Genomic DNA, 144,179 nt, shown 5'->3' with positions numbered 1-144,179 from the left:
GCATACTTGAAGGATTTTCTAATTTGCTGTGAACATAATTTCATTGTGTATGTAACCATTTATAATAACACTTTTAACATTAAATTTAAGTATTAAAAGTGTAACTTGCGTGATTTTGTATTTAAAATGTATTATTGACTGAAGCACGTCATTATTTTCCCTCTGCGAGCCTCTGACATTCCTTAGTGTTCTGTATAGCTTTTGACTTCGTCGCAAAGTAACCGGTGTTATGATGACGTTTTAAGGTTCCAATTGGGGATAAAACGTCGTATTTACCACGGCAGTTTTTTTGAATATATATTACAATCTCTGTGTTGTTATCCAATTATAAACCTCGACACATTTGTAATCCGTAATATTCAGTTATAGTTTTTTGTTAAATACTTTTGAAATATTTTGTAAGACAAGAAATATAGATTCGTACATTGATACCAGTGGATTATCGGATTTATCCAATCGAGATAGTTAAATTATCAATTTTAAAGTCTGAGCAACGGCGAGGACTTTAAGATTTTTTATTTAACTCTTGAGATTTGATAAATTCAATAATCTACCAGTAACTGTGTAAGAATCTGTTTCTCTAATGATTAAAAATGAATTTTCTTTTTTTGTTAAACGAAAATCTCCTTCGAGTGTCTTTCACATTCCACGAAGATGTTAATTTCATTAACACCTGTTAGCATATTTTGATTCATCCAGTTAGCTAAAAAGGTTATGACCTTTAAAATCATCTAATGATCTTTCGGGATCATCGGCAACCACACGTTGACTAAATTTTTGTATACAATGGATTCGGAAAGGGATAAATTTCCATAGAATTAGAGAAAAGATGTCAATCAGTAGTCTCTGAGTTCCAGAAGTAATTTACGTTGAACACTTGATATAGTGTAAAATATTTTTTTTTATTGCAAAAGCTGAAAATCCTTAGCATTGTGCGTTATATGCAAAAGCTGAAAATCCTTAGCATTGTGCGTTATATATTAGTAATCTTTGTTTATTTCAAACCTGTGTACCACGTTCTTTCTTTAAAAATTGAAAAATCAACTAAGGTAAATAATCCAATATGATTTTTCAAGAAAGAAATGGTACCATACGCCATTCATTTATTACCTTAGGAAACTGACAACACATTTTGTTATAAGTGTAAGGCATGATATAGCTAATTATGCGGTATTGGCCTTGCTCATTGTTGAAGGTCGTACGGTAACCTATTGTTGTTAATTGATGTGTCATTTTGGTCTCTTTTCGAGAGTTGTCCCATTGGCAATCATGCCTCATCTTCTTTTATAGATAAACAATGGAATAAGTCATCACTATACTGGAGTTTCTACTGACAACAATCGTTTTGAATTTGGAGGTATAACTTTTCCTATGAGAACGAACTGTGTACATTTTTTTGCGACCTCTTCTTATTTTCATATGAGCCATGAGGATTTTTGCAATTGCAAATTTTCATATTTTGATTGAAATTGTTTAAATGTTTCTACAGTAACACTATCCATTGTGTTAAATTCCATTAACTTCAAGTCTAATGCACTATTTGTTTAGGTTTCCTAATATATTTTTAGTGGCACAATTAACTAGTTAAATTATTCCAGACCTGTTCTGCACTAGTTACCGAAACAAATAGTACATTAGACTTTTAGTAATTGGAATTTGACACAATGGATAGTGTTACTATAGAAGTAGTAGAGTTTACTTTATGTTACATCAAATTCTTTAGACAGAAACGGAAAGTCCTTAAACAAATAACAAAATCAACGTATAAACAAATTGATAACAATTATCATGTTCCTTAATTATAAATTGGAAAATGCTGGAATGAATCCTATTCTAAAGCTAAGTTAACTTCTAGCTGGCATGTCAGTCTCTTACAATTCCATTATATTGACAATAATTTGTGAACAAAACTAGCATAGTATTATCACCATAAGCAGAAACGAAAGACTAGAATACAAAAATTACAATAACACAACTGAGCTAGTAGCTCGAGGATCATGGGTTCAATCTTCGTCTTTTTTCAAAATAATGACATCTAAAATTTATTGTTCGCATTTCTTCTTTCAACAGGTAGTATATATATAATTAGATAGGTCAGCATTAGTTACAAAGACATATTCTAAGGAAAGGGTGTTTTTTTAATTTAAGTTTCTTCACTAACAATTCAAAAATACACTTCAGTGTGTCAATACTATCTAGAATATAAGTAGTCTTTTATATTGAAGTCATATCACTAAATCATCTTCGTTCTGTGTATGCACATGCTACTTTAAAGTGACTTACAGCAATCCATCCGTACATCATACTAGCTACACAGTTATGATTTTGGCATGATACAGATAATAGATGTAGGAAGATTTGATATTAGTTCAAATTGAGACAACTCTCCATCCAAGTCACAATTTATTAAAGATAACTAATATAGACAAGCCCGGATATGTGGAGTCGAGTTTATTTGATACCCAATTTTGTTGACTGGTGCTCGTGAACGGTTTTCTTTTGAAGAGGCTGCCACTGAAATCTGCTATAAAACCAGGTTCAATCTAAATAAGAAAATGCCAATGCCAAGTCAGGAATATGACAGTTGTTACCCATTCGTTTGATGTGTTTGAACTTTTGATTGTGCCTTTTGATTGGGGACTTTCTTTTTTATTTTTCCTCGGATTTCAATTTTTGGTGATTTTACTTTCTACTCAAATTAAAGTTTACTTCAAATTCTAATTTGAACATAAATGAACGTGGACATGACGCCCGCTTTAAGCTAACTTTTGCTAATTTTAACTTTCGTATTTTGTAAGCCATTTGGAGGTAAGTTTATCATCGAGACTGGTATGTTTTGATTGGTGAGCTCTGTTTACTGTTGCTCTACCTTTAGTCAATCTGAGTAGCATGTTTTTTTTTACTGTCGTCACAGGTCTTTTTTCGTTTTCCGTTCTTACTGTTGTATATCTCTAAATGAAACATAATTATGATAATTGCAGATTGTGCTGTCGACACCTTATATCCCATTGTTGACTATAATTATATTTGTGGGACGTCTTACGTGTTTGAAGTCACAGGAAGCTGCAATTCCGAAGAATAAATGTGTTGTTATTACGAAAGACAAGAAAATCAATTATGAAGTTGTTGCTGATTGTTTTTGTTTTCCATCTTTGCATTTTTTAATGTTTATATATCGTAATTGTAGTATTTTTATTGAGGAATATCAGTATTGAAATACGAAAACGTCTGATTAGGAAGTAGATTGTCAACCGGGGGATGTGAAATTGAAGGGTTTGACGTACGATTTTAAAAATAAACGTGCATTTACCTTATGTATCCATACATGATCGATTTTCAAGAACACGAATTTAAAGTTTTACGATATTTTTCGGTTGCGTGCAAAGACATTGTTATAGTTCACTTGAAATAAAATATGTACTAGTGTAATTGATACTCAATAAACAGATTATTGTGGGTTTTAGGGTTAAGCAATAAAAAATATACACTATTATCTGATAACAGCTGGTTCAATATGCGATCAATTATTAAAATCGTGCAATTGATTTATTTTTAAAGTCTAAACAATATTACACGTAGTTGATAATAAAGCTAGTAACGAAAATTGTTAATTCATGTGATATAATTTTTATTGTCAAATGCAGATTTGTAATCTATAAATCATCTCATCCATTGTGTGATTATAATTAAACAATCAAGTCTTTTAATTTTTTTTTTACAGAAAGAAGTATCTTTTAATGATTAAGCAATTCTTTGTTGATTGTATACTTTTTTATTTTGAATTGTGTTTATTTCTTATTGAAATTGTTTTCTGTACCAATATTTTACATTGGCTATTGATGACAAAGTTTCTGCTTCTGTCCTATCTCATTTTCCAGTAACAATATAAATTTCTCGCTCGTACTCTCGATCAAATCTCATTTCAAGCCGACTTTGTGCAGTTTTATTTTTTGTTATTTTTAGTCACGTACGGAACACACATGCTATACATTTACCACTGGACGTTTTGTAATCAAAACTCAATAAATATTTACTTTCAAAAGTGTTTTTATTTGAATATAGAGATTTAAAGTGTATTGTGTCGATAGGTAATTACTGTATTCACTTGTAACGGTACATTTTTTTTTCATCATTGCAATAACATCAGGTAAATCCTATTGTTGTTTTTTTTTAAATATGAGGTAATATAATCTCTCACAGCTGCTGAGTTTGACTATAATTCATTCAGAACCATTTAAAAATTGATGAAAATGCGTAGAAACGATGGGTGGAGCCTTTGAAAGGGACCAGGGCTGATATGGACCAAAAACAAAAACACTCAAATTACATAATTTATCCAATAGTAGTAATCATTTATTATGTTACACGTATTACATATGAATATCCGAATCGCTTTTTTTGAAAACGAACCAGAAGTGATGCGAAATTCAACTTGCCAAAAGGCAACATCAAATTCGAAGTTTAAGGACATTGAGAACCTTAAATTCCAAAAAGGTTTGTCAAATACATATGAAATAATCTATTCTTTTTCGTAAAGTTATTAAATTTGACCTAGAACTGTGGATGGACTTTTAATACAATAAGATTGAAAAATCGATATATTTTGTCCCTATCATTATTTTAGCATGGTTCTCTCACACTGATTCCTAACCCTTACTTGTATAACTACTACTATGTTTTCTTTCACTAAATGCATAAGCTATACATATACACTATGTATTAAGTCTAAACAATAATGAAATAACCATGAATTTATTGTTTATAGAAACAGGTGAAATTATGCCGAATTATATTTCCAGTCCTTTAAGTCAAACCTTTTATAAGACAAACCTATTGTATTTTTTGTGAGTTTTTTTTTCTCGGCCAGAACATGCATGGAATATATGCCCCTGGACGCTTAGAATAAAATAATGGAACCAACTATGACGGAGTCTATTTCCAGGATTCTTTTTATTTTGATGTAGAAACTAATTGCGTGTTGCTGTTGTTGTTTCTTAATATCATCAGGTACATTTTCAAATTTTTGATTTTTATAATGCGTGAGGTAACCAAATCACACGCAATTATCTGTTAGCAATATAATGTATACGTATATAATAATAAATGCATCAGAATATGACAGATGTTTATGGTTTAAAAAAAAATTTCCGACAAAGATTTATTATTTTGAACTCCAGAAGCGAGGACCACAAAGCTCAACATTGACGTTCGATTCAAATCATTCAAAGGGCGAAAAATTAAACTGAGTTGGGATTTTTGAAATTAAAACTCCAAAAGATTTCTCCTAATATATCTGAAAAAACTCTATTCATAGTGTTTGTCTCACGAAAAAGTAATGCGATACACAAGATTTAAAAAAAGCGTTTTAGTGTACATGTTCAATGAAATTAAAAATCAAAAATTATTGTTCATTTTGCAAAATCAGCATAATTCCATTTAATATGACTCATTGCTTTTACTTTCATAACAACTACTGTGTTTTTATTTTTCTAAATGCCTAAGCTATATATCGGAATTGATGCTGTTTGTATGAATTGTAATGAATTAGTCAAAAATTTGTTGATTCTTGGAAATATGATGAAACTTTGAATTTGATACGATTTGTGCTTACATCTGTTACCGTGATACTATGAATGTATAAACAATTGTTATCTAATTGAGTTACGTGTGATTTACCACTTTAAGCTGGTTAAAATAGTAGACTATTCAAGACACAAAGGTTTGTTTTAATTTTCTTTATTATATATTCTTTTTTATTGAACAATACAAAGCTGACTTGATTAATTGTGATTTATAAAATAAGAAGGTTTGGCGTGTGTTTTTGAATGATATTTACATCTTTGCCTAAGTGTCTGTAATGATGATCATTTAAAATAAGGACTCGGAGTAAATCAATGTTTTTTATCATATAGACGTGCAGTAATTTCTCTAAATATTAGTTGGTAGTACCGAAATTATTAAGTGCAATTTTTCTTACAACCAGTGAAACATTTGATACTTTATTCTGTATATTGCCTTCCAGTTTTAAAATGAAGAGAAACGTGTTGCTGTTGTTGGTGATTATATCATCGCTTTGTATACTTGATTACTGTGACGGATATAGTTGGCCACGAATGCCACGGATACCAAGATTACCGAGATATCCAAGGTATCCAAGGTATCCAAGATGGCCAAGATGGCCAAGACAACCCACCATATATGCAGGACGAAAACGAGCCACGTTAGATAATGACATTCAAGGTGCATAATTCAAATGCTACATAACTTGCATTGTTAGGGTCTTGGAATATATTTAATGTTAGTTTGTTAGTGATATACTATGTATTCTTGTAATATTTTTTTTAACTTGCTCGATTTTGGATTACTGTATGAGTGAAGTGTAAATATAAATTCCCTGAGCTGTATGAAGTAATCTAAGGTAATTGTAAAGGGATAATAATAGCATTGGCGTTATCATATAATTACTAATTTCAAAAGTCTTGAAAAAGACGTTTAAATATCGAGATATATTTGATTGCGTTAAAGTTCAAGAGAAGTATTTTTTTTTTTCTTAACTCGCATATACATAAAAAAAAAAACAAGAATTAGTACCACTAGAAATTAAACTGAAATAAAACGCTAACAATCAAAGGAAAAAGTCCCAACTACTTCCTATTACTACTCCCTATTACTAAACTGTATACAGACATTTTCCAAAGAAAATGGTTGGTTAAGTCTGGTTTAATCAGCACGAGTTGCTTATTTTATATAGTCGCACAGACAACATGTGAAGCATGATGTATTTCCTTTTTTCTCATGAGCATATCACAACTAGACAATTGTCTAAAGGTTACACAATAACATCAATTTTTACTGGTACTTGTCCATTATTTTTAGTGTCTACATTGTTGTATTTTTTTTTTTGCAGATGAATTAAATAGTACGTATTTCATTTTTACTTTCGTCTTAATGAATATGTATAACATACTAGCATTTTTTCTTGCATTACGATAAAAGACAACATTGATACATAGTATTAACAATGATTCATCTCTGGAGATTGTTCGTATTGCAATCTACTATAACACCTTCAAAAAGCAAAAGAATGTGTAAGATGAAACACAATACAAAGAAAAGCAGAATATGTGAATAAAATATATCAAATACCGTGAAATGCCATTCAATCCCCGGTAAAATACATGAAAGAAGTATGAATGACAAAGATAATTGTTATTGTGTAAATGTTTTTTTCTGGAATTTAATTTGTCAACATTTTTTGTTGATATTGGTATGAGGTATGCATGTTGCTCGTCAATAATTACCTAAAAGATGTTAAGTTCTATGTTTTTTAGTCTGTTGTAGATGGTTTGTTCATTAGAAATTATACCATATCGTCCTATTTTTAAATGGTTCCATTGTTTATAGTAGCTGCTCTGGATCATTTCTTAAATAATTATAAAACGTTAATGTCTTTGAAATAATGAATTGTATCAGTATTATCTTTATTGTATGTGTTGTTTTGCTTTGTGTTTATTGTTTATATTTGAATCATGTCAAATTATATTTCAGATGAAGACAATGACATTGTGAACCTTGAAGACGGACATATAGATGAACGGAATGTCAATATGTATGATGATGCTACGAATGATATCGACGAGAGCTTCATGAATGATATCGACGAGCGTGATGTGAATGACATCGATGAACGTGACGTGAATGATGTCGATGAAAGTTACGTTGATGATTCACAAAATGATGACTGATTTAAACACCGAAGTCTTCATACAATTTAAATGTCGATTAAATAAATGTTGCAACTTCATATAGCACTTATTAATTATTTTTAGTACACAGCGATCTCATGCAATTGAAAGAAGCTACAAGGCAAATCTCAATATGTCTGCAAAACTTTGACGAACTTTTACCAACTTCACCAACTTGATTAAAACATAAAATTTCATGACATTGTGAAGGTACCAAATAGTTTTGTATTTCCCCGGGTCCTTATCAAATTGAGTGTTAAATCTCTATACATAAACCAACAAATCTTTATTTTTGCTTATTCTATGTTGTTTCATGTGTACTATTGTTTGTCTGTTTAGTCTTTTTCATTTTTAGCCATGACGTTGTCAGTTTATTTTCGATTTATGAGGTTGACTGTTGCTCTGGCCTGAGAACACAGTTTTTTACTCTATTTGTCTATTAAAACATAATGACAATTAAAAATATCCACCTGTTCTTTTCCAATTAGATTTGGTGTGCATAAAGTTTGACTTTTATCCCAAAACATACCAAAAATTAAAAAAACTCTACCAGCTCATTTTTTCCTGGTAGCCACAAACATAAGGACACTGGTATGTATGAAGCCAGAGAGCTTCCGAGAAGGGAAATTCCAACTTTATTTGCCTGACCAAATCACTCACTCCTACACAAAATTTCAAAAATATTTTTTTTCAGACAGTATATTTGAAGTCTTATTTTTCACTTAAATACAAACAAATAGCAAAAAATTCCAAAAAAGACAAATAAAAATATTAAGAAAGAAAACACTGAAATTAAAGGGAACTATATTCGTGGACAACGAACATTGAGGGTAGACAACTGTGTCCTTGGACCCTCTGGTATCTTTTGTTCCTCTTTTATCAGACCTTTCTAATTGACCAAAAGTTTGTTAAAGGGTCACAAGCTACGCCCCGTTGTATAATCATAAGGTTAAATATTTTGGAAAAAAAAATGCATAGATGAACCTTTCACTTTATATGTTTTTACGTGATATGAACATGCCAAGATAATTACTGAAACATTGCATGTTTTGCAATACCACTTGCATACTTAAAAAAAAATAAGAAATTAAAATTCTAAACGAACTTATGATAACATTGTTACGAAGAACTGTGAAACTGTCATAATTGTGTTTGGGAAAGAAAAAAATATGTTCATACGAGCTTAAAACAGTGTCCTTCTCGAATACATGTTCATCTTACATCTTGTTTTTTTTTTTTTTTTTAAATTCAAGGAAATCATTCACAATTATATACATTAAACCTTTTGACAACATAGGCTGTACACATAAATCATTTTTAAATCGTCATATAATGGTATATTTTTATTCTAATGAACAACGGGACATAAATATTTAAACAATTACCGAATACATTTTGCTTGTGAACGGTAGATAACCCTGCTAAAGCCATTTTCATATGTTTAGACATCAGGTAGTAAGTCAATCTGATTTTATACATGTTTCTCGTGACTTTACAGGCAAAAAAAAACATGTAGGACTTTCATCAAGGGATAATAACGTTGAAATGAAGATAAAGCGAGGAAGTATATCCTTATAGTCGTATATTTTTTCGATCATTTCCTTTAAATATTTCGTTAAAATATCGATGATATATTTTGCTGTATCGAAGCTGTATGTCTTCATATTCTTTTATTGGAATCGGGTTTTGAATTTATAAACAGTTGCCGCTTACGGAAATAGTGTAGCCTGTGCATATATCCAGATAATTTAATATAATGCGAATAATGATTATGAATAGAAAAACAAAATACATGAACTATTATATCATATTTCAAAAAGTCAATATGGATTGTTATGACATACACATAGTAATGTTACGTGTTAAAACTTTGAGCCAATCACTTTGAATACGAAAAACAGTTTCAAGAATAATGAATCGTTGATGTTCTATTATTGACATTTGGTGTTTCTTTTGGGGCTTTTGTTAATATTTCTATTGTTTTACATGTTAAGCTGCACAAACACTACCACTACCAAACTTAATGAAAGTAATTTGGGAATTACGCAATGTTTGCAGTGAACAAATATTTATTTCTGTCGTTTAGATAAATAAACACGATATAACAATATTTCATTAACGTCTAGTTTGATGAATATTCAGGATATACAAATAATAAAAAAGAGGCAGAGAAGAATGTATTGATTTTTGAATTCTAACTTTTAAATGTGTCCAAATTGACAAATAGCCTATTGCAGTGCAATGGTAAAGGCTAAATTTTGTATTTCCTTTCAGGATATAAATCCATATAATTCAATTTTCAAAAAGAAAACAGTGTTGGTTATATTGAACTCATTGTGTATGTATAAGACCGGTCTTGTAGTCGTTCCAAAATGTTCTATTGACAAAAGTACTAGGTTTCTTGCTTGCGTGCTAACATATTGTCATTGTATAATTTAACATGTTTCACAAGTAAAAGTATCAATAATTAAGGGTTCATCAGTCTGTTTTTCCCGAAAAGCAACGTATGAATAATACCATATTGGTGACAGCTGGTACATTGTGTGATACTAGTATATGTTTGAAATGATTCTTTGTAAATTTCCAAGTAAGTGGAAATTATTTACTTTCTAGTCGATAATACAATGTATTAATTTCAAGTGATAGCTTGTTTTTCCTATTGAGTTATATTAAATGATATAGTTAAAAAAAATGTAGATTTACGAGACACTACCTACCTTAGTATATCAAATACAATTGAAATTGGTAATGCCCATGTGAATTTTTTATTTTTGATTCATTTTAATATATACAAACTCTGACAAATAATTTCATATTTTTTTTTATCTTTAATTAAAAAAAACTTATCCATCAGGTAATCATCCTTTTAAAAAAAATTAACAAGATACCTATTGGGAAATCTGTTTTTAATTATTGACCAAAATGTATGAAATTAATAGTCAGGGTTCGTAAATATCATATATATTAACACACATGGAGGAAAAAAATATAAATCTAAAACATGAATTTTTAAGATTATTTTCGGCAAATATATAGAATCAAATGGACAATGATAGAATTACTTACTAGTCATACAAATTTTAGAAGTTACATGTATATAAACCAACAAATAATTAGTATAACAATACAAAAGTACAAAAGTTAGTCTATGCTTATAAAGTATTGGCACTGATCATGCTGATAAAGTACAGCAAAATTGTTCGCAAAAAAGCCCAAAATAATTCGTCAAAACGTCATATCAACAGTTGATTCGATTATTTAAAGTAAAAGAGGGACGACAGATACAAGAGAGACAGTCAAAGTCATAAATCGAAAATAAACTGACAACGCCATGGGTAAAAATGAAAAAGACAAACAGACTAACAATAGTACACATGACACAACATAGAAAACTAAAGAATGAACAACACGAACCCCACCAAAAACTAGGGGTGATCTCCGGTGCTCCACAAGGGTAAGAAGATCCTGCTCCACATGTGGCATCCGTCGTGTAGCTTAGGCGATAACAAATCCGGTAAATAGTCTAATTCGATAGGTCACATTCATGAAAGGGATGGAGATTGTAGTTACGACGTAAGGAACATTTCCGATATCCTTTGTGAAATGGTTATTCCATAACGGTCAACCAATTCGTGATGGTGTCAGTAAAATTTACGGAGTGATGATTTCAACTTCACCATTTGGAACTCTTGGTTTAATAGCTTCCTTGTGAGCAGCAACCCTCTATCAAGAAAAATCATGATAGGAAATGTCAGCACGGAAGTATCGTATTTCATTGGGAGATATATACACCGTATGCAGGTGCTGCTGGAATGTTGCTACTTAGAAATGGAAAGTTCACAATTGGAAAGCTGAAATCATCTCTTTTGTCGTAGCGTTTTGTTTTTAACCGACCCTCATTGTCAATTTCTAGATGTAAGTCAAGATATGAGGCCGACTTAACTGTATCTGTTGTATTCTTTATTTCTAGTTCGATGGGATAGATGCATTCAATATAGTTACCAAATTTTGTATTATTTAGTGAAAGAACATCATCTTTATAGCGGAAAGTAGAATTAAAGGATATTGCTAACTTCTTATCTTTCTTCCTGCGAAGTTCCTGTATGAAGTCAGCCTCATAATAATAAAGAAACAAGTCGGCGAGAAGAAGGGCACAATTTGTTCCCATTTTAAAGCCGACAGTCTATTGAAAAACTCGTCCTCAGAACGTAACAAATATGTTGTCAATCAAGAAATCAAGCATCTTGATAATGTCACTTTCAGATATTTTTTTTTTTTTTTTTGAATCAAAGTGATTCTTTACAAAGTAGGATGTATCCCTCCTTAAGACAAGATATTTGTATCTACGTTGGCCATTCTGTTTTATGCAACAAAACAATACCAACTCTTTCAATTTGTCTTTTAGTTTGGAATGTGGAAACCTTGTGTAAAGTGTAGAAAAGTCAAATGTTCTGATACTATTACAAGATGAAAGAGAGTTAGATTGTATGTACTCCACATCTGATTCACACCACCTCTAGAATAGGCAGTTTGGCAATAACTTTGAAGCCCGTATTTAATTGCTGATAAAATAGATGTTAATAATTTAGAAAGAGGTTTCGTGGAGCACTTGGAAGACCCAGAAGTATCCAATACAGTGATGGAAGATCCAGTTCTTCATCTTCGGTTGAAATTCCAAAGGAACATAGAACAGACCTATGATTATCCAGGATTTCCTCTTTGGTAAGTGTCTTGAGAGTATATGTTGGGTTTCCAAGCGAATTGACAATGCCCAATTCGTTAATCAATCAGTTAATGTAATGAGTTTTACAAACAAAAACGATGTTGTTTGGGGCTTTATCTGCGGGGACAACAGCATATTTGTCATGAATGTAGGATAAGTGTTTTGAAACATTTGGGTCTTTAAAGATTGACGTAGCAAGGGCATTGATAGACCCATTCAGTTCATTCTGATTTGTACCAACGACCCTACTGCCTTAATTCATTCGCCTAGCCCATTGCCTGTCATAATCCTCGACTGAATCCATCAAAATTTTAAAGTCATTTCCAATTGATGGATTTAGGGTCACGATATTTCGGACCTTTCGATAACACATTTCGTAGGGAAGTGTTATCAATAATGTTGAGGTCACCAGTGATAACGTGGCCAGCCAGATTATAAGTTAATTGGAAACTAGCACAAGTGCAATCAGGAGGTTTAAACTTGAAGTCTTCAATATTGAGATCCTGCAAATATATATCTTATTTCGTTTTATGAAAAAAGAGCAAGAATGACACTATTTAACAAAACTTCTCAATGTGATCAATGAAACAAAAAACATTTTTGATATATAATTGTATAAACATATTCGAGATGACATTCAATGATACTTTGCTGCACCAGATGCGCATTTATACAACTGCTGTTTCGTCAGTTTTATTGAACAAAATATGCATACGTTTAAAACTAAAACCATTACAGAAAACAGAAATAACGAAACCACAAATCTACAAAAACGATAATTTTGATGATATTTGTAATCTCTGAAGTAGCCTATGCTTTGAAGCCTGACGGTTTTCTTATCGCAGGATATATTTTATGTATGCAAAATACGTTGTGCAGAAAAAGCTCATATGTTTGGTGTAATATTTCGGATGGATGCCTGAACATTTTGAGTTAAGTAGAACGAAGAGATTAAATAAGCAAACGGGAAATATTCTAAACAATACACTGAAACAAGGGACATGCATTCTGTTGATAAAATAAAAGAATCAATGCGCATGCGTTATTACAGTTCTCCGTAAGAGTAAATATAACGTAAAGGATTATACTCTTAAAGTTTGTCTAATACTTAGCCACGCTTACATACCAAATCTACAACGCGTACAATACAAGCATGGCACACATTGCATTTTTGTCCGTGACTTTTGCGTTTCATATGACTACTTGCTTTTTGCTACTTTAGATATTCTATAGGTGGATTTGAAAGCAATGTCCAAAAGAGGGACGAAAGATACCAAAGGTACAGTCAAACTCATAAATCTAAAACAAACTGACAACGCCATGGCTAAAAATGAAAAAGACAAACAACAAACAGCACACATGACACAACATAGAAAACTAAAGAATAAACAAAACGAACCCCCCAAAAAACTAGGGGTGATCTCAGGTGCTCCAACTGTCGTCACGACTCTTTAAAGTGTGTAATTCATCCCTTTGTCATGAAAATGAAATCAAAAACAACAACAGCAAAGTGTTTTATGTATGTTCTTCACGACTGAAAATAAGTCCGTTTTACTTTTTTAAATAATGTATTGTGAATGTATATATATATATAGCTTGTTGTTCGGTGTGAGCCAAGGCTCCGTGTTGAAGGTCGTACATTGACCTATAATGGTTTACTTTTTTTAAATTGTTATTTGGATTGAGAGTTGTCTCATTGGCACTCACACCACATCTTCCTATATCTATATATATATGCATTAACGGTCTTGATTATTGGTAAAATATCTAGATCAATGAATTTAAAAAAGAAATAAACCTAAAAGGTAAATACAAATTTACCAATCAATTTGAATAAATATATTGAGTTCCTCCGTAAAAATCTTGAAATATTTGTGTAATGCAGCAGTTCCCTGATAAAGCTGTTTAATTGAAGTGTAGATTAAAGCTAAAATGCTATTCATTGCATGCTGGATTGCAATTTTCGACGTTACCGTCTCTGTAGTTCTGACATGGACTGCAGAAACATATACTAAATGTGGTCAATCAGGAACAACGTCTGTTAGCAAAACTCCGTTCCTAAATTTGGATTGTATATCAGTTGCTGATTGTGCATATATGTGCACAGCATTTGCTGATTGCACTGTGTTTGTCTACGATGACTGTCCCTCTGGTATCTTTTGTCCCTCTTTAACTAAGCTGTGTCGTCTTTATCAGATGATAGATACCTTAAACTGTGATTTGAATGAGAAAAATGGAGGAATGACTTTAACCAAAGAAGCAGGTAAGAATACACAACATTGTTTTTTTTTTTTTTTTCTTTTGGTAAAATGCATGCTAGGTATTCAGTTATACCATATGTAACAGTATAAAAGACTAAAATTAGCTTGATATTCTTTGATATGACATACGTGTCGGGGAAAGAAATGTATTGACCTGTTGGTGACCTTCTGCTGTTGTTTTTTTTTTTCTATGGTCGGGTTGTTGTCTCTTTGGCACATTCCCAATTTCCATTCTCAATTTTATTAGTATTAGCAAAACATTATTTCTGTAGTTGTTTTCAAATTTGTTTAATAGAGAAATATAAATTGACTTCATACTTATCAGTGTAGATTATAGTTACCTGTTTTTGATATATGGTATATGTATAATCATATTAACACCATTTGATGAATTCAGTTTAAGCTTTTATTGATGACATATGTTCCTTATTGTGCCAGATGTGCAGCAGGATCTGCTTACCCTTCTGGAGCACCTGAGATCGGCCCCAGTTTTTGGTGGAGTTCGTGATGCTTAGTCTTAAGTTTTCTATGTAGTATCTTCTGTAAATTTTTTGTCTGTTCGTCTTTTTATTTTATCCATGTCGTTGTCAGTTTATTTTCAATCTATGAGTTTGACTATCCTTCTGTGTCTTTCGTCCCTCTTTTACTATGAAACAAATGTTAAATACTCTAAATTTTACTTGGATCAGGACTCAAGAAAAATAGTAGAGACATATGAAACACGCTGCCGTTCTGGGCTATAACTTTCATTTTTTTAAACCAAAATTCGTTTTTTTTTATTAGATAGGACTCTAACTGGTATATTTATCAATAGCTAATTTAAATATTAAATGCATTTTAAATATAAAGTGTAAAATATACATCAATTGCTTCTAATGAAGGTCAGTTATTTGTTTGTCATGGCATACTTTTTTAAGTATTAACAGATAAACATATCCAATATTGATGATGTCCAAAAACAGTTTTTGTTTTGTCCTTATATATTTAATGTGGTATATAACATTTATAACTGTTTTTATACAATTAAAGAATCATAGCAAGTTCAGATGTGTCGTTCAAAGCGTGTACTGGTTAATGAAATATATAATTCACAACTTTCAATATGCAAGTTTTACTTATAAACACAGATGTTTTTGATTTTTCAATTTCTACTATTTTTTCAGATTGCCCTATTGACTGGAAGAAGTTTGGAAACAGTTGTTTTTATTCTGAGAACACAACAAAAATGTCTTGGGATAATGCAAAAGTAATTATATTAGTTTACATCTTAAAAACATAAATGGACTTTTTATCAAATATTCGTCAGCTGTTTTGTATAACCAAGAAAAAAATCAAATAATATCATAACTTAGGCTTTTTTAAATTTAGATTCGGCATATATTCACGCAAAATAATCCTAGCAAGTCTAAATCATGTATATGAATATAATATCACTTTTAAACCTCGGATATTATCCAATTTCTACTACCCTAATATGTACTTATATATAAAATATATGTGGTATGATTGCCAATGAGACAACTCTCCACAAGAGACCAACAATGAAACAGACTGATTAACAACTACAGGTCATTGTACGGCCTTCAACAATGTCAGCCAATACCGCATAGTCAGCCATAAAAGTTCCCGAAATGACAATGTAAAACAATTCAAACGAGAAGAATAACGGCTTTGTTTATGTACAAAAAAATGAACGAAAAACAAATATGTAACACATAAACAAACGACAACCACTGAATAACAGGCTCCTGTACTTAACATGTTCGTGTTAAATGTTCGTTTCGATAAAATTCTTTATTTTTTTCAATACAATTTTCGATTGTGATAACATCTTTTATGGACATGTCTTGAGTTCTATAAATAACACATACATGAGAGGTTAATTGGAACAACTTGAAATGATTGTCAAATTATTTCGCCCTCCCTCATGCAAAGCTCTGATTCCTTTCACGGATTTGGCTATACTTTTTGGACCTTTTGGATTATAGCTCTTCATCTTTTATATAAGCTTTCGATTTCAAATATTTTGGCAACGAGCATCACTGAAGAGACATGTATTGTCGAAATGCGCATCTGGTGCAAGAAAATTGGTACCGTGAATTTTATTACTACCACTGGGTCGATGCCTCTGCTGGTGGACTATTAGTCCCCGAGGGTATCATCAGCCCAGTAGCCAGTACTTTGGTACTGGCATGAAAATACCGATTTCTTTGTGTTATTTAAATTTGCTGTTACAAAATGATAGAAAATATTATAAATTAAGGAATGTATCTCCCTCATGCAAAGCTCTGATTCCTTTCACGGATTTGGCTATACTTTTTGGACCTTTTGGATTATAGCTCTTCATCTTTTATATAAGCTTTGGATTTCAAATATTTTGGACACGAGCATCACTGAAGAGACATGTATTGTCGAAATGCGCATCTGGTGCAAGAAAATTGGTACCGTGAATTTTTTACTACAAAAATGTATGTGTTATGTTATTTATTAAACATGTTATACTCGATATTTAGTTATTGCTTTTTTTTCTATTTTTTAACGCTTTGTACATCATCATTGGTAAATTATTAAACCTACATGTGATAGAGTGTCTGCGCGAGAAGATTAATATACAATTTGCCATGGAATACAATATTATTATCTCCCTCGTTATAACAAATCGTAATCTTGTTTTTGACATGTAGTTCTATAAAATGCAAATGTCTTTTATGCAGAGATTTTTGTCCCTGGCATTATGCGTTGTGATATTGAATATAAAATCACTTTCTTAAAAAGTCTTAAATTGGATATTTAATCTGATTTATTATTGTAGGCATATTGTATATCTCAAGGAGGATATCTAGCAGAAGTGACAGATGAAATAGAATTACAGCTGGTTAATTCAATGATAAACGGTTTGTTTTAATTTGAATTAACTATATCAAAATATTGTATTTAATTTATAAATGAAATGAACAGAATTATTCTATTTAGTTTCCTTTAATGTCTCTAAATATAAAACAAATTTTACCGGAAATCTAGTACTATTACAGTTTAGATTGCAATTTATCTAAGTGTCAGTTTTCAAACATTAAAGTATTCATTTTATAGGGATCAACCAATCCTTAATCATTTTGAAACTAGTGTACTGTGGATTTATTTATTTTCTTGTGTAAAAAATATTTGTGGATTAAGGAAATCTTGGATTCTCGTTGATATTTGATTTCATGGTTTTGTCAAAGTCTGTATACCACCTAAGGACAAATTTGTGGTATGTTAAACATACCAATTCGTGGTTCACCTGTACCCACGAAAACTTCGAACTTGGTATCCCACGAATAATAATGAATCCCCAGTAGATGGAAATTAATTCATATTAAAAAAATTAGTTCGAAACATCAGTCAAAATTAACATAAGATGGATTTGGCTAGATTTTAAGAATCCCTTTTTATACCTTATCTGGTATGCAGGCATTGTTTGCTTCGACTGTTCCTGGTTAAATGTAATAAAAAATCAAAGCTGCAAACAAAGTGTTAATTTCATTTTAAAAAGGTATCTAACAGAATAGACTGTTAGCGTTAAACTTCCAGTGACGTAGTAGGTCAATGACCTACATCATTTCTTTCATTTAGAGTAACGTAAGACAGCTACAACTTATTTACAGTGAAACCCCTTTTTAGAGTTAAAAACCAAAACAAATTGCATATAACACGAACTGACACTCAGAGTATATTGCAGATGATGTGTTTCTTGGATGCAAAAACGATAACGGTAATTGGCAGTGGACTACTTCCGGCCAAAGGTTGATGTTAAATGATACACTGTGGGCCCCTGAAGAGCCGAAAGGAGAAGGATGTGTTCAGATATGGGCCGGAAAGTTTGATGATACTTCCTGTTACGGTCTAAAGAAATTCGTATGTGAAAAAGTAAGCATGCTCCAAATTATATCTTTACATGGAAAGTATTGATATAGTTAGTTATCAAAGGTACCAGGCTTATAATTTGATACACCAGACTCGTGTTTTGTTTCCATAAGACTCATCCGTGACGCTCATATCAAAATAGTTAGAAAGCCAAACAAGTATAAAGTTGTAAAGCATTACCTCTATGACCATAGCATTTTAAATAACATTCTGAAATGATATTCAAGTACAGTAACTTGTCACAGAAATGATCATTTTGCCAAAAACATACACAAAAAAAACAACAATTTGGTATGATAAAGACAACTCATAACTCGATATAAAATATTAATAGCAAAAAATGAATGTCGGAAAAAAGTCAAATAACTTTAAAGTAATTCATAACAAAACCAATGCCAACCCCACTAAAAGCTGTGCTGATCTCTCATGTGTTACACAAGATTTAGCGGATCCTGCTATACTAACTACACCAGTCATATTTCTCATGATAAGTTATATTTTGGTAATGAATCTCACTGGGTATAACCAAATCGAAGACGTCTGGGATGTCAAGTTGAACAAAACTGTTATAATACCTTATAAAAAGCTCTTTGGAAACACAGGAAAAGGTACATTTTTAAAAGAAATAGTGCAAACGCATTGAAGTTACTGTGTTAATTAGTATGAATATCATGTAATGGTGTCATCTAAGAGCTTGGAATTCCTATAGAAGCCTTCTTAAAAGTCGATCCATGACAAAAATATGAAATTAGAATAGGCGGCATAATTACACTGTTACAGAGATTAAAAGTACAGGTGTTCCGATTTTTTTCAATAGATTTATTTAAATTTAGGTCATAATATTCATAAATAGCTAAGATTTAGTGGTTCTATCCCTTATAAGACGATACCATTTTCTGGCGTAATATAACTCTGGTATCTTTGATAAATTTATTTTACCTGTCGTGTAATCATAACGTGCGACATATGTTCGCGTATAAAGTTACTGGTTGTAATATCCTATGCAATAAACTTGTCGATGACAAAGAATATATGCTACCTTTAAATGAACAATGAATATGATTGAAAAAATGAAAATATTAATCGATACCTCTGTTTGTGGATTGTAATTCCCGACAGTATCACCAGGACTGTAACAAGTACTATGGTTCTTGCATGATCATTCGAAGAACGTGTAATTGTCGTTTTATTTAAAAAAAAATATTGGAGTATATTTTAAATTAAGGAGTATATCTCCTTCATGCAAAGATCCGATTCATTGTCCAGCTTTGGTTATACTTTAGTTCTGTTTGGGGGGGGGGGGTATCCGCTGTTCAATATTTGATAAGTCTTTGATTTCCAAGTGTTTTTTGCCTTGAGTATGACTGAAGAGACAGATTACTAGTAGTCGAAATGCGTGTCATGTCTAGTCAAATGAGTACCGTTGATATTTTAAACTAAACATTGTTAGGGTGTTAAATATTTATTTTATATGTTTTATCTGACAAGTAACTGGGAAAATCTTAATGATTGGTTTGTTTTACTATTATATTCTATCATATCTATCTTAAACATATTATACAATGAAAATGTTTTCTTTGTTAGGAACAATATCAATAAACACAATATTCATTTTACTAAGTTCATGCATTATAGGAGGGTTTTCATGTAGATTCTAATGATAATACCGCTGTTTTTAATGTTTCCAGTATAAGAAAACAATCGATATTATCTTTTTTTGACGTGAACTAACAAAACTGATTATACTCTATTGTATTGTCTTGAAAATGATACGTAGACTATGTAGACACGACTGAATCGTACTAATGGAACCAACAATTGTTATTTGATTATTTGTTTTATTAGGTATAAGGTTTAAAAAAAATATTAATTTCAAGTTCTTTTTCAGGCTGTACTCTTTGTATAAGAGTCAGAGACCAAAGATTGTTTTCAATTCGGCAATACACGGCAGAATCAGCTACTCTGAATCGGCCGAGTTGAGACAAATGGACTGTTTTCATGAGTGTGAATTTATATATTTCTATAATTATGTTTAGAATGTTTCTATAATTATGTTTAGAATGTATCAACTCAAGTTAGTTGTAGACGTATTGCTCGTCCAATATTTCACATGTTGTACATCTTAATGGGTTTATTCTAATATATTTTTTGTGTATTGATAGTCGTTATCAAAAAATATCAAAAGGTATATTTTCTGATTAGATAGCTCATTGCTTATTTACGTAATTCTCTCACATGTTGTTCCTGAATTTGTATATTTCCAAAAGGTCCAGGAAGGTCATGTAAATACTGTATGTTCGTATCAAAGGTTAATAGTAATATATACGGATGGTAGATTATAATAACAGGAAAGTCGTGTTAAACTTTATATCGACTCATAGTCATCTTTTTTTATTTTTATTTTTATTTATGGTGTTCAAAATTTCTGCATTAATTTAAGTTTTAATTAGCTTTAATTTTTTTGATGGTCAAGAATACATAGACAATGCGATCTCAAATATGCCAAAGTTAACTTCAAATCCTTAATAGGAAAATTACTGTCGATACTATGGCATAAAACGCATGACATCAAGACAAACATGACAAACCACAGTTAATAAAACACTATAAAGTCTGAGCATCGCAAAACTCATCAAAAACAATGGGTGGGGTTATCTCATGTGCTTCTTCAGGGTAGTCACATCATAATCAACATAACATCCGTTGTTTCTTATGTGCAAGTTTAAACTCGGTTTTGATATATTTCAGTAGGGTTATTGTAGGGAAAGAGGACGGCAGAGTAGTAACAACTTATTGAACTTAAATGAATGTTATTTGATTATCCTTGCCTTTTGTTATTTGTTGATGTTGATAATGTTATCTATCTAAATCTATATATTGATTAAGATCACTTATATTTGTTGTTTTATATTGCACGTTGCTCATGTCTCCTTTGCCTATGATTATTGATCATACTGAAAATGCTAAATACACCATATTTCAATTTTGCCTGTTGAGTATAATTTGACGAAATAAAATTTTGTTGACGCAATGTGTTGCTTTATTTGTGGGGATAACATGGACAAATGTACAAAACATTTGGGTCATTAAAGATCGAGGAGGAATTCATAGACCCATTTAGTTCTGCATTAATGTAATTTGCATCAATGACCTCACTTCCTTTACTTATTTACTAACATCTTGTTTTTTGTATTGAGCCAAACTACCTGGCATTATCCTCGATCTAATTAATAAGTATTTTCAAAGTTGTATTTTTAGTTGAAGAATTTAGTCTCACGATAATTAATTATAATGCATTTCGACATGTTACTAGTATCGACAATGTTGAGGTTCCCAGTAATAGCAAAATTACAACAGATTATATACGAATAATCGGTATATTCATTGCAAATTGTTTAGTGTTGATTAAATATATACTATAAATAGGTACAAGTTGATTGTTCAAGTATGGAGGTATTGTTTATTGACCTTTTGTATAATGAATGATATTGACTAAGTAAATAGCAACGTAACATTGGCTGGCAAAGTATAAAGCTTTAGAAAATATATTTTTCTCCGGTTGTTCTCTTTTCCAAAGCTAGTTGGTTTAATAAGACTGTTAAATGGTACTGATATGTTTGGATGACTTTGATAAAATTGAATCTGAGAATGCGAAATGTGTCAAAGAGACAACAACCCGACCAAATAGCAGAAATCAGCCGAGATCCACCAATATGTCTTTAACACAGTGAGAAAATCCCGCACTCAGTAGTGGGCTTTCACTGGTGTCTCGATTCAAAATGTGTACTAGTTGAATGCAAATAGACGTCACAGCAAATTCCAAAACATGTAAATGAATTAGAATTAAAAACATAAAAGACTAACAAGGCAAGTGACTCCTGACTTGGGATCTACGGAACAATGCGGCAAGTTATGCATGTTTTATGTGATTTCAACCTTCTCCGTATACGTCTATCCAATGGTGAGTTAACAATCATTAAGCAAAATGAACAATAAAACAAAGTCTAAAGGGGGTTTGAGTCTAATATCATGATAGGTAAAAAAGCAAAGTATGCAATATGACAATGATATATGTGGTATCCAAGCACAAGGAAGCTATTAAACCAAGAGTTCCAAATGGTGAAGTTGAAATCATCTCTTCGTAAATTTTACGGACGAGTTGGTTGACCGTTATGGAATAACCGTTTCACAAATGATATCGGATATGTTCTTTACGTTGTATCTACAATCCCCTTCCCTTTCATGAATGTGACCTACCGAATTAGACTATTTACCGGATTTGTTATCACATAAGCAAGACGACAGGTGCCACATGTGGAGCAGAATCTACTTACCCGTCCGGAGCACATGAGACCACCCCTAGTTTTGGTTGGGTTCGTGTTGCTCATTCTTTAGTTTTCTATGTTGTGTCATGTGTTATACTGTTTGTCTGTTTGTCTTTTTTCATTTTTAGTTTTGGCGTTATCAGTTTATTTTCGATTTATGAGTTTGACTGTCCCTCTGGTATCCCTCGTCCCTCTTTTGTACATATAATGGAGTTTTGAAAGCTGTATTCAGAAAACAATTATGTGGGTATGAACAATACCTTACGGATTATGTTTAAATGACATAAGGTTGTCAATAGAGACAATATTAACAAATAGGAGACTTATATGTCATGAATGGGAGGCGAAACATACAAAGGAGCATGTTAACTCAAAAGTCAAAATAATAAATGACAAAACCATGGCTAAACAAAAGCCCAACAGAAAACCAATAGTATATAAAACACAACATGACCAACTAACGAGCATTATAGGATGTTGTAATCAATTTATGATACCGCCTATCTTCTGACATAAAATGTGATTAAAAATGTATGTGCGGTAAATTTCACAAAACAAGAAGCATTTCGACACATGAATTTTCAAAGCTCAATTTCGAAATTTATTTTGCTTTCCAAATATTGTTGTAGTTAATACTAATCTGACAGCTTTGTCATTTAATAGCCTTCAGTATTGAAGTCTTTATACATCCGTTGTTTTCAAATGTTTGAATTTGAATATGCACTTCCATCTAGTAGAGTACTTTAGACGTTACAAATTTATGGAGTGTCTTTGACCAGTTGAGCTAAAAATACATTACATGCATGAACTTTACACAATTGCAACTGACATTTCAGTTTCAAAAACATTTTTTTAATTTTAAAAAAGACATTACCAAAAGAAGGAAAAACAAATCCGTAAAAAAAAGGCTCATAAATTGAAGGGAAATTAACAACGCAATGACAACATACTAAAGACACCAAAAAGGTGCTCCACAATAAATAACATAGAAGATAGAAAATTAAAGACTGAGCAAAACTAATCCCACCAAAAAATGAGGACTAATAATGACAGCCTTGAAGGGTACGCAGATCTTGTGATTTTGGTCATGTTGACTTACTTAATAAAGGATGTAATTAATTGAAATTTAAAAACTCGAGAGCCTAACATTGATACTATAAGTTGAATGAGCATTATTTTAGGAATAAATAACATAAGCTAAAATATCAAATATATAGATCTCCTTTTCGAGATATTTCAGTTTTGAAAAATGACGGGAAAAGGCTGACCTCGGACTTTTACCTTAAATTTGCATAGTTATTACTTGGACCTCTAATCGAAAGAAAAGAAATATAATATCTGCTTAAGTTTCATCAATTACCTTTTATGGGTTATTGAAGTCTAAATATTTTAAAAGAAAATAGGTGTTATGGGGCTAAATATATTACCCTGTATCATAGAAAAAAACAAGAAGGAATCCGAACATCTGACACAAATTCCTCAACCTCACCTACATTCTTAAAGACTTTATCCTTTTTTGCTGATCTTTTTCGCTTTTATCTGTCTACTTTAGATTTAACGAAAGTGCAAAATTTATTCAACATTATCATTCTCATGGAAAATCATTTTATTAAAGGAGTTCACATGTTCATACATGATACATGATATGAAGATCTTATAGAGGTGGGCATCTTTTCAAGAAAAAATGTTCACCTTTCTTATGGTAGATATCTTCTTACAAAGGCAATAACTCATATAAGCCGTCTTTTGAATATTCAAACCATGTATAAACACTTTATAAATATGCTTTGGTGAACGCTTAAGCTATATATGTACAGTTGATTCTTTTATAGTTTCTGTAAAAAAAGCACAGAAAGGTAAAATTAATCTTTTAAGAGTAGTATTGGATCTCACTACTCGATCAATGATCTAGACTATTCAAACTTATTCATAGATCTTAACATTCTACATATAATTCTCTCTGTTGTTAATATTTCTGCGAAAAAACTGAAGGATGCAAAGAATCAACTTTGAATGGTAACAACGTTTAACTCCTTTGGTCCCTTGTGAAGATTTGTCTAATTGGCAATCATACCACATCTTCGTTTTTGTATGTATAAAAATGTATACTTTAACAATGATTCTAACATTTGGAATACAATTTGCATTACTTATAATGACTGTAATCAATAACTGGAGACTAATTTACCAGTCCAGTAGCCAGTACCGAAAATATACGGATTTTTTGTGTTATCAAAATTTGCTGTTACGAAATGATAGAAATTATTATAAATTAAGGAATGTATCTCCCTCATGCAAAGCTCTGATTCCTTTCACGGATTTGGCTATACTTTTTGGACCTTTTGGATTATAGCTCTTCATCTTTTATATAAGATTTGGATTTCAAATATTTTGGCCACGAGCATCACTGAAGAGACATCTATTGTCGAAATGCGCATCTGGTGCAAGAAAATTGGTACCATTAATTTTATCAGATATGTCAAATCCCTGTCTAATTGCATGATAATGTTTGCTAGCCACCACTACATGAAATTGTAAAAGATAAAATTGATGATGCTCGTGCCTTTTCAACATTTCGGGGAAAAACATCATTATCACACTATGCTCATTTAAAAAACGAAATTAATACAATTTTAACTCTCTAGAATGTTCGGCACTTTGTTTCAAAAGACTGTTATTAATTGATAGTATAGATAAGACGGAGCTAAAAAAAATAGAAACAAAATTCAAAGTCCTTTTCCTTGTTTTTCAGACATAATATATTTATATGGTGGGAATGCATTTCCATTGTATTTAATATTTAGCAATCTTTGTCAAAGATCAAACATCCCTTAATTTGACAAACACATGTGTGCGTTGTACATTGTCATTTTTGGTAAGAGAGTTCCTTATCTGACTTACAATCAATTCATAGTTTTGTGTTTTAATGAAACTGTTTGAAAAGAGGGGCGAACGATACCAGAGGGACATCCAAACTCATAGATGGAAAATATACTGACAACGCCATGTAAAAATGGAAAAGAAAAAAGATAAATAAAAGTACACAAGTCACAACATGGAAACTGAAGATTAAGCAAAATAAACTCCTGCAAAATCTTAATGTAACATCAAGTGCTTCAGAAGGGTGAGCAGATCCTGCTCCACATGTGGCATCCGTCGTGTTGAACTTATGCCTTAATGTCATGTATTTTGCATATCTTATTTAATTATAGCCAGATATGTTAAAGTGCGAAAGTAAGTAAAACAAAATTGTATATTATAAAATGTATACTATAAAATGTATCTGTAATGTCCTAATGTTCATAGTAATGTTGATTTTCTGATGCTTATCATATTTCATTAGAGCTACGTCCATGAAGGCATAAATCTTTTGTATTAATCATCGTGTAAAAATGAATAAAGTGCTTTATCTATATATTATACATTCAGGAAATACCATGTCAGAGATTGAGATTGATTGCAATTAATCTAGTATAAAAAAGATATCAAATACTCTGTTGCAATAGACGCAATTACTTAAATAAAAACCTTGTTGTCAATTTATTGAAAATTAAATGGAATTTTCTTAAATGAAGTTAAGTTATATGTCTGTAGATAACCATACATTATTCAGACCTAAAATAATATGGTGAGACACAATTGTGATACCATTGCAATGAAATGTAAACGAAATAGTATTTGTCAACCTGATTACAGTTATAGAAGCTAAATATGTTTTTTCCAAATTATAAACAAAGCAAGAAGTATATATCAACGCAATTTGTTTATAAATTATTTTGCTGGAAAAATATAGCAATTTTTTTTATTTTATTATTATATCAATTAGACATTATCCATGGCAAGGTGTTTGAAATACAAATACAGATCAAAGTATTCTGCAAATCTTTGAAAAGAAATGCTCGGATATATTATCAAAACTGCCAAAAGCTTATCTAAAATAATTTAGTCATTTCATTAGTGGTTTTAAAAATATGTTTTACTTTAAACTTTTTTTTACATGAAACCCAATATGCTTGATATTTCTTCAATATTGATATGATCACAACTTCCTGGTTTACGACTTCATCATGTCACGTGATCAAACATTACTAGAAGTTTCACACAACATAATATCATCTTCAAACTAATATATATTAGTATTTGCTTTCCATTAATTTTGTTTTTTTACTTTTGTTATTATTGCAGTTCAATCATACCTTCCTGGTTTACGACAACATCATGTGACCAGATCAAATGTTACCGGAAGCTACTCAAAACCAAAATATGATATTCAAACCAATATTTACTAGTATCAGTTTTCGCTTGGGAATTTTTTTCATATTGTTCTCTCAGTTCAAACACTGTTTGCCAACAAAATAACAAATGTTTGCCTTCCTCTCCAAATTTGTTTAAAAAGGTAATAATTGTTAAGCATCTTTGTTTAAACTTTAAACTTATAACATTTATAGTATACAAAGACACTGTAAATAAAAAAACCAATATATCCGTGTTTCAAAGTTTTCCTTTGTTTAGATATACGACAGATTATTTCAATACGTTATCATGAATAATGGCAACAACAGTATACCGTTGTTCAAATTACCATGTAAACAAGACTAATAATTTAAGAAGAGACGTTTATGTTTACGTCAACTTCATACTTTATTTGGCCTTTTAACGTTTTTGGAATCGAACGTCACCGATAAGACTTTTGCAGACGAAACACCCAGACGTAAATACAAAATTTTATCATGGTATCTATGACGAGTTCGTTTACTCAATTATTTGCTCTAACATGTCTAAGTATTCTAATACAAAAGATGATAATATATTTAATATGCATATATATGATAAGGTACTTTCTTCAAATAATATATAAAGAAATCAACCTTTAACTCACTCCTTGTTACAAATGTGGAATGTTTTATATTTTGAACAAATCTGTTAACATTTTTTTGGACTGACCTACTCTTATTCCTGTCATGTCAACGACTTCATAATGTAGCCCTGAGATTGAAACAATTACAGACAAAAACGGTCCTGCATTTTCCATGTACAAGAAATTCTCCGTAAATATTTAATCTCATAGAACTTGAAATAAAGAGGTATTAAAAACCTAGCCAATGTTCCGTTTCAATCAATAAAACTTTGAAACAGATTTAAGTAAAGTAGTTATGACCTTTTATTCATATTATTCTCTACTGTAGATAAATCGGTCATATCATAAATATGTTATTGCTAGATTAATTACGATATCAATAACACAAGCGTGACATTGTGGAATAGAACACGCTACAACTGTTTTCTTGAAGCACATAACTAATTTCAACTTTAATTATTATTGTTGAATGTACTGTTATTTATATGTAATACTCATTTCATTGATGATTTAAAGTGGCAATTTTTTTTCAGAAGAGTTTGTTAAGAAGCAATATTTGCCAATAAAAATAGCAGCAACAAATACCCCTTGATAACTGTATCATGCTCATAAAAAAACAACAATTTTCAGCAAGTGATGTTCTTCATTTATACTATTTCAAAAATTCCGGAACCGTTGAGAAGTCTTAAAAAATGCCATTTATATATCAAAAACTGCAGCACCATATGTGTTTTGCAGTTTCAATTACACCCAAAGATGTTGATAATTCAGAATTCGACATTTTTTTTCAATGAATCTTTGGAAGTGAAAACGCAGGACCAAACAGGCTATGAAAACAATTACTTCCTTGTAACCTGAACCTAGCATACACATGGAAGAAACATTAGTATGGGGCACAATCAATACATATGTAAGGATTATTCCCCTTTGAACAATATTTAAAATCTTAGATACAAAGAACAACTCAGCAGGTTGTTACTCAAAAGCCTTCAAGAAAATATATCTTAGCCCGTTGACAGGAGACAACATAAGATTTCCAGAAGATGCAACTGTGCCACAAACTAAGTAAATAGTCGGAGAAATAAGTAAAAAAATCAGTCTGTATTGGAATGAATTGAGAATTTTAAATCCGTAGATGTGTATTCAAAATAAAACGATGTGTTATGAGCACAACGCTTCTGATTTATTTAAGAAGCGTAAATATACTGTTTGCTTATAAGCTGTTCACTACACATACGGTCTCGCTTCTGTCAACAAGGCATAAAAGGCTATGATATATATACATATATACATATATATATATATATATATATATATACCGAATCATTATCTGGATTGGTAAAAAAAAACTTAAAACTCAACGGAAATTTGAGTATCCATTTTGTAAACCTGAATCATTCATGCAAAAGCTTTTCTAGACTCTTGATAAATTCACATGTGTAGGATTTGTAGCATTTTTGGTGTAGATGAAAATTACTTATAACCTGTTGGGTTTATTTTCAAGTGTGATTATTAACGGATTTTGTTTCGTTCGCATCTCCAATTCATGCGAAATTATTCCTGGATTTAAAATACATTATATATAGTATAAAATTGAGAATGGAAATGGGGAATGTGTCAAAGAGACAACAACCCGACCAAATAAAAAAACAACAGCAGAGGGTCACCAACAGGTCTTTAATGTAGCGAGAATCAACATATTATAATATAAAACCCGTATGTCTTTTTGTCAAAGTACTTGTTTTAAATTAGAAAACTAAAAGTATTTAACATAAAAACGTATATTAATGTATAAAATAATAGATGATTCAACATGCATTCATTTTCATAAAAATGTTAACAATTTTAATTTAATTTTAGTCATATTTCGTTCGTCGCTCTCTTGTCAAATACATTGTGCTCCCCCCCCCCCCGCCCCCCCCCCCCAAAAAAAACCAAAAAAATGGTGGAACGACTTGGTAATAGTTTAATAAGCAGTTATTCGGCAAATGCATCATTATTTTAATTTTATTATAATAACAAAATAATAACCAATAGTTCTTATGAATCATCGACGGTGATTGTTTTTCTCATACTTTTGTCAAAATAAAGTTTAACAATTGACAAAGCAGTACATGGTGTATCTAGTTAATTAATACAAGATGTTCAGACAATTTGTCAACCCTTGTTACAAATAAAATGGATTTGCTTTGCAACAATCGCCATCATATGGGAGACTTGGTTCGCACAGTCCACATCTGATTTGTCCAGGTTTGGTGACAGGACACATGTAAGGCAAATTGCATCCTATTTCTTCATTTTCTATAAAAAAAGAAAATTTTTTGGGAAACAGAAAATAAATATTAATGTTTCATTTGAAATACACATATTTATGTTGACTTTACGATCAAATCCTTTGGTCTTTATAAAATATTTTTCATAAAACTCTGAAATCTCGTCAGGTCAATAATTAATGTATAAAAAACATGAGGCAGATTCCCTATACATCTTTAATAGCACTGGTTCTAATCATATAGTTAACAAAGGTACCAGGATTATAATTTAGTACGCCAGACGCGTGTTTTCTCTACATAAGACTCATCAGTGACGCTTATATCAAAATATTCATAAAGCCAAACAAGTATAAAGTAGCAGAGCATTGTGGATCCCAATCTCCAAACAGTTGTGCCAAATACGGTTAAGGTAATCTATGCCTGCAATAAGAAAATCCTTAGTTTGTCGAAAAATTTTTGTAAACAGGATTTTTTTTTAAAATAGACAATATGCATGATATGTAGAAGAAAATATGATGAACATTTTTAACCCATGAGTATTACAATTTTAATGCATGTGATATACTATTACAAAGTTATGTCTTGAAATTATTCAAGTAAAAATAGTACTTTACCTGGTATTTGTTCTACAAAAGAAAAAGAAAAACATCTTCTCATTTATATTTATCATCATTGTTATTCATTGAAATACATAGATGTTAAAGTCCTGCATCTATACGATAATAGATGTGCATTATTTAACTTAAATAATTGATAACAGACGTTTTCAAAGGTGCACAATTTATCAACATTTATGATAGCAAATATCTATTGTCATCCGATAGACTTTTTTTCAAATTAAACTTTTAGCTGCGGTGCATATAAATTTTTGGCAGGCTAAATACTTGTACTCGGTCAAGAAAAACCAACGAAACGAAATAGAATCTTTCTTAACGCCGTTGAAAATCGTGGACGACCTTAACTAGTTTATGTTTTGTATTTGTCCCGGACCATATGAGTATTTGTAACATACGCGTATATACCCATATGGTCCAAATACTCATACGGTTGGGAACATATACACAACAAAATCATCGGAAAACAGTTCACTTTTTTCTCCAATTGGAAGGATTGTTAGTTTGCTTTTAATGTTTTTCTTACCACTAAGTAGGTTACCTATACAATTATCATTTCTCAAAGGGCGATAATACAAAAATAGCAGACTGGCTTGTTTTGCATGCAATATTTTTAACTGCAACAAAAATAATAAATCCTGCAATATTATGCAAAAACGTTGCTGCAATTATATGTATCGTTTTGCAGGGAACTTAACGACATTTACAAAAAAATCGACAATAAACGGGAGTAAACAAATATACAATAATAAGTTGTATTCAGTTGACGTCGTTAAAGCACATAATAAAATTATTATGAGTACTTACCGCCAGGTCTTCCTACTAATGAATGAAAGCAGGAAAATACATAACAAACAATACCCTTTTAATATAATTATAATACATGTAGATGTTTTACTGCTTTTTAAGTTTCTTTATTTATATTAACCCTGCAAACCATTTGTGTTTGTTCCTAGCTATTTACCCTCATTTTCCACTCAAGTTCTAAATATCGCTGACCTTCAACCCGGACGGCCTATAATATAGCACCTTTCCGTTGTATTTGTTCTTGTCTTGTATATGCATGAAATACTTGCTACTGGATGTAAAGCATCCAATAATTAACCAATCAAGTAAAGACATTTTCGACTACCTGTACCAAAAATGTACAATTATTTATCAAAGGTACCAGGCTTACAATTTTAAGAATAGAAAGTAACGGATTGTACTATCAATAATTTAAAATGATCTGTTTACGAAGACAAAAGAAAAAACAATCATATAATGTAAAATTGATTGAGAAGGAAGAAATATACGTCAATCTTTAAACTATACACACCACCACTGGAGAAATATATATTTGAGAAATGAAAAATAAATAACGTGAGAAATATATAATTTTCATTTAATACAATGTTTGTGCATGAAAGTAACTCGTTATTATGTTCACCAACACCGTTTTGATAACATGGACAAACTTACATGCATAGATGTCTGAAATTCAGATTGTCAACTATAAGTTAAATATTTCAATACCCAGAAACTTTAATATTATATTGTACTTGTGTAAGTATAAATGCCAACCATATATTAACGTTTGAAATATTCAAATGCAGTCCAACAAGTTCTAAATGCTGAAAGGAATTCATAAACATACAAAATGTAGCCAAATTAGTACAACTTGTCTCGGTAAAAGTATAAAAATAAGGTCATCCCATATGAAACAATTTGTCGTTTTCCTTAACGTCATAAATAGTAATGTAAAGGAATGTTAAGTACCTTGAACAACAGCGGCAGAATTAAAATCAACTCCAATACATACGTCACAGGTACTTGGATTTCCAGTAAATTTCTCTGGAAAAAAAACCGATTCAAAATGTGTATGCTTGTGAAAAGAAAAAGAAATTCTATTCTGAATATAAAACAGAAGATGTAGTATGATTGCCAATGAGACAACTCTCTACAAGAGACCAAGATGACACAGAAATTAACAACTATAGGTCACCGTACGGCCTTCAACAATGAGCCCATACCGCATAGTCAGCTATAAAATGCCCCGAAATGACAATGTAAAACACTTCAAACGAGAAAACTCACATCATTTATTTTAAAAAAAAAATGAATGAAAACAAATATGTAACCAATAAACAAATGATTATGAAATCAATGATGTGGCTATTATTAAGCTCAAATGTTACCAATCAAGTAAGCTAAAAATATGTCACTAGCATTGTTCTCACATGAGCAAAACAACGGATGCTACATGTAGAGCGGGATGGAGTAATTGAGAACAAAATTGGTATCTTGTTGTTCACTCTTTCATTTTCTATGTTTTGTTTGTGTAAAGTTGTTTTTATTTGGTCATTTTTCGTTTTTAGTTTTGTCTCTTATCATGCTTATGGAATAACCGTTTCGCAAATGATATCGGATATGTTCCTTACGTCGTAACTACAATCCCCTTCCCTTTCATGAATGTGACCTACCGAATTAGACTATTTACCAGATTTGTTATCACATAAGCAACACGACGAGTGCCACATCTAGAGCAGAATCTGCTTACCCTTCCGGAGCACCTGAGATCACCCCTAGTTTTTAGATGGGTTAGTGTTGCTTATTCTTTAGATTTCTATGTTGTGTCTTGTTTACTATTGTTTGTCTGTTTGTATTTTTCATTTTTAGCCATGGCGTTGTCAGTTTATTTTCGATTTATGAGTTTGACTGTCCCTTTGTTATCTTTCGTCCCTCTTTTATGGACTTATTCCAGCTACATGGACAAATACTTACTAAATTGGTTTCCGAAGAAAATAATCACATTGTTTTTGATTGGGTCAAATAATGGATCTTTTTCGCATCTGTATTCATATTCACCTTCATTCTGACGCCTGAAGAAAAACACAAGGAAATTAATTTATTTACTCAATAGGCGACTTTCGCAGGGAAGACGGATAGTCTCGCGTATAGCAAATCATATTTATAGGTTACTTGAAAATTTTATAAACTTTATGCATCAGACGCGTTTGGGTTTTTTTTTTAGATTTAATTGTCTTCATCGTGAATTATCAAAAGCCAAGAGAGTATAACTATTTGAACACGTGACGTAAATAACCAGAGGTGACCATCAATAATAGCCGAAATCCATAGCAATAACGAATCGTTGACTCCTGAGTGCTCGATTCACTTATATTTGTATCAATGTTCAGTGAATGTTTAAAGGTAATGTTTTCTTTAAGTGAAATTACCTTCTAAACGTTTTGGTTCGTTTGATGATTATTTGGTGGAATGTACAAATTACTTCAATAAATTCAAATGGAAAATCTAATTTTACGTTGATAAATCTTAACATGTATTTTATTTTTGGTTTTGATATTTTGATTTGGAAAAAAGTGTATACGCTTAAAATATAATAAATTCAGTATAACGGCTTTGTCTTTTGTGTGATTTGACCTTTATGGATATGTAAAGTGTGCATTCCTTTCTAAAGCAGACATAATAACTCATCGGTAAATAGTAAAGGGGCCAGCTCTTGAATAGCACTCCCATATTTCGTTTGGCTTGTTCGGCTCCGTAAATTCAAGCGTAAAAATGGTAGGATCAGAGCTGTTGATTATTGTTAAATGTTTCGGATCTACTACTTCAGCAATGTTTTCGAACGACGACCCAACACGAATAGGTTGATATATTCTATCTTGCCAAGCACAGGGAAATGTACAGATACCTTTATACTCAACATCAGAGCTATATACTATCAGAGCGACATCTATAAAGAGATGATTTCTTGTTATTAACAAACACTTTGCACTATTAAATTATCAAAAATGAAACAAATATAAATGTAAGAAGATGTGGTATGAGTTTCAATGAGACAACTCTCGTCACAATGTATAAAAGTAATCCATTATGTATACTTATTTATAATTTATATATATATAAATATCGTGCATTCGTATAGTTATCCCATATCTACGGATAAATATAAAGTGCAGCTTCTGCAATTATTAAAGTAGTGTTTTGATACAACTTTAAAGAATTTTAGGCCATCAATGCTCTTTAAATGTATACTTGTTTGGCTTTCTGACTATTTTGATGTGAGCTTCACTGATGAGTCTTGTGTAAATGAAACGCACGTTTGGTGTAATGAATTATAAGCCAGGTACCTTTGATAACTATTAACATGTCGAAATGTATTATTATATTGTTAATTTGTGTATTTCTCTGTCCTGAATGTTCTTGCATTTATTTGACCTGTAGTTCTGTCATGTAATGTTGTCATTTTAGTGTTATGTTTATCATTGCCATGAAAGTGCGAGGCTTGGCTAGCCAAAAAACCAGGTTCAACCCACCATTTTTCTAAAATGTCCTGTACTCAGGAAAATGGCATTTGTTATCTTATAGTTAGTGTATGTGTGTGTGTTACATTGTCGTTTGGATTTTTGTTTCACTTGATTGTTTCTGTTGTTTTGTTGTTTTCCTCTTATAGGTGCATGATGTGTTTCACTCGGTTTTAGTTTGTAACCCGGATTTGTTTTCTCACAATCTATTTATGACTTTCGAACAGCGGTATACTACCGTTGCCTTTATTTCGATAAGGTGCAAACAAATACAGCGGCTTTAAACGTTTTAATAGGTTCCAACCTTCACCCTTACCTGAAACAATAGTGTAAAATCACAGCATAGAAAGACACACTATAAAATAAAAAGGCATGTTTGCTAGATACTAAAATTGAATCTAGTGGTGAAGTGTTATTGATTAAATTTAAAAATGATACAATTACTTATTAAACATCTAAAAAATTATTTACTTAAGGATGTTTGCTGGTCATGTTTTCGAATTTTTGTCAGATTTTCGAAATCCTCTGGTTTTATCCATTTGAATGCCTTAAAAATTTGCCCATGGACCCAAATTTTTCTTTTTATAAATCTTTTACATGTATAATTATAAGCCATTTGTAAAAGTCTTATAAAATCTTATTTATTTTTTAATAGTTTTTGAGAACTTTAACTGGTCAATGATAAAGCTATGAAAATAAAGAGAGATCATTTTCCCACCAAAATTCCAATGGCTAATATCTCGAAAACAAGCACATTGATCCCTTTATTTTTTTGGCTTTTTTATTACTCAACTAATACCCTATCAATATATACTAGTGTTATGGAAAGCTATTTATTTTGAAACTGAGCAGCGAACTTTCTTAATTGATGGAAACATTCTTGACTTACCTGTTAAAATACAGAGTATCGCAAAGTTCCTCGCAGCTATTTTCATGTCGTCGATTTCAAATGCTATTACAATGCATGATAAGTTGTTTATAAATATGGCTTATTATACTTAAATGGCAACAACTGTTGCTTTAAATAATTCAATGATTGTAAAGGTCATTTGCAATCGGCTGTGTGTCAAGCATAACTACTGCTATAATTCTGAAATTTGTGCGTGCATATATTTTTTTTAGATTTTTAAACACGGACAACAATGTTGGATTTATCATTACTATTTCAGGAAATGATGTATACTGATAATAAAGAAAGAGAATTTGTATTTTACGAAACATATATCACGACGCAATTTTGGCAATGTAAAAATTTCCAAAAACTTAAAATGGAATGAATTGAAATTATTTGACATCTTATTGATCTTTTCCAACATATATAAACCAAATAAAAATCTTAGTAAGGAAAGTTTTAACAATTATAAGTCTGTTAGTTATCCAAAAAGTGTATTTAATGTTCTGATATTTTGGAAAATACCGCGAAAATAAATACACACGATTTCATTAACAATGAAAAAATCGCGAAAAAAAGTACATATACAGTAAAGTTTTATTTGAAAGACAATATATGGTTTCTACTTCCAACCAGAGACAAATATGTATAATATATGTCTCAGTTCCAACATAATGTTCATTTTTTTGAAAGTCCATTAAATACACTTTTTGGATAAACTCAATAATTGCAACAATTTACTCAAACTAAGGTTTCGAGATGTCTTCAGAAATTGATCGGTGATCTTCTAACAAATAAGCTTTGATAATGTCAGAATCTCAAAGAACGCATATATGAATCGGTGAAAATATGTGAACTTCAGTACGAAACTGGGATTCAGGTGATTAACATTTAGGGGGAATTTATTTCTTTCATCTGATTAAGCTTTTCTACATGGATGAAATAATGAAGGCTATTTATGAAGTTATTATAACACAAAGGTAGGTTATAAATTTAATACAACGTGGTATTTGAAACGATGTATATTATTGTTCATTTTTACCGTAAATGTTACACTGTAATTAAAAAGTCAAAGTGTAATCCAGTATCTTAAGCTATAACATTTCATTCAACTACCTTCACGTTTTTAATACGTTATCGGATTATAAAAGAGGGGAAACACGGAGTCAAGTAATAAATGATTGAAACAAAGTTGAACAAAAATATGCTATGTAATCATTACGGTCAATGCAAAAGGCATACAACCTAAAACTGAAACTTCAAATTTATTTTTGTTAATCCTATAATTATCCTTCTTTAATAGTTTCTTGCAAGGAACCCTGTCATGCGCATGCTTTGTTAAAATCTAGTATGATGTTATCTGTTTGTGTTTTAAATTGTGAAAGTTGCTAGCTAATTGAAAATTGAAAATTGAATGTTAAAAATTATATGTTCCGCATCTCTGTGTCGCTTTACTTTTATCTGCTGGTTGTTCATTAATGTGTTATATTACCCAGACGTTTAAGGGTGTTACTGACTTAAAATTATTCCAATAATTTGCGGCATATGTATACACGTTAGAGAGCTATGTCTGTACTTATACTATCGAAGCATACTTTGCACACTTTGAATATCGGTATAAAATGGAGGCGGGATATACAAAAGTGACATTTAACATTCAAAATCATAAAACGAAAATAAATTGACAATACCGAGTAAGTTACAAAAGAAAAGACATGCAAACATAAAAACAAAATACACAAAACCAAACATAAAACATAAGACTGAGCAACACGAACCCCACCAAAAACTGGGATGGTCTCACTGATATGCTCCATAAGGGTATACAGTTATCAAAGGTACCAGATTTTAATTTAATACGCCAGACGCGCGTTTCGTCTACATAAGATTCATCAGTGACGCTCAGATCAAAATAGTTATAAAGCCAAACAAATAAAAAGTTTAAGAGCATTGAGGACCCAAATACGGCTAAGGTTATCTATTCCTGGGATAAAGGTTTTTTCGAAAATTCAAAGTTTTTTAAACAGGCAGCCGATCGATCCTGCTCTACATGTTTGAACATTGATCGATGACCTTAATTCCTCTCTCATAATGATGTGCAAACAGTAACCGAAGTGTACTGTAGAAATTGTACCAAAAATACGTTCCTTGATCATCTGTGTTAATATTTCATGTCTATCGTAACTCGCTTATGAACATAATTAATTAAACGAAATCAGAGATAATGCAAAAAGAATTGGATTGCGTGCCCAAATTTTATCTGTCCCTGTAACTCTTGATGGATCGATGTACCTGTTGGATGCTATCTTTTCTGTATACGATTTGAACATTTATTTCTGATATAAATGGGTCCAATGCACTTGTCCAAACGAGTTGGTACATGTTCTGTTTTCTTATTTAATATAAAGAGTGAAAATACTAACCAATGTTCGTTGTTTCTTTAGTATTCAGCTTTTTGTTTTGATTCATTTAGAAGCATATGCCTTCAGATATCAGCGGTGCAACTCATAAGCTTTTTTCCTTAATATCATTAATCGAAAACTTTTTTCTGTCAATGCACTGTGTTTTAATTTTCGTCATTAATTTTGACATGTATCATTGATGTTTACAGTTGAGTTTAGTTTTGATTTCAGTTGTCTCCTTCGGTCTCATAACGTGTTCCAGACTGAAAAAAAAAATCGAAAACTGACTTCTTTTTTCCCCTATGCTGAAATTGATTGTGTTTGATTGTTGTTTGTTAGTTTAATTTTGACGCTAGCTTTTATCAAATCAAATACCAATATTTTATGGAATTAAGAGATCTAGTGGTTGTAGGTACCAATGTATCATATTTGTAATGTAACTTTATATATCTCACAGTTCGGTGAAAACTAGATTAATCTTGTGATCTTTTCACGCTTACTTGTAAAAACAAATGTTTGGTCCGTTGCTATGTGTGTTACATTTGAATGTTGTGTCGTTGTTCTCCTCTTATATTTAATGCGTTTCCCTCAGTTTTAGTTTGTTTCCCCGATTTTGTTTTTGTCCATAGATTTACGATTTTTGAACAGCGGTATACTACTGTTGCCTTTATTTATAAATAAATTAATACCCTTTAGTTTTAGAGACAAATATTTAATTTCAATATTTCAAAGTCAGTTTTAACATATTATAAAATCATTACATATACAGTCCGCCAAAAGTTAAGCACCACCTATTTTTATTGCATTGATTTTTTTTTTCAATTTTTAAAAATCAATTATTCCTCGAAAAAAAGAAAACAATCATATAGCAATTTTGCTAATGTATACAATAAACAAACCACAAATATAATTTTAGTCATTTATAAAGGTTCTATGCATGTAGGTTTTTCGTTCATAGAAATAGTGTTAATTACACAATTCAGAAACGGAATCTGAGTTTCACTGATTTAATTTTTTTACAACAATTGATCACCCAATATCATTAAAATTTTCTACACATAATCTTTGGTATGTTCGGCAAATTTAATGTCAATATTTGAGTCAATAGCATGTGTAACAACCTCTCTTCCGGTACAGTTTCATAACACAACGTATCATTCTCTGTACAAGCCTTCAAGACTTTAGTTGAGGAAATCTGTTGCATTAAACAACAAATACCACTTTTAAATCGACAAAATATTGTGAAGTGGATCTCTGCGATTGAGATTTCCGCCTATGGCATCTCAGACACGTTTGAAAGGGTTTATGTATGGAGACAAGGACAGCCAAAAAATAGTGAAAATAGCTTGTTGCTCTTTGGAATCGGTTAAAATCCTTGCCCTGTGTGGTCTAGAGTTGTCGTCCATGTCCATGACTCCCAGCTAACCAATGAGTGTTTTGTCAGCTTCTTATGTTCAAGCATAGATAGTCATTATCCCATTGAAACCTGACGGTAGAGTGCCTGCCTGTAAGTACAGGTCTCTATACACCACTACTTGCTCTTCATTTGCCTCTATGAAGTCGACGGACTAATGTACGAACACTAACACGATCACCTGGAGAAACAGTGTATTTGTAAACGCGCAGATGACCATTGATTAAAGGTTGCTTGACTGCTTTATCGGAGTTCCACTTTTTGGTCGTAATGAATTTTCTTAGTGTATGTTAAAGGTGATTCATAACACCAAACATTAATATTTTTTTCGCAATAGTTAAAAAAATATTGCCAGTTATATTTCGGTGGTGCTTAACTTTTGTCGGACTGGATGTTCTGATATTTTTTTCTTATTGAGAAGAAAACATGCAAAATTATAGAAAAACACATATCTAAATGTAAACATTTATTTAACAGTAATTGATGGTTCATTACTGAACGTCTGTTTTCTGTCTTTTTAAACAAGAGAGATTTCGGATAAAATTATAAATCCTTAATACAACTGTGTTCTTATTCTCTTCTTCGTTTTCGTTTTCACGAACTTTGTCATAGTCTTGTTTATCCTTCTTTTCAATATCAAAAACTTTCAAGTTTTTCATTATGATCTTTTCTTTTTTCTTCATCTCTGTAGATATATATGAAAATATCATGTTGATGATTAGTATATCATACCCCGGGGGTGGGGGTTACTGACCATCCTTTCGGGTATAACTGTGCCGACAGCACTTACAAAATCATTAGATATCAAAACAAAAAAGGGCAATATACAGCCTTTGAAAATAGATAAGTGTCTATAAAATACAGTGTTGGATCCACTCCTACAATATATCATGCTCTGATTGGCATTTCAATCTTATGTTGTACTGTTATACCACTGTCCCATGTTAGGGGGAGGATTGGGATCCCGCTAACATGTTTAACCCCGCCACATTATTTATGTATGTGCCTGTCCCAAGTCAGGAGCCTGTAATTCAGTGGTTGTCGTTTGTTTATGTGTTACATATTTGTTTTTCGTTCATTTTTTTACATAAATAAGGCCGTTAGTTTTTTTCGTTTGAATTGTTTTACATTGTCTTATCGGGGCCTTTTATCTTGCTGACTATGTGGTATGGGCTTTGCTCATCGTTGAAGGCCGTACGGTGACCTATAGTTGTTAATGTCTGTTTCATTTTGGTCTTTTGTGGATAGTTGTCTCATTGCCAATCTTACCATATCTCCTTTTTTTATATGAAGTCTCCAATGGTGAGGTTATAAAGAAGCAGATAATAAGACAGATCTGTCATCAACACAAAAAAATGACAGGAGAAACAAAGAAAAAAATGACAAGTTAATACCTTTTTCTAATCTCTTTTTCTCTTTCCTTTCAATCTTTGCCATCTGTTTTTTCCACTTTAGTTCCTTTTCTCGCTGTATTTTTAAATCCTTAGTATATCTTTTCATTATTTCGTCTACTGCTTTGTAATTTTTATTTATCATCTTTTCTTTTCTAGCATTTTTCTCCCTCGTTGTCTCTACACCGACTATCCTATCCCGTTCAGAACTGTGGACAGGATTCTACAAATATTAATTTAGGTATTTCGTATGTCAAATGAATAAAGTTTAAAGCTTATTATTAACAAATATTACTGCTAAAAAGAAATGAATATGGAGCAAATATTTACGAGCTTCAGGGAAACAGACAACACCAAAAAAAAAACAGACAACTATAAGACAAAACAGACAACAGCAAGACAAACAGACAACACCAAGATAAAACGGACAACAGCAAGACAAAACAGACAAATCCTAAATAAAACAGACAACACCAAAATAAAACATACAACACCAAGAAAAAACAGACAACACCAAGGAAAAACAAACTTTTATAAGACAAAAAGACAACAGCAAGACAAAACGAACAACAGTAAGACAAAACGAACAACACCAAGATAAAACGAACAACAGCAAGACAAAACAGACAACACCTAAATAAAACAGACAACACCAAAATAAAACAGACAACACCAAGGAAAAACAGACAACTATAAGACATACATAACAGACAACAGCAAGACAAACAGACAACACCAAGATAAAACGGACAACAGCAAGACAAAACAGACAAATCCAAAATAAAACAGACAACACCAAAATAAAGCATACAACACCAAGAAAAAAACAGACAACACCAAGGAAAAACAAACAACTATAAGACAAAACAGACAACAGCAAGACAAAACGAACAACAGCAAGACAAAACAGACACCACCAAAATAAAACAGACAACACCAAAATAAAACAGACAACACCAAGAAAGAACAGACAACCCCAAGGAAAAACAAACAACTATAAGACAAAACAGACAACAGCAAGACAAAACGAACAACAGCAAGACAAAACAGATACCACCAAAATAAAACATACAACACCAAGAAAAAACAGATAACACCAAGGAAAAACAAACAACTATAAGACAAAACACAACAGCAAGACAAAACGAACAACAGCAAGGCAAAACAGACAACACCAAAATAAAACAGATAACACCAAGGAAAAACAAACATACCAAGACAAAACAGACAACACCACAAGGAAAAACAGAAAACTATAAGACAAAACAGACAACAGCAAGACAAACAGACAACACCAAGATAAAACGGACAACAACAAGACAAAACAGACTAATCCGAAATAAATCGAACTACAGCAAGACAAATCAGACAACACCGAAATAAAATAGACAACACCAAGACAAAACACACAACACCAAATTAAAACGGACAACAGCAAGACAAAACAGACAACTTCAAGACAAAAACAGACAACAAAGAAAAACAAAATCAGTCGACAAAATAGAACATATACAACATAAAATTAATTAATACGAATTACTGAAAATGTGACACGATCGCGGAAGTCGGTGACAATCTGCCTTTGGTCCTTTCATGATTACTGTGAAATAATGCACAATATGTGAGTTTTTCTCATTGTGCTGTATGGCATATCACCTTTGATTTGTCGGAAATATTTTGCATGCTTTCAGTTATCAAAGTTTAGTGTCAATGCTTGTATGAGGGTCTTGATAGGATTTATAGAATCATGAATAAAGGACAACACAAATAAAGAATAGAGAAAAATAGGCTTAAACATTAGAATAGAGAAAAATAGGCTTAAAGATCAGAATAGAGAATAATAGTGTGAAAATAGGTTAAAGAATAGAGAATAATGGTCAAAATAAATAGAACATAGGAGAAAAAGAGTTAAAAATAAAGAGCAAAGAAATGAAGGACATCCCATTCAAACCCTCTTGTATGTTTTACCTTATATCCGACAGCTTCTTTAAGTGAATTTTCTGCCTTTTCCTGCTCAAATGTCTTTTTAACTACTGGTCCTCCTGAAAAATTTAAAAAAAGGACTTGAACGTAGCGTATATAATATATTGTGAATGGCTTATTTATTAATACAATTCTGTTATTGCTTTAAACATCCATTGATTGAATAATTGTTGATTGCCTAATGTCCAGTGACAAATGTTTCATACGTGACATCCAGCTTGAAGACTTTTCGCACTTTTATGATAAGGAAGGCTGAGTTTTTATATAATAATCTAATTTGACTGAAATATTTTCTATCTGTGGCTGCTAGCAATGAATCACGTGGCCGTTTAGACATCAATTTGTCAATCACATAAAAAGAACATAAGCAAACCAAATGTATATTCTGGTTATGATTAAAAATAAGAAGATGCAGTATGATTGCCAATGAGACAACCTTACACCCGAGACCAAATGATGTAGAAGTTGATATTTATAAAACCACCATACGGCCTTCAACAATGAGAAAACCCATACCGCATAGTTACCCTTAAAAGACTTTGAAATGACAAATGTAGAACAATTTACACGAGAATGTTATTATTCATTTTTGTCGTATACATACCAAGTTTCTGTTTTAAAGCTGTATTTTTATATTCGTCATGGGTGATCGCGATTATTGTTTCACTTAGAAATGCATCACAATACTCAGAATGCGTCTGCTGTTCGTTCTCTTCTTCTCTTGGTGCGTTCTCTCCTTCACTTGGTGCGTTCTCTTCTTTTCCTGGTGCGTTCTCTTCTTCACTTGGCGCGTTCTCTTCCTCTCTTGGCGCGTTCTCTTCTTCTCTTGATGCCTTCTCTTCTTCTCTTATCGCCTTCTCTTCTTCTATTGGCACATTCTCTTCTTCTCTTGGTGCGCGCTCTTCTTCTCTTGGTGTGTTCTCTTCTTCTCTTTGAGCGTTCTCTTCTCGTGGTGCGTTCTCTTCTTCTCTTGACATGTTCTCTTCTTCACTTGGCACGTTCTCTTCTTCACTTGGCGTGTTTTCTTCTTCTCTTGGTGCCTTCTCTTCTTCTCTTGGTGCCTTCTCTTCTTCTCTTGGTACGTTCTCTTCTCCTCTTGGCACGTTCTCTTCCTCACTTGGTGCGTTCTCTTCTTCTCTTGGCATGTTTTTTTCTTCACTTAGCACGTTCTCTTCTTCCCTTCACGCATTCTCTTCTTCTCTTGGCACGTTCTCTTCTTCTCTTGGTACGTGCTCTTCTTCTCTTGGCACGTTCTCTTCTTCTCGTGGTGCGTTCTCTTCTTCTCTTAACATGTTCTCTTCTTCACTTGGCACATTCTCTTCTTCACTTGGTACGTTCTCTTCTTCTCTTGGCACGTTCTCTTCTTCTCGTGGTGCGTTCTCTTCTTCTCTTGACATGTTCTCTTCTTCTCTTGGTGCGTTCTCTTCTTCTCTGTGTGTGTTTTCTTCTTCTCTTTGTGCGTTCTCTTCTTCTCTTGGTGCCTTTTCTTCTTCTCTTGGCGCCTTCTCTTCTTCTCTTGGTGCGTTCTTTTCTTCTCTTGGTGCGTTCTCTTGACGCCTTCTCTACTTCTCTTGGTGTGTTCTCTTCTTTTTCTCTTGGCGTGTTCTCTTCTTCTCTTGGCGGGTTCACTTCTTCTCTTGGTGCGTTCTCTTTCTTTCTCTTGGTGCGTTCTCTTCTTCTCTTGGTACGTTCTCTACTTCTCTTGGCACGTTCTCTTCCTCACTTGGTGCGTTCTGTTCTTCTCTTGGCATGTTCTCTTCATCACTTAGCACGTTCTTTTCTTCTCTTTGCGCGTTCTTTTTTTCTCTTGGTGCGTTGTCTTCTTCTCTTGGCATGTTTTCTTCTTCACTTGACACGTTCTCTTTTTCTTTTTACGCGTTGTCTTCTACTCTTGGCACGTTCTCTTCTTCTCTTGGCACGTGCTCTTCTTCTCGTGGTGCGTTCTCTTCTTCTCTTGACATGTTCTCTTCTTCACTTGGCACGTTCTCTTCTTCTCTTGGCGCGTTCTCTTCTTCTCTTGGTGTGTTTTCTTCTTCTCTTGGTGCGTTCTCTTCTTCTCTTGGTGCCTTCTCTTCTTCTCTTAGTGCCTTCTCTTCTTTTCTTGGTGCGTTCTCTTCTTCTCTTGGCATGTTCTTTTCTTCACTTGGCACGTTCTCTTCTTCTCTTGATGCGTTCTCTTCTTCTCTTGGTGCGTTCTCTTGACGCCTTCTCTTCTGCTCTTGGCGTGTTTTCTTCTTTTTCTCTTGACGTGTTCTCTTCTTCTTCTCTTGGTGCGTTCTCTTTCCTTCTCTTGGCGCGTTCTCTTCTTCTCTTGTTGCATTCTCTTCTTCTCTTGGTGCGTTCTCTTCTTCTCTTGGTACGTTCTCTTCTCCTCTTGGCACGTGCTCTTCTTCTCTTGGTGCATTCTCTTCCTCACTTGGCGCGTTCTCTTCTTCTTTTGGCGCATTCTCTTCTTCTCTTGGTGCGTTCTCTTCTTCTCTTGGTACGTTCTTTTCTTCTCTTTGCATGTTCTCTTCTTCACTTGGCACGTTCTCTTCTTCTCTTGGTGCGTTCTCTTCTTCTCTTGATGTGTTCTCTTCTTCTCTTGATGTGTTCTCTTCTTCTCTTGGTGCGTTCTCTTGGCACGTTCTCTTCTTCTCTTTGTGCGTTCTCTTCTTCTCTTCGCGCGTTCTCTTCTTCTCTTGGCGCGTTCTCTTCTTCATCTTTAGGCGCGTTCTCTTCTTCTCTTGGTGAGTTCTCTTTCTTTCTCTTGGCATGTTCTCTACTTCTCTTGGTGTGTTCTTTTCTTCTCTTGGCGCGTTCTCTTCTTCTCTTGGCGGCATCTCCATATTTAGTCTATAAAAAACAATATTTTGAAGTAAAAATATCTCCGTGACTTATAGATCAATATTGATTTCAATTGATAATATAACTGTTACATGCATTTTCTTAATGAAGTCATTTTTTTGAAAAATAACTAAATTTTTAGGCAATTTCTTAAATGCCTAAAATTGCCTGAAATTTCTTATGTAATTACACCATATGTAAGAATCCTGGATTTTGATTTGTTGATAGCTATTGTATTTTTCACCAATTTACTGTTATCAAAGAATATTTCATTTTTTAACGCCGCCTGGGTATTTGCCAAAAGGATATGCCTTGTTTACCCTCTCTGCCGTGGTATTTGCCAAAAAATACTCTATCCGTCTGGACGCTTGTAACGTAACGATCATCAATGCGTTTTTGAACATTAACATTCTGTGTAATTTAACAGATATATCATGTTCTTGGGAGGTATTTGCGAAAAATACAAGTCTTCAGAATGAATTTCCGTCGCCTTACGGCTCGCGAAATTTACCATTCTCTCGACTGGTATTTTTTCGCAAATACCCCTCCTTAACGTGATATATCTGTTTAAAATTCGACAAATTGCTTGTTCAGTTTCTGTTCAAATATGAAATATATATATGAAATAGATGATGAAAATATTTTGTAAATCAAAGAAATATTGAGTAAAATAAAAATTATGCATTAGAAAAATGTAGATTGCATTTAAATTTGAAGTTCTATTATCATTTAATTTCTACAGAACAACTAAAATTCCATACGTATAGAAATATACTATATATATCGCCGAATGAAAAACAAGATAAATGGTACTATCAAATTTACCCGAGTTATAATTCCATCAATATTGAAAAATATATCAACAACAGAAGTTTACTTACCACAAGAAATTTCCGTTTACTTCAATTTTTATAAAGCTGCACAGAATTAACGTGTGCTGATGAAAACGTATTTTGCTGAGCTGTATCGGCTCGACGTTAACGTTGTCTACGGAGATATTTATGACGTCGATATCATTGTTACTACTCGGTTAGTCTCGCTACGCAGTACAATAAATTCTTTGTCCAACCAGAAAGGCCGAGTAGTTCCAATTTGGCGTCGATGATGTTGGTCTTCGGCGCAGTTGGGAATTTCATGGATTATTAATGTTTAACCCATTCATTTTTCCTTTTTTTACTGGATATTCATTAGTTTTAATAGCTGGTGTATTTTTCATGTATTTTCTTCTCAAATATGTTTATTAATCATATTTCATCATTGCCGCAACATAACCACAAGGATATGCCTTTGTTACCTTCTCTGTCGTGGTGTTTGCCAAAACGTATATATATGTAACAATAAGGAGATGTGATATAACTGCCAATGATACAACTATCCACCAAAGTTCAAATGAAGTGGATGTAAGCAACAAAAGACAACCGTACAACCTTCAACAATGAGATGATTCATCATTTGACAAGGAATAACAATATGTCTAGTATTTGTATTCGGTATACTTCAAAAATATATAGCAGATAGAGCATGTTCAGTAAGCGTATTTTAAGGTAATACCAGGTTTCAGGGGAAATTCCTTCGACTAACGGCTCGGGAAGTTTTTCCTTCTCTCTATTGGATTTGTTTAAACAGTTACCACTGCCGAATTTGATACATGTTGTGAGTATTCATCTCGGGAATAGGAAGTTAGTCACATATTTCCATATTTCACTTTATGATTTTTGTTTTCATGAAATGACTGCTATAAGGGATTCCTGAACGATTTTCGGGTTTACAGCTGACATGTTACCAAAATGTCGGTTTTTATAGTTACAAGTATGTATAATTGCTTTAAGAATAAGGAAAAATCTGTGTCAGAATAACGGGGTTGTCTTGTTACACATATCTGAAGTCATATACTTGAAGTAGTTATTTTTGTACGTGAAACATATTTCATTTATACTTCTGCATAAACAGATTTTCTATCTAAAATAAGCTCTTTCAGAAGGTTTAGTTTATTTAAAAAAATGTTTATCAAGTTTATGATACATGTGGTTCTCTGATTGCTGATATAAATGACTGTAACTGTGATAATCGCAAACGTTTGAATACTTAGTTTGAAAAAGTAAAAAATTCGAGATTTTAAATGTTGAAATTTTGAGTTAACAAAAAGTCGAAATTTCGAGTTTAGAAAAGTCGAAATTTTGAGTTTAAAGTCGGAATTTCGAGTTTTACAAAAATCAAAAACTTTTTGAAAAGTCGAATTTAAAAAATTTAGAAAGTCGAAATTTGAAGTTAAAGTCAAAATTTGAAAAAAATTTCGAAATTTGAAAAGTTAAAATTTGGAGTTAAAGTCGATATTTTTAGATTCGAAATGTCAAAATTTCGACTTTGAAAAAAAAAATTCACTTACAATTAGACAAAAAGTCACGTCAAAAAGTCACAGGACAAAAAGTCACAATTCATTTTTTTCTGATTAGTTTCTTTGAATAAAAAGGCTTATTTCTACAACAATATTTATGTATTTTTCTTGAACTATTGTATATAAACAAACTTTGTAAACAAAATTTATCAAAAAAATATCAGAGATGATAAAATAATTATTAAAAAAAACAAAATGTCAAAGTGGCCTGGCAATTAAATGGCTTCATGCTGCCAAGAAATCTTTCTTTTGCACGATTAAAATTAAATAAATCTTCATTTTTCAAGTATAATGACACATTTCCTAAACTTTAATATGAATGTATGCACTAGCGGATCTAGAAATTTTCAAACTTGAGTGAGGGCCCACTGACTGTTTGGAAAGGGGGGCGCTCCAGTCACGCTTCAGTGATTCCCTATATAAAGCAACCATTTTTTTTCCAAAAAGGGGGCACGGGCCCCCTGCCCCCCCCCCCCCTAAATCCGCCTCTGTGTATGTATTACAAAGTAAATATTTCAAGATATTACTCTTATATATTCAAACAAGTGTCAACAGATTATTTGTGACTTTTCTTCCAAATTTGTGATTTTAGGGAGCTACCATTTGATTTTTATGGGGGGGCTAGGATGAAAAATTTTGTCCTGCATTTTTTTTTAGTTGTAATCTCTGTCCTGCCTTTTTATTTTTCACTCTATTCAGTCCTGCCTTTTTTTTATTAGTTTATCATGACTTTTTTTTTACTTAAATTGTCATCCTGCCTTTTTTTTTTTGCAAAGTGTCCCATCCTGCCTTTTTTTTTACTCAAAACTCCTGTCCTGCCTATTTTTTTCAAATTTCATCCTAGCCCCCCCATAAAAATCAAATGGTAGCTCCCTTATGTCCTGTGACTTTTTGTCCTGTGACTTTCTGTCCGTCTCTAATACGCTTTTGTAAAATTTCGGTGATATACAATTTTTTGTTTTTTATTTTCTTATTTAAAGCGTATCTCAAGATCATAAATAGCTAAAAAAAAATAATTTCCGGAAATTACCTGTCCGATTTGCATCGACATTTTATAATGGAAACTGGTTTCTAGTTCAGGATATGACTATCTTAGGCTCAACGATTAAGGCAAAAAACAGAAAATCAAAGTGTTGACAACATGGCAGATCCAAGTTCTTGGAATTCACAAAACGTTTGTAACTCGCAGCATTTGTTAAATTTTACACAATGAACACATATTGACTTATATCATAATTATCTATTCATTGAAGCTTAAAAGTTATTTGAACAAGTAACAGATTGATACCTTGCTGTCAGTGTTTGGCTGTTACTTCTTGCCACTGGCACTGGTACACTTACTTCTCACTCATTATCATAATTTGAAGTCGTCAGTGGCGGATGCAGGAATTTTCGAAAGGGGGGGTGCTAGCCCAGGGCAAAGGGGGGGGTGCAGGGGGGTGCAAACATATGTCCCGATTCAAATGCATTGATCGGCCAAAATAAAGGGGGGGTGGGAACCCCCGGAACCCCCCCTCTGGATCCGCCACTGAGTCGTTAACACATACATGAAGTACAGTAAAGAAGAACACTGAAGATACATAAGATTCCAAAAATCTGAGAAAGATGACACAATTGAATGCATGAAACATACCACACACCATACAAAATATGATATTATGTTGAGCAAAACAAAGTAATATGAGGCAGGCATAACCTGTGAAAGGGGACGAAGTCTGTACGATTTTTTTTTTTTATTTCAAACATGTTAAAAAAAAGAAATGGAAATACCGTAACATTTCCGATTTTGGTTATGTTTTTAAGGATTTTAGTTGTGACGTCATATTCATATATTGTTTTATTGTCAACATCTCCGAATGGTTTGCAAAAAAAATTGGACATTTTGCAAAATTACTGCAATGATTGGTGCTTAAGTGTGAATACAAACAAAACAAAGGTTCTTATATTCAACAAGGCAGGTAGATTGATTAACAAATATGATTTTATGCTAAATGGTGTAAAACTAGAGTGTGTTAATTCATATAAATATTTGGGTATACATTTTTGTGCATCTGGCTCCTTTACAGTAGCCCAGGATGAATTGTATAAAAAGGCACTAAAAGCCTATTTTAAGTTATCTAAGGCCTAAAATAAAATATTGTTTGTTTCCCCAATCCCAACCGCCCCTGCTAAAATGGTGCTACTCATAAAATTTTATTGTCAAAACTAAGTCAAATATTATTTTATTCATTTCTAATTTTCAGGCTTGCTGGATCGTCCGATAATGTTCAAGCTTTTTGAAAAAATAAAATTATTTCCCTACCTACCTACCCACACCTGGATCGGCAGAGTCGGGATTGGGGAAACAAACAATATATTAATCTAGGCCTAAAGAATTTTTATCCTTGCATCATGTGCATCCTTCAGTCAAAACAAGCATGCATGTTTTTGATCATACCATCAAACCCATCCTATTATACAGTTGTGAGATATGGGGTGCCTTTAATCCAATGTCATCTAAATATATAGAAATGGAATTTTTTCATTTGACCATATTTACTCTAAATTACCTGCTGAAAAACTTCATACTAAATTCTGTAAATTTATTCTTGGAGCTCCAAAAAAAAGCACCAATTTTGCAGTATTAACTGAGTTGGGAAGACTACCAATATATTTTAACATGATTAAAGCAATGACTAAATACTATTACAGACTAGAAAAATCAGACACTAACTTTCCATTGTTACATTATATGCATTTATAGAATCAAAGAAATTGTATTCATGAGTCAAAGAAACCGTCGTGGTATACATCAGTCAGGGGACTTACTTAAATAAGTGATTTTCTAAATCACTGATTCAAGTAACATTATTTCCATAAAGGTTGGAAGTTAGAGTTGTCTTTCTTTAACAATCACCTATTTAAGTAGTACAAATTAATCACTAGAAGAAGTGATTTAATTTTATTGTAGCTTTAAATATAGAATACTAATGATCCAGGGACTAATTATGTTTCTAAACTTATCAGAACCAACATCTGTGTTTGCTAGGATGACCAGGTCATTTCAGGTGATGACCTTGTACTGAATCTAGGATAATGACATAAAAATCACTTGTTTAAGTATCAGACCTCAATTTCCTTAAAAAAAATCACTTCTTTAAGTATCATTCTTTTAATAACCCCCACTAATTTCAACACCCCCGAACAGTGATATTTTTATCGCGAACAGTAGAATTTTATTACATAATCTGAAAGATAAAACCTTGAACTTCACAGCAAAAATACTCCCACTGCTGGGAAAAATCTTTTAAGAAAATATCAGTTCATTATGTAAAGCCATTATTATAGCATTTTTTCAACTAAAATAGAATTTTTAGCTAAATGATAGCATCAAAGGCATAAACCTTGCTACTTAAAAGAAGCAAAAAGTTCATTTTTTTTAAATTTTACTAATTAAAAGATATTATTTAAACCTATGTGATTAACATTTTGAAAAAAACTACAAAATCCCAATTTGTGACAAAACCTCGAATTTGCTACTCAAATAAGTGATTTAAAAATCACTTATTTCAGTAAGTCCCCTGACTGTACATGGTATATGTCATCTGAAAAACTTCTTTCACTGATTAATAATTATCAAATATCCTCAGACACGGCTAAACCAATTGACAACAGAAAACTAAGAAATGCCATGTTGAAAGATTGGGAAAAAAATCTCAAAACTCACTCAGAAGGAAAACTATGCACAGCACATATGTTACCTTTAAATCAAATTTTGGTTGTGAAAAATATCTTAATATTATTAAAAAATTTGAAGATAGACGGAGTCTAACAAGATTTTGCATATCTGCTCACCATTTACTTATAGAGAGAGGTAGATATAGTAATACTCCCCGACACAATAGAATATGTAAGAGATGTTGTAGTAATGAGGTCGAAGATGAAACACATTTTCTTTTCAACTGTGATAGTTTATCGGACCAAAGGAAAGACATGATAACAATGATAAATAATTGCTGCAAGAATTTTAAAAATCTTGACCCTAACCAAAAACTGATATGGTTAATGAATAATGAAGATGAGAATTTATTATCAGAATTATGCATGTTCATTAAGAAATTTGAAAAGTTTTAATGGGATTTATCTCGCTCTACTACTTGTAATTTGAACTTTATATTTTCTCTATAGTGAATTCTAGAGCACCGTCCCTTGATGAATATTGCCCAGTAGCAATGTCAACCCTTGCTGCTGTGCATTAATCATGAGGAGAATCACTATTGGAGTAATTTCATGTACATGTATCTGTAGCTAGTTCTGAAGGACCTCCCCTTGATGACCTTTGCATTGTTGTGATGTAAAAGTTCCTCACTGCTGTGCACTGGTCATGAGGAGAACTACACTGCAGAATGAGATACTATATTCCTGGTTCTATTTTTACTTTTCTTTTTCTTTTTCCGTATTAATAAACTTTATATCATATTCTTTTAATATTAAATCAATCTCATTGCATTCAATGCCTCTTAACTTAATTATACCCTACATTGCTCATATTATCAATTTATTATTTGTGTATTACTTATTGTGTATTTCACTAATGTTTATATAATCATTTTTGGGGAAGACGGCTTCAAGTCGTCAATCCCCAATGGGGTTGACCAGAGTGACATTCCCTCACATCATTCATTTTGTTTTTATAGTGTGGAAAACCCCCCAAAAAATCTTACTGAGAATGATGAGATGAGGAGACACAAATGAATAAATTGACTTTAAACACTTTTTTACACATTTCCCTTCTGTTTCTCTCGAAATTATCGTATATTGAGCTCTCCTTTACACTATTTACGTTTCTTTTACAATCCGGAAAAATCAGTATGACGAGATATTCTAAATATATCCAACCTACATTATATTTTATAGTGACGTCATTGTTGGAATGCCACACTACGCATAAGCAGGGATATCCTTCACTGGTTATTTAAATCATTCTCAAAGATTGTGCACTTATTAAAAAATAGTATTTGTTAAATTTAAACATAATGATGTTTGCTGTAGATGATTCAAACATCAACATGCAATAGGCCCTACTTTAATTTGTAGGTCAACAACTTTAAAGTAAACAGGAAGTCCGAGGGGCTACATGAGATCGGGGAGATAAACGACCTTTTCCATTTTTTTCTGTAACACTCTGTTTTGAGAATCTTCCTCCAATTCAGGAGCACCTCAATTTATGAGCTAATTATCCACTAAAATAAACACTTAAAATGTGACATTTAGTATATGATAAGTAGTCTTCCATTAAAACTTAATTTTGTGTACCAACATAATCATTGTAATAGTTACAAAAAAAATTACAAATGTTGCATTTTGTAGTTTAAACCCATTTATTCATGAAATTTTACAAATATTTCAAAATGTAGGATTTGGAAACAAGCTTCACACAGTTTACATCAATCATATTGTTATTTTTATTAGTACCTGTATCCCTGTGATGAGAGATGTAACTGGGAACTTTATCAATGGAAATTTAAAACTGAGTAGATTTTTCAGTCCTAACTTTCGTTAAAGAAAAAAATTAAAAATCTTAAGAGTACTGTCACAAAAAATGGAAAATGGCCCTAGCCTGCAGTTCAGTCGTACACTATTAGGATTTCAAAAATAATTGTAGTTGTTGCTAAATGACAGAATTCAACTTCAATTGAATGTTTAGATTTAGAAGATGCAGATCTCTTCCATTGGTCTAAATTGAATCCTAAACTAAAGAAACAAAATTACATTAAACAACAATTGATTCCAATAGTGTCAACCTTCCACATGTTCTAGCTGTTCTTTTTTTTTCATTCTTTATATGAAGACTATCAAAAGATACCCCCCCCCCCATCCCCCCCCAAAAAAAATGAAATAGAAACAAGGGCCGTCTTTCCCCTCAGAGCTATTCAGCTCTTTGATATTATGATGTTTTTTGTATCTTGCCCGACAAGGGCCCATAATTGGTTTAATAAAATAATGTCTATTCAATGTAAACAAAGAAACGCGATTATCAGTTAACTGTTTTTCATATCAAAGATTTCTTAAGAATTAAATTGGTATAAATAAAGTTCCTTCCTTTATTTTACTAGACTGATAAATATATTTTTTACTCATGACATGACAAACAAGACCGGAAGAAGGAAGTAGATTTCTACGCAGATGCAGGAATTATAAAAAGTCACACACAAAAAAAAGTTAAAGATTTTGGGTTCATTAGTAAAGTAATAATTTCCGGAAATTTTCTGAATTAAAAAAAAAAAATTTATTGATTTTTCTACCGTAATCATGGTAATAGTGGACTTCCGTCACTTCGTCCCCTTATAAGCAAGACAAATTCAAGTTTTCAAAGGATTTCAATAATTTGTACTTGTGTTGAATATTATTTACTAGTTTCAAATCATTAATCATGTTAATAAAGTAAATTTAAACTTTCAGATGTCTGATAAGTCAGCAGTGATAGATCTTGGAGAACTAGAGAATGAACCAGACATTGATGCTGCAGCAGGTAATATATCAATGACAAAATTGAGATGGAAATGGGCAATGTGTCAAAGAGCAACAACCCAACCATAGAGTATATAACAGCCAAAAGGCTCCACTGGGTCCTAAATGCAGTGAGAAAGTCCTGCACCTGTTTGGGAGCTTCAGCTGGCCTCTAAAGAAAAATGTGTTCTAGTTCAGTACATACTAAACTAAAAAACATATATCAATAAAATTTTATCTTTTCATTGCTGGAATCACCATGGCAAAACATGAGGATTCCCTGAACTGGCCTTCAAAAATCCTTAAGCATGATAAGTTAGAACAGTCAGGGGACTTACTTAAATGAGAAGATTTCACTGATTCAAGTAACATTTTGTTTATAAAGGTTGAAAGTAAGAGTTGTCTTTCTTTAATAATCACCTATTTAAGTAGTACAAATTTATCACTAGTTTAAGTGATTTAATTTTATTGTAGTTTTAAATATAGAATACTAATGATCCATCTACTAATTATGTTTCTAAACTTATCAGAACCAACATCTGTGTTGTCTAGGATAACCAGGTCATTTCAGGTGATGACCTTGTACTGCAGTCTTCACGCTGAGTGGCAGCCCAGGCGGCCCAGGCTTGTAAAATTGCTCTTGGGCCTGTAAAAATCATATCTACAGGCCAACAGAATCTAACTTAAAATTTTCAAAAATTGAGCTCTGGGCCTGTAGAGTTAAAAGTTCATTGTGAAGAGTGGTAGTACTGAATCTAGGATAATGACATAAAAATCACTTGTTTAAGTACCATACCTCAATTTCCTTCCCACAAATCACCTCTTTAAGTATCATTATTTTAACAACCGCCACTAATTTCAACATCCCCGAACAGTGAAATTTTTATCGCGAACAGTAGAATTTTATTACATAATCTGAAAGATGAAACCTTGAGATTCACAGGAAAAATACTTCAACTGCTGGGAAAAATCTTTTAAGAAAGTATCAGTTCATTATATAAAGCCATTATTATAGCATCAAAGGCATACTACTTAAAAGAAACAAAAAGTTCATTTTTTTCAATTTTAATAATTAAAAGATATTATTTAACACCTTTGTGTTTAAAATTTTGAAAAAAATACAAAATCCTAATTTGTGACAAAACTTCAAATTTGCTACTCAAATAAGTGATTTAAAAATCACTTATTTTAGTAAGTCCCCTTTAAAACTGTAGAACCGTAACCTGATATTTATCTACTCTTGACTATGGTGGAATGTCATGCATGTAATTACTTTAAAGATACTCAATATCTTAGTAAGCTCTTTCTAGCCAATTTAACAATTTTCTGTCTTATTCTGTAACATGTGTAAGGGGTTAAGCCAAATTTTATATATTCATGTTATTTGTCTGCTAGTAAAAAATACTGTTGTGAGTAGCATCTCTCTTCCAATCGACGGAGAATAATTTACTTATTTTCAGAGCCTGGACCAACATCTAAAAAGAGCTTTGGAGATGACATGAGACAAAGACTGACTGGAAATGTCACAGAAATGGTGAGTATCAAGGTACTCACACTAAACCACAAATTCAACAACATAGGCTTGTAAAATTGCTTTCAGGCTTATGAAATTCTTCTCTACAAGCCAACATAATCCAACTAAAATGTTCAAAAAATTGAGCTTCATGCTTGTGGACTCGAAGGTTTATCTTGAAGGCTGGGTGTCAGTTAGGGCTTTTCCATGAAAGAATAATCACTGGGTTTAATACAGTGTTTTTCCAGAGTTTTCAAAAAGCACCATGGAAATTAACATACAGCTGGTTTTAAAAAAAAATATGGCACACTGTATAAACATTGTATAATAAAATCATCAAAGATATATAGCAACATAGTATGCAATATAGCACCAGGTTACCATGGTACTCTAAGCATGCTAAGACCTAGAGAGAACAATGCAGATGGAACTCTACACAATTTTATTAACGTTGGTGGGGGTACTTTTCATTGAATATACTAGACTTTTGATACTTATATTGATTAACTTTCAGTTATGGAATTCTGGTAAAACACAAGCCAAGAAAGCCTGGAGTCTGTACGGTAATATAGACATTCTCAGACCTTACTTTGATGTGGAACCACATGAAGTTAGACAAAGGTTAATATTGAGAGATATTACAGAAATAAATGTACATATAGGAACTGATAGCAAATTGAAAACTCAGGGTTCTCACTAAGGCGAGTCCATGAGTCCTGGACTCATCAAAATCTGTCTGGACTCACCATTTTCAAAACTGGTGAGTCCACAGATGCATCAAGATTGAAATATTTTGTTTAAACTGAACACAGTTAAACACAAATATCATCATTTTATAGCAAAAGTTTAAAAGTAATCTGAATTTAATGTCATTTCATTGCTCTGTTAGGAAATGGAGACTAAAATAATACATTACATTGCAATAAGATATTTTCTTCTTGCTGTTGGACTCATCATGGCTAAAAATGACGAGTCCCTGGACTCGCCTTCAAAAATCCTTAGCGAGAACCCTGAAACTGCATGTATTATGGTGGTACCTCACACCTTAACTAAAATTAACTTGTCTCATTTAATTTTCATAAAATTTTGCCAAAATATTTACTTTGACCATTTGACTAAATTTTTAAAATTTGATGAAAATTGAACCACCCATTTTATTGGGGAAACAATTATTGGATACATAGCAGTTTCACAAACACTAATACTAGTCATTGTCATAATGATTTTGAAGCTTTATTATTTCCTTAACAGTAGAACATGATTAAAACTTTCAGTTGATTGTACATGTAGTGTTACATACATGTACCATATTAAAGTCATATGAAACTTTAAATTTGAAAAAAAAGTTGACTATGTTTTATGTACTTCAATGGCTAAGTTTAACTTTGAAACAAGTGTAAGTAGACTGTAAAATTCTTGTAAAAGAAAATCCTTTGTTCATGTATTATCAAAATCTTCTTTAATGTACTGCCTTGATATTTGTCATCCTATATTCTGATTTGCCAATATTTTCAGACATGGAGAGACCTTCACTTCAAAACTTTGTTAATACTTGAGCCTCTGCAAATAATAATTTCACTGTTTAGCCATCATCAATTAAAAATTAAAGTATTAAGGATTCAGTCCTGGTCTAGAACTGAATGATATAAAATTTCTACTTTTCTAAGTAGAAAGAGGGTTTATATTTTACTGATATACTTTCTTTTTTAGATTACTATTTTCATTGCTACCACAGAAACCCTCAGATCAGAAACAGGTAATCCTATATAAATAATTCAACATTTAAATCATTCTCAATTTTTGAAGGTTTTTTTTATGCCCATTTATGGACATTATGTTTTTTGGTCTGTGTACCTATTCGTCCCCTGTCTGTTCATCCATCCGCCTGTCATGCTTCAGGTTAAAGTTTTTGGTCTAGGTAGGTTTTGATGAAGTTGAAATCCTATTAACTTAAAACTTAGTACATATGTTCCTCCTGATATGATCTTTCCAATTTAAATGACAAATTAGAGTTTTGATCCCAATTTCACGGTCCACTGAACATAGACAATGATAGTCTGATTGGGGCAGCTGTGTACTTTGGACTCATTTTTTTTTTTTAATGTAATAGATTCACACAGAAATTTACACCAATTGTGTGTTTAATAGACTATTTTCATATTACCTACTTTTGAATTTAGATTGTATAATTTTTCGACAGGTAACCTTCTCTAGCTGGTCGGACATCCTGGTACTCTGTTAAGTAAGAGCAACCAAAAGAATTAAAATCAAATACATAATCGGTACAATTTGGGGGAAAAGTTTACTATTTTCCGATTGTTTTTCGTGTATACATGGTACAGGAAACATTGAACAGTACCATTTTCCATAAAAATATCTACTTCATCCTTTTTAATGGCTTTGTTGTTAAATTTTTTATGTTTGAATTTTTAGTGAGTTTTGGTGTATGTCTGTATATGTTTACACAGTTTAGGTTGCTGCATGGGTCCCAATTATTGTCCCATTAACCTATAATGTATTTTTGATTCACTACCAAATTTTATCAATATAACCTAATTAGCTTTTTAACCCCAAACTATATATTTTGGTTGTATTTTATCCTTTTGGACTTTTATTCCCATTTGATATGCATATAGTTCAATATCTTAATTCTTTTTTGTATTTTGATTCTGTAAGACAAACACTGAATGCAGATTAGCACTAGTTATCTTGTACATGTATTGGGTTTTATCAATTATATTTTTAATTTGCCTGCAGTGCGAGCTATGACTGCTTTTGTCATCAAGTATCATTTGTGATTTATATTTTTTTTAGTTTTCTTGCTTATTTTCAGAGAGTTCCTAGAGAGCTATATGGTCCTTTAATGGTTGTTTTTACAATGATAGCTTTACTGTTGTTTCAAATGAAAACAGCTGAACATAAAGTTGTAAGTATAATGTCCAATCCCAACTTCATACACCACACAGCCAACAAGGCCATAACAGGGATATAAACAGGAAACGCGGCTTGCCTTATAGGTCATTTGATCTTAAGATATAAAAAAAAGATGTGGTATGATTACCATGAGACAACTCTCCACAGGTGACCAATTGACACAGAAACAGCTATAGGTCACCATACAGCCTTCAACAATCAGCAAAGCTCATACTGCAAAGTCAGCAATAAAAGGCCTTAAAATCACAAATGTAAAACAATTCAAACAAGAAAACTAATGGCCTAATTAATGTAAAAAAAAAAGAAAGAAAAACAGATATGTAACACAGTAACAGACAACAACCACTGAATTACAGGCTCGGACTTCGGACAAGCACATACATTCATATTTGGCGGGGTTAAACATGTTAGCAGGATCCGAAACCTCTTCTAACCTGAGATAGTGGTGTAACAGTACAACATATAAAGAACGAACAATATAAATCAGTTGAAGAAGGCTGAATTCATCAGATGGATACAAATAGAAATACATATAACAAAAACATTTGAACGTGACAGCTGGGTACTTGTACATCCCAACAACAGAAAGACACCCTAAGTACAGATCTGAGAGTACTTGCAGTTACTGACAGCTATTTCAAAGCCAAAAACAAATAACAAATTAAAAACATATTTCTGATTATACAGAGTACTGCAGAATATCTTATTGATGAATTATTTAAAGCTTGTAATTGAATTTTTGTTATAGTTTATTGATAGTAGATATTCTTTTTCCCTTGGTGTCACAATATAAACATTTTAAACTATAATTTTTATGTAAGCCAAATCATGAACATTTTTATAATACACATAAACTGACAATAGATACTTACACCATGACATGTGTACTGTAAAAGAAAAAAAAACATGTTTTCTAAAAAGCATTTTGGACATATTAGATTTATAAACCATTTAGTATCATTTTACAATTTAGCTATCAGTGGCTGAGGGTTTTGATGGGGTTAAATGATTAAAGAATAATGCCCTTAAAAAATGAAGATTAGAGAATAACAAGCAAAAGAAATAAAGATTAGAGAAATGCATCTAATTTTTTGAAGATTAGAGAAAAAAGGGGTGAAAATTAAATGTTTACAGAATAACAGAACCCTCCCCCCCATCCAAACCCTCATGGCTATGATAAAGCTACATGTATTGCCCTTCTGGCTTATAGTAATATAAATGAGAAAATGTTGAGTACAAATTATGGAAAAAAAGAGGCATGCAAGTATATTTGTCAGTGTCGTGATAGTTGATTCTCCATATTGATTTTTGATATATTATAATAATGATTTATTCCCAAAGCAAGCACAGCTTGTAGAATATATACAATGTTTGACATAATATAGAGTTAAATATGCACCATATCACATAAACAGACACATAATAAAATGTGAACTTTATTCAAATACATTAAATCACTCTTTAAATATATATAGAGCAATATTAAGTATAATACAGAGTATGACATACACAAAATCGATCAAAACTAGTGGCATAGTTTCTAAGCTAATTTGAAGTATTTACCAAGATTATTTATTTCTTTAATATTAAAAATGGTTTTAAAAATAACAATATGAAATTATTTACAAGGGAGATAATTCTATTGATTTGATTTTACAGGAGGAAGGAACATTAATGGGTACAGCTTTTGGTGTGTGTTTTACGTACTGGATTGGTGGTGCTGTGTTTGTCTGGGTGTTGTCTTATATATCTAATGTTCATATAGCACTTTTACAAATTATGTCTATGATGGTAAGATATATATATATTAAATTTTGTGAATTAGAGTTATTCCATTAAAATGTATGTGGGAGGGTAGGAAGGGAAGTTTAAATATTGAATGTGGGTCATAGGTCTTTTTTCAGCATGCATCTTTTACCATTATGCAAAATTATTTAATTATATAAATAAATAAATTATATTTTGAAGTTATAATCATAATCATTCATTGAATTTGTTTTTTACCATTTTCTGATAATACAGAGCTACATTAAAAATGTGGTCAAAAATTTAATACAATGTTGAAGACAATACATCGGTGTTAAATTCAAATGTCATAATATAATCAGTGTTCTAATATGACGTGCTTCTTTCGCTTTGTGAATAAACCCATGCTCTAAATCAAATAACATTGGTTTGCACATGTGTTTATTGACTACTGCAGAATAATGAATTTTATCAAATTGGCATGCATTTAATATATTTTATTAACTTAAAAAATTTTGAAACTCTTAAATGATGCACATATTGTTACTAGTTCATTTATTATGGCTGTCATGTGTTGCAATTTGAAATTGACATATTTGACGTAGATACGACAACCGTTCATGTTGGCTGTTCAAAACTCTACCCTCTGAAAAATCACATTACCGGTTGTTTGCTTGTTTACAATAAAAATAAAATGGAGGTTCATGGATGAGCCTACACTAAGGCTTAACACTTATACACATCCGACATAGAAATGGCCCTAATTGTCCTAATCAGAATCGAAATAATTGATGCACGCTATACTTTAGTGTAGTTAGAACATCACTATTGCTCAGGCAAAAATAATCACGAAGATAATGCCTTCCCATGTTAAAATTACAATAACGTATAGCTTGCATCAATTATTTCTTGTTACTTTTTAGGTTGATAAACAGCTCTTTATAAAATGTTTCCTGTTTGTTTGCATTATTTTATATAATATAAGCTAACTCAACCATTTTACACTGCAGTACATGTATATCTTTCTGTATTTTCAGGGATATGGACTGTTTGGACCTTGTATTGTATTATTTCTCAGCACAATTATTCACACATCACATGATCATTTATTTTTCTATTCGATGTGGGCAATATTTGGAGGATTATCTTCCCTTAGAATGGTAAGTTTTATCAAAATCACCCAAAACTTCAAGATGATGTTCTCAATTAAATAAATATATAAAGGTGTGGTATAAGTGCCAATGAGGCAACTCCCTCATCCAAGTCACAATTTGTAAAAGTAAATCATTACTTGAACACAGAACCTAGCTTTAAAAGGCCCAATAATGACGTGTAAAACCATTCAAATACGGAAACCAATGGTCTAATCTATATAAAAAACAAGAAACAAGAAACACTTATGAACCACATCAACAAACAACAACCACTGAACATCAGATTGTCTTGATTGATTCAGTTAAAATATGAAAAGAGATACAGGGCGAACATGAGCAGTTACCAAGCAAGGTTAACTCTAAATAGTATCTTTATAGACGGCATTATGCCACTCTGATATACTTGTACATATCACGGATTATGAATAACAGAAATATTGATCTAATGAGAAATGAAGGATTGCAAGCACTTTATACATGGTTTAATTTTGATGTGATTTATTCACAAATTGGTGTTTCTCCCTTAAAAGTACTCAATCAATGATAAATTTCCAACTTATCTGAGAAACTGCTGATGTAAAACTTTGACATACATTTCATTAACTTCTGATGGAAATGTAGTATCTCATGCTCTGGTAATGTTTTCTTTTTATTTCCACTGGGTATAGCCCCCCAAAAATATTAAATCGTTTCTGATTTTTGAAATAACCAGACATCTTGTTGTTAGATATAAAAACCTTTGACATAATGTTCTTGATCTCTGTGACTGATGAGAAAGGATGACGAGGTTACAATGAGTAACTCATTTGGACTTGTAAATTGGCCATAAATAAAATAGTTCTATGATTCTTACGTGTTTCTGTTGTTATGTTGTTTGTTGTTCCTCTTATAATTGGTATGTTTTCTTGGGTTAACTTTATAACCAAGATTTGTTTTCTCTCAATTAATTTATGACTTTGAACAGGGGTATAATACTATTGCCTTTATCTATGATACTTCAATCTTTTTTTTTGTTTTTTTTTACCTACTAAATGTAGGTCTTTATGAAAATGACAATATAAGCTGTCTTGGTGATGCTTTTGGATTGTGATGTAGTAGTTACTTGTCTGTTTGTTATATTGTAGATCTCCATAATTTTATCCAGGACACAAGGACAATCACAGAGATTATTAGTGTGTGGTGTCTTAGCAGCTTTACATCTTCTGTTTCTTATTTATTTACATTTTGCGTATCATCAAATTGTGGAAGGTTAGCATAATTTTTTTAATATCATTCACCCACGCTTATGTAAAAATATGTTAAGTAGATGTAATAAAATTGAGATTGGAAATGGGGAATGTGTCAAAGAGACAACAACCCGACCAAGGAGCAGAAAACAGCCGAAGGCAACCAACAGGTCTTCAACACACCGAGAAAATCATGCACCCTGAGGGAGTTCACTTACTTAAGCTTTTGTCATGACTAAGCATCAATTATTAAAGATTGTATTTAAACTTTCACATATTCATCTTCTTTTCAGAGACCACTTACATGACTTATATTATCAAATTTTATTTTCATATGGAAATCATAGAATTTTTATACAAACAGTTCTTAGTTGGTTGAAATAGGATATGAAACATGAATGCAATCTTTTTAAAAAAACTTCCGCTCTAAAACTACAGGGTGAAATGTCTTTATTTTTATACCCCAAAAAGTGTGGGTGTACTGTTTTACCTCTTTATGTCGGTACGTCTGTCATTCATCTGTCCGTCCGTTCCATGAATATTTTTCGTTGCATCTTTTTTAGGATCAACATCATAAAGATTTCTGAAATTTTGTTTCAGGGTTTATATAAGACAGCTGTACCGTGTTATGCATTCATCACTCAACTTCCTGTTTACAGAACACTTACATCCTAAATTTACACATAAGTAGCCAAGTTGAAAGTTTTTGTAACAAAGCATATTTGGTTTGGGTATCACTTGGTATTTTTTAAAATATTTTTAAATGTTTCAAATAAAGGTTTAAGGGTTGAGATCTCATATATATGTTTAACCCTACCGCAATTTTGCGCCTGTCCCAAGTCAGGAGCCTCTGGCCTTTGTTAGTCTTGTATGATTTTTAATTTTAGTTTCTTGTGTATAATTCAGAGTTTAGTATGACATCCATTATCACTGTACTAGTATACATATTTTAGGGGCCAGCTGAAGAACACCTACGGGTGCAGGAATTCTCGCTACATTGAAGACCCCATTGGTGGCCCCATCGGCTGTTGTCTTATCTATGGTTGGGTTGTTGTCGCTTTGACACATTCCCCATTTCCATTCTCAATTTTATTAAATATGTGTTAATGATTGATTTTTATTTACTGACATTTGACTGGAAAATTAAAGCATTTACAGTATAGCTATACATAGCTACTTATGAACTGTATCTGTTACTGGAGACTTGAATAATTATTTATAATTGAATTAACAAGGCAAAATTAGTTCATGTAATTTTATAAATTGCATTAGAATTATATTGGAGTAAACCATGATTGAAAAAATCCGGAATAACCTGCTTTCTTTTTTTGTAGAATTATCTGAAGTTTTTGACAGTAAACCAGTTGTACAGCAGCCAGAGGCAAAACTTGATGATATTCCTGCCACAAAAAGTAATTAGAATTTATTATATATCTCATAGATGAAATGATAGATGGTGTATTTTGTTTATATAAATTAAAATTCACCTGTTTATTACACAGGCACTCGTCTCAGAATTTTTTTTCCTATATACCTCTATATAACACAAGGTACTTAACTCGCGATTTCGAAAAAATGTCAGGCCAGACGAAACTCCGTTAAATGCTGTCAACCCCACTAAAACTTGTTGTGTCGTAAATCTAAATTGATTTATCTTTACAATATTGTATAACACACCTACATTTGTTGTCGGAATCATCCGTAGAAATCCTATCCAAGTATGTCAATCGTAATTATTTCGTCTACCAACAATGGATTGGCAATAATATGCGTCACGTCTCTTAAATATCTCGGTTTACGATTGGTCAATTTTATGGGAAAGTCTAAATGATTCTCGGAGTTATCTGATCTTGTTTCATTTCATACATAAAGTCAAGAGAGAGTCTGAATAACATCATGGGAAAATTTATATCTTATTAGACATACCACAAATAACATTTCTTAGATTTTTTTCATGGTATCCTATCCAATTTTACTAACTGGATGATGAGTTCTATTCATATGAAAACAAACAGTTTTTTTCTGAAACAATTTTTATAATTAATCATTTACTGCGAGACGTGTATTGCCAGTTTTTTTGTAGGTAGACGAAATAATTACGATTGACATACTTTGGTAGGATTGCTACGGATAATTCCAACAAGTAAATGTGTTATACACCATTGTGAAGATAAATCAATTTAGTTTTACGACATAACAAGTTTTATTGGGGTTGACAGCAGAGAAATCGGTATTTAACGGAATTTCGTCACCGCCTGTCATTTTTCTAAATCACAAGTTAAGAACCTTGTGTTATATAAAGGTATATAGGATATTTTTTTTTCCCCGAGACGAGTGCCTGTGGTTTATTAGGTGAACCATGAATTCTATATTAGCTATTGTAAATATAAAAAAAATATTGGCTATAGATTATTATCATATTACCTTTTGATTCCAGGTTATATAATTTTTTCACAGTTAACCTTTTCAGTGGTAAAACAAACTGGTACCAAGTCATGCAAGAACAAGTGTAAAGCAGGAAAATCAAGCTATCAATTGGTACAATTTTTCTGAAAAATTAACTGCTTCACAATTTCTTTACACCACAAAATTATTGGAAAACAATTAACTTTCCCCTCAAATTACACCGATTATATGTTTGAATTTACTTTTTTTATGCCCCACCTACGATAGTAGAGGGGCATTATGTTTTCTGGTCTGTGCCTCCGTTCGTCCGTTCGTTCGTCCCGCTTCAGGTTAAAGTTTTTGGTCGAGGTAGTTTTTGATGAAGTTGAAGTCCAATCAATTTGAAACTTAGTACACATGTTCCCTATGATATGATCTTTCTAATTTTAATGTCAAATTAAAGTATTGACCCCAATTTCATGGTCCACTGAACAAAGAAGAAGATAGTGTGAAACTCCGGTTAAAGTTTTTGGTCGAGGTAGTTTTTGATGAAGTTGAAGTCCAATCAATTTGAAACTTAGTACACATGTTCCCTATGATATGATCTTTCTAATTTTAATGTCAAATTAAAGTATTGACCCCAATTTCATGGTCCACTGAACAAAGAAGAAGATAGTGTGAAACTCCGGTTAAAGTTTTTGGTCGAGGTAGTTTTTGATGAAGTTGAAGTCCAATCAATTTGAAACTTAGTACACATGTTCCCTATGATATGATCTTTCTAATTTTAATGTCAAATTAAAGTATTGACCCCAATTTCATGGTCCACTGAACAAAGAAGAAGATAGTGTGAAACTCCGGTTAAAGTTTTTGGTCGAGGTAGTTTTTGATGAAGTTGAAGTCCAATCAATTTGAAACTTAGTACACATGTTCCCTATGATATGATCTTTCTAATTTTAATGTCAAATTAAAGTATTGACCCCAATTTCATGGTCCACTGAACAAAGAAGAAGATAGTGTGAAGCTCAGGTTAAAGTTTTTGGTCAAGGTAGTTTTTGATAAAGTTGAAGTCCAATCAACTTGAAACTTAGTACACATGTTAACTATGATATGATCTTTCTAATTTTAATTCCAAATTAAAGTATTGACCCCAATTTCACGGTCCAGTGAACATGTAAAATGATAGTACAAGTGGGGCATCCGTGTACTATGAACACATTCTTGTTTAGTTACTCTTTCTTTACCTAGCGCCAGGATGTCCTACCACAGAACAGGTTACCTGTTGAAAAAGTATTTAATCTGGGTTCAAAATTCATAAGATGAAAACAATCTATTTCATTTTCAATTCTGAAATTTGTACATGGATTTAATTTAGTATTGTGTTAGTTGAACAATGGACATGAAACACAAGATTTATTAATGTGATTTCAGTTAATTCTGCCTACAAATACATGTACTGGAATCACCGACCTCTTTGGACACTTCATAGTGTTGTTGCAAGGACTCGTTTAAAGTGAAGAAAGCATGGCACTCTTCCTTCAATATTGTAAATTCAGAAATTATTGTGATAAATGCAACAGGGTTATAATCGCAATAAATTAAACTCACATTTTGAATTTTTTATATGAATTAGGCAAGATTTTTCTCAATATCGGAAAAATTATTAGTTGTTATCACCAAAAATATGTCAGTCAACATCTATTTCCTTTCTATCTTTTTTGTTAAATAAGTTTAATGGGTAATTTCTATGCTAGTTGCAGAAAGTGTCAAGTCAGTTGTTGAGCATGCGCAAAATATTGTAAAGCGAGCAGTTAATGATACACTGGTCGTCACTAGACTGGGTACTAACAACACGCATGCAGTTAAAGGTCAGAAAAGTTAACATAGTTTTGCATGGGTTTATGGGTTTTTCTTATTACTAAATTTTGCATGGGTTTCTGGTTTTTTTTATTAAATTTATTTGATTTTCATGATAGTACATAGTAGAGTGAGGGACAGATGGACTTGATATTGGATTCAGAAATTTAGTGTGAGGGGAAAAAATATTTTATAATCTGAACCTGTTTTATGGGAATTCAGAATTGAGATGTTTGTTTGGCCTGAATTTGGAAATTTTTAGTGAAATTGTTAGGAATTTAGTGTTTAATTATATTTATGAAGAACAGACACATTAGTTTAAAAGGAATTCAGGATTTGATATTTATTTTTCTCAGGAACCAAGGGTGTACAAACCTCACCCACCCTCCCCTAGAGTAGACAGTTTGAAAATATAACAGATAGCTCTACTTGAAACTTTTTATATAGCCCCAGTTATGCTTACCTAATATCTCCTTGCATTAATTTATAGATTTCCATTTATTAACACACACACACACACACATGACACATGCATGTCATTTCCTTTTAGCGCTACATATTTGGGGCTTTTATTTGCATTGGTTGAATATTTTTCTTTTTTAAGGTTAAATGAAAAGTATCGAAAGTTTGAAAATGAATGCATCATACTACACACTAATAATATTTTGCAATTTTCAAGGCACAAGTACATGCATATGTGTACATTTAACAATGTTTGCAAACATGTATATTCAAAGTAACAAGCTTTTTTAATTTCAGACTTATAAATTGATAGTTTATTTATGTAATGGATCTTAAAAAGCATGAGGAAAAGGTCTTGAGTTGTGTTTTTGAGATAATCATATAAGCCATTGATAATTTGCCTGTTAAGATTTTCTCTAGATTTGTCATTCATTTAGTATTGGCACTTTTATTCTTTTGAAAGCTATGGATAATAACAGATTTCATATAAAAGAAATGTTTTTTTTTAAACTATATGTTACTAAACATGCTAAATGAGGAAAAGAAAAGTAGAGGTCAGCAGGTGAAATTCACAACATGGTTATCAAAAGAGGTTTCTGAGAATCTGACAGAAATCAAAAACAAAATAAGCTAACATCATTAAGGTTTTAGTAAAATTAATTTCAACAGTGTTAAATCTATTTCTTAATTTTCATGACACTGACCGAACATGAAGACTGTTCTCCTCACAGAATGAATAATAACATTGTGACGAACTACATGTGTAGCCATACATGGCGATAAACTATTTAATATAAATACTCATATATTAATGATTGTTTTGAATTATTTCAGCTTAAGAATCATCGGTTGCTGTTTTCATGTTTTGAAATCCAACTAGAGGTGCCACAGTTGGACTAGAAAGGGTTGTAACTTTTCTCTGGAATTGTGGGAATAATATGTAAATTTGACTTTCCGTGAAAGCAGACTATTATGAATCACAGAAGAACACAGAGAGAAAAGAACCATGTCATATGTCACAGAATATCATTATTAAACTTTTGTTGTATAGGAAGAATGGTTTCTTTCTAATATTGTTAATTAAGAAATGCATGCCATGTTTTCATTAAAAGGGCTAAATGATTGACATTGTAATATTGTGGATACATTATTATTTGTTGGATAACAATTTTTATGCCCCACCTACGATAGTAGAGGGGCATTATGTTTCCTGGTCTGTGCCTCCGTCAGCTCATCCGTGCGTCCATTCGCCCCGCTTCAGGTTAAAGTTAGTGTGAAGCTCAGGTTTAAGTTTTTGGTCAAGGTAGTTTTTGATGAAGTTGAAGTCCAATCAACTTGATACTTAGTACACATGTTAACTATGATATGATCTTTCTAATTTTAATGCCAAATTAAAGTGTTGACCCCAATTTCACGATCCACTGAACATGTAAAATGATAGTGCGAGTGGAGCATCCGTGTACTTTGGACACATTCTTGTTTATAGATTTTATGGAAAGACTCAACCACAAAATTTAATTTTCCACATAATTACAACTTTTCTATAGCTTGTATGCATAATTTGGTAAAACTACAAAATCAAATATCCAAAAAAAAATGTAAAACTATGAAATGTGATGGTATTGTATGCTTTGTTATGTTTATGTATTTTTGTCTGAAATGAAGACCTGATAGAGACATTTTTTATGCCCCACCTACGATAGTAGAGGGGTATTATGTTTTCTGGTCTGTGGCTCCGTTCGTTCATTCATCTGTGGGTCCGTTCAGGGTAAAGTTTTTGATGAAGCTGAAGTCCAATCAACTTGAAACTTAGTACATATGTTCCCTATAGTATAATCTTTCTAATTTTAATGCCAAATTAGATTATTACCCAATTTCACGGTCCATGGAACATGAAAAAGGATAGTGCGAGTAGGGCATCCGTGTACTTTGGACACATTCTTGTTGCTTTATCAATTGCCTTCTAATTGTTCACTGTGAAGTTTTTATATAATAAAAGCACTGTAAGACGGTTGGACTTGCCGCAGAAAATAATGTATGACGAGGAATAAATAGTTATTCAATCAGCATGTTCAATTTGGATAAAAATTATTATTTTTAATTTTGAGACAACAGGTCTTCCTAAATTGCTGAAATATTATATGTGTCCTAAAAATAAATAAATAATTAGTGTAAAAAGTTCATTGCAGATTTTTAAAGCTGTCATAGCTGTGAATAAATATTCTTGGCTGATTAACACGAAAGATACAGTACATGAATTTGTTCCTGGTTGCTGTTACTGTACTACAAAAAAAATAATAAGCAAAATGATACATTATGAGTGTGTACATTGGTCATGTTAGTTGTTTATTATTTATTTTTTTGCCATGGCAATGCCAATTAATTTTCGACTAATGAGTTTGATTGTCCCTTTATATTAGCCTCTCTCTTCGTCTTGGAAATTTCACTGTAATAAATATTTTAATATTTGTCAATGCCTCTGACAGTCTGTTTACTGCATGGAAGCTAAATGAGAGAATTTTTAATATTTTTTTTATTGAAAAAATAATGTATGCAAAAGGTGCCTGTGATAATGTTTTGTGATATTATTGGGAAAATAGTACAAAAGGGATCATCTATAGCTAGAGTAAAATCTCATCATTATCTGTATATTACATAAGACAGAAATATCTGAGGTATATGTTTCATCAAATAAATCATGTTCACCATAATCATTGTTTTTATCTATTATATAACAAGAGTGCACACGCTGAAATGTCTCGCCTTCTTTACTTATCATTGATACTATGTTGTTAGTCCTAAATATAAAGCTTTATTACAACTGTCACATAAACTCAACATTAACCAAGAAAACTAATCATTGATCAATGAACCATGAAAATGAGGTCAAGGTCAGATGAACCATGCCAGGCAGACGTGTACAGTTAATAATTCTTTCATACAACAAATATAGTTGACCTATTGCTTATAAATTAAGAAAAACAGACCAAAACACAAATACTTAACACTTAGCAATGAACCGTGAAAATAAGGTCAAGATCAAATAAAACCTGCACGATTGACATGTAGATCATAAAATATTTCCATACACCAAATATAGTTGACCTATTGCATATAGTATTAGAAAAATAGACCAAAACACAAAAACTTAACAATAACCACTGAACCATGAAAATGAGGTCAAGGTCAGATGACACCTGCCAGTTGGACATGTACAGTCCTTCCATACACCGAATATACTAGACCTGCTACTTATAGTATCTGAGATATGGACTTAACCACCAAAACTTAACCATGTTCACTGATCCATGAAATGAGGTCAAGGTAAAGTGAAAACTGTCTGACGGGCATGAGGACCTTGCAAGGTATGCACATACCAAAAATAGTTATCCTATTTCTTATAATAAGAGAGAATTTAACATTACAAAAAATCTTAACTTTTTTTCAAGTAGTCACTGAACCATGAAAATGAGGTCAAGGACATTGGACATGTGACTGACGGAAACTTCGTAACATGAGGCATCTATATACAAAGTATGGAGCATCCAGGTCTTCCACCTTCTAAAATATAAAGCTTTTAAGAGGTTAGCTAAAGCCGCCGCAGTAGCCACGGTAGCCTCTGCCGCCGGATCACTATCCCTATGTAGAGCTTTCTGCAACAAAAGTTGCAGGCTCGACAAAAATAAGGAGATGAGGTATGATTGCCAATGAGACAACTAAGTTTCAAATAAAGTGAATTTAACATGCATGTATAATTTGGCAATTACTTAAGGCCAATTAAAATTAATTGATAGATTTTCATCCCCGCCCGCCCCGATTTTTTTTATTTTTGAAAAAAAAATACGATTTCCGGATTTTGTTCATTTCCGTTACCGGTAACCGTCGATATTTCGTTTCGTGTAAAACTTCCTGTTTCAATTTCGGTTTTCGTATTTCTTAGAGTATTCTAACTGAATGATTAAGTCGATATATTCGGCTGATCTATGATGACAACATCATTTACCGAGAATAAAAATTGATTACGAGAAGGGCGTGAAATATTCGGGTAACGAGTAATACGCTGTGTCTAAGAACGCAAATCGCCGTACACTATGTCACAAATGACACAAATGTTAGTGAGTAAAACACATTGGATTTATTTTATTTATACAATGACTTTGGATATGAAATTTGGACTGTGAAGGAAACCCAAAAGCATCAGAATCGTGGAACACATTTGACTGGAATAAAGAAATTGACACAAGCATGAAGTTTTTAGATTAACTTGACCGTATATTTAGTTCAGAAAAACAACAAACATACGCATTTTTAATTTATTAATTAACAGCAAGCTCTTAGAAATAAATTTAGCCATGCCTTTCGTTTTTTGTAAAAAAAAAAACAGCAAACATCCTCTGTACCAATACCCACGATAGAGTCATTAAACAACTTTATGTTCTACAAATTATATTTACATCTTGCATATTAACATGATTAAGGACCAACCCTATTATTTCAACACTGTTTGAGTTTTTATTTTATTCTGTACTTATCATACTCGTGTTGCATACAAATGTATTTGCTTCATTTTATTAGGACAACAAAACATAGCTTGGAAAGCAAAATACATTTGATGTAGGTAGTCCAACTGAAGAGAGCATTTCTTTACATTTCTGCTGTTTACTATAAAATAGGTTTCTAAAGCGGCAATTACATGTAGAACAGTGGTTGCCAATCAGAGATATATATTTACGAATTTGAAAAAGCAGCAAAAGCATATGGAGTATCAATATTGATACGTTACTCTAGAGCTAGCTAGCTCAAAGTACATGTACGCTGATTTTGTTGAACGAGGAATACTGCTTTCTCAACAGTTGCTAAGACAGGGCTATGAATCATCAATTTAAGGTCATCACTCAATTTTATGGTTGCCATCATGAGCTAATTGGCCATTTTAACAAAAGTGTGTCAGAAATCATATCTCAGTGATATTCTTCCTCAGTCATAACAACCTTCCATCATTACCGAACTGAACAAAGAAATAACATGACGGGTGCCGTATACGGTGCAAGAAATGCTTACCCTTCCGGAGCACCTGATTTCATTCCTGGTTTTTAGTGGAGTTTGTGTTGTTTCCTACTTATAATTTGTAACTGTTGATGTAAATGTCTTTTGGTTTTACGAGTCTTTGGTTACTCCTTGGTTTTGATTGTTATTGTCTTATACACGATACCTAATGGATGTGTTTACATGATATAAGCTTATTATTACACTTGCATATATGATTGAATAATACGTGACAAGAAGGTTTATATGAAATAAAATTTAAAAAATAAAATCCTCCCACCCGCCCCATTTTTTTCAAAAATTTGGATGAAAATCTACTAATTAATTTTAGTTGGCCTAACCATGGCAGTCATGGATTGTTTATAAAGTATTTTTTTATTGATAATTTTTTCATGACTTCTGTTAACACTACATATGTTTATGCATTACTCATAAATGGTATTTTGGAATAAGCCTTTCTGAAGCCAATATATTCTATATTAAATCTGCTTTCTCTTCAAGAGCACCTGATATCAAACTAAGGTTTGTTTGGGATTGTGTTGCTTAATCTCTAATTTTATATATAGAGATTTGGGGACTTGTTAGCATTTTTTTTAGCAATACCACCATATAATAATTTAACTGAAAAAATAACTTGGCTTTTTCACATTTATTTAATTGTAGCTAGTGTCATTAGGATATGCACAAACACTATTCTTTTGTCTCTATTATGCATCAATCCACATATCACTGGATGCTGTTGTGATGTCTAGAGCAACACCAAAATATCCTTTAATTGGGCTTTTCAATATGAATACAAATTATCTCCCTTTGTTTTTCACCGTGTTGCATTTGGTTGAACACCTTCAACATTGTCTAATGATTTTAGAAGTCTAAAAAGTCCAGCTGCTTCTCTTATACGACTGAATTCAATACAGAATGCCTGCACTTCAATAAATATGTCCTGAAATTTAAAAAAATAAAATTTGGAAAAGTTGTTTTAAAAACTTGGTAAAGAAAAAAATATTTCAAATTCAAAAGAAATCACTAATCTTAAATAATCATGTAACCTCTTAAAAAAATCTGTATATATGTAGAAACAAGTTGTAGCCTAAATGAAACTATATAAGGTGGCATAAGTTATTGCATAAATAGAGGTAATTACAGAGGGTGATCACAAATTATTGCTTAAACTTTTCCTAATTTAAAATTCTAAGGAAAATGTAACCACTCACAATTAACTGATTTTATTGCCTCCCATTTACCCCATTTTTTTTCTTCAAAGAATTTCTTATGAATGGCAGATCTTTGATAGGCAATTTAATGTAGTCGTGTCGCTATGTTTTTGTCAATTGCATATGGTGCTCGCTAGCCAAATGTTCCGAGTGTTTGTCCATCACTAGTACTGGAGACAGTGCCGAGGACTCTCGTTACCTATTTCCCACTGGACATTAAGACACAAACAATCAAATGCAACAATCCTGTGATCTTAATGGTTATTATTTTGTTGTCTTTCATACCTTGTATCTACCCTTATTCTCATTTTAATTAAAATCGTTCATTACAGAATGGCATCCCTTGCTATTAGTCAATACATGATTTTCAAGATAGTTTGCTGTAGCAGGAAAATCATCTTCCCCACAAGAATTTTTTATACAAGATAAATGAATTTATGACTACGATGTCATCTGGTCACCATGACAAAACTAAGTTGGGGAACTGTAGCTCTTAGGTCCTTATGTTATTTTTTGACTATTTGTGGACCATCTATGGACCTAAAAGCTAGGGTTCTGCAGCTGGCAAAATTGAAATCTGCAGTTGTTAAGGTGGTACCCAACACTTTCACTAAAATTAATTTGGCTCGTTTAATTTTCATAAAATTTTGACAAAGTATTTACTTTGACCCTTAAACAAAAATATAAAAAAATCAAAAATTTTGAACCAACCATTTTATCAGAAAAATTACACTGGTTATATAGCAGTTTGACAAACACCAATTTTGATCACTGAGAAGCTTAATGTTCCCTTTACAACACAACGTAATTAAAACGCTTAGCTGACTTTACAGAGTTATCTCCCTGTAGTGTTAGGTACCACCTTAAATCATAAATCATAAAAGTTATGCATATTAATCTTACCTTTACATCTATAATTTTATTACGAATGAGAGATTGCAGAAATACACAGACAAGTCTAACCAATCTGTTTTGTAGGTATCTATCTTTTATTGTCTCACATGTAGATATACAGTTAGATATATACAGGTGGATGAACTCTGATGGTAATTCTACTGCCTGAAACGTACAAACATGTGTAAATATACAATTTTATACATATATATATAAATATAGGTGGATTGTCTTGGACGGTAATTCTACTGCCTAGAATACACAAACACATGAAGATAAATACAAAGAGCAACGAAGATACGTACATATTAAACACTTAAAGATAAATTCACTAACACATGTAGAAAAATTGAAAACATGAAGATAAATATAAAACAAAATCATTATATATATCAATATTAATTTATACAGATGGTCAAATTCTGCTAGTAAGTGCCATACAATGAAGATATACAGGTGAGTAATTTAAAATATGCAATAATAATCGGAACTAAAAATTCTTAATTATGAAAATTTGAAGAAAAAAAAAAATTGGCATTAAATTAGAAAGATCATATCATAGGGAACAACATATGTACTAAGTTTAAAGTTGATTTCATTAAAATCTACAGTGACCAAATTCTTAAACTTGAAGCATGACAGACTGACAAATTATAGGACGCACAGACCTAAAAGACCCAAAACCACCTGGCGGAAAGGAGCTTGACATGACCTGGGGAGAAGCAGAAACAAAGGCTAAAGACAGAACTGAATGGCGAAATCTTGTGGCGACCTTATGCTCCACCAGGAGCGAAGAGGATAGGTAGGTAGGTAGACCTAAAAACATAATGCCCCTAGGGTTGGGCATAAAAATTCAGTCTACAACGTTAACCTGACAACAGAATATATATATATCAAAATCAACAGAACAAATGAGATGTAATTATAAGTATTTTAATCAAATTAAGAATGTTGGTTCTTAAAATGCAAAACCAATCATGTCCCACTTTTCCCCATAATAAAAACAAAGAAAAGAAATTTCAACATAAACTTATTCAGACTTAGATCTTGAATTTTGTCATGGAAAATTGTCAGTTGTATATAACCTCTAGGATTTTTATTTTTTACACACTTGTCCTACTAAGAAAGGAACCTGTTCAGTGGTTGTCATTTGTCAGTGTTGTTCTCTTATTATTTACATAAATTAGAACGTTTGTTTTTTCTGCTTGAATTGTTTTACACTAGTCATTTTGGTGCCCTTTACAGCTTGCTGTTTGGTGTTAGCCAAGGCTTTGTGTTGAAAGCAGTAATTTGACCTATAACTGTTATCTTTTTATATATTGCCACTTGGATGGGGAGTTGTCCCATTGGCACTCATACCAAATCTGCTTATCTATATCTAAATCCATTGGATTCTTTCTCCATTCTTTGAACTCATCATCACTCCTTTCAAATACTAAATAATCAGAATCGAACTTACTGTAGTTAATCTATTGACGACTTCCATTGAATGTAATGACATTTCCATATTTACAAGCACAGAGAAATATCTACAAAATAAGGTATGAAAAAAACATTGAAATATCTTTCCAGCCATCTTGTACTAACATTTTGAATATAGAAACCCACACTGTTGGATGGGGCATAGAAAAGGTCCTCCCCTGGACTTTTCCTGTCTAGCAGTAAAACTATAGCTAGTTAAAAGAGGAGCCAAAATAATGCTTTATTAGATGCCTTGTGTAGAGAAAGTGTCACACTTTGAACATATTAATTTCGCAAGCAATTTATTTTTATGCAAAATGTCTCCCCTTATTTAACAAACATTAATGTTTTCGCTGTAGTCAAAATAATCCCCCTTCATCGCATTTCATCACATGGCAGTACCTACCTATTGCTATGCATTAATTGTTAATTTGTATAAGATTTCACGATTCTATATTCAATGATAAATCAGACTTAAATTAAGCCTTTATTGCACACTCTATTTTATATCTTATGTACACATTCTAGTTGTTGAATTCAATCCATGCGCAATAGTTGCTAACATTCATAATTTCTATATTATTTGGTCTCTGGTGGAGAGTTTTCATTTGCAATCATACTACATCTCTTTATTTTTATATTACCTTACAATTCAATTATTAAATATTACATGTACTTACTCAGTAATTTGATTGGATTGCATTAATCTCAGTAACACTTCTATGGCAACCAATGGATTATTTTCAACAAGGTCAGGTAACTGGAATAATTAACTTTATATTAAAAATTATAGTTACATTTATTATATATACTACACAGGATAAACAAACATCTGTATTGTAATTCAAAGATATTTTGTAAAACAAATGATTTTTTACTTGATTTCAATATGAATTCAAAGTATCCAAGTTATATGAAAAATGTCTAAAACCAAACTGTGTCATTGTCAATTTACTTCTTTTTTATCTTAAATTAGTTACAATGCACCAATACAATACCATTCCAATTCGCATATCTGCCAACTTTTCAAAATGCCCATGGGGGTTTTACGTGCAAGGTGACTCTTACAGTCCAACAAAAACTTCAAGGGGCCTTCAAATGTATCTTATTGTTGTTTTTTGGCTGCTTCATACCTTTTAAAGCCCAAAGCCATTGTAAAATTAACTGTTTTGTTTAAAATATGAGCAAAATTGCTCTTTCAAAATCTTCATTTAGAACCTTTCATGGGGGAAATCCCCCACAAGTAGTGACAGTTGTCAGGTATGAATTCCTAAATCTTAATTTGCGTTTACTATTTAAAAAAAAAATTGAGAAAAAAGCAACATTAATAATTGCCCTTCTACATGTTCTATGAAATGGTGTATACAAATCATGCTTTCTCATTTAGAAAGCAAACCTTATTCTGTCGCAATTTCACAGAAATAAAAGCATCACAAAAATGTCTAAATATACAGTCCATGTATGTATTTTACAGTTACAATCTGTTTCCTTAGAAAAATAACAAGAAAAAGAATATTACAATCTCCATACTACAGAAAATTACCATACCTTAGCTGGTGTAAGACCTATGTGGTATACTAATTTAGGATCTTTTTCAATTTCATCCATTAACTGTTGCTGTTGAGGGAGTGACAGAGCCCCTTTAAATGCCTTTGCCATCAGTCTACGTACTTCCACACCTGCAGAACTACTAACACACATTGTAGAATCCCATGCTATATTGTAATCACCTTCTACAGGATTTAACCAGGCAAACTGTAAAACAAAATTAAGAAACAATTGAGTGTGCAGGTATAGATAGAATCTTTGGTTATCATACTTCTTACCTGAACCATGAAGTCCTTATTAGGATATACTACCCTCCTTTCGGAGTATTCTAGTCCTACAGACAGATAGATTGGTTATCTGTTGGACTTGTCTACTCTTAAAGGAGGGTAGTTTTCCTAACCTAATTATGACTTCATGGTTCAGCTAGCAAGCAAGCTAACCAAAGATATTACCTTTACATACACACTCAATGTATTCTGCTGTAAAGCATTTAATATTTTATTTAATAACATCCAATCTATAAAAGTGTTAATTAATTTCTAAATGTATCACAGCCGTTAGTATTTATCATGTTTATATACAAATTTAATGTTTTTCACATACAATTTGTTTGTTTCAAAAGTTTGTTTTGCAAGTTTCGAATATTAACTGAAGAGTTATATTGTTATAAACATAAACAACAATATTATTGATGTGATGTGTCTTTTCTTTAAATTTCTCAATTGCATAATAAGACAAATTAGTCCTTGACACAATATATATAGATTAAGATATAGACATTGTTTCAACCTCATTGCTTAAATTGCTTAAAGGAAAGTGTCCTCTAAAGAGTTTTCTACAATATAAATTCAGATGAAATGGTGCATATGTATTCCATCTATGACAGTCACCTTATTGACTATTAATAATTGTTTTTGACTCCTACCTCATCTTCAGCAATGTGTAATGGTGGTGCAAGTCTAATAAATTCTGGCATCATACAGTTCTCTACAGGAGGTTTATTGCCTGTTAACAAAGCCTCTATGGTTTGTCTCTGTACATCAGGGTTTATAACACCAGGCTTTCCAAACTGGTCAAAACTATTGTAAAATACAGTATAACAGATTTTATTATACCTCAGTTATCATTTTCTATATAAATAAGTACACAATATTTTCACTATTTTGCAAATTACAAGCTTTGAACTATTGGACCGGTCAAAAATTTCCAACTATTGGACCTGGGTGAAACTATTTGACCGCAAGTGTCATTATATTTCGCGAAATTTTAAATGCAGCTATGAGATTGGAGGATTTTGAAAATAACGCGGGAGTAACAACGTCGTGTTTTACCTATTGTTTCTATATAGGGTTGATGTCAGTGCAAGACGTAGCGTTAGCATTTTAACATATCTATGAAGTACATTTTTAAACGTTATGGTTTGGTTTCTTCTTTTTGATATTACAATAGTCGATTTATCACCGCCATTTATTGTCTGTTGTCTTTTTCGATATAATAAAACACTTACTGACTGGATATTCTTGGAATTGTTTATTGTCCCTCAGATACAACTATTTCCCTCGGCTACGCCTCAGGACAATAAACTTACTATTCCACTCATACCCAGTCAATAAGTATACAATATTTCATATACAGCAAAGTTCATAACCCGAATAATTCAGTTGTTATATTCCGCTTACTACATTAACGCCTGAATGCATAGACAATGAAAAATCTTCAATCAACCATTTGGAATTAGCTCTGGATTTACCTAACTTGATAAAATTGAGCTAATTGCTGATTGGTCACCTCTTCTACAGGGCACCAATCAAAATCCAGGATTCGTGAAGAGTTTTTATCGTGTTAGGAATTCAGGCCCTCGCAAGTAGGAGAGATCGATTACGGGGAGGGACTGAATTATTCGGGTTACAAAGTTCAGGGTATTTCTTCTATTTGACTTGTCTCAGTAAATGCTGATATAAACAAACATTGACAATAAATATGTGTACAGCACTAGAGATCGTACAATGCAATTGCTCATACAAATTACAAATTTAAAGGGACTAAATCAATATTACCAGACCATATATTTGTATGTGTATTTTAAGGATTTCTTCCTGCTTCAATTGAAATACCCATGTTTGTTTGATATGAACAATATTTACCTGGTGGGTTTATTTTCAGGGTCAGGAACAACACAAGGTATAGCAGATTTACTCTGAGCTGGCATCTCAGACTGTCTTTCTGCTAATGCTAACTGTAGACCACTGACATCAAAATTCTAAAACAAAATATATTTCAAAGTGACACTAAAAAGAAAAGATCAGCTATACTTTCTATAGGTAAAAAAATTTCAAACATGGTTATCTTAAGAGTGACGAGTATGTATTTAAGTTTTTAAAACCTGAATTTGACTCTTAACTGATATCATATAAATCAAACATAAGATCCCCCTTCCTTTAATGACTGACTCAGTGGTCACGTGTTAGTGTGTTCACCTAAATTGCAGGACACCTTGGCTTTGATCACTGGCCCCATCAAACCAAATAATGTAAAATTGGTATTTGCTGACTCTCTTCTAAGCATTCAGTATTAACACAAATGATTAATAAGTAAGAGCAAAGAGAGATCAGCTATAGCTTAGTCTAAGGAAATTTCTCCAGAGGTTCCAAAGGCTAAGGTGCATGATTTATTTATTAGTTGTTAGTGGCATTGAACTAGCTGTCAGTAACTGCAGGTACTCACTGATCTGTACATACTGTGGATTCATTATAATTCTCTGGATACCAATTTTCGTGGGTACAGGCGAACCAAGAATTCAAATGTTCAACGAATATCATATTTTCAATAGGCTTTGTATACAGAAACTGGCAAAACCACGAAATCAAATATCCACGAATATGCAAGTTTTCAGCAATCCATGAAAATTGATACCCACGAAAATAAATGAATTCACAGTAGTGTCTTTTTGTTGTTGGGATATACAAGTACACGTTCAACCCCGCCACATTCTGTATGTATGTGCCTGTCCTAAGTCAGGATCCTGTAATTCAGTGGTTGTCGGTTGTTTATGTGTTACATATTTGTTTTTTCATTCATTTTTTTGCATATAAATTAGGCTTTTAGTTTTCTTGTTTGAATTGTTTTACATTGTTATTTCAGGGCCTTTTATAGCTGACTTTGTGATATGGGCTTTGTTTCTTTGCGAAATCCCGTACGGTGACCTATAGTTGTTAATTTCTGTGTTATTTTGGTCTCTTGTGGAGAGTTGTCTCATTGGCAATCATACCACATCTACTTTTTTTTATATTTACCTGCATATTCCCAACATCCATCTGTATAATTTGTGGTGGAGTCTTTTTGAAAAGCTTAAAAAGTATGGAAACATGTAAAAGATTCTAATGTTACAGAGTTCACCATGGCAACAACAAACATGACATAAACAGGAAATTAAATAAAACATGAATGTGACTCGAAATATAAGAAAAATTGAAAACTTTTTTAACATGTCATTACGGATTTAGATTATTGTAAACCAACTTAATAAGGTAAACTAGATATCATTGAGATGGGAGCCATCTCTGTGGGCCCCGCTGTGAATAATGTGCATTAAAAAATTGTATCTTTACCATAGGACATGGGTTTGTCAACTGAAATCAAAGTTTTTGACCTTGACCTTTGACCTATGAAGTTGTAAATAAATTATGACACACCCTTTGGTGTTGGTTTATATACATGTCAAGTATAAACTTTGAAATGATAACGGTTCTCAAGATATAGAGCGGACACAATCTTTACCATAGGACATGAGGTTGTCAACTGAAACCAAAGTTTTTGACCTTGAACTTTGCCCTAGGCAGTCGTTCATAAATTATGACACACCCTCTGGTATTGGTTCATATACATGTCAAGTATAAACTTTGAAATCATAACGGTTCTCAAGATATAGAGCGGACACGATCTTCACCACAGGACACAGGGTTGTCAACTGAAACCAAAGTTTTTTTACCTTGACCTTTGACCTAGGAAGTTGTACATACATCATGACACGCCCTCTGGTGGTGGTTAATAAACATGTAAAGTATAAAGTATGAAATCATAATGGTTCTCTAGATATGGAGCGGACACAAAGTGTTACGGATGGACGGACGGATGGACGGACGGATGGACGGACGGACAGACTGATCACTATAGGGGACCCGCCTTTGGCGCGGCCCTAATAATGAAATTTGCGTTCAGCCTCTTCTTACCTGACTTTTTAGAAGGGCGTGTATTCGACCCCATGGCCACCATGCATAAATTCTAATTGGATATTTCATTTAAATGCCTTAGGTGAATGTTTGTTAGTACAACATATATTTATGGAGAAGTATTTAAATCAATGTCAGAACCTTTTTTTAGTGTTTTAGAATTGTCTGTTGTGATTTGAGATACATGTTTATTGTGTATCAAATATTTAGGATAGTACGAACTTGCTCTCTATTTTAGGTACTGTTTTTTCTGTAATCCATATATGATATTGTATGTTTATACAACAAACTACTCTGCTAATCTGAGTACATGTATTGCCAGAATGCCTTCAAAATAATTCCAAAATTAAATTTTAAATAATGTTAGAAGAGACTGGTAAATAGTCCAGATAGTAATCATGGTAATGTATATTTCATAGTTGTAAATACACATATGTATTTTTCCATATATGTCCAGATTTTGTATTAAAAAAAAATCCAAAGTACCTCTTTTGATGGACTAGATATAAGCTGTGATAAGAAGTATCTTTCTGATGGTGAAATTGCTGGTATTGCCCAGTGAAGGTCAAACTGTCCTGCATCCTGGTTCTCTGTTGGAGGATTCTAAAAATACATTTCATTATTATTGATATGTAATACAACTCTGAATAAGTTTCACCATTGGTATTCTTTATATTTTACAAAATTTGACTGAGCCTACATTTGAGTGGCCAATGTTAGCTTCCCATAGTGGGAATACTAATATCAAATATCCATTCACTATATACTTTAATTTACCTTACAGCCTTCAACAATGAGAAAACTCAAGTTTTAGAAATAAGATCTACATGTATCAATCCATATATGTTAGATTATATTAGAATTTTCCTGTATCAACTCATTTATCCTTTCCTACATGTGTGTCCTATCAGTGTGGCTTGAATTTTCCAACAACAGTCATGACGATAGAAAATCAAAACATAAAAAAATTTCTTTATAGCATCTTTTGCCAAATTTCTTTTTTGCTTTGAACATGTTAAAACAGCAAGCCGTTTTAAAAATCTGTCAGAATGGAAATACAATGTACATTAATCTTTGAAAGAACGTTAATAAATGTTTACAAACCAGCAAATGAACGAAAACTGTGGCAAAGGGATTAGCAGCTATGGGATCTGTTCTGTACATCTCATATAGAACAAAGATGGCTGCCAACTTCTGTGAGGGGTGTGGTAGTAAGTCTCGGTTCTGTAACAGAAGGACCTGGAAAAAAATAAAGTTTACTATTTAATAAGTTTATTTACTGTGGATTCATTATTTTCGTGGGTATCAATTTTCGTGGTTTGAGGTTAAATCTATATGTTCGTGGATATTTAATTTTATGGTTTTGCTGAAGTATGCATACAAGCCTATCAAAAATTTGTTATTCATAGAACATTTACTTTTGTGGTTCACTTGTACCAACAAAATCCAGGAATATTGGTATCTAACGAATAATAATGAATCCACAGTATGTTAGCAGAGTTTTCCATCTATAGCATGTATAGTGCAGTATCATACATACATACTAGAACAAGTAAATAAATATAAAGGTTTATTAATTAAATATTTTGAATGCATGTCATAAGTGTCATAACCATGGTAACAGTCAAATTAATAAGTGTTTTTAACCTTTCTTTTAATTTCTCAGTAATCAAAAATTTAATACTACTTGGATATTTTTACAAAGTAAAGAGAAAATAGTTTTATAGCGTAAGCATGTTCAATGATGGAAAAGGAATAATTTGAGGTATTCTTCACTATACTTGAATCATTAGTCAGTCTTTAGTGTACTAAGTTTCAAGTTGGTTGGACTTTAAATTCATCTTATATTTACCGTGACCAAAAACTTTAACCTGAAGTGGGACAGACTGACTAGACAAATGGACGAACTGTCCCACAGACCAGAAAACATAATGCCTCTCTATTATCGTAGGTGATGCATAAAAAACACTTTATGCACATGTATAAGTAGTGTCCCTGACTGACATATAATGAATCAACAGAATTCTTTGAACAAAGATATGAATTGCAACATCTTAATGTGTTACGATTTGATATGATTTGATTTACTGTGTTTTAACGCCACTTTTAACATGTTTAAGCTATTTCTTGGTGGAGGAAGCAGAAGTGTAGAGATTAATCTATTATGAAAAAAAATATCAAGCCTACCAAAGCTGATCCAACTTTATAATGGTCTTGTTTTGTGAAATAGTGATGAAATCCTGCAGCTAAACCTTCGAATGTTTGTGTCTGTGTAGCATCCTCAGACAATACACTGAAATGAAATTAATTATAAACAAGAATGTGTCCTCAGTACACGAATGCCCCACTCGCACTATCATTTTCCATGTTCAGTGAACCGTGAAATTGGGGTAAAAACTCTAATTTGGCATTAAAATTAGAAAGATCATATCATAGGGGACATGTGTACTAAGTTTGAAGTCGATTGGACTTAAACTTCATCAAAAACTACCTTGACCAAAAACTTTAACCTGAAGCGGGACAGACGGACGGACGAACGAACGGACAGACGGACAGACGCACAGACCAGAAAACATAATGCCCCTCTACTATCGTAGCTGGGGCATAAAAATTATCAAAAGATCACTGTTAGTCAGGTGTACTACTTGTACAAGTAATTTTTATGTACTTGAAGAATAGTAATAAATACTTATATACATGATATAAGTAAATTTGTAAGATACTTATACAAGTTAATTTTATTTACTTGTACACATGTAGGTAAAGAAAGATTGGCTTAGTTATGCGCCTTATGCATTCAGATTTTTTTTTACTTACAAGTGTAAGCTGTGAAAAAGTCATCCCATCTCCTTTTCTTAAATTCTTCAGATTTCTTTGTTCTTATAGAATTTTAAATTGTCTGCCCTTTGCAGATGTCTTTACTGATCATTTGTAAGTGTAATATAATGGACAATGAAAATCCCATTTGTCTGTTATCTTCAGAACATTGGTCATTTACAAGCCCCCAAGGAGCAATTTTTGAAGGCCTTGCATAAATACTTAAGATCTTTGTGCAATCAGTTTCTTTGTTGATTTAATGAGATGAAACATTGAACTCTAATTAAAAATTATGAGCTTACCTGGGAAAAATCATTAAAGCCATATTTTTACATCCCAAAACTTAAGAATTTTTGTGGGATTGTAAAAAAAAATCACTTATTATTATTAAAAGAATTGTTAATAGAATATTGAATAAATGGCTTTTGAACAACCATTTTCATGATTTTATATAAGAACCATGATAATTTTAATCGCAAGTTTGTAATAAAAATGACAAAAAAAAACATATGACAGTGTTATGTTTTGAAGATCCCGTGTCTGACATGCAGACGATGTAGCTAACCCCTCAGAATTTTTCTCAACAACTATTCTAGTGATACGTATTTTTGACATTAAATAATAATGACTGAACAGGCAAGTTTAATTCAATTAGTTCTTACGTCTTTGAAAGGGACTTTGACTATGTCCTTTGTCAATTGTAGTGATGTTGTTGTTCCAACAATAGAAAATGAAAAACACGCCACAATGTACGCTTTTGCATTTGAAACCAACGAAATGTGGTTGACAAGAAAACATGTGACACTACCATAGTAAATAGACACGTGAGGTTTCGGTTTCAAATTTGGTACATGTATCATCCTAGTCCAAATAATTATGATATCTTGAAAGGCTATTATATTTTTTTCTTTGACGCCAGACGTCAAAGCAAAAGTTTAAGGGAGCGTAGCTATAATCCGACACCCCGAAATTCCGACAGTTCAGTAGTCCGACAGTCCGTTAATCCAACAATCCGATGGTCTGACACGAAGCCGTGCTGCTGCAAAGGATGATTGTCTCCTGATGAGCTTATTAGCATACTGCTGAAACGCGAGCAGTGTTTAAAATTTAAAAAGTGGAATGCATCGTAATGGGATATAAATTAAATCCCATCTTGTTTGAACAATTAATATAAGATTCATTATATCATCATGTCGATGTTGATAACGAGAATGTCTGTTTACATACATTTTGTACATGCGCAAGCGCATGCATGTAACCAGGAGCATTTATATATTGTTAGATATACTGTTCCAAGATTTAATGTACAGTCAGGGGTACTACTTGTACAAGTGTATTTTATTTACTTGAAGAAGTAAAAAAAATATACACATATAAGTAAATTTGTAGGATACTTATACACAAGTGAATTTTATTTACTTATATAGGTAAAAAAAATATTGGCCTAGTTATGTCCCTTAGACATTCAGAATTTTTTACTTGTATAAGTAAAAAAATCATCCTTTCTTCTTTTCTTGAATTCTTAAGATTTCTTTGCTCTAATAGAATTTTAAATTGTGTACCCTTTACAGATGTATTTACTAATCAGTTTGTGTAATTTCATGGACAATGAAAATCCCATTTATCTGTTATCTTCATAACACTGCTCATTTACAAGCCCCAAAGGGGCAATTTTTGATTGCCTTGCGCAAATATACAAGATCTTTGCTCAATCAGTTTCTTTGATGAATTAATGAGATGAAACATTGAACTTTAATGAAAAAATTTGAGCAAACCTGGGAAAAATCATTAAAGGCATGATTTTACATCTCAAACTTGAGTATTTTTTTGGGATTGTAAGAAAAATTTACTTATACAAGTAAATTTTTTAGAAAATTAAGGGGAGATTATTCAAACATTATTTATTTACTTATATGTGTATATTTGTTTTTACTTCTTCAAGTAAATAAAATACACTTGTACAAGTAGTACCCCTGACTGATGTATAATCTGGTTGAATACGATATGTCACATGTATTAGATGTATGCTTTTATATCTGAGGGGTTTGCCCCGAAGATATGAAACGACTACTTCTGATTGAATAACATAGCAAATTCAATCTTTTCTCTTGTTTTCTAAAAAGAGCAATTAGTTTTAATAAAATTTGTAAGGGTTCCGCGGAACCCAGTGTCTCGCCTATTTTTGCTGTAAATTGCAGACTCAACAACAATGAGGGAAAAAATCAATAAAAATATTCCTCTTGTTACATGTACTATTTTATGATTGCAAGAAAATCTAAGTCCATTTAAAAGTAAATTACAGAAAAAACTGAGTAATCTTTTTACAAACTTTACTTCTGGATACAATATTATGATCATAAATAAGCTTCTGTCCAAGTTTGGTACAAACCCAGGATAGTTTAAGAAAGTTATTAAAATTTTTAAAACTTTAACCACAGAGTGAATGTAATGGTTCCCTGGAGAAAAACTAAGTCCATTTAAAAGTAAAATATGGAAAAAATGGATTTATTTATTTACAAAATTTACTTCTGGATACTATCTTATGATCATAAACAAGCTTCTGTCCAAATTTGGTACAAACCCAGGATAGTTTAAGAAAGTTCTAAAAACTTTAACCACAGAGTGAATGTAATGTTTCTCCGCAGAAAAAACTAAGTCCATTTATAAGTAAAATATGGAAAAAATGGAATTTTATTTTTACAAAATTTACTTTTGGATACTACCTTATGATCATAAACAAGCTTCTGTCAAAGTTTGGTAGAAATCCAGTATAGTTTAAGAAAGTTATTAAAATTTCAAAAACTTTAACCACAGAGTGAATATTTGTTGACGCCGCCGACGACGCCGACGACGACGGAATGTAGGATCGCTTAGTCTCGCTTTTTCGACTAAAGTCGAAGGCTCGACAAAAATAGAAATAGTCTCTTTATCTCAAATTTAAGTCAAGATTAAGTAACACTTTCAGAAGGGTTTCATAGTTAATGATTTGGAACGAAATCTTAACTTAAATTGCGTCTATTTACAATACCTTATCATTGATCATTGCTCTAGCTTGTATGGCAATATAAACCGCTGTACTATCTAGTCCTTTTTGGTTTACTGATTGCCAAAACCTGAACTCTTTGCTGATAAAGGATAACACTTACATGTAAATTATTATACGGCCGTGAGCATCCCTAGTCATAGAATCATCACAACATGACACCAATTATGTGAAAAAGATTGGAACGAAAATGGGCAATGACATGAAGACAGTACTTATATTTATACACACAGCAGACAAAGCAGATAGTGGTTAAGACCTATGGCTGCCGTGCTGGAGTTTTAAAAATGACAACACGAAATAAGAAAGGCACTTTATTAAGAAACAATGATTTTTTTTATAGCAATACAAATACAATAACCAAAACATGATTTAGATTTATTGAAAACAAAAACCGTTGCAAGAATGCCTCTTTATTTTGAAACAATGGAAAAAATATATAGTCATTGCAGGGATGGGGTAATTAAAATTGTAATGGTAATTAAGTGTAATGCATTACAATATTCCATGTAATTGAATGTAATGTGTAATTGAGCATTTTTTTAATTACATGTAATGGTAATTTAATTAATTACATTGAAAAAAGCTGGTAATGCTCGATTACTTTTGAATTACATTTCAATTACATGTACTTTTATGGTGTTACAGTTAATTATATATAAGGATTTGTGTTTAATAGTATAAATTGTAAAATTATATATATTCTTCAAATATTAATATCAATGGTTTTTTTAATATATGAAGTCTGTTATTTATTCTGAAGTTTTTATATCATTTATTTGACCTACATATTTGTTTTGAATAGTCTTATAATTTAAAAAAATGTGATAATCATGAATAAGGGTTGTTCAGTTTTTAAGAAAGATCTTCAACTAAATAGATTGACAAGTAATAAATACCTTGTTAAACAAAAACAATAAAATGTGTCACTGTGAAACATCTTTCTGAGACAGTTCATTTAGAATTTAAAATCACTGCATACAATCATTTTGTCAAATTAGAATACACCAAAGGATTATAGAAATAAAAATTAACTGCTGTAAAAACAAACAGCAGTTAATCAGATTAAAATGTCCAGAGGCAATGGCACTATTACAAATATTTTATCTAATTAGCAAAATATTGCTAATATTTAGACATTATATATACATTGTTTGTACTAAAAATATTTTCAATATTGTGACAAGCACACTTTTTAATATTTTTAAAGTAAAATAAAAAAGTATTTTAAATTCATTTATAATTTCTTAATTCATATTATGTTTAATTCAAATGAGTTCATTTCTGAGATGTCAAAATACCCCTTGATGTATTTGCAAGTTAATAGGAACAAATTCCCTCTCCTATCAATATAATGATCTTCTAATTATAAAACTTCCATGTCCTGATCAAGCAATATATCTTGCACAACATTAGCTTCTGTCGAACTACTATTTACAATTGCTGTTTTCAGACCAGAAGATTCAGACTAATTGACAAAACATTAAAATAACTATATTAAATGATTATCAAATGTAACGCTTAAACTAGGCTTACATGAAATTTTACACATGCATTATATAAACATGTAAAATATTGTTAAAAAATATCATGAATAAATGTAATGTGTAATTTAATTAATTACTTGAGTAAAGTAATTGTAATTTAATTAATTACATTTTAAAAACTGTGTAATGTGTAATTAGTGTAATTGATCATTTTTGCAAAGTAATGTGTAATTTAATTAATTACATTCCAATGTAATTGACCCCAAGTCTGAGTCATTGCAAGTCTCGAACTAAACCATCAACACAACAAAATGTTTTTAGAATGTCAATTTATTTTGAAATAATGAAAAAAAATCGAGTTTTGGTTAGTATATATACATGTTATATATCAATTGGGCAGTAATAGTAAATATTTTTATCAAATGTTTTCATAATAAACAAAAGCAAACGTATAGGGTGCAAACAGACTTTTGGTAAGAACGTGTAGGGTGTGAAAGTGAAAGGGGGCGAACTTGAATGGGAGCGAACATGTTTTGGGGTGAATGGACCTGGATTCCGTTCATTTCCAGTTGGTATGAAATTATTGCGGTCCTGTACAAGACGTCATACTGACTGATTTGTTAATTTTCTGTGTGAAAAAATATACCAATTTACAAACGTTCCATGTCTATATAGGCATACTTTTTAGAGACAAGCGACCAGTCGTCAGACTATTGGGCTGTCGGATTAAAAAATGATTAAAGGACTGTCAGACTATCGGACTGTCAGATTATGGGACTGTCTGATTATAGGTCTGACCCCAAAATTGAAAATAGCCTTCCAAGACATCATAATTATTTGGACTAGTATCATCCATGAATTCTCACTTAAATGGGGCTGTAAATAATTATGTGTCTACTGCTAATAAAAAATAAAACTAGGTGTGTCAAAGCGACACCAATGGCCCAGTCCCAAAAAGTTGAAAAATCTGCAATTTGAATAGCACATGTGGACACAAACATGATGGTAGTCTCACATATCAAAATTCAGCTCAAAATCTGGAGGCATATAGAAAAAAAGTCTGTATAAGGCCAATTAAAATTAATTGATAGATTTTCATCCCCGCCCGCCCCTCTGAAATCGCCCCTCCCCAATTTTTTTTATTTTATAAAATTTACGATTTCCGCATTTTGTTCATTCCCGTTACGGGTAACCGTTAAAATTTTGATTCATTCAATGCTTCCTGTTTCAAATTTCGGTTTTGTACCTCGAGTAAATTTAACCAAAATGATTTAAGTCGACCTTTCCGCTGCTCTATGATGGCAACATCATCTTCCGAGAGTAAAGATTGATAACGAGAATGACATGAAATATTCGTGTTACGAGACAAAACGCTGTTTCCAAGACTGCAAATTGCGGTATGTCACAAATTCCTGTGATTAGAAAACTGCGGACGTTTTTATTTATGCAATGACTTTGTCTCATGAAATTTAAACTGTAAATGATAACCAAAGCACAAGATTCGTGAAAACCATTGATACAGAAAACATGACTGAATTATAGATATTGAAACACAAGCACGAACTTGTCAGATTTATGACCGTTTATTGAATTTAAAAAGTTGACTAACATACGCATTTTATTTATGCAAGCCCTTTGATTTTACCCATGGCTGTCTTTTTATGTTGACAAACAGCAAATGTCCCAATACACCCAAAAAGACTCATTAAACAACAACTTTTTTTTTATTATTAAGTTCATGTTTTACATGATTATATTTTCATCTTGCATATAAAGTACCAACCCTATTATTTTCAACACTCTCTGAGTTTTCATTTTATTCTGTTTTCATAATAATTGTGTTGCATACCAATGCATTTGCTTCATTTTATGGTAATACAAAGCATTGTTTAGAAACCCAAATACATTTTGTGTAGGTAGTCTAACTGATGAGAGTATTTCTCACACGTTTTTGTTGTTAAGTTTTTAAAGCCGCAATTAGATATATTTATTTAAGAATTTGAAATATTATGTAAGATTCCTCATACTTGTGTATACATGATACAAGCTTATTATTACACTTGCATATACGAAGAACTCGTCACAAAAGGGTTTCATATGAAATAAAATTAAAAAAATAAAATCCTCCCACCCGCCCCATTATTTTCAAAAATTTGGATGAAAATCTACTAATTAATTTTAGTTGGCCTAACCAGTCAGGGGACTTACTTAAATAAGTGATTTTCTAAATCACTGATTCAAGTAACATTATTTCCATAAAGGTTGGAAGGTTGGAGTTGTCTTTCTTTAATAATCACCTATTTAAGTAGTACAAATTAATCACTAGAAGAAGTGATTTAATTTTATTGTAGCTTTAAATATAGAATACTAATGATCCAGGGATTAATTATGTTTCTAAACTTATCAGAACTAACATCTGTGTTGTCTAGGATGACCAGGTCATTTCAGGTGATGACCTTGTACTGAATCTAGGATAATGACATCAATTTCCTTCCCAAAAATCACTTCTTTAAGTATCATTCTTTTAATAACCCCCACTAATTTCAACACCCCCCGAACAGTGATATTTTTATCGCGAACAGTAGAATTTTATTACATAATCTGAAAGATGAAACCTTGAACTTCACAGGAAAAATACTCCCATTGCTGGGAAAAATCTTTTAAGAAAGTATCAGTGCATTATGTAAAGCCATTATTATAGCATTTTTTCAACTAAAATAGAATTTTCAGCTAAATTTTAGCATCAAAGGCATAAACCTTGCTACTTAAAAGAAGCAAAAAGTTCTTTTTTTTTTAATTTTACTAATTAAAAGATATTATTTAAACCTATGTGTTCAAAATTTTGAAAAAACTAAAAAAATCCAATTTGTGACAAAACCTCGAATTTGCTACTCAAATAAGTGATTTAAAAATCACTTATTTCAGTAAGTCCCCTGACTGCTAACTGTGATTTTCAACAATTTTTCAAAGTCCAAAGCCCGTAATTTCGACAAAAATTAGCGGAGCAGAACAAATCTTAAACTTGATCTGTAACTCATCATGGTTAACTCACATACATGTATCAAAAACCAGCCCAATATCTGAAGACATTTAGCAGTCTTCACGACAAATTTTCAAATCTACAGGCCCGGAGCTCAATTTTTGAAAATTTTTAGTTAGATTCTGTTGGCCTGTAGATATGATTTTTACAGGCCCGAGAGCAATTTTACTAGCCTGGACCGCCGCTCAACGCGAAGACTGCATTTAGAAAAAAAATCCATATAACTGTGATTTTCAACAATTTATCATAGTCCAAAGCCTGTAATTTCGACAAAAACTAGCGGAGCAGAACAAAACTTAAACTTGATCTGTAACACATCATGGTTAACTCACATACCAAAAATCAGCCCAATATCTAAAAGCGTTTAGAAAAAAACTCTGTATAATGGTTTGTTGCGGAATGACAGAATGACAGAATTTCGGAATTTCGGACAAGGGTAAAACTATATAGCACCGACAACTTAGTTGCGGGGCCATAAAAAAGTGGCAATAAAAATTGTCAACATAATCAGCTAATGACAATGAATGATTTAGACAAATACCATTCATTGAATTTGCTCAACAGAATTATCTCCCTTAGTAATTTACCCACACAAATTTTATAATTTCATATTTATCAGTTATCAATGAGAGGTAACGTGCATCGTAAAGTAGTTGTACCATAGTGTTTGTAATTTTTAACAAGTTCTTTTTATTTTTTTGTATTTCTAGTATCAGAAATAGTAACTTAGTACCTGAGCAAAGATGCAAGCTCTTTCAAGGAGAGCGCCATTTTGTTTTGTAACGTGAGATTACGTTATTTCATATCGACAAAAATAATCCTAAGTTATTACAATATGGAAATTTTGTACATATTTGTTTAAATCGTTTCAATAAATCATATTTGATTGTTTCCACTACATAAAAGACAGGTCCACGTATCAAATTAGCTTAATATTGATCGATCACGTGATCTTCTAACGTGATTTCGTTTTGTTTACTTTTCTCGTTGGCATCTCTGCTGTCAGAAATGGAAAAGGTTGCAAGCACAAAAGTTGGGCATACACACCAGTCTGCTACAGGACTGTCTTCTGTCAGACTTATTGTTACTGTTGTCGTCATAGTAGCATGTTTTACGGCACTGTATCCTAAGTTTTTCCATCCTATTGTAATGAGAATGTTAGGAGTGCCTACACAAAAACAAAAGACTGAGCCAAGTGAGTCTTTAATAAAAGATGTGAAAACAAGCATTTTACATCATACATGCCAACCTTTCTTACATGCAATCAATAAATCAGAAAATGCACCCTTCAACTCATTTCTGGTACCCAAGGGCCATAAGGGGTCTCATACATCTTCTCTCTATTTCATATATCCTGGTGTCATATGTTTTCGTATGTCATATGTTTTCGTATCAACCATATTTCGTCGGTTTCGACTGCATATGCGTACATTGTGGCATGTTTTTCGGTTTCTATATTTAGAACAACAACACCTCTACAACATGTACAACTTCATGAACTTGAAGAATTTAAAACATATTCAACGTCGCTTTTTAAAGACGTTAGAACAAATTTATTAAAACTGTTCTGCAAATAGATACAAGAAGATGTGGTATGAGCATGATGAGTGCCAATTCCACAATGGGACAAGTCACAATTTGTTAAAGTAAACCATTAAAGGTCAAAGTAGTCTTCAACACGGATACAACACATTTACACTTAATTATCAATATACATGATATAACATGTACATGTTTAATATGAGGCAGGCATTACCTGTGAATGGGGACGAAATCTGTATTATTTTTTTTTAATTCAAACATGTTGATAAAAAAAACGGAAATACTATAACGTTTCCGATATTGGTTCTGTTGTTAGGAATTTAGTTGTGACGTTATTCAAGTTATGACGTCATATTCAATGTAAACAAAGAAACGCTGTTATCCAGGAAACGTTTTCATATCAAACAATTATTAAAAATGATTGGGTGTTGAATTCCTTCCTATATCATGTTGATATGTTGATATATACATTTGTATACATTTTATTCAAAGTCTCATGCAAACGATGCAAACAAGACCGGAAACGGAAGTAGATCTGAAAAAAAAGTTAACGATTTTGAGTTCATTAGTAGAATGAAAAATTCGGGAAATTTTCCCTATTTTTTTTTTTTTTTTTTTTTATTGATTTTTCTACTGTAATTGGGGACTTCGTCCCCATATAATGACGAACACATAACCATGATAACCATACCTGATCATGCTGATGATGATTATTCAAAACAAAAAAATGTATAAAGAAATGACTTTTTTGTAATTTTGTTTTGCATTTCATTACATTTTTTTCTGTTTATTTTCAGCTCATCCACCCAATAGACCCTCTCCTCATGGCCATGGAAACATGCATGGATCACCAGATCCACACCATGATGATATCAAAAGACACATGCGTGTAAGTGTTTTAAATGGTTTTGACATGAATAAAATTTACAATATTTATAACTGCAGTGTACGTACAATGAACTAGCATGGCTATATTCAACCTAAACATGAATGAAATATTTGCCACCAGACATTCAACAACCAACAATTAATCGCAGTGGAATGAAAATAACAAGTTAAATGACTTTTATTACATAAATTTGTATTAGTTCAACTTATACATGTCATAAGGAATGGCTTGGTATCATATTTGAACACAGCATATGTCTTCATAACATTAAACTATATTTACACAACACAATCACATGATATATACATGATATACTAACAATAGATTTACAACAGAAGTCATAGTTTAAACCTTTATAATAAAAAAATGTGCAAACTTTCTTTTATACTGACAACCAAAAGTGTGAATGTGAATACAAAAAAGCTTTTAAAAAATCATCATGTAAACCGTAAACCCCACATAATTTATAATTGTAATTCCTCAAAATTAAACATGACCTTTTTTTAATGGAAAGCTGAGGAAAATCGTATCACACTTTATACAGTAAAAGAATCTATTGTAAAAAAAAATAATGAAAGAGAGACGTAAGATTATCTGGAAAGAGCTTCTTCACTCAGTCAAGCTTTGTAAACGTACAGATTTTACGTATCCATTTATGGTCCATGTTTTACCATTGTCACGTCAACATCCCGTTTGAGAAAAATGTGATTTTAAAAACGAAAGTAAAGTTCTAGACAATGTCAATGTCATTTTGCACAAATAAAGAGTCTTAGGCAGATATGAGCACGCTGATATGCACACTTTGAATGATGCACTGCCAATTTAACAGTTTACATCCGAACATCAAATTCATATCAAAGTAAAGTTTTTAATCTAATGTCAATCATTGGAATGGCCATCTGATTACCATCTGATTACCATAATTGCCTTTTGTGACTAAGTCTTAAGGGATTAAAATCGGGATCAGATTTAAAATGTCCGGCTGGCTCAAATATTTTTTGGAAGCCCTGGTAAGATACCAAAGGGTGAATCGATCAGAACTCATCGTGCTCATAGCTCATAGAAATATGGACAAAATCATGGCACAAAAAGAAAAACAATGAATAAAAGAAACAAGTCTGCTAAACACTATATCTGCATAAAAAAACATATGTCTTAGTAATGAGATCCCCACTAAAAGCAAGTAGTGATGTCAGATGCACCAAGAGGGTGATCTGATATTGGAGTTAGTTATTTTTGTTGATATTTTTTTCTAATAAATTTTAAAAGCGAGATGAGCATAATGAGTTTGATATCTATAACAATTTAACACCATTTTGTTGTCGAGCCTGCAACTTTTGTTGCAGAAAGCTCAACATAGGGATAGTGATCCGGCGGCTAAGGCGGCGGCGGCTACGGCGGCGGCGGCGGTGTTAGCTCACTTCTTAAAAGCTTTATATTTCAGAAGGTGGAAGACCTGGATGCTTCATACTTTGTATATAGATGCTTCATGTTACGAAGTTTCCGTCAGTCACATGTCCAATGTCCTTGACCTCATTTTCATGGTTCAGTGACCACTTGAAAAAAAAGTTCAAATTTTTTGTAATGTTGAATTCTCTCTTATTATAAGTAATAGGATAACTATATTTGGTATGTGCGTACCTTGCAAGGTCCTCATGTCTGTCAGACAGTTTTCACTTGACCTCGACCTCATTTCATGGATCAGTGATCAAGGTTAAGTTTTGGTGGTCAAGTCCATATCTCAGATACTATATGCAATAGGGCTAGTATATTCGGTGTATGGAAGGACTGTAAGGTGTACATGTCCAACTGGCAGGTGTCATCTGACCTTGACCTCATTTTCATGGTTCAGTGGTTATAGTTAAATTTTTGTGTTTTGGTCTGTTTTTCTCATACTATATGCAATAGGTCTACTATATTTGTTGTATGGAATGATGGTAAGGTGTACATGTCTAGCAGGCAGATGTCATGTGACCTTGACCTCATTTTCATGGTTCAGTGGTCAAAGTTAAGTTTTTGAGTTTTGGTCTTTTTATCTAATACTGTATGCCATAGGTCAACTATATTTGGTGTATGGAAATATTAAATGATCTTTATGTCAGTCGCGCAGGTTTTATTTGACAGTGACCTCATTTTCACGGTTCATTGCACAGTGTTAAGTTTTTGTGTTTTGGTCTATTTTTCTTAAACTATAAGTAATGGGTCAACTATATATGTTGTATAGAAGCATTGTTAGCTGTACATGTCTGCCTGCCATGGTTCATCTGACCTTGACCTCATTTTCAAGGTTCATTGGTCTTTGTTTAGTTATCTTGGTTAATGTTAAGTTTATGAGACAGTTGTAATAAAACTAAGCTTTATACTTAGGACTATCAACATAATATCAATGATTAGTATAGAAGGCGAGACATTTCAACGTGTGCACTCTTGTTTTATTTATGATTACAGCCAGGACCACATCCTGGAATGCGAGCAGCGGCTGAAATGAACAAACAGAATAAACAAGGCTCCTCCGGTAGGGGAGGCATGATGGGAATGCTACTTCCTGTTTATGCCTTTGGTATAATTGGATATCTTATCTATACTCTTGTGAAGGTATGTAAAAAAAAACATGTGTGCTTACTCATTGTTACTGTACCAATACTGACCCTAATTACTTTTTCTTTAAAATTGGAAATGGAAAACAATGCAAAAAGTTTAGTTTTTATTATTCTCTAACTCAAGTTTGCCTCAACCAAATGTTATGAAACCTATGCACAATGCTTATTACCACAAAACACCAAACAAGTTTGAATATTGGCGCTGTCACTTTGACCGTTCTAGAGTTATATCCCTTTATAAATGGAAAAATTGCAATATTTTTAGTTTCTGTTCTTTTACTTGAGTTTGCCTCAACCAAATGTTATAAATCTTATGCACAATGATTATTACCACAAGACACAGATCATGTTTGCATTTGGGTGGTGTTGTTTTATCATTCTTGAGTTTGTTCCTGTATTCATGAATGAAGAAAATGCTGATTTTTTTGTTTTTATTCTCAAACTTAAGTTTACCTAAATCAAATGTTGTAAAACTTATATAGAATGCTTATTTCCACTAAAATCTGATCAATTTTCTCTTGAGAAATGTGCTATTATTACATTAACGGTAATTGTAATTGTTAGCATAATTCTCTATTTATTCTTTTCTAAATATCTGCAGCCACTATCCTTAACTTTGATGAATATTTTCCAGGTGTTTGGTAAGAAAGATCAAGGAGAAAATGGCATGGGATATGGTAAACGTGGTATGTCCTATGGCCAACAACAGAGTAGTGACAAGAGACCAGTAGAACCTCAGCGAGAGGAGGTGGAGGAGCAGGAAAATAAACTGAAAGGATTAGAAGACTTACTGGACAGAGCTTCAAATGTTGATAATAACATATGTAAGTTTGTTTATGAAATATATATATGTCTTGGGTAAATGTGTGTATAATACACAACAAAGTAGAACTCAATGTTCTCCTCAAGGTCTTTGAGCATCATAGTAATGCGATGCTATATTTCTTGAATGATGCTAGGTTAAATGATTTTCTCACAAGTGAAAAAAAAACTGAAAATTTCATGGAAAAAAACTAAAGACTTATAAACACAAAGTCACAAACCTCATGAAAAACTAGGGATGATCATGTTAACTATCGTTACGCCTTGAATATGTGACAAACAAAGATACTAGTGATTTCATGGTCCATCAACATTCATAGTTCTTTGAACACACACAAGTTTATACTGTCATGACTGTAGATTAATTTCTTTTTGTGGACTGGGTATTTATTGTTTTGGGAGATACATGACTTCATTGGTTTACCAAATTCTGTATATAATCCCTAAGAAAATGTGTTTTAAAGTTGTGGTTTACCTTTATACCTCATCCATGAAAATTTTTATCAAACAAATTGTTATGAATCTACTACATTTGCTGTAAACTCAAAATTAATATATCACAATACAACACTATTAATTAAAAAATAGCTTCGCCAATCTATATTGATTTTGGATATTATTTTCATTTTTTTTTTAACTATACATGTATCTTTTTTTATGTTTAGCAACTGAAGAAATGAGAGAATTACAAAAAAGACTTGAAGAAACAGAAAAACAAATGTCTAAGATTTTGAATGCCATGCAGCATGTATCTACCAAAGTTGAGACTGTGGCTACTGATGATGTTAAAGCTCAAGAACAGGTATTTTGACCAATCATCTTTCAGCTCTTTTAAATATAAGGGAGACAACCCTATAAATTAATAAATTGTCCATTTGATTGATTGATTGATTGGTGTTTTATAGCCACTTTCAACAATATTTTGGTATTTTGTGGCGGTCAGTTTATATTGGTTGAGGGAACCACAGAGAACCAGGACATTCAGAAGGAAAACTGACACTGAAGATTGGAGTAAAAAGCACTGGCCAAGTGCAGGATTCAAACTCACCTCAGTTTTGACTGGCTTTGGCCTGGGTGGCTGAGTGGTCTAAGTGGTTACTACTGTCACCACAAGCCAGTCAGCTACGAGGTTGTGAATTGGAACCCTGCTCCTGCAGGTGCACTTGACTACAATTTTAATTGACTGTCAGTTGTCCTATAGCAGTTCTGTGGTTTTCTGCGGGCACTCCAGCTTCCTCCGCCATCTGGCTGCCATGAAATAGCCCAAAAAGTTGCGCTAAAGCACCTAAAATCAAATCAATCAGTAGTGTCTGGCTAGTGATACAGTATTTTTACTCCTTAAACAACTCAGCCACCCACTGTCATTTGTAAAACCAAAGATGCAAATACATGGGAAGTCTGATAAAAAAAAACAGCTGTTCATATTCATGAATATTTGAAAAACAACCCTGTGTGATAGTACTGTTTGATACTTTCTAATGTTACTGAAAGTAAATTCTAACTGTATGCATTAAAATAAATCATTATCCTGGTTGCAGTGAAATAGCAGCAAGATAAAAACAGATTTTAAACATGTGCAATGTATATTGTAAAATTTTTCATTTTCACTTCATACAAGATCACACAAACAATAGATGTATTCAATTAGGTTACCTGTAATGAAAATCGAACTTGTAGATCTAAATAGATGCATTTTATTCTTTATTTACACAAGTTGTTAAATAACCAAATTAAAATTCTAGTATAAAAGAGGTTCAACTAGTGTAATAACTATAGTGAGATAATAAATTAAAGCTTGCACATATTTTTTAACTATTGTGTTTGTCACTAAGTTCACTAGTTTTCAGAACTTTCAGTTCTTTGATTAGGTATTTTATGAAAATTGATATACTATGTTTACAGGCAAAAGCCAATGGTAACAGTTCAAGTGATTCTAGTCCTGATATCAGTAGTTATGAAGTGGTTGATAAGAATAAAGAAAAGAACTCTTCTAAAGTGGAGACAGTAAAAGCATCTGAAACCAAAGAGGACACACAGACAGAAAAAATGGAGGATAAGGACAAGAAAGAGGAAGTAATGTCAGAAGACAGTGAGGAAGTTAAGGATACTGAAGAAGTTATTAAAGATAAACATGAAGAAGAGGAATCAGGTGTCCGTCAGAGGAAGGGTCAAACAGGGTCAACCGAATAATTATCTCTTCTTATGCAGGCTCATTTATTGTCTCCTTTTACATGTTTTATATTTGGGTTATGACATTCATACTTTTTTTATAAGTAAGTGTTAGTCAAACTGCTATATAACCAATGATTTTTTTCTGACAAAACGGTTGGGTCAAATTTTATGAAATTTTTATATTTTTGCCAAAGGGTCAATGTAAACATTTTGTAAAAATTTTTATGAAAATTAAAGTAGCTAAATTAATATTAGTCAAGATGTTGGGTAGCACCTTAACCCATTTCATTTTTTACATAAGTTTAAATCAGAAATGGTTGTTAATTGATGCAATATTGATTTATTTATTATTATTTTAGATTTGCACTAACACTGATTGAAAATGAAAACAAAAACAAACCATTCCATATTTATAACATACATATTATGTGACTCAAGCCCAAACATATATGAAATGAAGAATTTAGCTACCTTTCTTCTACTTTTTCCTGTGTCCCTTAAATTCTTTTTAAGAAAAAATGTTGTATGAAAAGTCTTGACTAGCTCTTCAATTTGTAATTGAAAATGGCAAATTACTGTACATGTCATATAATATACCTAAACATTGTTGTACCTTCATATCTGTTGTATTTGTTTTTAGTTTGATACTGCTGACCAAATTCAAAGTTATTTTTTGTATTTCATGATTTGAGTTTTATCTCATGGAAATAAGCATATATATGGATGGTATTTTGAATAATTCCGTAATTGGTACATTTAGCATATATTTTTGGTAATTTATATTGGGAATAAAATGATAAATGTTTTAATATACACTAACTGAATAAGATGGGTATAATTTAAAAATGTAAATTTGTATTTTGAACACATCATATATATTCTTCCATTGTTTGTTTTCCTTGACAAACTCTTGTTTTCTATGTTTACAAATAATAAGCTTTAGTATGTTCATAGAATTTGTATTCATTCTGTCATTAAGTTTGACCTTGTTGACTGTTACCATGAACAAACTTGTACTAGGATATTGTGATAAATGTGGTTTTTGATATAACTGATAGCTTTATTTTTTTTTTACATTAGGCCAAAAAATAGTATGTGTGGTTGCAGTTACAGGTAAAAAAAAATAGGGTAGGTTGGTAGGAATTCTTTTTAATTTGATGTTTTTCCTTGAGTCTATGGATGATGGAAGTTTTTAATGACATAGACTGGCTATATAAAGCCCTCACACCTTGAGTGTATGGGAGCAACATTCTTACTTTAACAGTGCTTAATAAAAAAATGTAAAAAAACAAAAATTTGATGAGACTAGAAAATAGGGTAAGTAGGGTAACTGGAACCACAGATATATTTTATTTGGCCTTATAAAGTATATATATATATGTGGGTGTTGTGATATTAATTTATTAAGAAATCCATGAATCTCTGTTTATATTTACTTTTTTATATTTCATTATGGTTCTTTTTTATCCTATGTATTATATGTACATGTTTAGTATGTATTTATTTCAGCACAGCACAGTGCCTATTGTGTATTTATATTCTCATGATTTATATCAGATATATGCCACTTCTTTAAAAAAAAAAGGGGGGGGAGGGTCCGAATAATATGTTCTAATTCAAATGCTGTGATTGTTTATAAAAGGGGGTTTCAACTGTGTAACCCATAAACTCCTAAACCCCCTCCCTTGGTCTGCCACTTAAATAACATACACTTATACTAATCATTTATATTCCTGTGCAATTTCATGACATTAGATAATTTATGAGAATTTAGCATTCTGATTGGCAGACATCAAACCATGATTCATGACTGCACTTTTCTATGACAATAGTACAACAGTGCATATGGATTCTAAAACAAAATAGTGAATTTACAAATTATGCTAATATGGTTAGTAGACTGTCACTCTTTATATGAGGGATTACCCTTAAATGAGGATTTTTTTTTAATCCTCTTTTGCATTTTAAGCAAAAAACTTAAATAATAGAGAGAATTTAAACAAAACAATTGTTCAGCTATACAACAACATCAAAATAGATTTTTTTGTCAAGAATTCTATTGTCAACAATGTTGGAGAGTCTCTTTGTTGAATATGCACATAGACCAAGGTTGAGATACACATGCTCTTTAGATCATTGTTATATATTTTTGTCTCATTTAACTTTAATCATCATATCTGGTACAATGTACTACTGATTTTATTGATAAAAGTAGAAACTTGCCTTAAATGTATCTATTTTATTGCATTGTAATTCTCTGGATGAATCCTGTTTTCAGAGAAAAATTAGGCATGGGTATCTGAGATCACCAGAATAATGTCTTCAAGTTTTCTTTAGTACAGCGACACCTATGCAATTGTGTGGTTTTAATTTTACAACTTTGATCATAAACATTTTTTTGTTGAATTTCTGACAATCATGCAATACCCATTTCTATTTCTATTTTTTTTTTTACATTTTTCATTTTGTCTATAAATGTTTTTATAGTTTACAAAATGTTCAGTTGTGGAATACAGTAATTTATAATTGTATACTGTTCTGTATGTGTTCAGTTTTGTTTACATCTAATTAATACTCTCATTTACATCAACTTTTAAAAATCAAGTGAATATTTGTCGATTGATATTATTAATTTTGATGAAAAGTTGGAAAAGTGTTTTTCATTTTATAATATGAAATATGTGGATCAAAATTTAAAACTTTGTTTATAGTTATTCATTTCCTTTACCTAGATGCTTTAAGGATGTACTTAGGTGAGGTTTTGGAATTTGTGTCAAATGTTCGGACTCCTTGGTGTTTTTCCATACAATACAATGTAAAATATTTTGCCCCATAACACCCATTTATTTTTTCATATAAGACTTAATAGCTCATGAAAGGTCATTTACCAAAATTTTAGATGATTCTTGATTTTCTTTCTTTTGTTTTGAGACCCAAATAATACCAATGCAAATATAAGGTAAAAGTCCGAGTCAGCCTTTTCCCACCATATTTTAAATCTCAAATATCTCGAAAAGGAGCTCCATGACCAATTAATATTTTTAGCTTATCTTTATCCTTAATTGATGCTCTACCAGCTTATAGTATCAATTTTAATTTTTTAATTTCTTAATTTTTACCCTACCTCACCTAAGTACATCTTTAATACGATCAAAGGGGAACTTTAATGATAAGTTCATCCGGGTATCTGAAAGATATAAAGCTGATAACTTTGAATTGTTGGATAACACTCAGTTTTGTTGATTATTTTTAAGATGGTATATGTTTGTTTTCTCCATCAAGGAAAATAAAAAATAACTTCTGAATTTCTATAATTACAATATTTTGTATCATATAAAACATTGTAATATATAAATTACTGAAAGCCCACATGACCCTTGAATACTTTAATTTCTTCCTCTTAAAGGTAGTTTATACTGCAAATTTCAGTTAGATGTTAAAATTTCTTGATTTGGTGAAAATCTATACCAATTATTGGTGATTAAAAATTGTTCCAAGAATTTATTAAACGCTCATACTTCCATGAATAATATAAATGAAAATCCAGAAAAAAACCATCCATATACAAATGCATGATACTGGTTTTTTTTCCTTAATTTTTTTTTCTGTATTCTATATTATCTATAAACTCACCAAATTTTGTAAACTATTTATCATACAGTTAATACAAGTATTGCTCTTTTTTTTTCTTGAATGTTACTTAATATGTGAAAACTACAAAGGGTTTTAAGTTTTTCCACCTCAAAAATTTCCTAGTGGTTAGTTCATGTCTCAAAAATTGATGATATTTAATGTTTAAACTCTTCAAAGTATTTTGTTTCAATGACAAATTCTAGTATGTTATTGTGATATTACATTGTAATGTGTTAAATAAAAATGAAAAAAATAACATGCTTCTTGTTTTAATCATACTAAAGCAAAGACATTATTATTGTTTTTAGTATATAATTATTTGTTATTTGGCAGTTATACCAATGAAATAAAATTCAGAATGGAAGTGGAGAATGTGCTACCAAGAGAGAACAATCTGACCAGAGAACAAAACACAAATCAAGGTCACCAATGGGTCTTCAACACAGTGAGAATATCCCCTACCCAGAGGAGGCTTCAGCTGGCACATAAACACACATGTATATCAGTTCAGTGAAAATGTACATACATCACATTAAACCTGGAATCATAATGAACAAAAGTTAAAAAAAAAAACATGATAGAAATGAGATGTGTTATGAGATTCCCCTCTTATGATTGCCATTGAGACCACTCTTTATTCAAGTCACAATGTGTAAAAAGTAAACAATAATATTGTAAGTCAAAGTACGGCCTTCCACATGGAACCACACTGAACAGAAAGATATAAAGGGCCCCAACATGACTAGTGTGAAACAATACAAATAGAAAAACTAATGATTTCGAAAATAATTTATGATGTAGCAGCTTCAAATCATGCTGAGTTATAGTGTTTTTACCATCTTTATCCATTAAAAAATGTTTCATCTAAATTTAACTAAGAAGCAATAGTTTTTTTTCAGATTGACCTATTAGTCAATTTATTTCACTTGACTGGGCGGAGTTTAACCGATTCGCTCATAATAAACCAGTCCATCTATATATAGGTGTTTTAGGATAAACTCATTAATGAAGTGTCCAGTCATTCTTTTGTGAATTCCTTTGATGACACTGATAGGTGATTAAAAATCAGTAAAAAGTATAACGGCAATCATCCTTATCACACACATCTTCAATAGACCGTCCTAATGCAAATTAAAACGTAAGCTCCGCCCGATCAGTTGAAATAACATTGGTAATACGTATATGTGATTATTCTTTATGTTTAGTTTAAAGGAGAAAATTCATTTTGTTCGTGTTCTTTCTCTGCCATTTTTGTTAAACACAGGTCCTGTCTGTCGTATAATAAGATACTGTAACATTTTATGAATTAAAATTCTGATGGTACTGGTTCGCTTAAATGTTACATTTCCTTCTATATCTTAGTATGTTGATACTGATGTAATAGTGAATTTTTATCTCATCATTTTTAGCTCACCTGGCCCAAAGGGCCAAGTGAGCTTTTCTCATCACTTGGCGTCCGTCGTCTGTCGTCGTCGTCCATCGTCGTTAACTTTTACAAAAATCTTCTTCTCTGAAACTACTGGGCCAAATTTAACCAAACTTGGCCAAAATCATCATTGGGGTATCTAGTTTAAAAGATGTGTGGCGTGACCCGGTCAACCAACCAAGATGGCCGCCACGGCTAAAAATAGAACATAGGGGTAAAATGCAGTTTTTGGCTTATAACTCAAAAACCAAAGCATTTAGAGCAAATCTGACATGGGTAAAACTGTTTATCAGGTCAAGATCTATCTGCCCTGAAATTTTCAGATGAATCGGTCAATCCATTGTTGGGTTGCTGCCCCTGAATTGGTAATTTTGAGGAAATTTTGCTGTTTTTGGTTATTATCTTGAATATTATTATAGATAGAGATAAACTGTAAACAGCAATAATGTTCAGCAAAGTAAGATCAACAAATAAGTCAACATGACCAAAATGGTCAGTTGATCCGTTTAGGAGTTATTGCCCTTTATAGTCAATTTTTAACCATTGTTCGTAAATTAAAGTAATCTTTTACAAAAATCTTCTCTGAAACTACTGGGCCAAATTAATCCAAACTTGGCCACAATCATCTTTGTGGTACCTCGTTTAAAAAATGTGTGGCGTGACCTGGTCAACCAACCAAGATGGCCGCCACGGCTAAAAATAGAACATAGGGGTAAAATGCAGTTTTTGGCTTATAACTCAAAAACCAAAGCATTTTGAGGAAATCTGACATGGGATAAAAATGTTTATCAGGTCAAGATCTATCTGCCCTGCAATTTTCAGTTGAATCGGTTAACCCGTTGTTGGGTTGCTGCCCCTGAATTGGTAATTTTGAGGAAATTTTGCTGTTTTTGGTTATTATCTTGAATAGATAAAGATAAACTGTAAACATCAATAATGTTCAGCAAAGTTAGATTTACAAATAAGTCAACATGACCGAAATGGTCAGTTGACCCCTTTAGGAGTTATTGCCCTTTATAGTAAATTTTTAACCATTTTTCATAAATCTAAGTAATCTTTTACAAAAATCTCCACTGAAACTACAATCATCTTTGGGGTATCTAGTTTGAAAAATGTGTCCGATGACCTGGCCATTCAACCAAGATGGCCACCACAGCTAAAAATAGAACATGGGGATAACTATGAAACCAAAGCATTTAGAGCAAAACTGACAAGGAGTTATATTGTTAATCAAGTCAATATCTATCTGCCCTGAATTTTTCAGATGAATTGGACAACTGGTTGTTGGGTTGCTGCCCTCCAACTGGTAATTTTTAAAGAAATTTTTACCGTTTTTGGTTATCTTGAATACTATTATAGAAAGCGATAAACTGTAAACAGCAATAATGTTCAGCAAAGTAAGATCTACAAATAAGTCAACATGACCTAAATGGTCAATTGACCCCTTAAGGAGTTATTGCCCTTTATAGTCAATTTTTAACAATTTTCATTAATTTGGTAAATTTATGTAAATTTTTACCAAATATAGTTCTCTGTTACTAATGGGCAAAGTTCATTATAGATATAATTGTAAGAAGCAAAATCGTTCAATAAAGTAAGAACTTCACACACATCACCATCACCAAAATACAATTTTGTCATGAATCCATTTGTGTCCTTTGTTTAATATGCACATAGACCAAGGTGAGCGACACAGGCTCTTTAGAGCCTCTAGTTTTGACAATGCTATTCATTCAAAGATGTAGAAATAACTTATAACTGGTGATGGAATCCGATCCTTGTTGTATCTGTTTTAAACTCTGAGCTATTTTCTGTACGGAAACTTAATTAAATATACTTTTTAAAGACTGGGTCAATTGATTCAGAAATCATCAAAAAGTACCCAAAACACCAGTAAAAATCCTTTGTCTATAAGAAACTAAAACTTGACCTGTAACTTTTATGATATACCGTTAACAGAGTATAAAAGTGCAGAAAATAAAACTTTCATTCCTTTTTCTTTTTCAAAGAATTACAGCTTTGTCATGTTAGTTCACCAATAATGTATATTTTCAATAAGGCAGCAATTTGTTATTTGAATTAAAATGTTTCTGTTTGTATGAATGCTACGAAATTCTCATGTGGAGCAAAGTGCATTCGTCACAACTCGGCATCTAGAGAAGGAGAGTAGCGGTCCCGAGGATTGCCTATTGAAGCACAGTGTTTTCAAACAATTATTAGAACGAAGCTTCCAGAATATCGTTTCAGCTGTCAATACAAAAAAACTATAAATAATTGATAGTGTTTTGCTAAAAGTGAGATAGTTTTCCTGTAATCTTACCTCATGTCAAAATAAAAACTAATGAAAATCTATTATGACTAATCAATCTGTCTGTAGGCGTTATAATAGACATCACTACCACAAACATTTAAACATCATATGAATTTGTGCGAACAATCATTTATATTTAGCACACACAATATTAGGTTAAGACCACACTATTGTTATATTGAGGACACACATTATTATTTTGTAGTGACACAGTTGGATGATAAACCCAAACTGACTTTCGAAGTCGATGCACATTGTGACAACCGGTCAACGTACTAATACATCTTTTGACTTGCAATCAATATAGTTCACAATTTATCTTCATTTGATAGAAAAAAATATAAAACAAACGGATAAAAGGTAACGCAAGTGGTGGCAGTCCCTTAAGGATGTTTGTTTGTCATGTTTTGGAATTTTTGTCAGATTTTCGAAAAAAAAAAATTAAAAAAATTTGCCCATGAACCCCCATTTTTCTTGTATGATTATAAACCGTTTGTAAAAGTCTCATAAAATTTTATTTATTTCTTAATAGTTTTTGAGAACTTTAACTGTTCAATGATAAAGCTACGAAAAATCAAGAGAGAATATTTACCCGCCAAAATTCCAATGGCTAATATCTCGAAAATAAGCACATTGACCCCTATATTTTTTTTGGCTTTTTTGAATACTCAATGAATCCCCTATCAATATATACTAGTTTTATGGAAAGTTATTTATTTTGAAACTGATCAGCAAACATCCTTAACCGGAAATCTTAGTCATACTTATATTTGAAATAATGAAACAAATAGATTTTGCATTTCACATTTAGACGAAACAAAATAACATATATAGGGATATTAATTTGATATATATATATATATATATATATATAATGGAACATCAGAAGATATTAAAGATTTTTTTTTCATCTGGCATATACTTAAAATTTCTTACTGAAATTTAGCCATGAAATTTCAAACTATTCATAAATGCAGTTATAATAACTTAAAGTCACATATTTACAAACGAATGCCATCTAGTCCTTCTTTTCTCTTCCATCCCCCCCCCCCCCCCCCCCCCCCCCATTTAAATAGATGTCACTCACAGTTTGTATTCTGAGGACTTAATAAAAGCTGTTATCTGTTTTCAACCCACTTTGTTAACTGTTATCAGCATTTTAGCATTTTTGTTAACCGTTTTTGCCAAAATCGAGGTGTTGTTAACATGTTAACGGACCCCCTATTGCCTCTCCTCAATATTTTAGCCATTACAAATAAATACAAATCTAACAGATTTAAGATAATTGTTATGATAACATCCAATGTAATCAAAATCAATATCTTCACTTACTCAATTGTTTATGGTTGGCCCATCCTTGAGATTCAAAGGTTGTGATCGTGTTCAACTTTGTACCTCTGTTCGAAGAAGAATTTAATGTTAAACCAATAAGTATTTATAGCAAACACAAAAGTCTTCAAAAGAGGGACGAAAGATACCAAAAGGACAGGACTTGCATACTGATCAGAGATCAAATTATATACACACAGTTTCTGCATTTCCACATGAAGACAAAAAACAAATCAATTCTATGAATTTCAGCATGGTCAATCAATGATTTACAATAATAATCATAAAAAATTAATATCTAAGCGCATGATACGCCCATTGTATTTTCAAAAAATTAAGTTCTGTATAACTCTTCAATATCAGAAATTAGAAAAAAAATAAAGGGGGATTATTCTTATAGATATAAACTAGTCACCAAAGTTTCATTAAACTGATTTAAGCATTCTAAAGTTATTGCCCGAAAACTAGGAAAATAATAAAAACCAATAACTCGGAAATGTATAATCTAAAATTTATAAACCAAAACTGTCATACATGTTGACCTCGAACGGGCATGCAATGGTATACAATTATTCATTCCACAAACGGGAGTATAACAATCTACTATTTCAACACTATTCCTCGTCTGAGCTATTTTATGAGTTTTTATTGTCTCTTTTAAATTGAAATGGACATATCATTATCACGTTCTAATGTAACTGCAAATTTGGAATACAGAAGTTATTAAGTCGTCAAGTTTTAAACGTTTAGATGTAACTCCAATGAAACAGGCCGCGTTATATACGATCACTGATTTGTTCGAAAAGCTATATACATTTAGAATATATATTATTTCTATTCTGATAAGGACAATTAAGGTAATTTCTATGTCCGATAAGTATAAGTGTAAAAGCGTCTTCCATGAACCTCCCTTTTTGTTTGTAAAGAAGCAAACGGCTGGCACTGAGATTTTTCAGAGGGAGGAGTTTGAACAGTCAGCATGATCGGTTGTCGTATCTAGGTCAAATATGTCAATTTCGGAATGCAACACATTAGGGGACGACCATTTGATATTCTGGGGAGGGGGGCAGGAGGATTTTGAAAATAAATAACTCCGCCTTGATAATCACAGAAATAAATGGTTTGTTCTATGGTAGTTTGAAAATAAATTACCTGACTTGCAATGTATTGAAAATAAATAACTCAGCCGGTCTAATTGAGAGTATGAGATGGCACCAGATTCTTCATAAGTTCATCTTTTCCCCCCAAAAAAAATCGGGAAACACTTCCCAATTTTTTAATAATAAAAGCGTAAATATTATTTAAATATACTTGAAATGTCTGAAAATTGGTTTCATTTAACTTGAGGTATATTGTCTCAGGAAACCTTACCTCACTTTTATTTTTACACGGCCGTAACTACATTGAATCAAATGCCTAATTTGGGAAATTTCAAAACCAAACGCTTTTCTCCATATCAAATTGTGTTCAAGGCGAGAGCCTTGCAAGAAGCAAATTCTGTTTTCCGCAGACGTAGCCCTGATTTTTCGGGGATCAATGTTTCTTATTTATTTTTCTTTTGTCCATTGATTGCCTTTCTGTATTCTGTTAGTGTTGCATTTAGTAAGTTTGTTATGAACTTGATCATGAGTTTACCAGCAGCCACAGACTTTAAAACTATGTAAATTTCAATTTTGCTTTATCATGCACATTGGTCTTTTGATGTTGTCCATAGAAACTTAAGTATTGCACTGAATTTATACATTTTGCTTTGAGACCAAAATATTGTCAAAAATTATTAAAGCAAAACTTGCATTTTCAGATTATGAAAGGGTCTTCGGAACACTCAGAAAGCATGATTTTGCATCATTTGTTCTATAGCTTCTTGGGCCTTCAGTGGCTCCAAAACCCTTCAAAAAATATTTTTCCTCGCTCCCCTCGGGGCAGAGGATGATGATTAATTCTGATTAAATGGTACATAATGACTCGACTATACATGTATTATTTATAATAAACAAATCATCTAAACATTGTATGTTTTCGAATATCATAAATATAGTTGTGAAAATAAATAATCAGTCCTTTGATTTAATGGAAATGAAAAATCTTGCTACAATAGTGCGGAAAATGGAATAATATGTCCTCTTAATTTACAAAAATTAATATCAAATCAAAAACAAATCCTCCTGGATTTAGAGCATGGGTCTGTTCACAGATCTTCACAAAGCAAAAGAAGCACGTCATATTAGAATCTGCATTATTTATCATTTTGTCTGTATGACTTCCTGAAAGATATTCTGCTATTGATTCTGTAAAGAATAATAATTAATAATTGAATATCATAAACAGTTGTCATATACATAGAGAAAACTGTTTTAAAGTTAAACATTATTTTCAATTCGTGTAAAAAGCTGTTTTTTTTTCCAATTCAAACATGGACTTTGTTTCTAACCTTGCAAATGTGGAAAAGAAAACCATGACGTTCACCCATATCGCTTGCTTGTCGATGTTGTTGTTTCCTGTCAATGCACTCAAGGTAATATTTTCTTTTACATTTGTCATTTTGAAGAACACTTACTACCAGATTAAGGCAAAATATGTTAAAATCGCATATACTGGTCATAACTTCATTTTCTAATAAAACATCTAACATACAAATCAAGGAAAGACGCAGGAACTAAGTACTAGTATTCAAAGTTGTGTCCAAACTAGACTTCGGTTCAAAAGAGGGGCGAATGATACTAAAGATCAAAAATAGACTGACAACGTCATGGCTTATATAGACAAATGATTAATATTACACAAGACATAAAATAGAAAAGTAAATACTAAGAAACACAAACCCCACCAAAAACCATACAAGGTATTCAAAAAATAAAAACAAATTTCACATTGAACGAGTTATCATGGAAACAACAAATGAGAAAATTTACATATTTTGTAACATTTCTTCATTGTCCTTGTTATTCATAAACTTTTAAGTACAAGTATATTAGGTTAGCCTAGGTAAGTATGTGCGCATCCAAGAAACCCCTTTATATTTGGTGAGATAATATAAATAGTTATTATAAAGCATCTAATATATTTGTTTGTTGTTTTTTGGATGTTCACCTTATATTGCAGAATCGTTTTTCCTTGTAGTTATGCGTCTTCAGACATGGAGAAACCATCAAAAAGGAAGTTTAACTGTTATGTCAGATTTTTTTGGTAGACATATATTGAACAATAATAACTAATACTTCTATAACAGGGGTTTTCGTCGTTCCTGTTATATTTAGAATTCGGGGGAAAAGTCACTAGATACTGATGAAACAAAACTAAGTTTAGCTGTACGATGGTTTATAAACAACTTCTTCAATAGTGCAATACATTAATTACAATAAAAGTTCAACGGTAAATATTCCGAAAAGACAAAACAAATGGGAATTCCAATAAATGTTCTATACTAAGCACAATGAATGTCACAGTAAATGCACGGCGCCCGTACAGCTTGACCGCTGGTATCCAACTGACTATTCGCATAGAAACGATATTAAATGTATTACGCAATCTTACTTAATCATAACTACATGTAATAATGAAATTTGTCACGTAATGCTATAAACGAATAATACAATTAAAACATATATACGATAACAAGAAATAGACAATGCTAGGATTAAAATGGATTAATTTCTTAACGTGTAGGCTAACAATTTTGAGAACAATGGTATCTTGCTTTTAGATAAAATTTGAATTGTTACAAAATAAAATAAAAAAGGAAAATATCGCTGTCACACTTCGCTCAAGAACTTTTCGTTGTTATTTATGCCCCTGCCATAGAAGAGTGTCCATTAAGTTTCTACTTTTGTTCGTCTGTACAACCGTTCAAACGTCTGCACATCTGCACGGCTGTACGTCCTGACTTAAATTCGCCTCTTACAAATTTTATTAAACTTTACACAATACTGATTACCATAACAGACAGATAAAGTTTGCATTTGGGTGTGTCACTTTTTTAATTTTTCTATAGTTATGCCCTTTACAAATCGAAAAAAAATAGTTGATGTTTTAATTACAATTCTGTAACTTTAATTTGCTCAGCCAATTGCAAATGTTATGAATATTACATATACAATGATTAACACCACTAACACAGATCCAGTTTTAAATTTCGGTGGTGTTTCTTTTACCGTTCTATAGTTATGCTCTTATAATGTTTACAAATGGAAAATATGCTGCATTTTTTGTTTCCATTTTCTAACTTTAGTTTGCCTCCACCTAATGTTATGGCCCCCAAAGGTGACTGGGAAATAGAAATATGGTCACTTGGTCTTCTTCCGACCTGCTGTAAAACGCTTGCCGAAGTGGGGCGTCCGTTTGGCTGTGCGGGATGTATCAAGTTCGCAGTCACGTCCGTTCAAATTGGGGACGTTAAATCCGATGCCTCGTGTAAGGAGAGTGCCACGCTCTTTGCACGTTAAGAACCCTTGCAACAACTCTTTGAGGGGTCCGTAGGTGGCCTGTTGCAAGGCAAAATTTCTATCCCTATCCAATATACCCTCATTTTCCAGTGGCAGTCCAAATTTCCCCGACCATCATCCCAGATGGCCTCTATTGTATCAACCTACCTATTGTATTTATTGTGAACTTGTTCTCGTCCTGAATATGCATAAAATATTTGCCACTGGACGTTAAGCAACCAACAGTCAATCAATCCTAATGTTATGAAACATTTACACAATGCTTAGGGACGACATCAAAAGATCAATGTAAGATAAAAAACTTAATTCAAATAGTTTGGGGGTGGGGTTGAACTGCTGCAAGATTTGGTTATCCGACATTGATTTTTACATATATCCATATGGCTCAATCAATTTTTCCCAAATTAAGTTAATAGGGGGGTAGGGGGGTCAGTGAAAAAACTATTTGAATTAAGTTTTTTATCCTTCATTGAACTCATCCCTTATTACCATGAACATTACACTTAGTACAAATTTGGGTAGCGTCAATCTATCGTGCATGAGTTGTCTCTCTTTATAACATCCAAGCAGAAGCATCATATGTGTCCCATTGATTTCCAATTTCTTTTAGTTTAATTAACATCTTGAAAAGAATATCATTAAAGTAAAGCTGACAACAATTAACGCGCAACAGTCAATATAGCCTTTTCAACAACAATATTCTTACTAAGTTTTACTGTGCATATTGCTATGTGCCTCTTAATTCTACATTTCTTACATGAATAGGGGGAGGATTGAGATCGCACAAAATATGTTTAACCCCGTCGTGTCTTAACACCTATCCTCAGTCAGGGCCTCTGGTCTTTGTTTGTGTTTAGTATTTTGTTTTGAATTTAAGTTCATTTATTTGTTTTGAAGTAACTTCAAAACATATAAAATCATTTGAAATTCATAAAGCACTTTTTATTTAGATGCTAACTGAGAACCACCTTCGGAATCGGGATTATTTAGCTGCGTTGAAGACCCATTGATGACCTTCGCATGTTATCTGCTTTCTGGTCGGGTTGTTATCCTTTTGCCATATTTCGCATTTCCTTTCTTAATTTTATCGAACTCAGTTATTCCGTCGATTGTATGGTGGTTTAAGTCATTACACGAATAAGCTGAAAATGTCATGACAAAAACAAAAATAATTAAAGGATTAGCAAAAGTGTACATTATCATAGAAAAGTAACGATTAAGCAACACGAACCAGAATCCGAATATTTACAAAGTTTTATATTATTTTATATTTTGTAAACATTTCATTACAGTGTCCAGTACAAGTTTTTGGTGAGTTTTTGTTTTCAAAAGTACTATTAGCAATGATTTGTTCCGTTTTTAATACTATGATGTACTTTATAGGTAAAATAGCGATAAACAGATTACCTTTGGTCATCTTAACTGATTGCATTTCTCAATTTCGACGTCCCGGCTCTTGATGAAAGCGCGAAAATCTATGGCAAGCCGTTCTCGTCAAAACTATGTTTAAACCATTTTTCGAAAAATTTACACACTGAGAATTACAACAAAGCACACTGAAATTTAAAAACTTCAAAACGCACACTGAGAATGGAAAATTACACACTGAGAATTGAAAATTACACACTGAGAATTGAAAATTACACACTGAGAATTAAAAATTTCATAAAGACGCACTGAGATTACAAAAATGAAAAATGCACACTGAGAATTGAAAATTACACACTGAGAATTGAAAATTACACACTGAGAATTGAAAATTACACACTGAGATTTCAAAAAGACACACTGAGAATAAATAAACTGAAAACACACACTGAGAATTTGAAATTACACACTGAGAATTTAAAATTACACACTGAGAATTTAAAATTACACACTGAGATTTGTGCGCACTTTTTATGCGCACATATCTAATTAGCATACTTAATCTGAATCTATTACAAGCTTAAAACAACAAGGGGACAGAACTCGTTAGTCCTTCGATTTGGTTCCAAATTATTAATAAAAAAAACTTTAGAAATACAAGAACAAGAAAAATACCCACTTACTCTTATTACAAAATATAACCAAATGGTGAAAAACTTTATTAAAATTATAAGAAAACATTGGAACAACCTGCAAAAGAATGCAGTGAAATTTTTACCCAAGTGTCTATTATAGCATTATATCTATGATTATAGCATATAAACGTAACAAAAATATAAAAGATTAACTAGTGAAATCAGGGAAACAGTTGGAAGACTTTTGAAAAGGGACCCATGTTTAGATACTGGTAGTAATGATCTGAATTAAAGGCAACAAACTTATGAATATGAGCGATGTTAAGTCTTGAAATTTATTACGAATGTTGGTTGAAGGAATCGCATTTCATATAATGACAAGAGTTCTTGAGATCAAGATATTAATCTGTTGAATTATTCATCTCATGAATATTCATTAGTAATTTGCATATTAATCTCGGTGTGTATTTTTGAAATCTCAGTGTGTAATTAACAATTCTCAGTGTGTGTTTTTCAATCTATTTCATCTCAGTGTGTCTTTTTAAAATCTCAGTGTGTAATTTTGAATTCTCAGTGTGTGTTTTTTATTTTTTTAAATCTCAGTGTGTAATTTCGATTTCTCAGTGTGTTATTTTAGGTTTTTTAAATCTCAGTGTGTATTTTTTTCGAAAAAAGGGTTTAAACATAGTTTTGACGAGAACGGCTTGCCATAAAAATCAACCTCTTTGAGATTATCAACGATGATCTATAATTATTGTTCATTGTTTGTTCGACAAACTTTAGAGACTTGCAGAGAAATAATTCATGATGAATCAGATATAGTCATGTAAACTGGACTTTTTAATAAACACCCATGATAAATAGCAATTGTCGAAATATTTCACGAAAAGAAAACGGTAAATGTTATTTTCTGATTAAAGATAGAAGGTTGTCTCATTTGAATTAGGCAAGTCATATCTTTTATAATTTCATTTGAGTAGACGGCCATGATTATGTTGGATGTTTTGCTGATTCACCGAACAGACTGTTACCACATTATTATTTGTTAAATGGGAAAGATCACCCTGAAATTGAAAACAACAGGTGTCTGCTCTACTGTAAAGACCTGGGATACAAGTACGCAGGCACACAGGTAATATTGTACAAATGTACAAAACCATCACAGAGTAGTAGGTCCGGTAAGGGCCTTTTTTTGGCCTCAAATTTCAAGTTCATCAATTAATAGATTTTAAACACTTTTTAAACACTTCAATGTCTATTTCAATTGATTCGATTAGTTTGTGTGTAAGATATTAACTGATTTAGTCATCACAAACGCTCCGATTCGAGCTTAAATATGATAATATTTCAACTATGCCAAAAAACGTCACTTTGCAGATGGTTTTTGTCAAAAATGAAAGTGGCCGCATCCGTGTTCATCCCCAACCTTTATATATATTATGTATTATTATCAAATACAACTCACATTTCAATACTATGAATGAACACGAAAGCGGCCACTTTCATTTAAGACGCATGACTTATTGATGCTAGTACCCGATATATGTTGATTGTATTATCAAAAACAGCCCCTATTTATGTAGCAGAAGCATTCTACTTTCCAATAAATATATAGATTAAAGATAACATTTCAACAATTTTTTAAAACTGCTATATTTTTGGGACAAAAAGGGGTCTTACTTAACCATTCCTTTATGAGAATATTGAATACAATGAGTAGTGGGGGAAGTGGGGGGAGGGGGGTTCTGGACCATTTTGTCTAATGTTAACCCTATGGGGAAAAGGTAGCCTCCCGACGTGAGGCTTATTTATATGACGTCTTTTTTGGGTATTATGACATTAATTAATTAAATCTAAGAGTTATCCCACAAGGACTCGGTGTGTCAGTGTAAGATCACCTCGATGGCCGGAGGCCAGAGGGTGACCTAACACTGTACACACCAAGTCCGAGTGGGATAACTATTTTACATCCTTGCTGTTTTAGCATGTTTAGATTAGACGGAAAAACATTTACAATTAATAAAATCTAGTTTAGAACGCCACATAACCATTATAACATACTTTATATATTACTATATGATGTATACCCTTTATGACCACTGAACACGATGAGTAGATATCAAACATTGTCAACTCACCCCACTTGCCAATCGGTCCAAACTATATCGCCACTTTATAAAAAAATCACCCTACTCTTGTTACCGACTCGGCCCATTTTTGAAAAAGTGTAAAATCAAATTGAACAATTAGTCTTACAACTCACTTATTAACGAAAAAGGTTTAAACCCCACTGAATAAAGGTCTGCCTAAGTTACTGTTAGGTTGTATCCAGTCGTCCTGGTGTAGTGGTGTCATGGCTTTGTATGCTAAAGGTCTTGAGTTTGAATCCCAGCATATACACTGGATTTTTTCTACGTGAATTTTGATAGATAGTCTTTTCCGTATAATTAACTATAAGTTTTATAGTGGATTTTACATTCCCGACAAAATGTTACAGAACAAAGGAAAGCATGATTACGTAAATTACGGAATTTCCACAATTCAGTAAAATTCTGCTATATAAACGTAGAGAATTGCGAGCCTCGGACAGTCTTATCGAAGGCATTCTAAAGGTGAAATCAATTTTATATTCACAGTATCCTAAGGATTTAAAGGTATGGTACGCTTAATAATCATCTTTGATCTAGAGGTTTTCATTACAGTTATACTTCTCTAACTTTATTTTTTCTTTAAATAAGTTACCAACTAATTTTACGAATAACAATTAAATTGAATTGACAGATGCATATCTTAAGAATAATAAAAAGAAATAAAAGGGGGAGGCTTATTTTAATTTTAAATTCTCGAAAGTTTGAAGCAGTCTCCTCCATTGGTAAGGTATAATGACACAGGGCAGTGTCATTTAGCTAACAATAGAGGGGAAGTGTCATGTGGTATGCCCCGCTATAGTGAGGAAGACCTCTCCGACGAAAAGCTTTGCAGTCCTGCTTAACTGCGAGAGCAGCTCTGTTTCCAGTGATAGAAATGTTGACGGACGGTGACTACTTTGGCGAAAGCCTTAGTCAAACATTCTTCAATATCAACCAGTTCGTTATTCATATCAGTATCAAGACTGGGAACGCATACGGTCGGTAGACTGAGGAGTCGGTTTTTCCGACCCGTGGGCGAGTACCCGTGGCGATAGGCTCCTTTGATATGAATAATAACTGGTTGTCCGTATCATATTATGATGAATAATACAAATAAAAATAAAAAGCTTTAACAATATTGAGCACACTTTCACTTTTCAGTAAAAAGATAGAACCAGCGTCGAAAATAAAGGTGGCAAAATCTCCAATCAAATGTGGTGTATGCGGAAAATCGTTTTCCCATAAAGAGAGTTTAATGCGCCATAAGAGATCGGTTCATACTGGAACGAAATGACATTGCGCCACCTGCGATGTGGTATTTTCAAGAACGGACAACCTCCAACGTATTAAGCGAAACCATGATAAACAATCAGTCCAAAAGGGTGGTGGTGTTACTATAACAAGTACAGAAACAAATGAACAGACGGATCCATGCATCTTCAAAGCGCTCAATGGAACCGTTGAAACACATTCGAGCGATGCGAAAGAATTGAATAAATTTGATCCAATGTCATTCCTAAAAAGACAGTATGATGATGTTAAAGATGTCATTAAGAGTAAAATTAAAGAAAGAAGTGGATTGAAGTGGTATCTATCCATGAAGGTTAAAATGAGCAGACGAAAAGCAGATGCCATAGAAACTGCAGAGCCACATTTCCGGGGAAAATGCCAGACCAGTTTAAAATTGGAGGATATCGATGCCAGTTAAAGGAATCTATCAAAAAGATGTATACATCTTTCATTGAATACCAGAGACAAGGGAGCGAAATGTCACGGAGAGCGAGTTTGGAAATACAAGGAACACATGTACACTTCAAGCTTAAACTTTGATAAGATCATATTTCCTGTTAAATTAGCCGACATACCAAAGTTTGAAAAGCAGAATGAAATATCTATCAACGTGTTTAGGTTTAACAAAGGCGAAGTATTCCCTATACATATTTCAAAACATCGATTTGAACAACATGTTAATCTACTCATGATATCGGACAACAAGAAGTCACATTTCTGCTGGATTGAGGATCTCAATCGATTATTAGGGAACAAGCATAACTATCGCGCACGCCATTTTCACTGTCCATACTGCTTAAATGGATTTACCAAATAAAAACTTTTAAACAGTCATGTACCAAACAGCCAGACCCACGGACCCCAAAAATTGAACTCACTGAAGACAATAAGTGGTTACATCATAAAGCCATTCGTAAACAACTTAAGGTTTCACACGTTATTCATGCAGATTTTGAATGTCTTCAAAAACCAATTGTTGAAAGCAACGAATGTGACCAGAAGACGAAAAAGACTACAAAACACATACCATGTGGCTTTGCATACAAACTGGTTGGTCTGACAACTGAAACGTCAAATGAACCAGTAGTATATCGGGGTGCAGATGCTGCCGAAAAAATTGTGGAGTGTATGATGAAGGAACAGGAAGAAACAGAACAGCGATTTAAACTTTGCGAGCCCATGATCATGAGTGGGAGTGATTGGCAATCGTTTAAGAAGGCAACTCTTTGTCACATATGTAAAAAAGAACTAGCAGACATAAGAGTTCGAGATCATTATCACGTAACCGGAAAATTTTGAGGGGCGGCTCATAACGACTGTAATATTAATTACAAGTTTACAGGTCGAATTCCAGTGGTATTTCATAACCTTCGGGGATATGATAGTCATTTGATTATGCAAGCTATTCGAAAAGTTGAAGGAAAGCAACTGAATTATATCGCTAATAACATGAATAATATGGAAAGTTTATTTCTTTTTCATTGGGATGTATGGATTTTATAGACTCGCTCCAATTTATGTCTTCCTCATTACAAAACCTCATGGAAAATCTTGCAAAAGAAGGTTCGAGTAAATTTAGATACATTGTTATGATATTGTAATTATTGTATTTATTTATGTTGGCCTGATTTGTGTTGTGTGGCCTGATAGTTGTTTACAGAATAATCTTAGAACTGTGCAGTTTAGAAATCACTGGAACAATTACAGAATGATTGGAACTTTCCAGAATAATCCTAATAAAAGATGAGTTATATAAACTTCTACATTTTACTAGAAACTTCCGTTGTAACTTTCCAGGATGTTCCATTATAGACTGTTCTAGAATCTTCCATGACAACTATATATATATATACAGACACTAAAGTTAAACTCTCACTCTTACTCTTGGACTTAGACTTAGACATCGATAGACATTAGTATTCACCGCATTTGGATTGACACTTTAATTCTACAAACAACATCATACTGGATTGTGACCGTAGTAGTGAATGTAATATTCAGATTGGATTCCGAAAGATATCCGGATACAGATAAAGATAAAAGATTGGACTCATAATTTGGAGTTAAGTTGACAGTAATATTTGTGTAATACTTCTTGTTAATTTTTATAACTGATTTGTGTCTTTTGTTGGCTACAATTTAAAGGCGATTTCTGGCCGTAACAGAAATTGGGGGCTCGTCCGGGAGCTGAATTATCTTATTCAAAATTTGTTTATTAATTTTTATTATAACTAGCCAACAAAATTCTACAAAATGGCATTTGATGCCGGTAAATTTTTGAAAACGCCAGACCTGGAGAGTTTTGATAATTTAAAGAAAGAGGAATTAGTGTTGCTTGCTTAACATTTGAAATTAGATTTTAAAGTATCTATGAGAAAACAAATTATAAAAAATTTGGTAATAGACAAATTAGTTGACGCAGAAGTTTTAGGTGAAGAGGCTCTTGAGCTTAAGGTTGAAAATATTGACGCCTTTAAATTAAAACAGCTAGAATTAGAACATGAACTCAAATTAAAAGAACTGGAGATAAGAAAAGAAGATGAACTTAAATTAAAACAAGATGAACTAAAATTAAAACAGGCAGAACTGGAAATGAAGGAAAGGTTGGAAATGGAGAAAATAAAAGAAAAAGAAGATGAATTTAAGTTAAAACAGGCAGAACTTGAAATGAGGGAAAGACTAGAGATGGAGAAACTAAAACTTGAAATGGTCAAAGAAGAAAGCAACACTAAAGTCCAGCCGAAATCAGAATATTTTGATGCAGCAAAAAATATACGTTTGGTTCCCAGATTTTGTGAAAAAAACAGTCGATAAATATTTTCCACAGTTTGAGAAAATTGCTCATAACTTGAATTGGCCAAAGCCATATTGGACTACAATGCTACAAAGTGTTTTTGAGGGTAAGGCCGCTGAAATATACTCCGCACTTCCATCAGAAAAAAGTTCCGATTATAACACGGTGAAACAGGAAGTTTTGAAAGCTTATGAGCTAGTACCAGAAGCATATAGACAGAAATTTAGATCTTATAAAAAGTTTGATTCGCAAACCTATGTGGAATTTGCTCGGGAAAAAGAAGATCTATTTGATAAATGGCTTACTTCAAAGAAAACAGATAACAATTTTGATAACCTAAGACAATTGATGTTATTAGAAGAGTTCAAACAATGTGTTCATTTAGACTTAAAAACACATTTAGACGACAAAACTGTTGGGACAATACATGATGCAGCTGTAATTTCAGATAATTATACCCTTTCACATAAAAGAAGTTTCAAGGGTCAAAATGTTAATAATTCAAGTGGAAATTACAAAAATCAAAGCACTGAGCGTACTGATAGTAAGCCTGTTGCACAGAATAAGAGTCAGTCCAGTTTTAATATGTCTAGTCCAAAATTTGATACTTTTGAGAAGAAGTCACTGATTTGTGCTTATTGTAAGAAGAATGGTCACCTGATGGCTGATTGTTTTAGACTCCAGAAGAAGAATGAACGAGATAATAAGCCGAAGTCCAGTGCTTGTACGACACCTTATATTTCCAGTACGTTGGAATGTCCTGCGAGTCAGGCTTTTAAGTCCAGTTTTTGTGATTACATGGAGGAATATAAACCCTTTATGTCTGATGGGTTTATTTCTATTGTTGATGATACCACTCTTCAGCCTATTAAGATTTTGCGGGACACTGGAGCTTCTCAGTCTTTATTGTTAGAAGGTGTTTTGCCTTTGTCCGAGAAGACTTCTGTTGGTGCCTCCGTTTTGTTACAAGGTGTAGAGTTAGGTTGTATAGATGTTCCTCTCCATCGTATTTATCTGAAGTCAGATTTGATAACTGGACCAGTTATTGTAGGTGTTCGTCCTAATCTCCCTGTAGAGGGTGTTACATTATTGCTAGGAAATGATCTAGCTAGGAACAAAGTGGTTGCTGAACCAATTGTTACCAGTGAACCAGTGGTGGATGTTAAATCACCTGAAGATGATGCTGAATTCTATCCAGCTTGTGTTGTTACTAGGGCGATGGCTAGAAAACAACAAGATGAGAATTTGCAAGAAGACCAGTTTGATTACATGGACCTTTCTGACACTTTCCTAGCTGACATTGAAGGTCCTGGTAGCTCAGAAAAGGCCATAATAAGACCACCTAGTGTTAACAAGAATGTTATTATGCCATGGCCAAACGTAAACAGCCATTCATTAAACCGAAAGAATTTATTCAAAGAACAACATAAAGACCCTGAGGTTCTTCAGCTCAACCAGCGGGCTCAACCACAGGAGGAAGCAGACAAAGTGGCCGAATGCTATTACCATCAGGACGGCATTTTAATGTGGAAGTGGAGGCCTCCTGATGCTACCCCAGAGGAGGAATGGAGAGTGGTATACCAATTGGTGGTGCCTAAAGTTTATAGGCAAGAAATTATTGGTCTTGCCCATGACACCCCCTTGGCTGGACACTTAGGTATAAGGAAGACTTGCCTTAAGATCTTGCAGCATTTCTACTGGCCCAGACTTCGAAATGATGTCGCAGAATACTGCAAATCATGCCATATATGCCAGGTTGTTGGTAAGCCTAACCAGAAAATACCACCAGCACCACTCCTGCCTATTCCAGCCTTTGACGAACCTTTCAGCAGAGTTTTAATTGACTGCGTTGGACCTTTACCAAAGACCAAAACTGGAAATGCGTATTTATTGACAATCATGTGTACATCCACTCGCTTTCCTGAGGCTATTCCGCTAAGAAATATCAAGACACCTACTATTGTCAAAGCACTTATAAAATTTTTCACATTAGTAGGACTTCCTAAGTCTATACAGTCCGACCAGGGATCAAATTTCATGTCAGGTCTATTTCAGCAAGTCGTGTACCAGTTAGGGATTGCTCAGTATAAATCAAGTGCGTACCATCCAGAATCTCAAGGTGCCTTAGAACGTTTTCACCAAACATTGAAGAACATGATTAGAACTTTTTGTCTTCAATTTGATAGAGACTGGGATGATGGAGTTCACTTTCTACTTTTTGCAGTCCGAGAGGCTGTTCAAGAATCCCTTGGGTTTAGTCCCTTTGAGTTGGTATTTGGCCATACTGTAAGGGGACCGTTAAAATTGATTAAAAAAAAGTGGCTTACTGAACATACTGACTTGAATCTTTTAGACTATGTATCTAGATTTAAAGAAAAATTGTATACTGCTTGTCAAATTGCTCAGAAAAACTTAAAAAATGTACAGAGCAAGATGAAAATTTGGTATGATAAAGATGCCAGGGATAGAGTATTTGAGCCTGGTGATAAGGTATTTGTATTTTTGCCAGTCCCTGGACATCCTTTACAGGCTAAATATTGTGGTCCTTATACAATAGAGAGTAAAATCAATGATTTGAATTATATTGTAAAAACTCCAGGTCGGCGTAAACAAAACAGAGTGTGTCATATTAATATGTTAAAACCATATTTTGAGCGTACTAATGAATGTGAGAGTAAACCAGTTGCCACTTTAGGCATGGTTAAATTTGAGAACAATCATGACAAACCAGATGTAATTGAACCACCTTTTAGTTCTAAAACTATCGAAGAGACAGTTAGATTGAAAAATTCAGAAATTTTGTCAAATTTAGACTCAAAACTTGCACAACTGTCTTTTGATCATAGAGAAGAAATAAAAACTTTGGTATTTTCTTTTAAAAATCTTTTTCCAGATGTGCCAAACAAAACTACTGCTGTTTGTCATGATGTTGATGTAGGAGATGCTTCTCCAATTAAGCAACATCCTTACCGGCTCAATCCACTCAAACTTGAAGCTATGAGAAAAGAAATTAAATATATGCTTGACAATGATATTATTGAGCCGAGTAACAGTGAATGGAGCTCTCCTTGTCTCTTTGTACCAAAACCAGATAAAACCTTTCGTTTCGTGACTGATTTCAGAAAAGTAAATTCAGTCTCAAAATCTGATTCCTATCCGATTCCAAGGATAGACGATTGTATTGACAACATTGGTCAAGCAAAATTTGTGAGCAAATTTGATTTGTTGAAAGGTTATTGGCAAGTTCCATTGACACAGAGAGCTCGTGAAATATCAGCTTTTGTTACACCAGATGGCTTATTTCAATATACTGTAATGCCATTTGGCATGAAAAGTGCACCAGCTACATTTCAAAGAATGATCAATAATGTTATAAAAGATTTAAACTGTTGTTATGCTTATATTGATGATCTAATTGTATGTAGTGATAGCTGGGAACAGCATTTAACACATTTGTATGATACTTTTGATAGATTGTCACAATCAAATTTGACTATTAATCTTGGTAAAAGTGAATTTTGTCAGGCTACTGTTGATTATTTAGGGCATACAGTTGGCCAAGGTCAAGTGAAACCTATTATGGCTAAAGTGGAAGCCATTTCCAAATTTCCTCCTCCTACAAATAGAAAACAACTTATGAGATATTTAGGCATGATTGGATTTTACAGAAATTTTTTTTCAAATTTTGCTACTGTGGTTCAACCATTGACTCATCTTTTACGAAAAGATTCTAAATTTATCTGGAGTGAAAATTGTCAAAACGCTTTTGAAAATAGCAAATCACTTTTAATTAATAGTCCAGTTCTGATTACTCCAGATTTTGAAAAACAATTTAAACTTGCCGTTGATGCAAGCGATGTAGGAATTGGAGCTGTTTTATATCAAGAGACAGATGATAATGTTGAGAAACCTATATCATATTTTTCTAAGAAATTAGATAAACATCAGAAAAATTATTCAACTATTGAAAAAGAGTGTTTTGCAATGTTGTCAGCACTTCAACATTTTGATGTATATTTGAATCCCACTGTATATCCTATTCTTGTTTGTACTGATCATAATCCTCTCACCTTCATATATAAAATGAGAAACAAGAATCAGAGGTTGACTAGGTGGAGTTTATTGTTACAGGAATATGATGTAATTGTAAAACACATTAAGGGTAAAGATAATGTAATAGCAGATGCTTTATCTAGAGCTTATTAAAACACTTTGTATATACTATGTATTTTTGTTCATATTATTCATGATAAGTTTTTGTTACACTAAAACTTCTTTTAAGGGGGGAGGTGTTATGATATTGTAATTATTGTATTTATTTATGTTGGCCTGATTTGTGTTGTGTGGCCTGATAGTTGTTTACAGAATAATCTTAGAACTGTGCAGTTTAGAAATCACTGGAACAATTACAGAATGATTGGAACTTTCCAGAATAATCCTAATAAAAGATGAGTTATATACACTTCTACATTTTACTAGAAACTTCCGTTGTAACTTTCCAGGATGTTCCATTATAGACTGTTCTAGAATCTTCCATGACAACTATATATATATACAGACACTAAAGTTAAACTCTAACTCTTACTCTTGGACTTAGACTTAGACATCGATAGACATTAGTATTCACCGCATTTGGATTGACACATTAATTCTACAAACAACATCATACTGGATTGTGACCGTAGTAGTGAATGTAATGTTCAGATTGGATTCCGAAAGATATCCGGATACAGATAAAGATAAAAGATTGGACTCATAATTTGACAGTTAAGTTGACAGTAATATTTGTGTAATACTTCTTGTAAACTTTTGTATAATAAATCTTGTTAATTTTTATAACTGATTTGTGTCTTTTGTTGGCTACAATTTAAAGGCGATTTCTGGCCGTAACAACATGATAAGCCACTTTGGAGAAGAACAGATAAGCCTATTTCTGCGAAAACAAGTATAACCTTACGAGCATTTTGATTCCGAGGCAAAATTTATGTTACCAATACCATATAAACAGATAAAAGAAGGCCCCAAATTGACAAAAGTAAAACAATTCAAACGAAAACCTAACGGCCTAAAGTAATGCATGTACAAATTAATGACCGAATAAAATCTCAACTACCACCGATGGAAAATTTTAACAGTACACTATGAGAGAAAATATAACGTCACTGGACTATGCGCATGCGCAACACGTATGGTAATCGTTTAACATACAGAATCTTGGACACTTCTATCAGATGTCCTTGCATTAGTCGACGTCTTTGAAAATTTCAGGGAGATCTGTCTCAACTACTTTGGACTGGATGCTGCACATTTATAAACATCACCCGGTTTAGCCTCGCAGATTGCCTTGAAAATGACAGGTGTCAAGTTGGAATTACTAACTGACGTAGACATGCATTTGTTTATAGAGAGAGGTTTAAGAGGTGGTTTATCAATGATATCCCATCGCCATGCCAAAGCTAACAATAAATATGTACCAAACTACGATCCAAATCAATCCATTAATCACGTGATGTACCTAGATGCCTACAACTTATACGGATGGGCCATGTCACAGGCACTTCCAGTTGAAGGTTTCAGTTGGCTCAACGATTCTGAAATTGAGAACCTTAACTTAATTGACGTTGCAGATGACAGTAAACATGGTTTTATATTAGAAGTTGACTTAGAATATCCTAGGGAACTACACGACGACCACAACGAATATCCACTCGCTCCAGAAATATTGAAGGTTATAAATGATATGTTATCGCCCTATGCAGAAAAGCTATTGGATGATTTAAACTTAAAAGGAATATCAACAGAAAAATTGATACCAAATTTACACCCAAATGAAAAATACTTGGTACACTACAGAAATTTAAAAACTCTACTTATCACTTGGAAAAAGACTAACAAAGATCCACAGAGTCATGACATTTGAACAACATATATTGATTTCAATGTAGAGAAGAGAAACCTTGCAAACAATGAGTCCGAGAAGGATTTCTTTGAACTCATGAATAACGCAGTCTTTGGAAAGACGATGGAAAATTTAAGGACGAGAACAGATATAAAACTTTTGAATGACCAATCAAAGGCCAGAAATTAATCAGCAAACCAACATTTAATGCCTTCAAAATATTCAACGACGACTTGGGGGCTGTGCACATGTTGAAACAACGATATTACTTAAACAGACATAACTACGTTGGATTCACTATACTCTATTTGTCAAAGACACTTATATTCGATTTCCATTATAATTACATGAAGGATAAATATGAATCTAGAGCAACACTCTTGTTTACGGACACCGACTCTTTATGCTACAGCATCAACACTGATGGTATATATCAAGATATGATGGAGGAAGGACACTTGTTTGATACGTCAGAGTATAACCCTGAACATCAGCTTTATAGCACATTAAATAAAAAGGTTTTAGGAAAGATGAAGGTCGAACCACATAGTATTTCCATACAAGAATTCGTTGGTCTAAAGTCAAAGATGTACTCATTACTATTTGAGGAGAATGAAACACTATGCGAAAAGAAAACAGCGAAGGATATAAAAAAGAATGAGATCAAACATGACACAAGACACGAACATTATAATCAATGTTTATTCAATAAAGAGATCCACATGTCTACCATGGCTCAGATCCGGTCATACGACCACACGTTATATAATATATCTATCAAAAAGCTTGGCTTATCCCCTTATGATGACAAAATATACTTACTAGATGATGGGATACAAAGTTTAGCTTATGGACATTGGAGAATATAATTACGATACATGTCAATATTTTAATCACTTTACGTCTGTCATTCAAAGGAAGTGGACGTGTTTTAAGAACTCTTAACAATGTCGAATACTTGTCCAGATTGTGGTACAGAATTTTCGAGAAAAGATGCTATAATGCGACACCAAAGAAACAAACACAGAATTAGTCAACCATATCCGCGAGCAATGATGCATATCCACCGCCAACCCGCCGCCGGCACCACCACCACCACCACTACCACCACTAGTGGTACTACATATCTATTCACTATAAAGTTGGCTGGACCTACTGGTGCAGGTAAGACGTTTTGGATGCAAACACTATTGAAGCGAGCACGGACTATAAAACCATCACCTGAGAGGATTATATGGTGTTATAAACGATGGTAGCCATTATTTACTGAAATGTTTGTTCAAGGTTTACCTGAAAATTTGAACATGTTGAATGATGACTCATTTATTGACTCTAGATATCCAAGTTTAATCATCCTAGACGATTTAATGAGAGACGCCACCAATAGTAATGATGTGTGCGAATTATTTGTAGAGGGCAGTCATCACAGGAACCTTAGCGTAGCTTGTATAATGCAATATGCATTCTCGAAGGAAAAGGAGAGTCGAACCATGAGCATCAATAGTCAGTATATAGTCCTATTCAAAAGCCACGCGATCAAATTGGGCCAGCCTTATTTGCTAGTCAGATGTATCCTAATAATCCGAAGAAATTCATGAAAGAGGGGACACAACAACCATATGGGAGTCTATTCATTAATCTGAAACAGACTACACCGGAAGACGACAGACTAAAATATATTTGAAATCAAGAACATGGTTGGTGGGGGTGTTTCGGAACAGTATATTAGCAGAAATGAACTAGAACCTCCTTAGTTTGAAGAATCATTTCAAAGTGAGCAGACGTATTTACCAGACGAGAAAGAAATCATGCCTTCATGTGATGATTGCGGTGTAGCCTTTGAAAGCGTTTATGATTTAGCTAGACATATGAATAAGTTGTGCCCAGAAAATAATGATTTAAAAAGAAAAAGCGAAATTAAGGATGAAGGCATACCCTCTAAGAAGCCTCGTGTAAACGAAATTGATATAGAAGGTGGAGAAGATATGGCTTTTATAAAATTAGCTGAACTTGCCAGAGAGGCAAATGCAGATATTTGGGAAGAAAAAGTTGATAAATACATGGATGGTGACCTGAATGAAGACCATGCATGCCATAAGTAAGGCCAATCGCAAATTAAAAGACGAAGATATGGACCAGTTTTTGTCCAGATATAGCAGTTTAGTTGAGTATTTACTACAGTTACAAAATGATAAATGCATGGCAAAGTCATACAAATGATAACAGAATTAGTTAATGATGGAATGGACAATGTAAAAGCCATGATATAAGTAGCCATCAGGAAATATAAACCTATGTTGGAAAGCTATCTAGATGAAGCTAAGATAACGAAACAAATAATGATGGTGCTGACAGTAAATACATTGGTGACGATGAAGTGGAAGAGGAGGAGGATGAAGACGATGAAAGCTCAACTATATAAATATGAGAACGTTGTAAACTGTACATCATTCCATGTATAAAAATGGCCTCTTGGGAAAAGTACCTGAGGAATATTTATTACAATCCAGCTAACCCAGCGAGTTTTGCAGGGCCTGATAAACTGTCCAGATTTGTTCGAACAGATGGAAAATTCGTTCTCAGTAAATATAAAATACGAAAATGGCTACAACAACAGGACCCATACAGTTTACAAATACCTTTAAAAAGGTCGTTTAAGCGGAACAGAGTTATCGTTATTGTAATAGACGACCAGTGGGATGTCGATTTGATGGACATGTCTAAATTTTCGATATTTAACAGTGGATTTAATTTCATATTGGTGGTGATTGACATATTCTCAAAATGTGTATGACTAAGACATCTAAAGAATAAGAAAGGCGAATCCGTGGCGAATGTTTTGAAACATGTTTTATCAGAAGGAAGATCACCAAACAGAATACGAACAGATAAAGGACAAGAATTCAGATCATGATTAGTAGAATCTTTCCTAAAACAGAGAAATATTTAACATTTATTTGCCCAAAATACAGAAATCAAAGCTAACTACGTTGAAAGAGTTATCAAGACTATTAAATCAAAAATCATGAGATTTATCACCAGTGAGCAGTCATATGACTATGTGGATAACTTACAGAATTTGCTAACAGCTACAAAAGGACCTTCCATAGAACGATTAACATGGCACCAGTTAAAGACACCATATCGAAAGAGATAAACCTGTGGTGGAAAATGTATTGGCCGAAAAGATTACAACCAAAGACAGAGAAAGTACGAAAAGATTTCCGTTTCAAAATTGATGACAAAGTTCTGATTACATACATAAGAAATCCTTTCACCAGGGAATACGATCAGAAATGGAGTGGAGTGATATTTAAAATATCTCAACGAATATTACGTGGTGGGGTTCAAGTTGATCGACTTATTGGTTTTCAAGACGAATAAATTTCAGGAACCTTCTACCAGTCAGAAGTGCAAGTGAATGTTGAAAACATCCTCAAAACGAAAGGCAAAGGACTCAACAAACAATATTATGTGCAATGGTTACACTGGCCAAAGAAATTCAACTCTTGAATTAAAGCTCGCGATTTATCTGATATTTGAGAGAGTTAACTATCCCGGAAAAACTAACTTCAAGTCTCGACAGTTTATACCCCTGCACGAAAGAAAGCATACTGTTGGCCATTTCATGAGGTTAGAGATACTGTTGAGTGGAAGACGATTCTCTAATCATTTTATCTTGATGTATAAAATAGTTATATATAATTTTGTTATAATGTAAAGGTATCATGTGGATGGCCCTCAGACCCATGTTTGTCTGAATTGACGGGGATATTAAATATTGTACATACTAATATTGTTATTATTATAACTAGTGTGGTACCTAGTAGCCGAAACTTAAACAAAATTAAATTGGAATACAATCATACAAAAGGAGAGTCAAAGTGGATAATTCCTTGCTTATATTAACATGAGCTAAACATTGAATCGATACATACAAACACACACACACACACACACACACACACACACACACACACACACACACACACACACACACACATACACACACACACAGACAAACCTGAGAAATGATAAACATCTGTACATTATTCAATGAAACCAATTAATTAATGTCATAATACCTAAAAATTACGTCATAGAAATAAGCCTCACCTCGGGAGGCTACCTTTCATCCCATAGGGTTAACATTAGACAAAATGGCCCAGAATCCCCACTTCCCTCACTACTACAATGACTTAACTAAAGTCAACTCAACAAGAAGAACTGACGTAAAACCAATAAACACACTATTTCATTGAGTATACCTACCGTACTTGACTATTAAACTTCAGAAATGAACAAAGCGAACTTACTTTTGATAAATCTTATATACACATGTTCAACATTTGTAGCTTTCGGTATTTAGATATTTCAATTTTGCACAGAGGGACATTCTACACAAGCATGTTACACAGATGGTACGATTATTGGTGTCCTTTTTTTTTTGGTATTCGTTTTATGGACATTCCTTTAAACCCTGTGCATGATATATACTCACTTCTTTGGTTCAGAGCAAAAGGAATATACAATAAAATAGTACAATATATAGTAATAGTCAGTGGTAAAAGTAAACTCTCCACAAGAGACCAAAATGATACAGAAATTAACCACTATAGGTCACCGTACGGTCTTCAACAAGGGGCAAAGTCCATACCGCATAGACAGCTAGGAAATGCCCCGAAATGGCAATGTCACACAATTGAAACGGGAAAACTAACGGCCTTATTTATGTACTAAAAATTGAAAGAAAAACAAATATGTTACACATAATTAAATGACAATCACTGAATTACAGGCTCCTGACTTGGGACAAGCACATACATACAAAATTTTGCGGAGTTAAACTTGTTGGGTGGATCCCAATCCTCCCCAAACCTGTGACAGTGGTATATCAGTACAACATAAAAACGAACTATAAAAATCAGTTGAAAAGTTTTAATTCACCAGATGGACAAAATAAAAATGAATGTCGCCAGATACTTTTACATCATAACAACAAAAAGACGCTAGGTACAGATTTGATAGTACTCTCAGTTAACTTACAGCTAGTTCAAAGCCACTAACAACTAATAAAAAAAGTCATGCATCTAATACTAAATTATCGACATATTGACAAGGTTTTGTCTATATTTTGTTGTCATTTTTCTTTTTTTTTCTTTTTTTGATATCGTATGGTTATTTGTGAATGATTTCGCCACGCACATGACTGAAGATATCAATTGATTGTCAGAATACGCAGCTGATTCAGTAAAGTTGATACTGATAGATAATTTAGTCTTAGATGCATGATTATTTTTATTAGTTGATATTGGATTTGAACTAGCTGTCAGTAACTGCAAGTACTCTCAGATCTGTACTGAGGGTCTTTTTGTTATCGGGATGTACAAGAAACTGGCCACGTCCAATCTGTCTTTTTGGTCGATTTCGTCTACATAAGACTCAGCAGTGCCGCAGCGTAATAGTTGTATGTGGTTTTGGTTTTCAGGGTTCAAACTGGTTTTTACAGTTCAAATAAGTTTTAAAAACATTGTTCCTGTGGCTGATTTTGCGGACGATAATTTGCATGAGATGTACCGTCCATTGCCGTCACTGCGTTTGCAAGTTATGTCTATGAGCCTTGCAAGGATAACCACTCATGATGGTCAATCCAATGGCAAAATATCTCCAACACAAGAACTGTACTTTACAAAAAGTATAATCCCTAAATATTGATCTCCGTGGAAAATACAAAACGGAAAGTCCCTAATCATAAGTCAACATCAAAAGCTCAAAGACATCAAACAAATAGTTAACAACTGTCATATTCCTGATTTAGTACAGGCATTTTATGTGACAATGTGGCGAACTACAAAGACAAAATCGATTAACACGAATATTTTTTAAGCCATAAGATTACCATCAAAAGGCAATTTCTTGGACAGCAGTTGCATATGACCGATTCTAAAGGGAGCAAGTGCATACCATTTTAAAGTTTTTGGTATCGTATCAGAATCTGGTTATGATTAAAATAAAAATAAAAAAAAATATTCTAGTATATGACTCGTTTATTTTTGTAAATATATCCTGCTGCCATATACGAAAACTATAGGTGTAATACAGACGTTCGAAATCAAGTCTTTTAGTTTGAGTCTTTATGTCTGAACATCAAATCACTATCGTCGAATGAGGTAGCATTGGCAGATTCCAAAAAGAGGGAGGGGTCCGGAAGTTGGTACTACCTCCTTGTCTTCCGATTTTTTCTTTTTCAATTATGTGAACATTTCTTGGTGTTCCCGGTGATGAATCCCTTTTTAACATGGCTGGTTCCTGGGTGGCAATGTTAAAAGCTATTTTTGTACCATGTAAAGCAATTATTAATTTTACTTTTTTGGGATGGTCCCTAATTTAAATGTCTCGACTATAGCCTCTCGATTCTACATTTTAAATAATAATTATTTATCTAACATTTATATTGACATTAGAAAAGATTCGAATTGATCATTTTCATGACGGTTCATTTTCGAGTTATTTTCAACTCTCGAAATTGCGTAGATAAAATAGTCCTCGAAAATAAGATGGTTGACAGTATTTAAAATAAAATAAAAATAGTCAAAAAGATACAACAATGATATAACAAAAAAGTAATTTGACTGATTTAAAAAAAAAAGAAAAAGAATATAGAAATAGTGACCATCAAAAATACCAAATGGTTATCTTATACCGGCGTCACACATTGGCGTATAGACCGGCGTGCACCAAACGTACAGAGAAAATTGACAAAATCGGTATACGTTAGTTGCACTCCAGAGGAACGCTAAGCAATCTTTAAACGCGCGCTGCATAAGTTTGAAGTACGTCGAAATACAAAGGTATACGCTTGGGGAACGCTACAACTTTTTTATGCAGCATAACATTTTTGATCCAGCACAACCATGTGTCTAGCGTATACCTGTACGTTATACGCACGTTATACATACGGCACAAGCGCGTTTAACGCGCTACAGGTAAGGTTGAGACACGTTTAAGGCACGTTGTATACGTTTCAAGATCGTTCGACATAAACTAAAACGTATGGAGGTATGTTTGTAACAAACACCCTATAAGAGAACGTCCAAGACACGACCCGGAAGCGTGGATTCCATCTACGTTAGACAAACGCCAGGCATACACCAACAGTCGTTTCTTGAACGCCCGATAAACGCGTACGTACGCTTCTCGTACGCCAAATACACGCTTAAAGCTCGTTGTGTACACGTTACAGATATAATTGACATGTTGAATGTATCCAAAATTACTAGCGTATTGGCAGCGTACATGATTTTTTTAACACGTCCGTCGTACGTCGGAGCTATACGCTGATGTGTGACGCGGGTATTAACCGTTGTATGTTATCCCTTAACGGTATTAGAAAACATTATAAATGCGTTCACTTTTCAATATTTTTTATTATTTTAATGAGTTACATGTTACATATCACGCATCTATCCCATCGAACTAGAGATAAATGATACAACAGATACAGTTACAGGATACAGTTAAGTCGGCATCATATCTTGACTTACACTATAGAAATTGACAATGAGTGTCGGTTGAAAACAAATCTTTACGACAAAAGAGATGATTTCAGCTGTCCAATTGTGATTTTTCCATTTATAAGTAGCAACATTCCAGTAGCACCTATTTACGGGGTATATATCTCCCAATTGATACGATATTCCCATGCTTTATTGTATTTCCTATCGTGATTTACTTGATAGAGGGTAGCTTTTAAACCAAGAGTTCCTAATGGTGAAGTTTAAATTTTACGGACGCCATCACGAGTTGGTTGACCGTTTCACAGATAATATCGGACATGTTCCTTACGTTGTTACTACAATTCCATTCCCTTTCATAAATTTGACCTACCGAATCAGACTATTTACCGAATGTGTTATAACATGAGCAACACGACGGGTGCCACATGTGGAACAGGATCTACGTATCCTTCTGGAGCACCTGAGATCACCCCTTGTTTTTTGTGGGGTTCGTGTTGCTTATTCTTTTGTTTTCTGTGTTATGTCATGTTTATTATTGTTTTTCTGTTTGTCTTTTTCATTTTTAGTCATGACGTTGTCAGTTCATTTTCGATTTATGAGTTTGACCGTCCCTCTTGTATCTCTTGTACCTCTTACATAAAAATTCAAAAACTTATGACTATGGTTGATTTTAGGAGATTTTATACAATATTCGGTTATGACAGGTTTCAATGTACAATCTTATCTACTACTGGAATGCCTGAAAAAACCTTGTTAAATGATGTCAGAAAACATGTAAAAAGACGAAAGTATTTTCACGACCACTTTACATCAATGTACATATTGGAGTATATTTTCTAGAACGGAGATGAATGTCATTGTGGTGATGACCCTCTGGCTTATCAGAACGGACCAGAAAATCGTTGTAATAAAAGGTGTTATGGCGATTCTGAACAGATATGTGGAGGTGAATGGAGGTTATCGATGTATAACACAAGTATGTTAACTGTTGTTAATCATAAGCTTAAAAGTTGGTCAACAATATCAATGTAATAGACTCTTCACACAGTAAATTTTGACTATCGATATAATAGTTGTACTGCAGTATTAGTACTATAATATTCATGTGTTGGTAAAAGATGTATTTTCATACTAAAAGATGTCATATCAATATTTAAGCTGGTTCCGTCCCCTGCAATAGACACCCTAGATATCAGCCAGACATAACTAGCTAAAGGACGGGAACCAGTCTAAGAAATACGTTGCAGATACCGACAAATAGTCGTACAGGGTAGTGCATGCATATTATTATTGATTGATGCAAAGTTGTTGCAAGTTTTAATTTGTGGATAAAACTAGAGCACAGGAAGAGACTTTTGGTTACATTTTCGAATGTTCTACAATTAAATAGATGATAGTCAAACTAAACTAAAGTAGGAATTCATAAAATCATACCGATCAAAAATGTATGTATTGTAGAGTGGAGGTTAGCACTTCTGTCGGCGTAAACAACTTTATGTTACATTTTTTTTTCTGGAAATAAGAAAAATAAGACAAAGAAGCCGGCAATGATATATTGGTAGTAATTGGACATTAAATATACTACCATGTCAGTAATGCCCTTGAAAATGTAAAAGAATCATTCACAGCTATATTTACCTGGTTTGAACCCTTTTATTTATTACATTTACGATTTACGAGTTTGAATGTTCTTTTGGTATTTATTGCACTGGACGTTAAGCAGCCAACAATCAATCAATCTTTTAGTATCTTTTGCCTCTCTTTTACACAAATTTAGCCAGGATTTTCATTTTGGAAGCGATAAAAGGGAAATTATTGCTACATTGCAATATTTAACTGATCGTGTGCAATCAAATCTTGCAAGGCAATGTATTGGTAAAGGCTTCTGGTTTTCGATACAATATTTGTACGTTAATCAACGAATTCAAAAAGGGACTTTATTTTCGATGAAACGAAATCAAATTTTTACGTATTGACGTACTTTTTTGTCTGAACAATTAAATTATTTTATTGTTTGATGACTTTATCATTAAAAAATGCAAATATAATATACTTAAATTTTCTCAGTCACTCGTCTATCCCAAAAAAAAAATTAAACTTTGCTAGTTTGTTCACTTTTAAAGCACATACAATCAGATCGTGTTTCTATATCACTGTGACAAATTATCAATCATATCACTGTGACAAATTATCGATCATATCACAGTGACAAATTATCGATTATATCACTGTGACAAATTATCGATGATATCACTGTGACAAACTATCGATCATATCACAGTGACAAATTATCGATTATATCACTGTGACAAATTATCGATGAGATCACAGTGACAAATTATCGATCATATCACTATGACAAATTATCGATTATATCACTGTGACAAATTATCGATCATATCACTGTAACAAATTATCGATCATATCACAGTGACAAATTATCGATCATATCACTGTGACAAATTATCAATGATATCACTGTGAAAAATTATCGATCATATCACAGTGACAAACTATCGATCATATCACTGTGACATATTATCGATCATATCACTGTGACAAATTAACAATCATATCAGGCTACCAGATGGAATGTTTCATGATTTAAGGATACAAAAAAATTAACAAGGGTTGTAGTCGATTCAATTCATCTATATTTGTACTCTACATTATTAGTTTTCTAGTCTTGTATATACAATATTATTAATTGCCAATCAAACAATTGGTCAGCTAACTAAATTATGATTAAAAAGGCCGTTTATTTTTTTTCTTTAAATTTAGAATTCGTTGTTTGATAGACAATCTAAACACATTAATGAACATAAACAAACTGTATTAAATTTAAATTATTCAGGTCAAATTACTATCATGTCTATGTTTTAAGTGTTTGAGTCTTTAAATATGAATTATCAATGACATAACACGACACCCATAACACAATATATCCATGTTTCAGATGTTGTTTCGACTATTTTTTTCAGGGCTTGTTCCCTTAGAGCAACATGAACGAAACCAAACACGGTATATGTTAGTGGCAAATAACATGATACTAAGTGCACCTGCCGCTCAAATCCAGACACCAAGAAGCAAAATTCAATGTGCCTCCTTTTGTTCCAAGCTTGTCAGTTGTAAAGTGTTTGTTTTTTCAAGAGGAGACGGACAGTGTAGATTATATCAGAAGTTTGTAATTTCGTGCGAAGGGGTTAAGCAAATTAACGGGTTCCAAGTTTATATGATGAAATAAATGTTTATGAACTTCAATCTGCTCACGAATTCTATTGTGATACTAGTAGATGTTTATCCTTATCTTTTATAACTGATTAAAAAAGAACAACAAAATTGAATACTTCAGAGCTTTACGCAACTTATTTGAAAGGCCATGATAATTTTGTTCATTTATGTCATTCGTGTTATGTATGTGTGAACTATTCAAAATATTTTTAATGTAGGCACTAGACCAGAATGCATCGTTTGGTAAAAACAATACGAAATACAATCTAACATTCTAGATTATTTAGAAAGAACACAACATATTTATTTTTATTTTGCAACACAAAATTTGAATTGAACCTTTGAAATCTAAACAAAATCTGTTTGAAGAGTGATCAGTTTTATAATTTTATTCGATAGCTGAATCTAAACCCGAATAAACAAAGCAAGCCAAAGCTGAATTGGAATGATAATACGAATGAATTATCTGTTAAATATGTAGGTAAAGTTGTGTTTAAGTCATAAAAAGAAATAAACACCGACAAACTTTAGTTGCGTTATTTGTAGTGTCAAAGTGTGAATTTAAATATTAATTCGAGCTTACTTATTCATGTCAATATGAACTATAACCACCTTATAGTACATTAACCGAAAATGAATTTTAAAGAGATATATGAACACAATCTTTGTTCAATTAGAGTAAAACTCTATTTGTTTGAACGTAAATAGTTATAGAAGCTGTTAGGAGAAAGTTCATTTTTAAAAATACTCTCAACAAAGGGAATTTTCCCATATTGTTTTGTTTGAATAACTCATCATTCAATATTTTCTAAATGATATCAATGTATTTGAACAATTATATATTCATTTTAATAAATCAGCAGTTTTTTTTTTTAATTCTTAACACTGAACTTTTATTTTGTTATTTTGTATTATCATCAACTGTATGTTGGACGTTTTGTGTATTTATCCTTATATCATAATAAAATGAATATATCTTTTCAATACGATTATCATGATTGTGTTATTCTGTTGATTTAAAACAGTTTGAGTTGAATTTTATTTGCTCAACAATGTTTTCTTTTAAATTTTGCGGATCAATTAGAAAATAGTACTAATTATAGTTTTGCTAAATTTGTATCAATAAAGATCACTATCAGTAATGTAGGCCAATATATAGATATAAGAAGATGTGGCATGATAGCCAGTGAGACAAGTCTCCATATAAGGCATATTTGTAGAAGGTTTACTAGTATAGGTCAATGGACGGCTTTCAACTACATCGTATTTGTATATAATTACATTAACTTATCAGTTTAATATAAACTATAGACATACAGAATGAGTTAACATTTGTGGTAAGCAAAAGGAATGCTTAGAAAACTAGAAAAGGACAACAACCTCACAAGACTAAGACCAAAATTAACCTTAAAATTGTAGCCAACATAAGATACAAATCAATAATAAAATTTAACAAGAGTTATTATGCACAAGTTTACAAGAAATATTGTACAAATACAATATCAACTTTAATGTTAAATATAATTCCAATCCTCTTTTCTTTATCCAGACATCTTCCTTTGGCTGTAATCGAATATGTTAGTTCACAATCTAGTGTAGTGAACGTAAATTGTGTCATTCCAATAACTCCAAAGAACTTCCGAGTTTATTAATTTCTGATCTGTCAAAATTTGGTTTCGGTATATATAGCTGGCATGTAAACCTCTAGCAGACCGTAGACGGGAAACACCTAGAAAATTGTCGAACGGAAACTTTTAGAATACGGTAGAATTTAAAATGACATATCAGAGATTATGATCATTCTAGAAGCATTATGTATGTCAGCTCGAAATTTTCCCAACTATCTATAACTGTTCTAGTGATTTCTAAACTGCACAATTATAGCAAAATTGTGTAAGGCCAAGATAAACAAAATGATAGTTACGCTATCATAATAATACGAATACTAGAAGGTAACCTGTATTCTTCAACAATAGACAAATATTTATACGAAATGTAAAGTTAGTAATCGACCCGATTGTCAACAAAAATCAAAATATTTTAATCTGTTGAAAGTGTACTCAGTTATATTTTTATTTTTGAAAACTTAACTCATTAATTCATATAAATCAACTGTTGGCACTTTTTTTTTGTCTCATTGTTACCTGTTATTTGTACTAAGTACAAGTTCGATGAATTAAACAAGATCATATGTTTTTATGAAACGTTTGATATGAGCGTCACGGATGAGTCTTATGTAGACGAAACGCGCGTCTTGCGTACAAAATTATAATCCTGGTACCTTTGATAACTATTTACTGTGTTTGTTCTAATGAGAATTTGAATTGTTTTCATAGGAGACTTTATATTGAACCCTGTGATATCTTCATTAGTCATTCCTTTAGATGGGTGTTGGGGTATGTGGTCCAGGTTATTTATTTATTTGTCGTCCGTCTTGATTTAGTTAATTTATATGACATAAACTTACAAAATTAAGTAAGCCGGTGTTTTTCTCTTTTTTGTTTTGTTGCACTCTCTCATGTTCTTATTTCGATAGTTTTGCTTACATGAAAAATAAAAGAAAAAGGTCACTCGAGATTATCAGAAATCTGGCATTAACATCAATGGAAAAGATAATATTTGAGATCACACGAGCTCTTAGATTTAACGCAGTTTTATTTTCATGATTATTATTATGCACCATTGAGTGACAATGCACTATTTTAGAATGGATTACTTTCAGTCAAATTTCATAGAATAAATAGTTGTTAGCAGTCAATGAGGTTCTGGTGGATGACAAAAAGTTTTTATTTATTCATTCGAACATATACATCTTTAAATCAAGGACATATAGGTTTTGATTGGCAATGAGACCAAAAAACAGCAACAGACAGTAGCGTAAAACAAGCTTAATAAGACTTGGAAAATGTAAAGAAAACTCAGAAGAGAAAACACCGATTGTATAGATTGTTTTCCTTTATTATGTTAATGCAAACAATAAAAACAAACAAACTCATTTGTGACCCGTCATGACATTTCCTTTACCGACAGTGTTACAAAAGCGATTTTAAACATGAAAAACGTTATGTTAAATTTCGTATGATGACAAACACGTTCATTTCTATACTGAATTTGTTATGGATGGTTTTACCATTGCATATCAAATAAATCATTTTAAAGCTTTAAATGGTGAACCATTTCGTTCAAAATGCATTTTTATCGGTCAGAAGCTATTGCTACCCTTTAACCGTTATTAATATATCGGCAAACCGCTTCTACATAACTGATGATGTTTTGCAAGAAGTAACCTAACCGCATGTCCAAATAAAACCGTATTAAATCATAATGACTGATCAACCCCTCTAAAGAGAAGATATGATAGACATCGCTACCGCATATGAAATTGCGCCCACACTGTATTTATATATAGTGCACAGAAAGAATATTAATATAAGAAACAATATTTTGATATCGACCACAAGGTATTATTAATAAATGTGTGCGCACTTTATAATATATTGAGCGTACAAGATTTATATTAAGCCAACAAAATATATTTTTCCCCACAAAAAACGATTTTCCGAAGAAAATGCAGGGTTCTACCTAATTTTTAAGATAGCTTTAACTCAATCGTGTTTTTACAATTGTTAATTGTTGCATTATATTTTGACATAATTAACTAAGAAAACCAAACAGACATTGAAATGTTTTAACGGTTTACGTATCAAACAAACTAATCATAGATGCCATGATTGCAATCTTACATTTTGGCTAGAAAGGCACACCCGGTAGTTCTACTGTATAGGGTAAATGGGTTTTATCGTAATACAGCTGATTTTGAATATAAGAGGGAAGGAAACTCAATTAAGATGCCAATGCATTCTTTTAATCAAATTGTATATGTTACGACACATCTCAGCTAACATTTAAGTTTAAATCTACATTCAAAACAAGATATTGACCTTTGGCCTCGACCTTATTTTTTTTATGGAATGAAGACCGCAATTCAAAAGACACTAGGCCTCTTTAGGTCAATATAATTCTTCAACCCTAAGAAAATCCAATATCAAAACTTTCGGAACAAACGTTTTATTCAGTTGGAATAAATTGTTAATTGATATAGTACTTTTATTTATTTAAATAGAAATACATCATGTACATTTTGATGGTAACGATTTATGCATACTATATTGTCAGCCTTTTATTGGGGTGGGGGAATTTGCTTGATGCGATTAGATTCGTTAAGATTAAGTATAACTGTAAAACAAAGAAATTGCTTTTTTAAATTGAGTATTCTACTTTCTAAAAAGATGTTGACCATGCTAGATAATAGGCAAACTTTTATCAAATGTAAAAACTCCTATAGGAAGTCGTCTGACAGTTTTAGATTTAGTAGAGCTCAACAGTCAGAAGACTCTGGCCCAGTAATGTGCACACATGGCCATATAAAGCACAATTTTGTTGACCTTTGAAAACAAATAGTCGTGCATATGAGCTTTACATTCTTGGAAATAGATCTGTTTTCATAGTGAAAGGCGTATACTTTAAGCATGTTGAGCCATACAAGGTGTTCCTATGGGAAAATGCATTGTCGAAATTTACAGGAATGTATTCAAATTAGATGAGAGAAACTGGGTATGTTAAAAGAGTAGGCATGTTTAGTTTTAATATACAGTGAAACCTGTTTAAAGAGACCACAGACCAGAGAGCGAAAAAGTGATCCGTTAGGACAGGTGGTCTTTTGAAATAAAGGTTTAGTCTATATGAAATGCACAAGTCAGGGATCTAAATTAAATGATCTTATAATACAGGTGTTTGCTTTATACAGGTGGTCTCTTAAGTAGGTTTGACTGTAATAGCTGTTTCTCAATAATAAAGGAGTAAAACAATTCAACATAATCTTTATATATGTATACCAACTACAAAAGCACAACAACTTTAATTAAATAAAAAAAATAAGGTGTACACTATGGGAAATTGTTACATGCAATGTATCTACATTTGGATTAAGTGGAAACAAACGTAACGCTATAGTACAATAATACAACAACAGACATGCACGTTCCAAGTTTCCATTCACATTTTTACATATACTGTACACAATCTTTGATCTCTGATACTCATACAAACAATATAGCCTGAAAAATGAAAAACATACATACGTTTATGTACGCCCACATATCAAAACAATCAAATCAATTTTGTTTCCTGTGTTAAAAAAAAATCTGTTTAGGAAAATAGAAAATACTTTAATTGCGATCTTTTCTCGTGTTGGAAACATTAAAAAATTCTTCATATAAATTAACGAGTAGACCAT

At 32.4% G+C, this 144,179-nt stretch overlaps 5 protein-coding genes and 2 long non-coding RNA genes across 9 annotated transcripts; 5 read left to right on the top strand and 2 right to left on the bottom strand.

Moving 5' to 3' along the window:
- The first annotated feature begins 5,563 nt into the window (after positions 1 to 5,563).
- Positions 5,564 to 7,804, top strand: LOC143081888 (uncharacterized). The gene is made up of 3 exons (XM_076257545.1): positions 5,564 to 5,719; positions 6,023 to 6,240; positions 7,549 to 7,804. The coding sequence occupies exons 2-3, from the start codon at positions 6,030 to 6,032 to the stop codon at positions 7,743 to 7,745; spliced, it is 408 nt and encodes a 135-aa protein (XP_076113660.1). The 5' UTR covers positions 5,564 to 5,719; positions 6,023 to 6,029; the 3' UTR covers positions 7,746 to 7,804.
- A 9,687-nt stretch (positions 7,805 to 17,491) lies between these two features.
- On the top strand, positions 17,492 to 20,651 carry LOC143081887 (uncharacterized). Its single transcript, XR_012980136.1, has 3 exons — positions 17,492 to 17,623; positions 18,448 to 18,635; positions 20,521 to 20,651. It is a non-coding gene; the product is annotated as an uncharacterized LOC143081887 (long non-coding RNA).
- A 19,305-nt stretch (positions 20,652 to 39,956) lies between these two features.
- On the bottom strand, positions 39,957 to 44,305 carry LOC143081886 (uncharacterized). The gene is made up of 4 exons (XM_076257544.1): positions 43,696 to 44,305; positions 43,077 to 43,150; positions 41,112 to 41,331; positions 39,957 to 40,402 (listed from the first exon to the last, which is right to left on the bottom strand). Exons 1-4 carry the CDS (start codon positions 44,234 to 44,236, stop codon positions 40,209 to 40,211), a joined length of 1,029 nt encoding a protein of 342 aa, XP_076113659.1. The 5' UTR covers positions 44,237 to 44,305; the 3' UTR covers positions 39,957 to 40,208.
- Positions 44,306 to 49,339: 5,034 nt separating this feature from the next.
- LOC143083498 (protein YIPF3-like) lies at positions 49,340 to 70,786 on the top strand. Of its 2 annotated transcripts, XM_076259757.1 has the most exons (12): positions 49,340 to 49,486; positions 54,754 to 54,823; positions 56,262 to 56,335; positions 56,829 to 56,935; positions 58,025 to 58,070; positions 59,148 to 59,240; positions 60,908 to 61,039; positions 62,032 to 62,154; positions 63,273 to 63,396; positions 64,709 to 64,786; positions 67,511 to 67,624; positions 68,910 to 70,786. In XM_076259757.1, exons 1-12 carry the CDS (start codon positions 49,454 to 49,456, stop codon positions 68,912 to 68,914), a joined length of 999 nt encoding a protein of 332 aa, XP_076115872.1. In that variant the 5' UTR covers positions 49,340 to 49,453; the 3' UTR covers positions 68,915 to 70,786. The 2 variants fall into 2 exon arrangements, with proteins under 2 accessions (XP_076115872.1, XP_076115873.1); XM_076259758.1 differs by lacking the exon at positions 67,511 to 67,624.
- Positions 70,787 to 73,755: 2,969 nt separating this feature from the next.
- LOC143083496 (CCR4-NOT transcription complex subunit 11-like) lies at positions 73,756 to 108,279 on the bottom strand. Of its 2 annotated transcripts, none has more exons than XM_076259755.1 (12): positions 108,259 to 108,279; positions 84,655 to 84,760; positions 83,572 to 83,706; positions 82,954 to 83,070; positions 81,532 to 81,585; positions 80,383 to 80,498; positions 79,164 to 79,317; positions 78,239 to 78,445; positions 77,371 to 77,450; positions 76,689 to 76,758; positions 75,239 to 75,394; positions 73,756 to 74,064 (listed from the first exon to the last, which is right to left on the bottom strand). In XM_076259755.1, exons 1-12 carry the CDS (start codon positions 108,261 to 108,263, stop codon positions 73,939 to 73,941), a joined length of 1,326 nt encoding a protein of 441 aa, XP_076115870.1. In that variant the 5' UTR covers positions 108,264 to 108,279; the 3' UTR covers positions 73,756 to 73,938. The 2 variants fall into 2 exon arrangements, with proteins under 2 accessions (XP_076115870.1, XP_076115869.1); XM_076259754.1 differs by lacking the exon at positions 108,259 to 108,279 and adding an exon at positions 93,588 to 93,744.
- LOC143083497 (uncharacterized) lies at positions 93,816 to 101,044 on the top strand. The gene is made up of 6 exons (XM_076259756.1): positions 93,816 to 94,049; positions 95,194 to 95,285; positions 97,734 to 97,880; positions 98,520 to 98,709; positions 99,373 to 99,509; positions 100,610 to 101,044. The coding sequence occupies exons 1-6, from the start codon at positions 93,863 to 93,865 to the stop codon at positions 100,895 to 100,897; spliced, it is 1,041 nt and encodes a 346-aa protein (XP_076115871.1). The 5' UTR covers positions 93,816 to 93,862; the 3' UTR covers positions 100,898 to 101,044.
- An 8,729-nt stretch (positions 108,280 to 117,008) lies between the features above and the next one.
- On the top strand, positions 117,009 to 139,241 carry LOC143081885 (uncharacterized). Its single transcript, XR_012980135.1, has 3 exons — positions 117,009 to 117,155; positions 136,493 to 136,628; positions 138,634 to 139,241. It is a non-coding gene; the product is annotated as an uncharacterized LOC143081885 (long non-coding RNA).
- Positions 139,242 to 144,179: the final 4,938 nt, after the last annotated feature.

This window comes from Mytilus galloprovincialis, chromosome 7 (assembly GCF_965363235.1).
Source record: "Mytilus galloprovincialis chromosome 7, xbMytGall1.hap1.1, whole genome shotgun sequence".
Taxonomy (NCBI): Eukaryota; Metazoa; Mollusca; class Bivalvia; order Mytilida; family Mytilidae; genus Mytilus; species Mytilus galloprovincialis.
The sequence above is the reverse complement of the archived record's forward strand: the minus strand, read 5'-3'. Positions and strand labels throughout refer to the sequence as shown.

Bases quoted from the DNA above. Each gene is read 5' to 3' on its own strand.
- LOC143081888 (XM_076257545.1), top strand. From the start codon at position 6,030: ATGAAGAGAAACGTGTTGCTGTTGTTGGTGATTATATCATCGCTTTGT. The intron at 6,241-7,548 runs GTGCATAATTCA...ATTATATTTCAG, and splicing joins GTTAGATAATGACATTCAAG to ATGAAGACAATGACATTGTG.
- LOC143081886 (XM_076257544.1), bottom strand. From the start codon at position 44,236: ATGCCAAGAGAAGAAGAGAACGCACCAAGTGAGGAAGAGAACGTGCCA. The intron at 41,332-43,076 runs GTAAAACATACA...TAATATTTGTAG, and splicing joins AAGAAGCTGTCGGATATAAG to AATCCTGTCCACAGTTCTGA. The intron at 40,403-41,111 runs GTATTAACTTGT...ATATATCTACAG, and splicing joins GAAAAAGAGATTAGAAAAAG to AGATGAAGAAAAAAGAAAAG.
- LOC143083498 (XM_076259757.1), top strand. From the start codon at position 49,454: ATGGCAGATCCAAGTTCTTGGAATTCACAAAAC. The intron at 62,155-63,272 runs GTAAGTTTTATC...GTTATATTGTAG, and splicing joins GATTATCTTCCCTTAGAATG to ATCTCCATAATTTTATCCAG. The intron at 63,397-64,708 runs GTTAGCATAATT...CTTTTTTTGTAG, and splicing joins GTATCATCAAATTGTGGAAG to AATTATCTGAAGTTTTTGAC.
- LOC143083496 (XM_076259754.1), bottom strand. From the start codon at position 93,625: ATGGCGCTCTCCTTGAAAGAGCTTGCATCTTTGCTCAG. The intron at 80,499-81,531 runs GTAAATATAAAA...ATTTTGTTTTAG, and splicing joins TGGATGTTGGGAATATGCAG to AATTTTGATGTCAGTGGTCT. The intron at 79,318-80,382 runs GTAAATATTGTT...ATTTTACAATAG, and splicing joins CCTGAAAATAAACCCACCAG to TTTTGACCAGTTTGGAAAGC.
- LOC143083497 (XM_076259756.1), top strand. From the start codon at position 93,863: ATGGAAAAGGTTGCAAGCACAAAAGTTGGGCATACACACCAGTCTGCT. The intron at 94,050-95,193 runs GTGAGTCTTTAA...GTTTATTTTCAG, and splicing joins AAAACAAAAGACTGAGCCAA to CTCATCCACCCAATAGACCC. The intron at 95,286-97,733 runs GTAAGTGTTTTA...TTATGATTACAG, and splicing joins ATATCAAAAGACACATGCGT to CCAGGACCACATCCTGGAAT.